The sequence below is a fragment of the Camelus ferus genome, chromosome 5 (genome assembly GCF_009834535.1).
Source record: "Camelus ferus isolate YT-003-E chromosome 5, BCGSAC_Cfer_1.0, whole genome shotgun sequence".
NCBI lineage: Eukaryota > Metazoa > Chordata > Mammalia > Artiodactyla > Camelidae > Camelus > Camelus ferus.
In genome coordinates this window covers 48,751,859-48,876,335 of record NC_045700.1, presented here as the reverse complement: position 1 = coordinate 48,876,335, position 124,477 = coordinate 48,751,859, and the positions used below count along the sequence as shown (strand labels likewise).

General features: G+C 49.8%; 11 protein-coding genes and 2 long non-coding RNA genes across 17 annotated transcripts; 4 read left to right on the top strand and 9 right to left on the bottom strand.

Moving 5' to 3' along the window:
• Positions 1–14,333: 14,333 nt before the first annotated feature.
• HOXD1 (homeobox D1) lies at positions 14,334–16,768 on the bottom strand. The gene is made up of 2 exons (XM_032479738.1): positions 15,809–16,768; positions 14,334–15,449 (listed from the first exon to the last, which is right to left on the bottom strand). Exons 1-2 carry the CDS (start codon positions 16,452–16,454, stop codon positions 15,115–15,117), a joined length of 981 nt encoding a protein of 326 aa, XP_032335629.1. The 5' UTR covers positions 16,455–16,768; the 3' UTR covers positions 14,334–15,114.
• LOC116663676 lies at positions 16,333–27,691 on the top strand. Its single transcript, XR_004319954.1, has 3 exons — positions 16,333–16,442; positions 26,809–27,037; positions 27,553–27,691. It is a non-coding gene; the product is annotated as an uncharacterized LOC116663676 (long non-coding RNA).
• HOXD3 (homeobox D3) lies at positions 25,351–35,199 on the bottom strand. 3 transcript variants are annotated; one of them, XM_032479735.1, is made up of 5 exons: positions 34,613–35,199; positions 31,776–32,828; positions 30,382–30,453; positions 28,780–29,256; positions 25,351–25,930 (listed from the first exon to the last, which is right to left on the bottom strand). In XM_032479735.1, the coding sequence occupies exons 1-2, from the start codon at positions 35,151–35,153 to the stop codon at positions 32,071–32,073; spliced, it is 1,299 nt and encodes a 432-aa protein (XP_032335626.1). In that variant the 5' UTR covers positions 35,154–35,199; the 3' UTR covers positions 25,351–25,930; positions 28,780–29,256; positions 30,382–30,453; positions 31,776–32,070. The 3 variants fall into 3 exon arrangements, with proteins under 3 accessions (XP_032335626.1, XP_032335625.1, XP_032335627.1); XM_032479734.1 differs by having other exon boundaries at positions 28,780–30,453; XM_032479736.1 differs by lacking the exons at positions 28,780–29,256; positions 30,382–30,453.
• Positions 35,200–47,461: 12,262 nt separating this feature from the next.
• HOXD4 (homeobox D4) lies at positions 47,462–66,567 on the bottom strand. 2 transcript variants are annotated; one of them, XM_032479743.1, is made up of 5 exons: positions 66,436–66,567; positions 55,889–55,914; positions 53,595–53,701; positions 51,456–53,346; positions 47,462–50,926 (listed from the first exon to the last, which is right to left on the bottom strand). In XM_032479743.1, exons 4-5 carry the CDS (start codon positions 51,991–51,993, stop codon positions 50,595–50,597), a joined length of 870 nt encoding a protein of 289 aa, XP_032335634.1. In that variant the 5' UTR covers positions 51,994–53,346; positions 53,595–53,701; positions 55,889–55,914; positions 66,436–66,567; the 3' UTR covers positions 47,462–50,594. The 2 variants fall into 2 exon arrangements, with proteins under 2 accessions (XP_032335634.1, XP_032335632.1); XM_032479741.1 differs by having other exon boundaries at positions 51,456–53,701.
• Positions 65,336–69,550, top strand: LOC116663524 (collagen alpha-2(I) chain-like). The gene is made up of 3 exons (XM_032479167.1): positions 65,336–65,354; positions 66,146–66,794; positions 68,417–69,550. Exons 1-3 carry the CDS (start codon positions 65,336–65,338, stop codon positions 68,484–68,486), a joined length of 738 nt encoding a protein of 245 aa, XP_032335058.1. The 3' UTR covers positions 68,487–69,550.
• A 1,198-nt stretch (positions 69,551–70,748) lies between these two features.
• Positions 70,749–73,757, bottom strand: HOXD8 (homeobox D8). Of its 2 annotated transcripts, none has more exons than XM_032479740.1 (2): positions 72,596–73,753; positions 70,749–72,210 (listed from the first exon to the last, which is right to left on the bottom strand). In XM_032479740.1, exons 1-2 carry the CDS (start codon positions 73,170–73,172, stop codon positions 71,918–71,920), a joined length of 870 nt encoding a protein of 289 aa, XP_032335631.1. In that variant the 5' UTR covers positions 73,173–73,753; the 3' UTR covers positions 70,749–71,917. The 2 variants fall into 2 exon arrangements, with proteins under 2 accessions (XP_032335631.1, XP_032335630.1); XM_032479739.1 differs by having other exon boundaries at positions 70,754–72,213; positions 72,596–73,757.
• A 4,791-nt stretch (positions 73,758–78,548) lies between these two features.
• HOXD9 (homeobox D9) lies at positions 78,549–81,243 on the bottom strand. The gene is made up of 2 exons (XM_032479731.1): positions 79,877–81,243; positions 78,549–79,526 (listed from the first exon to the last, which is right to left on the bottom strand). The coding sequence occupies exons 1-2, from the start codon at positions 80,673–80,675 to the stop codon at positions 79,285–79,287; spliced, it is 1,041 nt and encodes a 346-aa protein (XP_032335622.1). The 5' UTR covers positions 80,676–81,243; the 3' UTR covers positions 78,549–79,284.
• A 2,444-nt stretch (positions 81,244–83,687) lies between these two features.
• HOXD10 (homeobox D10) lies at positions 83,688–86,992 on the bottom strand. The gene is made up of 2 exons (XM_006189920.2): positions 86,011–86,992; positions 83,688–84,661 (listed from the first exon to the last, which is right to left on the bottom strand). Exons 1-2 carry the CDS (start codon positions 86,963–86,965, stop codon positions 84,384–84,386), a joined length of 1,233 nt encoding a protein of 410 aa, XP_006189982.2. The 5' UTR covers positions 86,966–86,992; the 3' UTR covers positions 83,688–84,383.
• A 447-nt stretch (positions 86,993–87,439) lies between these two features.
• On the bottom strand, positions 87,440–97,408 carry HOXD11 (homeobox D11). Its single transcript, XM_032479732.1, has 2 exons — positions 95,420–97,408; positions 87,440–94,664 (listed from the first exon to the last, which is right to left on the bottom strand). The coding sequence occupies exons 1-2, from the start codon at positions 96,192–96,194 to the stop codon at positions 94,429–94,431; spliced, it is 1,011 nt and encodes a 336-aa protein (XP_032335623.1). The 5' UTR covers positions 96,195–97,408; the 3' UTR covers positions 87,440–94,428.
• Positions 96,027–99,319, top strand: LOC116663674. The gene is made up of 3 exons (XR_004319953.1): positions 96,027–96,149; positions 98,802–98,983; positions 99,195–99,319. It is a non-coding gene; the product is annotated as an uncharacterized LOC116663674 (long non-coding RNA).
• A 3,328-nt stretch (positions 99,320–102,647) lies between these two features.
• HOXD12 (homeobox D12) lies at positions 102,648–103,605 on the bottom strand. The gene is made up of 2 exons (XM_006189921.1): positions 103,032–103,605; positions 102,648–102,886 (listed from the first exon to the last, which is right to left on the bottom strand). Exons 1-2 carry the CDS (start codon positions 103,603–103,605, stop codon positions 102,648–102,650), a joined length of 813 nt encoding a protein of 270 aa, XP_006189983.1.
• Positions 103,606–108,505: 4,900 nt separating this feature from the next.
• HOXD13 (homeobox D13) lies at positions 108,506–110,952 on the bottom strand. Its single transcript, XM_006189926.2, has 2 exons — positions 109,845–110,952; positions 108,506–109,077 (listed from the first exon to the last, which is right to left on the bottom strand). The coding sequence occupies exons 1-2, from the start codon at positions 110,617–110,619 to the stop codon at positions 108,827–108,829; spliced, it is 1,026 nt and encodes a 341-aa protein (XP_006189988.2). The 5' UTR covers positions 110,620–110,952; the 3' UTR covers positions 108,506–108,826.
• Positions 110,953–119,624: 8,672 nt separating this feature from the next.
• EVX2 (even-skipped homeobox 2) lies at positions 119,625–123,288 on the top strand. The gene is made up of 3 exons (XM_032480824.1): positions 119,625–120,048; positions 120,963–121,243; positions 122,569–123,288. The coding sequence occupies exons 1-3, from the start codon at positions 119,625–119,627 to the stop codon at positions 123,286–123,288; spliced, it is 1,425 nt and encodes a 474-aa protein (XP_032336715.1).
• The last annotated feature ends 1,189 nt before the right edge of the window (positions 123,289–124,477 follow it).

Genomic DNA, 124,477 nt, shown 5'->3' with positions numbered 1-124,477 from the left:
AGAGTGAATTAAATATAATTGTACATGTAATGGTACCAGGATCTGCTAGAAAAATTTGAGTGTATTAAGTATGTTTGAACTTGTGTGTTTTGTCTATTTTAAATTATCAGTTTGAAATTTGTGGGGGAAGTCTTCCAATAAAATATTTTATAATTCAGGAATCATAAATAAGATTGTTGGTGCAAGGCCATAGTTAGTCACCTTGAAAAATGCTCATACTGCCTTTGAGGTGAATAGGGAATGCACCAGAAAACTCATAGCTGGTGGGACTGCTCATGACCCAAGGGCCCCTTGAACAATAGATCTGTTGAGCATTTTCAGTCTACAGAGCAGGAAGGCTCTGGAAAATTGCTGGTGGTGAGTCACCCTAAAGCCCTATATCAGAATCAAATGAGGAGCCTGGTAGTTGCATCCATCTCCCAAGAGTTCTGAGCCCCCGGGTGTCCAGGGCCTTCTGAGTGTAGAAGATGCTCTGGCCCAGGGTCTCAAGGTCGGTGGTGTAAAGTGAACAAGGAGAAGGGGGAAGAGTACAGCTCAAGCGGTGGAGCACATGATTAGCATGCATGAGGCCCTGGGTTCAATCCCCAGCACCTCCTCTGAAAGTAAATAAATAAGTAAACCTAATTACCTCCTCCTTAAAAAATAAAATAATAGAATGAATGAGGAGAGAGGGGAGTAAGAGGGAAGACACGGGGAAGTACTCTCTTACTCATTGCCAGAGGTGGTTTTGATTCCTTTACATTATAGAGGTTGACAGAATTACATATTTTTTCTTTTCTGTAACTCCAGTAAATATGTTCATTGCAATTAAATAAGATTTTGCAGTCCATTACCCTGTAATGGATGTAGCCTTCGGGTATATTTGAAAACTAAAATTAAAAGAAAAATGAGAAAGTAAATGTGTTGATTAATGCATCTATGAGGATCTTTGTGCTATCTTTTAAACAGACTAATGAACATTTTAAAGCAAAATGATGACACAAAAATAAATATACTGTGTATTGGTAATGATAAACCTGTCCTTCAAAACAACCACCAGTGAATTAACATTGTCAAACCAATTCTAGAGATGGAGACAGTAAGACGTGGAGAGACCGACTTGCAGTCACACACCTTAAATTGGCAGGAGCAACAGCAGCTATCTAAACTACTAGCCAGCCAGGTGACAGTGATTACCAGGACATTTGTCAAAAGCTTCAAAGTTGCACCCACTTTGCTTCAAAGAGGAATCATTGTATCGATATTTTTCAGGCACAAGTGTGTTTCTGAGGCCTGTCACTTCCTTCACGGGCTGCACCTTCCTGATTCTGGCTGCCTTGCGGGCCCTGTGTTCTGGCAGAGAACGGTGATTAAAGCTCACTTTCCTGACTTCCTGCCTCCTCCATCAGGCCCAGTGTGAGGCCTCCCTCCAGACCCCATCTTTCCCTCCATGTTTTTCCTACTCCTGGGTTAACTCACAACTAGGATTGGAGCTGAAGATGGGCATGGAACCAGCTTCCGAGACCTTCACCTCCTGGTCTTCACACCCTGTTAGTCCCCTTCCACCCAGAGACGAGCTGCCTGTAAGGCTGATAGAACATTCCGAAGTCAAGTGTGTCAGCTCAGGGGCTAGATCAGAAGGGCTGCCTTGGCTTCTTGGATTGCTTATTTGGGAGGGAGCGGGTAGCCATGTCAGGAGGCCACTCAAGCAGCCCGACAGAGAGGCCCGCAAGAGAGGACTGAGCTGCCAGTCACGCTGGGAGTGACTCCTCAGGCCCGGTCAGGCCCTCAGACTGATGCAGCCCAGCTGACGTCTGGCCGTAACCCCGTGAGAGGTCCTGAAGCCAGAACCACTCAGCCACTCCACTGCACTCCACTCCAGAATTCCTGACCCCCAGAAACTGGGAGGTTTAGTGAGTGATTCCTGTTGTTTTAAGCCACTAAGTTTTGGGGTGATTTGTTATACCCCAGTTGATAACTAATACAGGAGGTTAATACATAACCCCTCTTGAGGGGCATTTATACTTGACCAGAATCTCTCACTTAAAAAAAAAAAAATGGTGAAATGACAGGTAGGGATGTGTGTGTGTGTGTGTGTGTGTGTGTGTGTGTAAAGGAGGCTCACTGGCAGTTAGCCCCTCCAGCATCAGGCAGCCCCTCCCATGCTCTGCCTTCTTTTCTATTGTGAGAACATAAAATGTAGTGCCTTGGGCATTAGGTTACATTTTCTCCCTCAGACCTGGAGTGCAAGATGCTTGACTATGACCTGGTATTCTCCTCCGTCCTCCCAGCTTCAAGAAACCCAGAGATGTAAAAATATCACTCTGCTGGACACTTGAAACTCATATAATATTGCAAATCAACTATACTTCAATTGAAAAAAAGAAAGAAAGAAAACAACCCAGAGAGCTCATGGCCACATAAAGGTTCCCATTTCTGTGCTCCAACCCTGGCTCTACACTGTGCCACCAGTGCAATATCTCTGGGCCTCCGTCTTTCTCAAGAGTAAAGTGAAGAATGGCTAACATAGATTTAGTGCTTACTATATACCAAAAACCATCCTTAAGATACTTTTTAATATATTGCCTTTATCTAATCCTTAAGATAATCTTATGAGTTAGATACCATTTTGTTTATTTCCCCATCAGGCAACTGGAGCATAGAAGAGGTCAAATGACATGCCCAAGGTTAAACAGTAAGGAGTGGTGCCCGGATTCGAACCCAGGCCCTCTGATTTCCAAGCCCATGTTCTGGGACTGGACTAGGCAATCACTAAGGCTCTTTCCAGCCCAAAGAGTTAGGATCTGTGCTGTGAGAAGCTCCTCCTCCACCCCTGCCTCATGCCACCTAAAACACTTCCACGTTTAGTGGGCTGTGCTGGGGCCATGCAGCCATCCTGGGTGCTCACCTGCACGGGAGATTTGGAAGAGCCCCACGCCTGCCCTGGCCACACCAGTCTCACCTCTTCTTCCATCAGCTTGCTGTTCTCCTGATGTTTCCATTTCCAGAGTGTCTCCAGGACGACGCATTAGTACCTATTGAAAAAAAAAAAATCCCTAGTTAAAATGTAAAATTTTTTTGCTCTTTTTTTTTCAATTAAAGTATAGTCAGTTTACAATGTTGTGCAATTTCTGGTGTACAGCATAGTGATTCAGTTATACATATATATATTCCTTTTCATATTCTTTTTCAATATAGGTTATTGCAAGATACTGAATATAGTCCTCTGTACTATACAGTAGGACCTTGTTGTTGATAAAATGTAAATATTTAATCTGGGAAATGCCTACCAACTTGCTGTTACTCTCCTTGACTTATTAGCAGAGAACAGAGCCCAAAGGGAATAGGAGACAGGGCAGATACATTTGAATCTGGGGAGAATTTGAGAAAGATTTGAACATGTAGCATCTCCAGGTGTTGGGAGTCCTCTTGAGCAGTAGAGGAGCACCCAGTAGTGAGCAGAGGGTACCCCTTACACACACACACACACACACACACACTCACACAGCACTTACACACCAGACACAGAGAGAAAAATTTGACTTCAATTATCCAAAAGTTTGCAATCAGAAAACCCAGAAATATGCTTTTTAATTCAAGTGTATATATAATTGATATCATTTTGAAAAATACCATTTTATCTTATGTGACTTCTAGTGGAGGTGAGAGACAGCAAAAATCATTTGTTTTGAAAACATTATGCTAGTTAAATAAGCCAGACACAAGTGGACAAATATTACATGATTCTACTTATGTGAGGTACCTAGAATAGGCAAATTCACAGAGACAGAAAGAAGAGTGGATGTTACCAGGGGCTGAGGGGAGGGGTAATGGGGCGTTAGTTTTCAGTGGGTACAAAGTTTCAGTTTGGGATGATGAAAAATTTCTGCTGATGGAAAGTGAGGATGATTGCACAACAACATGAATGTACTTCACACCACTGAGTTGTACTTTTTAAATTGGGTAAAATGGTAAATTTTAATTTATGTATATTTTATCATGATAAAAACATTTTTTTTAGTCATTTCTATTCCTAGAGCTCTAAGGTCTGTATCTGGTCTTATCTCCCTTCTTTTGCATCAGTCACTAACACCTTCTCATTTTTCCTCCAAAGTGTCTGTTTTATGTTTATCTGTCTTCTTCTTTGCCTCAAGCCTTCAACATCTCTCATCAAGGCTATTGAAATGAAGCCTGAAATGGCCCGGCTGACTTCCGCCTCATCTCATCTAATCCGTCTCACAACACTGCTTTGCATGTCATCTCAGTATTCAGTACCCTGTGTCTCATTCTTGCCTCTAGAAGAAGCTTTCAACATATTAAAACAGTCTCCTGTCTCATTCAGAGGGAAACCCAGTACATGGAGTGGTAGACACATGTTCTTAACATGCATTATCTCGCTTATTTTGATTGTGAAGTATAGCATACATGCAGAAGGGTGCATTGAACTTTTGGGCACAGTTTAAAAAACAACCATAAGAGACAACCTGTGTAACCAGTTTAAGACAGAACATTGCCAGTTAGTGCTTCAGAGCTGACTTAATCCACTACAGACTGGAAGGTAGGGGTAGACCTACAGAGAGTAATGGCAGAAGGAGCCTCAGAAAAAGAAGATACAGACACAAACTTCTCTTACTTTATCATTCTAACCCAGGCATGGGAGGCAGCACTTTCTTAAAGGATCAGAGTGGGGCACATGGGACATATACAATTCTCTGGGGGGAAAAAAAAAACTCTTCAGTAATTATGGTAGATAAAATCAGCATACCACTAAACACAGCAAAAAAACAGATATGGTGGAGAATCCAGAGGTAGGAAGGTGCACATATTACAGCTCCTGCCCTGGAGAAGAGACACATGGAGGCAGGTCACTGCAATAAGCAGCAATTGCTCTACAAGGAAGATGTGCAGAGTGCAGGGTGGAGCACAGAAGGGTTTGGAAACAGAAGGAGTTAAAATTAATCAAACTAAGAAAGCAATCAAGAAGTGACTGATAATGGGATCTTTGTCATCATTTAGTCCAAAATTCCCTTTGAGCTGAAAAACTTTTTAGGAACCAAAAGAATTACCTACCCTACTTCTCCATTGCCTGAGTCTGTGAAGCAGCTCCCAACCAGTTCCCAGTGGAAGCTGTAGGATCCCCTTCTCCACAGTACTCATGCTCAACGTTGCAGCCTTATGTATTCAGTGGGCTGCCAAATTTGTTAAAGCAACTGGATGCGTGCCCGACGGCCACTTCATTTTGTGCTGTGTAGACACAGTCCAAAGCATGTCAAGCTCCTCTAAAGCACTTAACGCTATTTTTAGACTTGTCTGATTTCCTTTACTACTGAGTTTATAAGTTCCTTGAGGGCAGTGCATCACACAGGGGTCCTAGAGACAAACAATGCACCCGTTCAAGCTTGTTTAAACAAAAAACAAATAAAAAGATTAACTCTAGTTATCTCCAGGAGGGCCGTGGAACTAGGCTTGGAGGTGGCTCCACAGGCAGCCAAGGACACCCTGAATGTAAGTCAAGCTCATGCCCAGGGCTGGCATCACCTCCATGGGCTCAAGAATCAGTTATTCCTCTCCCTACAGAAAACGTGAAGGACTCTTAGAGGAAGAAGGAGGGGATACTGGGCAACCCCAAACAACCAAACGACAGTACCATAGATGCTCCATAGAATTTTAATGATTTCAGACAAATGAAGATTACCTAACACAGTTAGAAAACATATATATATATATATATATATATATGTATTTTAAGTTTAGTCACACATACTTAGAGGTAACAAGTTGCTAACGAAATAAACCAACTTTGAAATAAAACCAGTGAAAGAATTAGCATTTCTCATCATGGATATCTAACTCTTAACTATCCTCCTAGAGGCTTAACTAGACTTCTTCTTTTGTGTGTTTATCTCACAGATCACTGTGAAATTTTGTCTTTCTGCAACAGAAATGCAAGAAAGAAATTAAAGACTGTTTTGCTGTGGCTCTGCAGAAAAATGTAAAGGTAACTGAGAATGTGCATTTTTATAAAAAGTTTGCTTGTATCTTTATAAACTAGTTTTTAACCTCAGAAGCAGCACTTACTTAGTTTTGCTTTAAAAGTATGGAAAAATGATAATTGGAAGAATAGTTTTCTATATTTCTTGGGTCTCCATTTTATTTAAGCGAAAGGTATTCTTATCTTTTTGCTAATCATGAATTCTGCTTTTATCAACACAATTCAGAGCCGTTTCCAACTGGTAGGATGAAAATTGAACATATGTGACACCCGAGTGCTGAATTCCCTGTTGAAGAAATGAATGATAGACCTTATCTATCATTTATTTGACTCATGTGTACACCCATGTATATTACAGACATTTTTATTTAATTATTCAGGAATTGGCACATGAGATGCATTATCTAATTCCTCTGGGGTCTTCCACTGGCAAAAATAAATGCAAAGACTGTGGCTACTAAATGCATTTTTCCCTTTTTCATATATTTTAAAGTAATGACTTTATTATCTCTACATTTAATGATTCATTATTTGAAAATTTTAAGCAATATAGAAATGTACTACAAAGAAAACAAAACAAAATTCTACTATGTAGAAATAGTCATTAACATTAACATCTCTCTATATACATAGATATGAGGAATCATAGATGAACACATGGAGAGGGAGTTTGGTACACAGAAATAATTTTATAAAACTGGCTACATACCATGCATATTATTTTCTAAGTAAAAATATTAAATTTAACAAAAGAGGGAAACAGATAAAACTAACAGAAAACTGTTTCTTCTTCACTAAGAGAGCAGCCTCTAAAAGAGCCTTCTGACATTACGGGGAGAAAATATTTAAAACTTTGGATTTTCTAGCCAAATGTGTTTTTGAGTTTTATTAAGCTGCCCCTAATACTGCATAATCTTAATTGAGAAAGCTTTAAGTTAACTCTGTTTGTCCTGAGTGATAATTATGTTTTATAACTAAATAATAATTATGTTTTATAACTAAAATTGAAAGAATTTGGAATTGGAAAATATGAAGCTATTTACAAATAACCTGGGGCTAGCTTGTCTTTGTCCTTGTGTTACATACTGAGTTAGGGACAGGTATAAAGCAGTACCTTTATTATCCTTGATCATTCAGAATGAAGTTCATTCAGTTCATTGGTGTAATAAAATATGTAACTTATGTTACATATTTTAAGTATGTATGTAATTATATGTAACTAAAATGTAAAATATGTGTTTATATGGGATGAGGTAAGAAACCTGTAATATTTTCTTATAAAATATATACATTTTCAAAATCAAGGGCCAAGGCAAAAATCACAAACTTTCAATAAAAGTGGACTTGGACAGTTCCTGGATAGTGTCACCATGTGGCAAATTCCAAAGCATCTTCAGAGACAAAAACACAGCTGTTTTTGAAGTTTGCAAAGGAACCATACGCTGCTAGAAAAATAGATTATTCTGGTCATGTGGGCTTTTATTTGCAGTCAAAATAGAAGAATAAATTGGGCTCCTTGGCAGGTTGACCCAAGAAAGTTTAAATTGCTTTTAAAGTCAATTGAAGATTTTAGTGACAAATAGTATGCTATCTTTGTCTGAATTTGAAATATTATAGCTTTAATTTGTCCTTTGTGGATCATTTTATTTATTTACATTGAATCTATGTTTTCTACAATTTTTTCATAACCTAATCATTTCTTTTTTGCCCCCTATAGTAAAGCCAGCACAGTTCATGAATTTGAAATGTAGCTCGGGTTTCAAATGTAAGAGGAGATATAAACATTTATATATGGTAGGGTAATAACTCATACAAGCAATTGAATACTAACATTATTTTGACAATGAGGTTATAGGCATTTAAGAAAAATAAAATACTTTCTATAAAATACTTTCTATAGGACTTTATGTAATACCTCAAAGTGGTTTTTTTGCAGCAAATTTTTTTGTTTTGTTGTTGTTGTTGTTGTTGTTGTTATTTTAGTTTAAGAGCAGACTTTCATAAGCCCACATTGAAAATAGTTGCAGGTTTATGCACAGCTGAGAAAATTCACAATTCCCTACTGCCAGAGTAGGTAGAGAGAGGAATTTCTTCTTTCTGCAGCAACAAAGTAAATAATGTTGATCCTATTTTAACTTTGATGTCAACAGAACACAGGGACCAGTCTGTTTTTAAGGATGGTTCATTCAACATGGGGAGGTGCCAAAGTGTAGGAAACTCATGCAAATCATCACTGCGTTCTAATTTATGACACCTGACCCTCAAAATAACATGCATGTGAATTCACATGTCCTTTGGATAGGGAAAAATTGAGCAGAAGTGTGATGGATTTAAGTTTTGTGCATTGCCTGGAATGACCCAGAAAACTGGAAGCAGTGTCTAATGGTCTAATGCCCCTTTCGTCCTTTGTTTCCCCCAGGCTTCTTCTGAGGTCCTGAGCTCTTACTTAATTCAGTGAGTGCTCAGCCATTGTTCTCATCAAGTACCCATTAACTACCATTTTACTTTAGTCTGCTATCACATACCTCCAAACTTTCCTAATTTTATCGATAACCGTAAACCTTTACTTACTCTCTCCAACCTGATCCTCTGCAATTCTTGTTCCTGTCCCCATATCTCTCTAATTCTAGTTGTGAACAATCTGTGCTTGGCACCTGGGAGCTTAATAAATATTTGTTATATATATAAATTTTTTTCTCTCCCTTAGCCTGCATCTTTTCATTCAAGATGCCTCCTGCAACTCTCATAATCCATCCTGTATTAATAATTAGTGAGCGTTTATTAAGCATCAGACATTGTGCTAAGCAATCTGCATGTATTATCTCTATTTATTCTCAAAAGCCAATGAAGTAAGGACATTATAGTTCCCATTTTTAAGAAAGGAAGGTGGAGCTGAGTGACAGTGAGTCATCTGTTGCAATATTTGCCCTCAAGCCTGTCTACCTCCACTGTGCATTCTTGTAACCACTACATTTAATTGTTTCCAGACCTTTCTTGAGAAACCTCACACTAGACCTTGTTTGGTTTCAACAATCCTCCTCCAATGGTTCTGTTCCCATAGGTACTCAAATAACTGTAACAAGTAACTAATGCAATATATTAGAAAGCCTCAAACAACAACCGAAGTACATTATAAATTATATTCTGTAAGGATGAAAGGGATCATTTTAGACAAGATTCACACCCTTTGTTGGTTTACAATGTGTTCAATCAAAAGAATGTGCCTTGAAGCCCAAGTAGGGAAGTCAATACTTCTCCTTCCTTCACCTGCTAGCCTCCTATTCTTATCTCATCCTGTGGTCAAGAATAGCTTGTGTTATACTGTAAATAATGAAATGTAAAGAATACTTAGCAAACAAGTGGTTATAGTATTCTTCCCCCAGTAGCAAAGGCACTTACTGAGTAGCGCTGCATGCTTCATCTACTAAAACTACAGTCCAATGTCATCAAACAGTATAGAGATGAGGGAAGAGGGAGACAATGCAGGCAGAGGGAGAAGGAGAGAGGAAGTGAGAGGAAGAGAGAGACCTCATAAAATGGCACAAGATAGTATGTACTGAACGAGTCAGACAAACAATAGATGCTACAGAAACTCAGAGGAGCTCACTTTAAACTTGAATGGTACAAAAAGATTTCACAGAGGTGATAGGATTTGAGCTGTGCTATAAAGAATGACTTACGATGGGCAAAGAGAAGGTGGGAGATGATTACGAGAGAGGAATGGCATGAGAAGTGGTTCCGAGGCAGAAAAGCATACATTTCCTTGGGGAAAAGATGACCAGATCACACCAACTGGGGTGAAGTTTTTGTGTCAGGCAATGATATGAAATTGATGTGGGTGGATATAGAAGTTGAGGGACTTGAGTCTCAGGCTAATGACATTTGAGTTTCTCCCACTGGCACCAGGAGCTACCAGGAATTTAAAACTGGAACAACATGATGAAGACAGGGCTTTAAAATGGATTGGCCAGGAAGGAAACTGGGGGCAAGGAGGCCAGGAAGGCATCCATGGCATTGCTGAATGAGGGATGATAAAGCCTGACCCCCCTGGAGAAGGAAAACAGGCAGGAGACATTTTAAAGGAAAAACAGGCAGAATGTGGTGACAGAAAACAGGGGTGAGTTGGTTACCCATATCTCTTGTCTTCAGCAGAACAGAGCATTTACTTTGGAATCTTAAAAGAAAAGAGACTCAGAATTACATCTTTATTCTGAAATGGTGAAATAGGGAATTAAGAACAAGGAGATTGAGACTCTGAATGTGAAGTGCTGACACCCATTTGAAAAGTTTCTTATCAGACCCTAATTTATCTGTTCAAGGGAAGTGGTAACTTTGAGGGTGGGAGGTATCACCATTGTTTGTTGTTAGCTTTTTTGTTCATCAGGTCAAGACCAATGAGAAACATTACCTACTTCACACATACAACACACACATACACACACACATACACACACACACACACACACACACACACACACACACACACATACACAACTCTAAAGCTAGATAAACTTTCCAAGGCCTCAGATATTACTTCAATAAGAGCCTCTTGATGCTAATCTTACAGAGCTACATCGTTGTTAAATCAACTTTTCAGTAATAATCAGCAGAGTAAAGGATACAGAAGAATACTAAGGTAATAACAGAATGTAATGATCATGAGAACAACCCTCTTTGTTTTATAGGAAAAACTGAGACCGGGGAAGTTATTTTCCCTTTTAATCGGAAAACAGAACTAGTGCTAAAATCCAGGTCTCCTCCCTTAAGAACAGCATTCTTATTTTCACAGTCCTGTACCTCAGCCTCAGGGATTCCATCCTTCCAGGTAATGCTTAGAAGTCGGTTGTGTAGCTGTGTCATCTCTAGCTCTGTATTTCTCTTCTGTTTGTATCATTGAGAAGGAGACACACCAGGAAAGGATCTCCAGGATGAGCCAGAGCTCCTCTTCCAAGGCAGAGAAATAATTCAGCCCGCCAGTAGCCCAGAAGAGCAGAGTGAGGTTGAGGTGCTTAGAGCGTAGAACAGAGCCCCAACCTGCCACGGTTCACATCATCAGCTCTTTGATGCACTTGAATAGGAATAAACAGGAAGTCTGGCTCCAAGATGTTGGAGAAAAGTAATTTTTGCTGTCATCTTACAAGCAATGGCTGAGTAGTGGGAACAGAGCAACCATGTCAGGAAGGGACAGAAATGGATTTACCATGAACCCAAAGAAACTTAAGCTTACTAACTTGGGCCCTTCAGGTCCAGGAAGATGCCCTAGCAATTTTGTATTCATGACTTTGAGGTTTTGGAGTTTTTTTCTTAAAGAGTTTCCCTCAAATTGTAGTTTAGGCTGTACAAAACCTTTAAAATTGGGATGTGCTAAACAGTCTAGAACCCTCTAGAAATGCCTCAAAAATGTCACTGACTACCTTTATTAGATATTAAAAGTCAAATGAGCACTGTTTGGCCATCCTTGATATTCATTAAATGTATCACTTAGACTATTAGAAGTAGAAGTGATAGTGTTTAACTCTTTACAGTCTAATAGACCTTCTTTTCATACCAATACTTAGGATTTCTTTCCTCTTCTCTTGAATTCGAAGTTTCTACTGAAATTATATTTCTGTGTAAAAAGTGTAACTTCAGAAGCAGTTATACTATCTTGTATACTTGTTGCATGTTCATGCCCCAGAAATACGCTATGGAATTCAAAACCATGAAGACCTTGATTTTTACTTAGATGGAGATTTATCATTATTTGTGAGATATGTCCAGTATGGTTTCACTTTAAAACCACAAATAAAGTTTTAACAATGGGCATTTTTCTCATTGGGAGGTCTGTGGTCAAATTAAACATCTCTCTGAAACTGATTAGGTCCTGAGGCTTTCAAATTCAATATTCAGCAAATACAGAGCATTTGTTTGAACATAAGAAATAATGAAGAGCTTCAGAGTTAATGCAATTCCGAACCTGCTCCCCTTTTCTGATGACACGATAATCGGCTATAAACTCCTCTGGTCCCAGGTCTCACCATATTTAAGATTGAGGCAGAATAAATCACATACAATTAATCTTTGGAGGACCTAGGCAAGTTTGCTTTAGGTTTTACAACAAGAAGTTCTTTCTTTGCTAGTAGTTAACTAGTGAAATTTTTTTATGTTATTAAATGCTTTATTTCTTCTTTCTCACTCCCAACTATTCTCAATCCAGAAAAATAGACACATGGTCATTCTGTGAAGACAAAGAAACATTGAATAGTTAATTATATAACAGACAGAACTGTCTACTGTGTATTCATTCTTGTAATGAGTCACTGGAGGGTAAATTAGCATATTTGGTTCATAATCTTATAAAATAGAATTTTTTTTTTTTTAGCAGTTTCACAGTTTGTGTAATAACCATCATACTTCATGGAAAATTTGACTCAGAATAACACAAAACTCTGAATAATGTGAAGGAGAATGTCCTACTAACATCCACATGGGCTAGGTATCTCCACTGATGAGATGTATTTAGTAATGTCTAAAATCCACTTTTCCTTTATAACCACAGTATCATCCTACTCCTAGGAATTGCATTTGCTTCCTTAGAACTGAACTGTCTTCCAAAGATAGGCCTAAAATGAAATAGGCAGAAGTCATTGAATTGTTTCTGTAGCATTTTCATTGCTGGAAGGGACCTCTAGAGGTCACCTAGTTCGTCCTGATCTCCAGCCTGGGCTCTCCCTACTACTGAATATAGCTGTATAGAGATCTGCATTAAGAAAGCTTTTAAAGATCCCTGGGGTTGGTCAAAAAATAGCTAATATTGGCCTGATTCATAGAACAGCATTATACGTATGTCAAAATAGCCACCTTCATCAGGGAAAACATCCATCAGGGCTAAGTGCTAGTAGTAGCTTCAAAAGGAAAAGCTTTATTTTCTCAGAGAAAAGGGTGGTAGATTAAGGAAATGACCAAGCATGTTGGTATTTTTTTGTTTAGGTGTACATTTGAATGCTTATCAAAAAGGAAACATTGTCTTGTCAAAGACCACTGCAGGGGAAGCCGGGAGGTAGCTGTAAGCATGCAGATTACCACTCCTTAACAAGTCTTTTCAAACAGTACAGAGCTCAGAGGGGGGCTGTTGTCTCAAACAAGATCTGATTAGCATCAAGTTAGTGAAGGGCAGAGGGTGAAACATAAGAATAATATTGAGAGACCTGCTTTCTAAGTTGTATCTTTTCCCCCTAATCAGCTGAGTTTGCTAAAGCTGATAATTTTATTTCTTCAAACCCACATAACTGGAGTGCAAAGGACAGGAATTTAAGTGTAATTTCAATCTTCTAAGAAAATAAATCACATTACTGTTTTATGGGAAAAGGAATCGTCCACAATTATTAGACGTCTGAATTTTGGGGTTTGAAGTACTACAGGAGAATCTAGAAATCCAGCTAGGAGAGCTGAGGCTCTCATCTGAATTATTTTGGGCTTTCAAGTCTTTCACTTGAATTATACAGAGAATTTTAAGGATATAGCTATAGTTATCTGTAAACTGAGAAAAATGACCTGCCCTGACAGTTGTCCCAAATAACCACTTGATTTGTGTATTAACATTGCACTTTTTCAAGTAATTCATGTAAGGTTACATAAAAGCCTGTTCAACCGTGGTGGCCTTCAGGGTTGGGAACTGGGGGCTGGGTGGAGAGACAAAGTTTGAGGGTTTTTGCCACATGTCCTCTTGCCAACTTTCAAATTTTGTGCTTGTACTTCTTCCAAAGAATTCATTTGAAAATATTTCATTTTTAAAAACAAAAAGACCCCTCTGTGCTCTCTTATAAGGCTAGATGCTCAGTCTGGGTTACAGGAAGTGGAAAGCTCCGACTACTGGCCTCTCCCAGCCTCCTTTGTAATTCTTCACTTTGCAAATGGGAATTCAGACGTTGAGACTTTTTGATGTGCAGCTGCCTTCTTCAGAGAACACTAACCAACTAACACAGACTTCAAGTTGCCCTTCCTCTTCCTTTTGAGAGCAGGAGACAAAAGAACAAGGAATCTCTCTGCTATATCTCCTTGGCTTTACAACACTCCCACAGTGGACGCCTCAATTTCATGTGCCATCTATATATGCCATAAAGGTAGAGCACTGAAGGTAAGGAAATACTTCCATATTTGGGAAGATATTGGGCATAGTAGGGGTTTTTTTTCTCCCTTAAACTGTTCAGAAAATTGTCCCCAACTTGTTTGCATACACAACCTCTAAAAAGTATTGTTTTTACAGTTGTCAACCTAACAAATTCCCATAGCAGAATTGAGAAGTTCCAAATAGAAGAAACCTAATCATCTTTAAAGAAAGATAATCAAAATGAAAGGAGCATAAGGAAAAGGAATAGCAGATTCTGTCATTTTTATTACAAAAAAAAGTTCAAATCCTTTACATGCTATGACATTAAATGTCACATGTAAGTTCACTGCAAGCAAACTTTTAAAAAATATACATACTGTATATATTTACATTCAAGTTTAAGTAACTGGAGTCAAGGTGTGGTTCAGGATCTCTACCCACCCTGCAGATTTGTTCAGCTACTAACTAAACAGTGATTGTATCTTCACTCAGGCACATGGAGAGGTAGAAACCGCTTTTTAAAGAGAAAAAAAAAAAACTGTAGTGCAAATATGAAGATCATCATTGAAGCAGCTTAGCTACATCCAGGAGGCCCTAACTCTAACAAGCTTTGGTCAACTCTAGAAGCTGAATACATATAGCCTTGTCTTTTAAATTAAAACCAGATAAAACTTTGGGTAGCTGCTCTTCTGAGCACATCAGGGGGTTGGCAGAGCTCAGTAAGGAATGCTCTACCACTCTGTACTCAAGAATTGTGAGAATTGCATATGACTAAGTTAGGCAACATAGCAGCAGGGCTGGGCTGGTGGCTCGGCACCTTTTCCCTGATAAGACACAAATAATAAACAAATGAGTGACTTTAGACTTCAAGTTATTATCTGTACACCCATGGTCTGGAACTCAGAAGCCAACTAAGACACTTCCTCTCCCAAATGAAACCTCAATTATTTCTGTCCATGCCCACCTCCATTCCAAACTGAGCTGGCAAGTCTAGGTAGAGGTGGGTAGCCTATGAATTCTGCAGGCCGCGGTTCCTCAGCCTCATGACTAAACCTCATGAAGGTTCTTGGGCCTGAGAAGGGCTTCCCGGGTTTTTGCCAGACTTCGTGGGGCTCGTTCCTGAGACGGTTAGTTGGAGGGAAACCACAGGCGTGGTGGAGGGCAGAAGCCCTTCTCGTTCCCTCTTCTTCTGTTTCATCCTGCGGTTCTGGAACCAGATTTTGACTTGGGTGTCATTCAGCTGCAGTGAGTTGGCTATCTCGATGCGTCGGGCCCGAGTTAAGTACTTATTGAAATGAAACTCCTTCTCCAGTTCTGTCAGTTGCTTGGTGCTGAAATTCGTGCGGATCGCGCTGGAGGAGCTGGCGGCACCATACTCGGCGAGTTTGCCTGCAACGTAAAGACAGGGCGTCAGCGGGGCGAGAGGACGCGATGGCAGGTCTCGGGGGATCTGATCCTTGGGGCTACATGAGAATCAGTCACCGCGCAGCCCTCCTGGGCCTCTGAACACAGTTGTGCTGGGAGAAAAGCTCCACGGAGGGCTTCTTCATGCAGTTTTCTTTACACCTGGCACTCGGAGCACGCCCAAGTGATTCGCCTACTTTAGTAATGCCCGGACCGCGTTCTCCCCATAAAACCCAAACTGCGGTCCAGAGAAACAGCTTTGGCGAGCTCCCGGCGCAATTCCGCCGGGCAAACTCCGTCCCCACACCTAGTTGGGTCCGTCGGTCCAGGGCCCAAGTACTTACTTTTCTTCGGGGCGTTCCTTTTCACTTTCATCCACTCGAACGTGCTGAAGGCGGCCGGGAGGCCGGAGGCCGGGGACGCGGACTTGGGGTAGGCGCCAGGAGCGGGGGAAGCAGTCTGGAAGGCCCCGGAGTGGCCGTCGGCCGGCTCTTTGAGACACGCCGGGAAGGGGCCGGGCTCGCTGAAGGCCGCGAAATCCACCTGACCGCTGAGGAGGAAGGAGCCGCCGCCCGAGAAGACGGCCGAGGTGGCGTAGTGGACGTGTGCCCCGCCGTCGTCGGCCGGCCGCCCGAGCGCGCACGGGAAGTCGTAAGCGGGCCCGGGCCCCAGGAGGCCGTAGTCCGCGGCCCCCGCCGCGGCAGCTGCGGCGTCCGGCTCGTAGGCCCCCTCCAGGGGGCACGGCGCGAACGCGGGCGCGGCCGGGGACGGTGCGGGAGGCTGCGCAGGGGCGCCCGGGGGCGAAGGCGCCGCTCGGGCCGCAGCTAGGGGCAGGCAGCTGACGAAGGCGCCGTCGCCGCGGCCCAGGGGGAAGGCGGGCTGCAGGGCCACGGGCCGGGCGTCGGCGCGGCAGAACTTGGGCGCGAAGCTGAGCACGTCGCCACCGCCCCCGCCATCGCCGCAAGACACGTAGTCCAGGTAGGAGCTCATGACTCCGGCCCACCCACCTGAGCGCGTTGGCCGGGCCCGGGTGCGGGGCTGGCAGGACCGCCGCGGTCTGCGCCGCTCTGCCTTTCCTCTCTACACGAGCTGCCCTCGCCGAGCCATGGCAAGCGAGCCGAGGGTAAATAGTGGCCTAATATAGCGGCGGGGCTGGCCACGTGGCGCCGGCCGGCCAATGGGCGCTGTCCCCGCACGGCTCGGGTCCCGGCTGGCGCGCGGCTCCACGCGCCTGCCCCGCCGCCAACTTTGCCAAACCGGCGGGAGGTCACTGCCCAACGACCCCAGGCCCGGAGGAGAGGCGCCCCGCCCGGGGCTGCCTGGGGAAGGGCGGGGCGAGAGCGCGGGTCGCTTACTCCCCGGACAGGTATTGAACCAGGTAGGGGCAGAGAGGCAGGACTAGCCGCTCGGGTGAGGACAAGAGGATGTAGGGGATGTTCTTCTGTATCATGGGTGGCTAGTGGGTGGTGGGCGCCGCGATGGGGAAAGGGTTAAAAGGAAGCGTGGAGCTCGGCCCTTGGGGACCGCTCCTAGCCTTCTCCGGAGAAGGTAAATTTATTTCTCTTCCCTTTTTCTTGAGCCTTATGCTTTTTCAGTTTTCGTAGCACTGGTGTTATCCCTCTTCTAAACTGGAGTAGATGTTAAATTTCCCCTCTCTTTTTCCCCTCCCTCAGACTCTTGGGACTAAATTTTATGCTGTAGGAGCTGTGTACCTGGGGCGGCACAAAATCTTCACTTTTAGACTAGATTTTCACTTTACTTCACAGCATTCTCTCCAGCTTCTTCCACTCCTTCCATTTGTGGCGGCATAAGGGCGAGTGTTGGAGTGCCAGGTTTTGATTTGGACAGAAGATAGTTTCTGCCTTGTGGGAAGTTAAGCAGATTTCCCCCTCTGTCTACACTGTCAAAATAAAGAATCTGCCCTTGAGGTGGAACCCTCTCTGTGCTCCTCCCTGGGAGGCTGGCACACGCACCGGTGCTGTGCACGCTTTCTTCGAGGCGCTTGGCTGTAGGGCGCAAAGGCTTCCCAGGGACCGGTCAGATCTCAGAGGTTTGGACGGGCTTGTACCTCTAAGCAATTAAAGCTTCTGCTCCATTAGATAAGTGCTGCGTCGTCTCTTGCGAGTGAAATCTGAGGGCTCACAATGTTAATGGGCTCACGTCTTTCCCTTGATAATATGGTTTTGTTTACTGAGTATAGAGAGACGGGAAATAAAAGTGCTATTGGCACAGGAAATGAAGAGTAGAAGGATTATTACAAAGGCAAGCTTTACATTGACAAACTTTTCAGCTTCCTTGAACATTTTTTTTTAATGTTTCCCTCTTTGGGGCTGTAGGAAAAATAACAAATTAAATGTTATTTACACACAGTAGTAATGAAAGAGGTTGGTTTCCTAAAACTGTGTGAATAAAGAGTCTACTCTTGGCTTAATCAAGTGCCCTTGAGAACTTGATCTATTACAGCCTCTGAATTATGGTGACCAAGGTTTTATTATTCTTTTACTGATCCACTTGTCATGAAAGAACGATTGAGCCCTTGCCTAAAATTCCACTCTGAGGAAGTCTGGAAAATAAGCCATCACAGACCAGGGAGCCAGTTCCTTACAGGGATATGAACTTGTGAATAAATAAACACACACCAAAAGTGTTACCACTGGTGAGGCTGAAACTGAGCCAGGAGGGTAAAGGGTAGACACCTAGGAGTGAGCACAAAGCTAAGGGTCTGGGGTTCCTGCACTGCTGAAGTTCTTGGATTTAATTGGGAAATAAAAATCTTGTGCTGAAATAGCCCTTCAAACTTGGTGTTGCTACTTCAGTTATCTCCTATAGCCCAAACACATGACAAAGGTCCTAAATAATTTTTAAAAAGAGAAAAGTAAAGGCTCTTCTCTAGCACCTTGGTTGGGAAATGACAGAGCTCTTCAGAGCTAGCTGAGGCTTCAAATATAGATGCATTTCTTCACTGTCCTCCTTCTGCATCCTTAATGCAAAAGAATCAGCAGATCAGATGCTGCTGAGTTCACAATGCCCCCTTATCCCACCAGCTGGCTAGACTTTAATGGCCAGTTTTTACCAGTATAACGTCTCAGATCTCACACTCCTGGCTCAAAACAGTAAGACCCACTCTCAAAAGGTACACATCTGATCTCAGCTTCGAGGTCCAGAGGCCCTAGGGGGTCAAGAAGGAAGAGTGGCCTTGTAAACTTCTCTGGAGAAAGACATCCAGCTGACTGCAACCCAGGATGTAGGACAGAAAACCCAGCCTGACTGGCGAATCTGACCAAGACCTATCAGATTAAGGGCCTTTTCTCTAAGGTTTCAAGAAAAACAGGCAGCCTTGGTGACTTGGCAGTGTTCATTGCAACAAGGACCAGGTTTTTGCTGCTAAGCATTTGGAGCAAATGTTGGATCCTTCCTGTTCCAGTTAAGTATTGACTTTGATGCACCCATAAGCTGTCCACACTATTTCCCTGAAGCAAAATTTTAGAGATTGAGCTTTTGCTAAGAGAAGAAAATGTCCTGAAAGAGAATGAGATTTTTAAAAACTGTGTTATTTTCAGGCTGTGGGTTAAGAGTGGGTGGGTGGGATGTTCAATATTTGTTCAGACCCAGTAACAGTTCCCCAATAATTGCATACAGAAAACTACATTCTGTTCACCCTTCTCTCTACTCCTTTGAATCTCCCAGCCTTTGGCATACTCTACACCTTGGGGCTCAGAGTTGCCATCTCCACTCCTGCCTGCTTCTTGACTTGCTCAGGTTGAAGTCAAGACACTGGTCGTCTCAGGCTGAGATTCAAAAAACATTTGCCAAGGACCTAGTTTGTAAGACCTTTTTGTTACATGAGGGTTAGGTGTGGAAAATATATTCTCAAACCAAAGGAATAAGGGAATCATTTCTGGCACAGATCTTAGCAATTCAATAAACATACTCTAGGAAAATCTGAATCTATAATTTTCTAAGGAGATATTGGAAGATATTGGGAGAAGTATATGTATAAAGATATATGATATTTTGAGTGACTTTAAAGTTTGTCTCCTGGAAATTCACAGAATATGGGAGAAATGTCTTACTGATTTTATTGCTTATTCAAGTCATGGATTTCCGAGGGTAACTTGCCCCGCTGGGTCCTAGTGCTGTGAGTTCTCAGCAGGAGGTGACGGCAGAGGGATCTGATTGCCAGGTTGTGTTTGATGTAGGAATGCTTTGAAATCGCTCCCATCCTGCTCACCACAGCAGCCACCCCTACCCAACCCCCATGACTACCTTTCTCTCCCGTTTGAACAACAAGCTTCTTTTCTGCAGACAGAAGTGATGGAGGGTGGCGGTCTGGTCTTCTGTATGTTTACAGTTGTTCCTGAGAAGCCTCTTACAACCCCTCTCCACAAGTCCCATTGTGTTATCCCTTGGAGACGCTTGAGTACATGTAAACTCTTGGCTCCACAGCCCCAAAGGATAGAAAGGCTCTTGCTCACTGGGGTAAAAAGGGGAGATCTTTTCTCTCAAGCAAGATTTGCCATTCTCTGCAGCATCCTTCTATCCCAAGACAGAGGTAGGGATAGAAGGGATCCTAAGGACAGGAATTCTAAATCTATGGATGTCTGATAACCTGCCCTGCCCTGAGAAGAGTTTAGTGTGCTGGGCCTTTCCCTGAGAGCTTTGTGAATGAGAGGCTCGTGGGACCACCCCATGCCTGGCACATGGTAGGCATTCAATCAAGTTTGTTGGACAGAAATAAAAATGGGCAGATCAGTGTGTCTTCACTATGACTAATGTTGGCTAAAGGATGTCCTTAGATTACTGGCTCCCAGCACCACTTTATGTGGGTAGGGATCAGCAGAGAAGCTTATTTAAATGTGCAGTGTGCAGATTCCTCAGGCTGCCTACCCCCCTCACCCCATGGCCCTCTCTACTCCACTGCCCAGAGATTCTAGTCCAAAAGGTCTGACTCCAGGGTCTTTCTTTTTAATAAGCCTGTTGGTAACTTCATGCTATTCTACTGTATGTACCTACCTAACCCCTAGAGCAGGGTTCTTTGGAACCACACTTTGAAAATTTTCTACTTTAAAAGCTGGGGTGGAGGACAGTGTGGGGAGAGAGGGGTGATTCTTGCCCAGCATGATGAGAGTGCATGGCTAGCTGAAGCAGGATTATGCCTGAAAAGTGTCCAGAAGCCTGTTGGGTGGTAGGGGCAGAGAGGTCAAGGTCAAGGTCAAACTTAAATCCAGTTGAGCTGAAGTTCCAGAAAATACCCGTAAGAAATAGTCAGGAGAAGTTTCCCAAGTTTTGCTGACAAAATAGTGCTTTGAGAATGCTGGCGTGGTAGGAAGTGAAGGAAAGGGATTTGTCTCTCCCAATCTCTTTAGAGAAAACTGAGTGGCTCTGAGGCAATTGGAAGAAGGAAGGAGTAGGAATGGGAGTCTCCGGAGAGAGGAGCCAACTCTCATTTCCTTCCATCTCTCCCAAACTGTCTGGAATGAGCATTTGAGCCCTAGGGATCCCCAGGGGGCCAACCATCCCTTGGCCTATTCCTGTTACTCTGGCCAACGACTGACCTTTCACAGCATAAGATGTCAATGCTAGAAGGCCCCTTAGAGATAAGCAACATCAAACCTCTCCTTTTAGCAGAGAAGCCACTTTACTTAGAAGTTAAAGGCAAAGCATCTTGCAAAAAAATGAGAGAACCAACTTGGGTCTCTTGAATTTCCACAGTCTGAAAAAAGGGCAGGGAGTCAGGCAGCCCCTCCTCTGCACTGTGGTGGCCTCCATACTGAGCAACAGCACACAGTGTCCAAGGAGGCACCTTGTTTCTGGCAGAGCACACAGCCAGCATGGCTGACTGGGAGGCCTGCAGCCATCCCTTTGCCATTTGTTTGCTAAACTTTTGCCCCAGACTTCTAAGGTCCCACCTGGAGCTGCTTCCACAAGAAAGGGCAGAGCTGAACCTGGGTTTCCACACCCTCTACCAAGCAAGGGTAAAAGATCCATTCATTTCCTGTTGAGCTTGCTCAGCATCAGGGCCCTGGGAGGACACAAGAGGTAGCCCTAGATTAATGTAGCTGGATAAGCAAGTACAAACAAGGACATGTGAACACACACAGGTACACGTATACTTGTACTCATCTCTTTTTTTTCTCCTTTATTTTTATAGCAGGTAAGAAATTTAAATTTACATGGTTTAAGATTCAAAGGGTACAAAAGGGTATGCAGTGGAAGTCTTTCTTCCTCCCAGCTCCCCAGCCACCTATTTCCTCTTCACACGGAAACCAAGTTTTTAAGTTTCTTCACTCTTCTTATATATTTCCAGAAATACTTTATACTTATACAATTAGGTACATAGATAGATATAGATATATCTCCCCACATTTTTACACAAATGATAGCATATTACAACTCTTTTGCATCATGCTTTTCCCCCTATTATATCTTGGAGATCATTTCATGTAAATGCATACAGAACTTCCTGGTTTATTTTTATAACCTCATGCTATTCTACTGTATACACCTACCACAATTTTATTTAGCTAGTTCCTTATTAATGGGCATTTAGCTTATTTTTAGTCTTTTGTTATTACAAACATGTGTTCAAGTTTTTGCCTATTAGAAAAACTCATAGACATGAAGTTACTTAGTCTAATGTACTTGCCTTGGCAATTTTGATATATATTGTTAAATTGCTCTCCTTAGATAGAAGTGAATCAATTTATACTTCTACCAGCAACATATGAAAATTCCTGTTTCTTCACACCCTTGCCAAATCAGTTGAATATTAATTTTTTTAAATTTTTGCCAATCTGGTAAGTGAAAAATAAGTTTTTCCAAAAAGTGTCATTCTTCCTTATCTGATTTGATACTATCATAATTCTATTTTACAAATGCTAATACTAACACAGAAGAAAGATAAACAACTTACTATAGTCATGCCCAATGTAAACAGCCAAGGCCAGATGTTCAACACTCTTTCCTATACAACATTGTGCCACAAGGAAGCTTAAGGAGGTTCAAAGAGAATGGGTGGCTTCGAGCTTTCCCTGAAAGACACATGGTATAAAAAAGCACAGAAGCTTTCAGACATCTGCTAAGAGGCCCCCTCTTTAGTGGACTGATACCAAGACCACATTTCTGCATGTTTCTCTGGAGAGTACCCTCCCAAAGCGGAGGGGCTCTGATTAGCAATCTGCTCTGACTTAGTCCTAAGCATTAATTTAGATTCAATATCTGGGAAACAGTAGGGTGTTGTTTTCCATTTCCCTGAGACTTACTTCTCACTGGCCACCCAGGATCTAAGTATTGATCAGCATGGTGTGTGTAAAAGGATGTTCTCCCTAGGTTTTAGCTTTATATAGGTCACTCACTTGGACCTGATGAAGATAATACCTAATGCCTATGTGCACGCGCCCGTGCACGCACACACACACACACACACACAGCTCTAATGGCAAACTTATGAGGTAGATATCTTTATTGACTGTTTCATTGATGATGAAACTGAAGGCCAGAAAGATTAAGTGAATTTCTTAGAGTCACACAATATGTCAGTTAGCAAAGCAGAAAACAAAGTACATAGACCTAACCCAAACTCATTCATTTCTTCTGCAAAGTCTCTTCCTCCTCCTCTATTCATTGGGGTGGATTACCTGACTACCCTCTTAGGACTCAAAATTGAGTCCTAGGGATTAACTTCCACAACTTTTGTTGTTGTTGTTAATCATTTTTGTAACTGAAGTATATTTAATTTACATTGTTGGGTTAGTTTCAAGTATACAGCATAGTGATTCAGTTATACATATATATATATTCTTTTTCAGATTCTTTTCCATTAGAGGTTATTGCAAGGTACTGAATATAGTTTTCTGTGCTATACAGTAGGTCCTTGTTGGTTCTGTATTTTATATATAATAGTGTGTATATGTTAATCCCAGACTCCTAATTTATCCCTCTCCTCCCCGCCTCACTGCTTTCCCCTTTGGTAACCATAAGTTTGTTTTCTATGTCTGTGAGTCTATTTCTGTTTTATAAATAAGTTCACTTGTATAATTTTTTAAGATTATACATATAAATGATGTCATAGGATATTTGTCTTTCTCTGACTTCACTTAATATGATAATCTCTAGATCTATCCATGTTGCTGCAAATGGCATTATTTCATTCTTTTTATGGGTGAGCAATATTCCATTGTATATATACACCACATATTCTTTATCCACTCATCTGTTGATGGACATTTGGGTTGTTTTCATGTTTTCGTTATTGTAAATAGTGCTGCTATGAACATTGGGGTGCATGAGTCCTTTCAAATTAGAGTTTTCTGCAGATATATGCCCAAGACTGGGATTGATAGACCATATGGTATCTGTATTTTTAGTTTTTTAAAGGAACTTTCATACTGTAGTCGCCGCACCAATTTACATTCCCACCAACAGTGTAGGAAGATTCCTTTTTCTCTACACCCTCTCCAGCATTTATAATTTGTAGACGTTTTAATGATGGCCATTCTGACTGCTGTGAGGTGATACTTCATTTTAGTATTGATTTGCATTTCTCTAAGAATTAGCGATATTGAACATCTTCTCATGTACCTGTTGGCCATCTGTATGTCTTCTTTGGAGAAATGTCTTATTAGGTCTTCTGCCCATTTTTTTGATTGGGTTGTTTGTTTATCTGCAACTTCCTTTTCACTCATCCAATTGATCACCAAGACCTGTAAATTCTTCAACACATTTAACTTCCTCCTAAATGTTTCTCTTCTTCATCTTCTTTAAATTAAATTCTCTCTAGGCTGGAATATGGCCACAGCTTCCTCCTTTGTTCTTCTTCCTTCCTATCTCTCCTTTCTTCAGTCAGACACACTGACCCCAAGAGTTAGCTTTCCAAATAAATAACCTCATGTCCCAGCTTAAAACCTTCAGTGGCTCTCCATTGTCCACACATTAAGGCCAGACTTCTCTCCATGGCCATTACACGGCCTCTCTGTCAGCCAGATGCCTCACTCCAAACTACTCTTCTTGTTCCAGGTCCAGATCTTGTTCTTCCTCCCTGCTTTTACATGTGCTGCTCTCTCCACCAGGTATGTCCCTCCTTCCTAGGCCTAAAAATCTCCTATACTTCAAGGACCTAAATTCACCTCCTCTGAAAAGCCTTTTTTGACACTACAATACCATGATTAGCTCCTTCTCTTTATTCCAGGAACATTTTGGCCACACCTCTGTGACAGCATGTGTCACACACTTTTAGGATTATTCTTCTTCTCTCCCAGGAGATCAAAGGGCATACACCATTAGTAACTCAATCCTGTATCCCAGAGCCCAGTACAGTGCACATAGTAGGTATTGGTGAAAGGACAGAGGACTCTGAACCAAGGACAGGAGGGCCAGTATTTTAATTGCTCAAGGAGTTCAGGACACTGTGCAAGGTTTAATGTTTCAGCTAATATCTATCTGAGGTAAAATGTTAGCGGAACATTTCTCCAAAGCAAGTTATTTCCACCCAAGAGGATAGTGAGAGACAAGAGGACTGAGGGGAGGAGGAGAAAGCTGGGACTTTCTGTCCTTCAGGGCTCTTTCCTGTGAGCTGAGGTAACACATTTAACTTCAGAAACTTCTTAGCTGATGTCACTCAGAAAAAAAGGTCAGAGAGAGGGTAGCCCAGAACTCTTATAATTTGCAAATAAGACAACAGGTACCACTCAAGAGGGGGTATAAAAGTGCTCCCCCAGCCTCTCACTCAAGCTTTCCTGCTGTGAACAGCCCCCACAACACACACACACACCCGCCCCTCAGCTTGCAGTCTATCCCTTTACGGTGTTTCTAAAATGAACCCAAAAGAGCTCAAGTAAAAATACTCCAATCCTTCCCTGACATCAGAAAAGAGAGAAGAGGCATATCATTGTGGTTGGTGCTTGAAGTATATTTTTATTGTTTTAAATGGCATTCAAGTTTAGTTCCAAGTTCAACAGGACTCACCCTGCTTCCTCCCATATAAACACTCTTGCAGGTAAATAAGAGAACGAAACTAGTTCAGACTCTCCCCTGAATTCTGATCCCTAGGAGTATCTTTTATAAAAGTCTTAAAACAGTGTTCGCAAGAACCTTCAGACCCGTTGGGATTTTTCTTGTCCTGCCTTCAGAGATGGATTTGTCCCTTTCCGGGGGGCTGAGGGACAGCAGCATTTAAGGGTGTCACTGGGCCGAGCGGGAGGTGCGTGGGGGCGGGGCGGGGGAGGCAGAATCACTTGGTCGGGGAGGCGGGGGCGCCCCGCGCTGTCCGCGGGCGGGGCTGGCAGGCGGCAGCGCGGCCCGGGTGCGAGGAGGTGACCGGTCGGCACTTTCCTCGCGCGTCGCGCGGCAGTGTACGGGCGGCGGGTCGCGCCCTCTGGTAGCTCAGCCTGCGTGCCTGCGTCTCCTCCGCTTGCGGTTTCTGGTCGAATCCCAGCTGGCCCAGACTTGCTCCGAAGTAGAAGGAACCGCTGTCGAGCGAAAAGTGCACACCGGTGATTGATGAACTCTTAATAGGACTAACCTCTCCCGCCCCCCCCCCCCCCAAGACACACACAGAGCCTACCTTCACCCCAGCCCCTCCCCGAGCTTCCCTGCGGGCTAGGGGGACGCGGCCGCCAGCCGGTTGGGTGATTAACTCACCGTTTGTCTTTCCGAAAGCGTTCCAGGTGGATCAGGAACACCCACCCCACCCACCCGCTGCAGCCCGCCTCTCCGCGCTGCGCCGCCTGCGCCTGCCGCGGGGAGAGCAGGCCGAGCGAGCGCGTCACATGGTGGCGCGGCCCAAGCCGGCCTTTGTGCCGCCGACCGCCCGGGGAGACGACGTCTATTGTTCACCGCGAGGGAGGGAGGTGTTCAGACTCGGGGTCCACGCCAGCCCCCTCCCCCGATTGTCCCCCGTTTCGAGGACCGATGAGGGCCTCCTTTGTGTGTTTTTAGCCTGAGGCGGGGATGGCAGCATTGCGGCCCCAAGGGGTTAGCAGACGCGTGAAGGGGGCGGGGGGTTGGTCCCGGCTCTGACACTGCATCGAACTCAGCTCTACCGACTCAGTTTCCCCGCCCGGCCTAGTGCCCTTGCGGAGGAGGTGGAGAGAGGGATGCGGTATTCGTAGGGCAGCTCTCTGAACAAGAGTCATCAAAAGGCTTTCTCCCTGTCTCCTCAGAAGTCAGGGATGCTCTTCTCCCCTCCTTCAAAAAAGCCCCAACAGGTCTTCTTGGCCTGGTTTTAGGTCCTCTTCCCCAGAAAAAACACTTCATCTGTACCAGGGTTCCTGGTACCTGATACCTGATTTAAATTAAGATCTTGGTCCCTTTCTATTGTTAAAATCCTACTTCCATGATTTTCTAGATATTATTATTCTATTAAAATGATCCAGACTACATATAGGAACCAGTCAAGATATTTTGCCACAAGAGCTAGGACAAGAAGACTTAAGTAGTATCCTGCACCATGCTGATCTTTCGGGGATCCTTCACCTGCTTCTGCTACTGCAGATGAGTGGACGCCTGTTTACCCTGGCTCTTCCTACATGTGTGGAAACCTTTCTTCTGTGCTTCAGGCTGGACCTGGTCTGAGAGTGAGTGTTTGAATTGTCTTTGTACTTTCCCAACTTGTCAAGGTGGGTGTGCGACCTGAGGAAAGGGCTTAGGCTTGGGCTTTCGGCCAGGTATATGAATTCATTTGGCACCAAATTTGGGACCCCAAAATAAGGGCATTTGTAGCTGGAGTAGAAGACAAGGGAACAATGATTTCATTCGCTGTGATAATCCTCTCCACCAATGCAGTAAGTGCATAGGATTCATCACTCAATCTTTTTTGTCTCCATCTAGACCTTCTGCAGGAGAGATCTAAGTTAGCCAGTCCTGAGAGGTGGTGAGGGTGTACTGGCCACTCAGTCTCAGCTCCCTATGCCCAAAGTGTCTAGGTATAGGTCTGCTCACCCACGCTGTTAGCTAAACCCTCTCTGGGAAGTTGCAGTTCCCTTAAGTGATCAGGCTATATATGGGCCTGTAGGGACTGGAACCTTCTTTCTTTTTTTCTTTCTTTTTTTATTTAATACAAACTTCTGTTCATCCTATTCTTTTCTTACAGTTTCTGAAAGAACCAAGTAATGCCAAGAATTGCCAGATAAAGAGGACCTTCCTAGATCTGTAACTGGGATAAACCAATTCTTGACTTCAATCAGAACCTTCAACTAATTCTCAGGATAAAGTCAAAACAGGCCTGTGACCATCCCTTGAATACTGATGGTGTAAACAAGCTTCTGGCTCCCCCAGGTCAAGCAGAGAAATACATTTTTATTAGAATGTGGGGTTTCTTTTTTGTTATTCAAACATACACCCACACACATCCTCTTCACCCTCCCTAATGAAAAACCTCAACAGATGGGGAGCCTAGACTCCCAAGCCTACTGGCTGAGAAAATCACTTCAGTCAAGCGTCAGTTGGCTGGTACAGAATGGGGGAGGGAGAAGGGTCGAGTAACTAGTATAGATAATCACTATCTTTTAATAATACTCCTTACAGATAGAAATTCAGAAAGTCCTCTTCAGCAAAGTTAGCAGCCTCTGGGGCCTGGGAAACCAATTTGGCTGATGTGTCTCTGATAGGGACTAGGCTTAGGGCTGCACCAAGGAGAAAGTACTCACTCTATATTCTCTCCCTCTCTCTCATTTGAAAGCCTGTACAAAGAAATGGTACAAATGGATGGTTAACTTAATGATTCCATCAGAGGCAGATTTTTCTCTGTCAGGTCCCTGGATGAGGCTGAGGTCTGAAAGCCAGGAGGCAGAATGTGTAATCGCCCTTTCTTACCACCTTTCCAGGGGCCGGGACTACTCTTCCTTACAGGGGCCTTTCCTCCACAACTTCCCCATCCCCCTGGTTTGCTCAATTGGGTCTCCTCACTCCACTCCTGGCTGGGTCCTAAGTTTCTCCTGGTAGCCAGGGCAAGCTCTTTCTCTGACTAAATCTTTCCCCACCCCCACCTCCTATTTTGCAGCTGGCCACTCCAGCCACCTTATCTCTACTCTGCTTTAATTCATGTTTGATTGTCTCAACCGAACAATCAGGGGCTCCCAAATGACTGCCACCGCCCCCCCCGCCCCGCATCCATGGGCCTGAGCTTGAGGCCCTGACCCCTTCAGGCCTCAGGAGGATCCCCCAGAACGTCCCTGATCCCACCTCCCCCAAACCAGTCTCTACAGGGAAAAGGCAGAGCTGGCCACGGCCGGAGCCTAAAAACCATTTCCTCCCTTTGGGCAAACGAGGAAAACCTTCCAGAGCCCAAAGCCCGAAGCGAGGCCCGGCCCCTCCCCACCTGCCGGCGTCCGCCCCGCGCTGCCTTTGTGCAGCCTCCCAGTCGCGGGGCCGCGAACACAATGGCGCCGCCGCTCTCGAGAGGCCTGCTGCTCCGGGCACCCTCGACCCAGCGCCCGGCGGCGAGGGGCCAGCAGCTTCGAGGCTTTGGTGCGCTCCCCAGGAAGAAGTCTCGGGATGGGGTTGGGGAGGGGCGCAGTTTCCTTCGGCTGCCCACTGGCCCCTTTCCGATGCTAGTCCTCCCCGGGAGAAGGAGAGGCCTGAGCCCGGGGCGCCATTGCCCAGGCCGGGCTCCCCTCCCCCACTCTTCTTCCTCAGCTTTTCCGAGACCCGGGAGGGAGGAGGCGGGCGCCTCCGCCGATAGAGCAGCTATTGTGACCTTCCTTCGCAGAGCAGGAATCCAGTCGAGTGTATACCACGGGCGGTGGCGGGGGCGGGGAGGCGACTGTGTGCAAACCTCGGGGTGCAGAGGGGTGGCCTGGGGAAATAAATAAAGGTTTGCAGCCTTGGGCAGTTGGGCGCTTCAGAGAGTGGTTGTGTTTAGACTCCGGTGCTTCCTAACACTAATTGCGGGCTCAAAAGGAGCAGAATTTACGGCGAAGGCCAAGGAGGCTTGTTTATAATTTATGAAGTTTTAAATGTCTGTGCGCGGTCCCGGGCTCTCGCTCTGGCCGGCGGCCGCGTGGGAAGTGCCCTCCCCAGGCTCGCCGCCGCCCCCACGCGCGCCGGGAGCGACGGAGTGTGCCCATCACATGACACGCCAATGGCAGGAACGTATCGGAACCATTCTTGGAAGCCTCGGTGAGAGAGGACCGCAGATTTGTCCCAAGCGAACTCCTACTCGACTATCGAGAGATGCCTCGGGCGGCTGCGGCTGCCTGGAGAGGGAGCCCCCAACCCTGCACTTCTTTGGAGCCTGAGTGTGAGGGAAAGCTAATGTCAGCCGGGCTAGACATCGTTTAAAATCTAATCCATGAAAGCCTAAGCCACAGATGACACTTGGGGCCTTGCAGACACCCGCAGACTCAGCAGATACTCCTGCGGTAACACACCGCGCTGGAAAACGCCTGGAGCCGTGATGCATTATGTATTTTTATTATTATTTATAGTAGGAAGAGGAGATGAGGGAAAACCGGGCTGAATCTAAACAGCCTGACAATTCATCTATTTAATATTTAGCCAGTTAAGAAAGGTGGTTGTAATCCCTGCAAGGCAGCAAGCTCTTTGATTTCCCTAATAGCTTAAAAAATAATTTCTCACAAAACAATTAGAAATTCTGCCTATGGATGCAAATTTCATAGAAAAACAATTTTAAGCCTTGAAGTGGGTAAAATATCCCCTCGGTTGAAGTCATTTATTCTGTTGATACACTTCTACAACATGTATACTTTAAACCTGCTCTGATAAAGTGAAATTTACCAAAAAGACAATACCCTCCCGCCCCCAATCTAACATGCCATTTTAAAAACAGCACAAAGGAACAAGGAAACTAAATATTATTTTTGATCCATCATTATTTAGCGAAACACAAACATCCAAATAAAAACGATTGTTCCACCATAAGATTAGAAGTTAAATTATTTCCACACAATAGGAATTTCACCTTGTGTCACTGGGGATGTAGTAGGAGTTGCATTATTTGTCAAACCAAATAAAGATGCGTGGGCCGACTTTACTGAAATACAAAAAAAAAAAAAAAAATGAACCTTTTCTGAAGGCGTTTTCCAAGTGTTTCTTCCTAGAGAAGCGGATGTAAGTAGTCCACCCCAGCTAAAGCCACGGGAATATTTACAAAACTGTTATAAATCCTTGAAGATGTTTTTGCCCATTTTGTACAAAGAAACAGGAGTTAAACAGGTGTTTATACTTGTTTGTTCCATTAATGAAACTTTTATTACTTTACATCGTGGGGTACGTTTGTTTTCTTTAGAAATGAACCACCGACTTCTATAAAGGAAAAAATCTGACAGCATTTTCTAGAGAAAAAGCTTAAGTGTGTGGCTTCAAACGATCATTTCTTTTTCTGCACCTTAGCTTTTTCATAGCTCAGTTCTTCTTATGAGTTTTGTTGTGTCTTTTCTTTGATTGTCAATTTTCTTTCAGTTTTTTTTTCTAACTACTTAACGCAGAAAAGTGAGCTCTGCCCTCCCCAATGTAAATGCAACCTAAAAAAGTCGATTTGTGTCTAGAAAGAGAACGGTAGAAACAGCAAAGCAGGCAGCAGTGAAAAGCCCTACCCAAATCATCCCTCGCAGAACACTTTTAGGTTTGTATCCTCAGATATTTATCCCCTAATGTCAACAGCAGGAATATAATCAACTATCCCCAGAACCAATTTATGTACTAGATTCCAAATAAATGGAAAAAAATATTTCAAAGGGTCAGCCTATTGGGGGGCCTTCCACCGGGATTGTACGCAAGATAAAGGCAAGTGTGTGTGATTAACACAGATACACTTCTGACTGAGAAATTTTTTTTATTCTAAATGTTTGTTCAAATAGTACCAGACAATTTGAAATCAATAAACTGTGTCCAGTGGAGAGGGCTGCGGCTGTTCAGAAATGAGTAACGGGTGTCTTGCCACGCCACGGGGCCACCTGACTTACCCATGAAGAACAATTTGCGGTCTTAATCCTTTACATCAACTACAAACACCAGCCACGGTTACAACTGTTCAAAACTACTCTCTCAACTAGTTCAGACCAAGGGGACTAAAGAGGTGAAATGGGGCCCCCGGTGGCCTGGGAGCACGTTCCTAAACTCGGCTGGGAAATTCTACAAATATACACATAAATACATTAAGACGAGGATAAATAATCTGGGAAACGAAACGACTCGCTTCAAATAATAAATACAGATCGTTGAGTCCGATGCAATCTTGACGGGAAGAAGCTTATAAATTAAGGGCTCCGCAACTAAATTAGACGCGGGTCAGGCCCGGGCTCTCCGGGCTCTGGTCCCTCTGCAAGGAGCGCCGCACATGGATCTCAGACTTACCTTCGGGACACCATTACCAGATTAGAGTCCCTCGGTCCGCATGATACGGCACTGTCAGGCTTACAGAGGAGAATCCTTGCGGCTGATTTATGGCGAGTCACCCAAATGAGGGCGCGCCTGGAGAGGAGGCCCAGTTGCCTGCGCCTCGGCCGCTCTTGGCCCGAGACCCGAAGGAAGCGACCGGGCCAGAGCGAGGGAGGGGGAGTCACCGAGCTGCCGCGCCGGCCCCGCCCGCCACCCCCGCCACCCAAACAAACGAGGTAATTGTGCCGCGAGTTCGGGCTGTTGGCGGCCGCTACAGATGCGTCAGTTTGGGGGCCTCGGGCAGGCGTCCCTGAGACGAGTGGTGGGCCGAGAGATCTGTGTAGGTGGGATGAGGGTCACACGGTCCATGGTGGTGGTTGCCAGGAATCTGCGCGGCGCAACTGTAGTCCACGCTGGCCGAAGATGGGTGCGAGAGGTGGCCCAGGTTGAAGACCGGCCCAGACGCGGGCGCCATGGAGTCGACGAAGTTGCCGCCCACGTACACCGGGCTTCCCTGCAGGTTGGCGCTGGCGAAGCCGCCGCCGTTGCTCGCCATGGGGTGAGGCTCGAACTCGGGCGCCGCGTAGCGCTTCTGCTGTGGCAGGCAGCTGCTGAGCGGCGCCGTGTAGGCGGCCAGGCCGTACATGTTGGGCTGAGATTTGGCGAAGGCGGGAGGCGAGGGCGCGTCGTAGGCCAGCCCGGGCACGGGTGGCAGCTGGCCGGAGTAGGCCACGTGGCCAGCGGCGCCGCCGAGAGGCGGACTGCGCTCTGGGGACTGACCCGCCGGCGAGTGCAGGATGCCCTTGGCCTTCTGGTCCTTCTTGTACTTCATGCGCCGGTTCTGGAACCAGATCTTGATCTGGCGCTCGGTGAGGTTCAGCAGGTTGGCCATCTCCACGCGGCGTGGCCGGCACAAGTAGCGGTTGAAGTGGAATTCCTTCTCCAACTCCACCAGCTGGGCACTTGTGTACGCCGTGCGCACTCGCTTGGACGCTGGGCCCGGCGGGCTCTTGTCCTCGCAGCTCTCTCCTGGGCAGGGAGGGAGAGAGAGGGGACGCTGAGCCTAAGAGGTGGGGACACCCAGGGCCCAGAGAGGGGTGCTTCCCTGGCTCCCTCCTCTTCCTTCACCCCTCCCTCCCTTAATCCTAACTGGAGTGGAGGAGGGGCGTTGAGAGGTGAGATTCCCAGGGGGAACTCAACGGCTCCAGGCCTACCTATCAGTCGCACCTGAAACCCTCATCTGCCTTCTGAAGTTCAATTCACTCTGCCCGGCCCCTCCCCTTCAACCACGTCCATCATCCCATCCGGGGCTGTGGAGGAGTTTAGTGAGAGACTAGTAGCAGCTGGTAAGGCCTCCCCTTGTCAAAGAAGACTTCTTTGAATGCTCCTCCCAGCCTCTGCTGCTGGGGTTGGGGCTCAGGAGGCAGCCCCAGTCTGCCTTGCTCAGAGGCTGGCTCTTGAGCAAAGCACCCTAGGAAGCATGGAATGAGGGTAGAGATCTTGGCACCTCACTCCAGCCCAGCTGCACCTATGGACTCTGTACCCAAATGCAGGAAAGTTACAAACCATAAAAACACTGCCCCAGAGTTTTAGGGGATCCAAGGCCAGCCTGGGCATATTTTGAGTATTGCAGTGCTGGGAGCAGCAGTCTCAACACTGATTTCCACAGCCCCTGCCACCCACCTCTCACAGCTTGTCCACTCCCTCCCTAGGAAGACAAATGGATTTCTCCTGGGAGGGAGGGCCTGGGCCTGCAGCTGGGAAGGAGGGGCAGGAGGAGAAGGAGCTTACAGGCTTGAAGACACTTTCGTCTTGGTGCAGCAGCCCCAGAGGCCTGATAACAAGCTAGCTACAGCCTGGGCCTCAAGTTAGCTCTGGACCTGGGAGCCAGTTTATCTACCTGGAAATAAAAGTACATCAGAGAACACAAGGCCAGAAAAGTTCAGGAACCAAGCCAACTGAGCAGAGGGAGACAGCAGGCCTCAGAGCTCCTGGCCCTGCCTGTCTTCCTCTACACACCCTGAATGAACCTACAGAAGATCCTCTCAACTCCAGGGTCTCCCTTTCCAGGGAGAAAACCCCAAGGCTGCTCATGTTTGAGTACATCCTCTTCCCCTAGGATATACCCCTTCACATTAGGGACTTGCTGAGATGGGGAGAATTGGGCTGGGGTGGGCCAAGTAGAACTCCATGGTTATGCCCTGCAGGCCCTGGTTGGAGTCAAGTGTGCCATTTTGTAGTTTTGTGATCTTGGGCAAGTGACTTATTTCTAACAGTTTCCTTATCTGTAAAGTGGGGTGTTATCATACACCTCCCTCAAAGAGTTCTTTGGAAAATTAAATTAGTTAATGCTTGTAAAGCACTTAACATGGTTCTTAACATAGCACTCCACAGACTTTAGTTCTTGTTAATTTAAGGGAGTGTGGGATTCATGTGATATGGGCTACCTAACCACCTGAACCTGGGAATCATAATACCTATCTTCAAGGTCTAAAGAACTGTTGGCTGGAAGAGAGAGCTGAGTTCTGACCAGCAGCCCAGGAAAGCAGATATTAGGTCAGTATAAGGAAGAGCTGTCTATTAATAACTATGAGACTTGTCCAGTAATGGTGCCAGCCGCCTGGAATGGAAGTCAGCACTCTGTCACTGTAAGGATATGACCCCAATCAGAGACACTAAATAGAATATTTCTGCATGAGTTAGAGTTTAGACATATGGCCTCCAAAGTTGTACGTCCAGCCCTGAGTCTCTTGTTACCTAGGTGAGCTAGCTTCTTGGGGTCAGTCTGGGAGTGAGTCCCCTCAGAGAGCTACCTGCAGTGGCACAGTTGTTCTTCTGCTTGGAGTTCTGTCGAGACTCTTTCATCCAGGGAAAGATCTGCTTGCTGATAGTGGCTGAAGAGCTAGAAGCATTGGGCCCACCCTTGGCCTTCTTGGTGGGTACTCCACCTCCAGGATTGGTGGGTGAGGATGGGGGCAGGGTCGGAGGTGGAGGAGGGGGTTGTGGTGGCTGCTGCTCTGAGTTCAGCCCAGGAGGCTGGCTACCACCACTCCCACCCTGGCTGTTCCCAGTGCCAGGCCTCATGCAGCTGCCATTGAGTTCAGCCCCCTTGTGGGCTGGGGCTCGCAGAGGTGCAGAGCTCTGGATGGAGCAGGCAGAGCCTGGGTAATCAGTGTCCAGGGAGTTGGCAGCAGCAGGGGGTGGATAAGGCTGATGGGGGGCACCATAGCCATAAGTGTCAGCAGCTTTGCTGTAGCCATAGCCTCCAAAGAGTCCTGGGTTTTCATAGTAAGCAGCCTTCTGCATCGTGTACTCAGGAAGCTCCGGGGCCTGCTGACCCTGCTCAAATAACATTGACCACCACTGTCTCCTTCACCACCACTTCCACTGTCTGCCAAATCCTGAGAGAGATGGGGCAGCCCCAGGCTTCAGGTGACCTGCAAAGAAGAAAAGTGAGAGGCCTCAGAGGGACTGTCATTGGCAAGTCAATACAGAAGGACTAACCCAGTCTCTCTGCTTCCCACCCACTTCATAGTGGGAGGATTTGGGGATTTTATTTGAACCCTTGGAAAAGTCAGAAGGAATTTCTCATAAACATAAGAAAAGACTTCTCTTTAGCTCAACTCCATTCAAAGGAAGGGGCTTTTCTTTTTCTTTCTTTCTTTTTTTTTTTTTTTTAACAGATACAACTTTCTTTCTCCAAGGTTATCACTTTAGCCTTTGAAACTACATAGAAAAGCACTTAGAGCCTCATACATTTTAATGGCTGATTCTCCCCCTAGACTTGAGCTCCTTGCAGGCAGGGACTGTATCCTATTTACCTATATATTCCTAACATCCAGCCCACATGTAGTAAGTGCAATAAATGCTTGTTGAGTGAATGAATGAATGGATCAATCAGTTCATTATTGAATCATCCCAGGGTTTTGATGGGGGAAAAAAGCCCTCTAACACACTCAGAACAGCCAGAGCTCTCAAAAAAAAAAAAAAAAAGTATCTCCCCTACCTGGTTTCAAAAATCACAGCATCTTTCATGGAGACCAAGATAGTCCACTTTCCGGTGACAGTGTGAGAATCAGCTGGTTAGCTCTGTGCGTCAGCACTGTGAAATCTACTAGGAGATAAAAGCCAAAAAGAAGACTTAAAGACTCCCGGACTTATTTTGATTCTAGAAAAGTTTCTTCTCTTTCATCTACATTTTTCTAGATGCTTACATTGTCCTCCACTACTTTTAAATGGATACTACTGGAAATAAGTGAAGAGATTTAGAATTTGAAGTACATGGAGCATGGGTGAATGGAGAATGCTTTATATTATAACTTTATCATTTTTATCTTGCATCCATTGTATAAATAGATATTACTATTGACTTGTGCTCTGGATCATCCATTCCACTCCACCTCCTACCCAACCTACAACCAATGAGAGAACCTCTCATGGCATGATGGATGGACCCAGATTAGAAGAAGAAGAAAAAAAAACTAAAAAAATTCTGTGCCTTTTGTGTCCTCCTACTCTTGATGGGGGGTTTCCCTTCTCACTCACCCCCCTCCTTCTCCTGAAAGGCCCCTAATGAGTTAAAGTATAACTGATACCATTCAACCACTTTTGTCTGCTTGATAATGAAAACTCATAGGTCAGCTCCCTGGTCTGAATTCTTAATCTCATCTTTCAGGCAACTTTCCTTCCCCCAAACTCCCAGGCTTCCGTTGTGATCATCATGATGGACCACATTATCTACACAACTTATGTGACCTAATGGATTTGACCACTAGTACTAAAACCACTCTCCATAAACTCATTTCCTCTCCACTTTCACCAAACAGTCTATCTCAATTTTTAAATTTCTTCTTATTAGCCTTTATTTGGTAGTATTGTTGCCCATTTTGTTTTAAAAATATAAGTGACTATACCATTTATCTTGATAAGAGACAGGCCCTTCTCAATGGGGTAACAGACTACCGTGATGTAACATTCTAGGAACTGATTCTATTATTGTTCTTAAATGTGTGCACTTAGGATATCTACCAAACAAAGTTAGTCTTAATCTTTCTTTCATTCATTTTCTGCATCATTCTTGAACTTTTAAAGTTACTGAATCTTAAATGGACAGCTACATCTTTATTCAGTGACTAATATTTGTATGTGTTTGCCCCCAAGCCAAAGGACTAGGTACTCTGGGTTTGGTTAGGATTCTGGTCTTTTCTGGAATCCTGCTTCCAGTCTTAAACTTTGGGCGCTCTGGATACCAATATGGTCACATTTGATACAGACCACCAGAATTTGCTGCTGCTTCTGTCATTCCATTTACAACTGTGGAAGCAAAACATCCCCCCTCTTGCCTCCCAGGGTGACCAAGTTTAATCTTGATAGGTAGACCAGTCACATTAAAATAGCTTCTTTAGCAACTGACCAGGTCTCTGAAACAGATGTTTTTATGTATGTATTTGTTCTTATGGCATATTCCTAGAAAAATAAAACTCTGTCTATGGCTCTCAAAAGTGCAAATACTGAGCAGCTCCAAGAGTAACCACAGTCTGCTCTCTGGCTTCTGTTTTCATTGTCTTAAGGAATTTCAAGGACCACTCAGTGATGATCCACCACCCAATGTCCATTTTCCCACAAGCAAGGGCAGTAGCCCTCTCCTTACCGGGAAGGGATTTGCAGCCTCTACCCCCACCCCAAAATATAGCGCTCTAAAGAAGCCACCTTTCCTAAAACACAACCTGAGAATATTGTTACAAAACTGGTTTAAAAAAAAAAAAAAGCTTATTTCTTTCCAGAAATCCCGACTCCTTGTGAACTCTGCTTGAACCTAAAAAGCAGGAACAGGTCATAAATCACTTGGACAATGGTCAACTGTTCAGTGGCTCATCTTTTCGATCACCCCCCCCCCCTTTTTTTAAGGCTTTCTTTTCTCGCCCTTTGGTACTTCTCTTTTGGGCTACGGGACCCAAATGCCTAGGGGCGAAGACTAGCCGGTGTAGGGGGAGGGGCGGCCTTCGAAGTCCTCAGCTGCCCTTTCCTCTCACTCCTCCTCCCCTCTACCCCCTACTCTCGCCTCCCCCGCTCCCCGACAGAGGCAGCCTCCCCAGAACCCCGCCGGCGCCATCCCCGGCCCCTCCTGGGGAAGGGACGCCAAACGGGGTCCGGCTGGTTCTTTCTTGCGGTCCCAGGAAGTTGCCCAGCTCAGCTCAACTGCAGGCCAGGTATGCAGGGACAAACGGTCCCAGCCGGAAGGAAGGCAGGCGGCCTTGGAGTGACCACCGCCCGCTCCCCCAGCCGCCCTGCCACGCCGCACCCGCCGCGCCTCCGAATCAGCCGAACCCTGATACTTGCTCACTGCACTTAATTCTGCCCGGGATCAATACCTAATATGATACCAAATAAATAAAAGGCGCTCACAGCGGCCGGGGGACGGGGTTATTAAGCAGCTGGAGCTCTCACGGTGCATATCAATGCACCTGTCATTGTGGTTTGTAACAAAATTTATGACTGCGAGCACGGCGGCAGTAAACGCTTCAGTAAGGAATGAAAAGAAAAACACTTCCCAAGGCCCGGCACTTTTCAGAAGTGGAAAACAGGCTCCGCGTAGGAGGAAGCGCAGCAAAAGAATTCCCTGCTCCGCACTTTTCCCAGCCCTGCGCCTGGCGAGCAAGGGGATTATATAAAGTAGCCTGTGCCTGCCTCTGGGAGCAGCTCTGCTCGGCGGCCTGACGCAGGACGGGGCCGGACGCGGGACGGGACGCGAGCAGCCTGGCCGGGGGCCGAAGACCTGCCGCCCACCGCGGCCTCGGGAAGCCAGGAGGCTCGCCGGACGAGCGGAGGCCGGGCCCCAGCTTCGCCAGTCGTGGCGGCGGAAAGGCCGAAGGTCTTGGGGAGGGAGGGGGCGGTAGTGGCCGGACTGTGACTAGCACCGCGATCGTCGTAAATCACGGACGGGTGTAGTCCGTGCAATCTGAAAGAGAAGGGAAAGGCGTTGGAGTGCAGATTGCTTCTGTTCCTCTCAGTTTTTTTCTAAGGTTCGAGCTGGTGTCAGTTTCTCTGTTTTGCCTGAACCAGGGCCTTGGAAGCCCACAGATCTCTTTCTGGCGGACACCGCTCTTGCTGGGCATCCCCGTTAATTCACTGGAACATAGCAAAGATTCTTTCCTCTCTGTTGGCTTTACTACTTCGGGATTTTAAAACTACTCCTTTTCAGGTTTGCTCAGAAAGGGATATATTTACCACAGAGCTGGGGCAGCTTTCTGCCCACGCCCTCCCGATCTCTCAACCTGAGCTCTTCTACACTATGGGAAGCCCTGGGTGTGCCTTCTAAATCACTCTTATTCAGCCCAGATAACTCGATATGTAATACACCCTGCATTTAAGGCACTGGGCTCACCCCATTAAAGCACCATAAATTTGAAGGCCGATGAACGGTTATCATGTAACCAGCAGCAATTCACACTGAGGTGATCCACTTCAAAGCCGCCCTTTGTTTTATATCTTGATGTATGAATCGTGAGATGGCTACCTTGAGTTTCAGGACAAATGGAAATGTAGTGGAAATTATTTTTAAAAACACCACCACTCACCACAATGTGTGTGTTTTCTCAAAATTTTGCCTCTAACTCTAGGCTTTTCGAGTTCCTTTTGATATTCTGCTGAGACGATTTGGAACAAAATGGAAAACTCTCAGTGGCAACCGGTTCTTTCTTACAAACACATGCAGAGAGACTTTACTCCCTTTAAGGGTGTCATAATCAATGTCACTATTGTATATGGTGTATTGTATATGGCAGGCAGTCCAAGTGACATCTCACTGGCAGAGAGGAGACTCGGCTGGCTCCTGGGGAGTGGATGGCTTTTAACACCAAAATTCTTGGCTCTGTTGGGGGAAGGGGGGAACCAGAACTGGACAGAAGGTCCAGACCCTCCACAGGGGGTGTAAGCCAAGTGGGTCAGAGGCACTGGAAAACCAGTCCCTCTCCTCCTACTCCAACCAAATCCTAAATGGTCCAGGTGCCCCAATCCCCCAGGCCAAGCCCACCCTCTTAGGGCTAAAAGGGAGGGACTGTGCAGAATGGGATGGAAGGGAAGCTACAGACTAGGGCATCAGAAAATGAGGGTAGCTATGTAGATGGGCCTGGGCAGGTCCTAGTCAAGGCTCCTGCACGCAGCCCCAGTGAAGAGGGAGCTGGGCACTATTTCTTGGTTTGTACATTATATCTCCGATGGTTTCCCAGAATTTATTTTATCCCAGTAAGTACCCATCACATTCCTGGTCTTGGCTGGCCTCGACTGGGCCAGGATCAGGCTGCAATCCACCTAAGAAACAAACTTCCCTTCCACCCCACCCCAAAACAGACCAAGTTGCCCACCACTGCCTGTGTTCAGCGGGTGCCCACTCCCGGTCAGGTGAAAGGAGAGACACAATCCCCCCCTTGCATCTGCCCTGTGCAATTTGTCGACTCAGTAGTTTGCAAACACTAAACCTCGCCCAAGAAAGCCCCACACAAAGCGTTCAGGGCCCTTGTAAAGACCAGAGCAGGCAGCCATAAGCCTTTGAAGTGACCTTTGGCTCACTCGGCAATAACTCACCCCTTAATGAACACCCAACGGAAGCGCTTCGGAGAGATCCCGGCCTGGTAGGGCTTCTAACATCGCTCCTAAGCTTCAGCTTTCCAGCCAACCCCAGACCCAGGGGTCCCCCTCCGCTGGGCCAGCCCCAGAGACTGAGCAGAGGAGGCACGAAATACCTTGGCCTTCGGACCGGGCTGGCGAGCCCCAAAGCCGCTTTATATGATGTATTCACGTGGGCGGACGTCAACTTTCGCCACTTGGTTATTTTTTTATTTGGAAAAAATTCTTTCAAATTAGGAGCTTCCCCTCAGAAGAAGGGCTAAGTTGGGAGGCCACCCAGGGCTGAGATTCCCCCCTGCCTGTAGCTAGATTTTATTTTCCCATCTGTGGAGGAACAGGGTAAGTTTGTTCTTGGGCGTTCCGGGGTGTACGGTGTGCTCTGCACTGTGGATGCAGGAGGCTTGGGAAGGGGAAAAGAAAGAAGGACCCCCCCCCAGTGGCCAAAGTTGGGCTGCCCAGAACCCCCACTGTCTTCTCCTGTGCCCCAGCCCATACACCACCCACAACCCACCACCCAACAGGGGCCCAACCAACTTTAGCCTCCTGCTTGCCCAGAATCACAGGCTTTACCAGGCTGGCTCTGGGCCACCAGCTCAAGTACCCTTTCCACAGCCAGAAACTGGGGGAGCAGGAGGGAACCCTGTCTGAGAGCTGTCAAGGAAGACCTGGTTCCTGGCAGACCTGGCCCTATACCCCATTCCCCACCAATACCCTGGGGAAAAGTCTTTTGGATGGGGAACCTTGGTGTGGATTATTGAAATTTTCGGGGAAGTTATAAGTGAGTGCTCCATGGGGCCAAATGAAATGCTGCTCGCAGTAATTGGATTCAGCTGACTGAGTTGGCAGGCTTGCAGCTCCAAGGCAGCGAGGGAAGAAAAATGTCCAGCGACTCTTAAGTTCTGATGGAGCCAAGCGCAGGCAATTGACAAAACAACTTTACTGCTCTCCTTTGATAGCAAAGCCCCTGGAAGTCGGTCCCTCTCCTGCTGGGGCCTGTCCTGACCTAGGCTATGGGAGTGCTCCATGCTTTCTGGGTCCCTTCCCCACAGAGGCCCAGTCTGGCCCGGCCCGATGATGGCGTTCCCAGGAGCACTGAACCGCTCACTCGGATTCATGGAGCTGCTCTCTCAGATTTTGGCCCTGGGGAAAGACCCAGGATGAATTGCTCTGTCCTCCCACATCCAGGAGCCACAGGACACAGTAAACAAAAGGATGGATGGGATGTGGGAACCAAACTATGATTTAGCTTTCATTTCGAGTTCTTTGGGGAGAAGGACCCAGAAGCCCTAAACCTTTTCTTTGCCACTATCACAGTCAAAACCCAGATTAGTGAGGAGGCATGTGGAGGAGTCTCCCAAACTCTGTTGGGTAGTTTGGGGGTTCTCTTGAATCTGGGGGAGAAGCTTGAGAAGCAAACATTTTAACTTCACAAGAAAAATATATTAAGCCAACAGCAAGAGATAAAGGCATGTATATGTGGAGTTAGCTCCCAGAACAATGCAGGGAGCTGGCTGGCCACAGAGTTTATTTTAAATACGTATAAATCAACCTGCCTGCACCCAGCCAGGCAGCCCAAGACATGGAATTAATATGACGCTCTATCTTACTTTGGCAGTGACAGTGTAAAACAAAAGTTTTTTTTTAATTCATTTCATTTTTCAGCCCATTCTCATAACCATGCTTTTACCCCCAAAATAGTTCCTCCAGCACCCAGCCCCCTCACCGACCCTCTACTCAAACTGCCACCCCCACCCTACAATGCTACCAGCCACCCTCCAAGCCTGGCAAGGTAGTGTGTCCTCCTAACCTTTGGGTAGGTGGGGAGCATCCCCACAAAGCACACCTCCTCAGATTAATCACCGTCCTGAGTGTATATGTAGAAGTGTATCTAGGTCTACGCCGGCTGCCTCACCAATTGGCAATAATCAAGATCACAGATTACACAAAATAAATCATATTTAGTATCCCGCTCAGGGCAGCAAGCAGCCCTGTGCCCAAAGATTTCCATTTTGTCATGCAATTGCTTACCTGGATCCCAATTTATCATAAACCTGGTGTCCTCGGCCTCAGAGTGGGCGCCAGTTGGGGGCAGAGCTAGCCTTCCCCCTTTGTCTGCAGACAACACTGTCCCAACCCTGGTCTTGCGCACTCGAAGATGCGGCCATATACCCGAGCACACAGAATTCCCGGTAGAACGGAACCAGGCTGAGGTTCAACTACCAATAAACGCAGGAGGAACGAGTTCGTAGTCCCCGAGCTGGCTTTGCCTGCGCTGCACGCCCGTCGGTCCACCCGCCCGCCTGTCCGCTCCCGGGCCCAGAGCGGCGGCCACCCGCGCCCCCACCCACTCCTGGGCTCCTGCCCAGCCCTCCCAAGCCCCCCAGAGCTCGGTGTTTGTTTTGCTTTCGGAATGTGGCCCTTTCTGGATTTGAAGAGAGCCCCGGAAACCCCCTCATAGTCGGGAAATACAGACGCTGCCTTCAAAAGCGAGCACATTTGTTCACGTGACCCCGAGGGAAGATTGTACTGATTGAGGCTGAAACTTTCACGCCATCCAGCCCCGGAGCGCAGCCAGGCCTGGGGACTGGGAGGAGGGGCAGGAGGCGTGGGATTTCGGCCCCTTCCCAGGGTAGACAGGGGTGGGTATGGGGCCGTAGGAAACCCCCTATCCCGCAGCTCTGGAGCAACCTCGACCCAGCCTGATCGCTGGCCAGTGGTATGGGGGCTCTAAGAGTCTCTCCCTCCCCACGACCTTTGACCCTGGCCCAGCCTTCCACCAGGCTGGTCCCAGGATTGGAAATTTTAGAGACTGCCTCTCTTACAGGCGTCTCCGGAGGCGGCTGTGGAGCATCAGAAGCCCGGGGTTTTCTTAGCTCCCCGGCGGCGCCCAGAACCCCGCATCCGCAAGCACCCAAGCAAGGCGCATCCTCGGTGGACGCACCGCTCTTCCCTTCCCCGTGCGAGGCAATAACGTTGTGGCACAGCGCGCGCTTCGGCTCTAAGGTGAGAGCCTCCAGCTCACAGGCAAGGCTGGTCACCCCGGGGACCACCCTCTTTCACCACCATCACCACCACCGCTTGGGGCCTTGGCTCCTTCCGCGGACGCAACCGATGACCCGCCACTTCTAGAGCCATAAATTCAGGCGCATAGGCGAAGGTCTGAGCCTGGGAGGGTTCTCCCCTCACTGCGTCTGCCTCATTCCACCCGGTTCCTGCGCCGCCTGGAGCCGCCGAGGCCCGGAGCCGCAGTTTGCCGTGACCTGTGCGCCTCCAGATCTAGGCAGGGCCCAATGGATCCCGCAGGCCCCTCGACAGCCAGGCCGCGGCTTCCGGCTTCCCGCGGCACCTCCAAGAAGGCGAGGGGGGTCTGCGGAATCAGTCCTGGCTGGCCTTATCTGGGCGAAGAGGGCGCTTCTGTTTTAGAAATAGTAAATCAGGACAGGTTTCCAGCACTCTCTGGTCAGGTGGAATTAACGTAACAATTCTGCATGTGGAAGAAGAGTTAAAAGCTCCCAGCCAGAGCGAGCAGCCGGCATCCAGCTCCTGGCTTGCGGTGAGCCCCAAAGGCACTTCCCCAGCTCTGCCCGCACCCCAAATCCCGCACTCTGTCGGGGTGTCCACCCCATCCCCGAAGTTTCGCTCTCATAGCCAGCTCTGCTTCTCAGCGGCATCGGGCACGGAGCAGATGCCCTGGTGCTACTTGCAAGGTCTCGGACAGGTGAAGGCGAATGTGCCAGGCAGCCGCAGAAGAGCCAGGGAGAAGAGGGTAAGGTCCTCCGCATCCCCACTCAAGAGGCACGGGAAAGTCCCAGAGAGCAGGTCGCAGGCTCGAGCCCCTAGACCTGTCAGCGAGCCTTTCCTTTTGTTCACCTGGCCGGGCCTGGCTGGATGACCACGCTGGGTGCCTCTTGGAGCCGGACCGTGGGTGCCCTCAGTCCACCCTCACCCGGAGGACCCCGCCCCCTAGCCTCCCGCCAGGGGCCGAGCAGCCGGCCCGCAGCAAGTGTTAATCTCCAGCCAAAGAGGGGGGCCGCTTTGCGGGAATTTGTCTCCAGGAAAGGATCTAAGCCTTCTTCAATCGGAGCATATGTTCATAGAGCAATAAACCGGAAAGATTTACAGTCCTCGCCCGGCCCCCAACAGCCTCGCACCCTTTCAGGAATTACTTACGATGATTTATCACACCAACCCGGGCAATTGTCACACTGATAAAATAGCCCAGGCCGGTGCCCGCCAAGCCCGGGCCTTGGGAGGCTGTTGGCTGCCGGGCTGCCAGCGGGGCTGGGGATGCTTTTTGTGGGTTCCTCTCTGGGCCCACCAGGGGCTGTCGAGGTGGGTTGGAGTGGGTGGGGTTGGGGTGGGAAGGGAGCCAATTCTCATTGAGAAAAAACGCAAGCAGCTCAGAGAAAGCGCCCAGAATCTGTGCCAGAGTCACTTGCAAAGCATATAAACATTTGTCATCTTTGAATAATTGAATTAATGTGTTGTTGTTTGAATGTATAATTCATAACGGAGGAAACTTTGTCTCTGTCCTGACGGGGAAATATACACACACCAAAAAGAAATCAAAACACACACAATCCCAAAACAACCACCACACGCAGCCAGCCCCCACTTTGCCGATGTCATCCTCAAAGCCAACTAGAGGGAAGAAGGCGAATAAAGAGACTCTCCTTCCTGGCATCAGGGTCGGTCTGGAGTTGAGAGCTGGAGGAGGAGAATGCCGGCTGCTACCCCCAGCTCAGACCTCCGGCTAGCTGGGGTGGGGTGAGGTGGAGGGGAGCGGAGTGTTTCCTGATACCTTGCATCCCCGCATCTCCTTGGAGTGCTGGAGAAGAAAGGCTGAAACCAGAGCCTGCCGAAGACATAGCCCTTGCATCTTACCCTGGCCTTTCCCCCATATCCCTTCCCTGAGGCTTCCCCTCACCCTAGGGTCACCCACTTGGGCGGCAGGGACTTCTCCCTCCCTTTATTTTAGACCACCTCCCAAAATTAAAAATACAAAATTCGAGAGGACAGGGGAAAATTCCTTGCTAGGGTGACAGAAGCAGAGCTTGGGTGGAGAGGGAGGGGTGTGGGAGAAGCAACTCGGAAATCATTATCAGTTGGTTAAAACCTGCCTGGGGTAAAATTTCAACTCGATTTTATAGCCTTCTATTATGACGCAAAGAAAAATTTACGACCCTCGCTTGAAAAGAGGGCCGGGGCTTTTTCTCACCGGTTTAAGAATAGGCGGCAGATGCCGTGACAGCGACCATTGTTCCCGGTAGACACAGGCGACCGGGCAACCTCGGCCCGCGTGCGCCAGGCGCGTCCCCCAGCCGGGCGGGCTTTTACTACTCCTGCCGTCTCGAGCTGCCCGCGCGCACCCTCGCCCCTTGCCCCCTGCACACCCTCACACACACCCTCTCTCTCGCGCGCTCTCTCTCTCTCTCTCTCTCTCACACACACACACACACACACACACACACACACACACGCACTCGGCTGCTCTCAGTAATTTTTCATAAGTGCAAAGCTTTGCTGAACCAAAGGTCACCATCCAAGCCACTAACAACTTCTCGGCGGCGCGCGGTTCCAAATCAGGAAGCAACTATTCCAAATCAGGGAACTATTTGTCAGCGGCCCTGACAGCTAAGTTCATTAAGTATTTAAATCAGAAGAAATAAAAGTCGCCAAAATATTTACCTGCCGGCCGCGCTCCCGCGCCCGCCTCTGGGGGCCGAGGGTGGAGGGCTGGGGGCGCAGCGCGGCCCCCCTCGGCGGGTGATATTCTTGGGATCCCTGCACTTTCCAAGTCGGAGAGAGCCCTTTGCGTGGCAGATTAATGACGACTCCGTGTTTCTTAAGGGACGTGCTGAATTAATTATTTCGCCAATCACGTGGTCGGGACTTGTAGAAATCTATTCTTATCATCTTCCTCGCACTTTGAAAATTCTCCGGGTTATGAAAGGCCCTCCCCCGGCTGCCGGCGAGCCCCGGCCGCCCAGCCCGGCGCGGGGGGCAGGGAGGGCTCCCCAACATGGCGGGCGGGCGGGCAGGCGCGCGGGAAGCGCCGTCTGCTGAGGGTCCCGATTTATTGTACTGTACTCCGGCGGGCTTGGCTATGGACTCGCTTCCTCCTCATCCCTGCCCGCGATTCAATACACACAACCGTATTGATGTATTGGTGGGCACAGGAGGAGCCATTAACCAGAAGACCGGCAGAGGACAATCATAAAATGTGTCTGAATATTTAAACTTCTGTCTGCGCACTTATAAATACACATGTCCACGCGTCTGAGGCGAGCCCTTCCATATATTAAGGACACATGTCTGATTTTATGCATTCTGCTCATTTCCTGTTGCGAACACTCCCCCCCTCCCCAATCTATTTTGGGACTCCTGTCTTGGCCCCCTCTTCAGGGCGAGACCAAGACGTGAAAAAGCGCTCGTGAAAAAAAAAATAGCGCAAGCCACTTTTTATGGTGGGGACTGTTTATTGTCGTCTGGAGGGCGGAGGGAGCGCTAGGGGGAGGCGGGGCAGGTGCTGGATACCCCCGTGGGGCTGAATTGCACAGGAGAAGCAGAAGGAGCCCAACACTGGAGGCCAGGGAGGTCAGACCCGAGCAGCCACCGGCCAGCCCAAGCTTGGCCCAGAACCCAGCACCAGACACTCTCTGGGTTGGGAGGCAGGGAGGTTTCTCACCCACCACATCACAAAGAGAGACTGAGGGGGTCTGGGGCTGACCAGGGCCATGCAGACAGCCAACCTGGAGCCTCCTTTTAGCAGGAGAAGTTACTTATTTTCCTTTCAAAAAATAATGCCCACTGCTCTGCAGCCTGAATCCAGCCTCAGGCTTCTCAATACTCACAAAGTATGATGGCCAAATTGGGAGTGTGTAGGTATGGAGGAGGGCGAAATGGTTGAATTGCTAAGCCTTACACAGCTTAACCTTTACACACCAGGCATATCACAGAAAATAATAAAATAGTTCATATTAGATGTTAGCTTTTAGAAGACTTAATGAAGAATGCTTCTGTGGAGGCACCAAACAGGAGGGAGATTTCACTACACCTTTTATTATTTCAAATATAGATCAATGAATTACATCAAAACTACAGGCAACAATTAGTATAAATAATACTTTAATCAGTGGCAGCAGAACATTGGTCAATTCTATTTTAAAAAAAAGCATCCTGTGTGAACAGACACCATGGGGCTGACTGACAAAGTCATCTCCCAACAAAAGGCTGCAATGGACAAAGTGAGATGGGAATCTGAGGAGCAATGTCCTCAGCAAACACTTTTCTCCCCCCAGTCACGACCCCAACACAGCATTTTAAAAAAACTCAAAACAAACACTTCTGGCTCATATTTAGGGGAACAAACTGGAAACAAATAAAAGCAAATGGGCACTGAGCCTTTCTACATCTAGCTTTCTCCAGAGCACGTTCCCAGATGGAAACTCACTTCCTTTCCTGCCCTAGGTAGTTGGGGGTGGGTGTGCTTCTTCCCTGCCCAATTCCTGTGGGCCCAAATGGATGCTGGGGTCTGACTGGGACCTCAGGGTGGAGGGCTGTCCTCTGGGCCATCCAGGCTCCATTAACATTTCAAAAGACAATCCCGGGAAGCTGAGAAGGAGAACTGAGACTTATAAACAAAGAAGTTGTTTCTCCGATTAAGTTACTTTCCAAAGTGGTGGGGCTCTGTTTGACAAGGAGCTTGGGTTTTCTTCATCAAAATATGCCTCTTGGCTTTCCTCAGGGGCAGGGGTGAAGGCAGTTAAGTACTTTTGGCATTTGGTCTGAAGCTGGGGTGAGTAACCTGAACTTCTGGGAAGGGAGGAAATCTATATAATAATCTTTATAATATATATGTAGTTGGATGATGTGAAAATATATACTCTCCCCACCCCAAGCAGAAGGTTCAATATATTCACAGCTTTGGGTTTTAGGGGAAAATCTGAGCAACTTTCCAACTTGCCTAAGGATATCGGCTCTTTTCAAATGCTGCATCCAAAGACTGCTCTCCATGTTAGAGGGGGGAAAAAAAGAAGAGAAGGGTAGTTAGAGTCCAAAAGGTTAAGGGTTTAGAGGTCAGTCCTCCCGGCTGTAATACAGCTAATCGAATAGAAAATTTGTCCTCTGGATGAACCTGATTCTGTAATTTAGCCGAACTTCAGTAAAATACCTTTTCAGCTTCTCAACGTGAGGGCGTCAGAAAAAAGACGTCTTGACTATGTATGAACTCTGTGCTTTTTGTAATAGAAACAATGATGTGAATAATGCAAGAATATCCATCTTTAATATCCCGACGTGGCGATATTCAAGTATTGCCATGTGCAAGTCTGAGAGCCAGGCTCACCCCAAGGAGGAACAAAGAGCTGTCCCCAGGGTCTAATACAAAAGACCAAGGCTTGGAAGATACTTTAGAGAAGTGGAATTTCAGCCTAGGGACTCCAGTGAATACCTGCTCTCAGCTCTCAGGAGACACCGAACCAAAGAACACCCCTGCAAAGAAAGTCTTTTTCCCTCCTATACTTAAAATGTATTTTAAAAATTACCTCTGAAACCTTCTAAAGTGTTCTGGGGCACTGAAAAATAGCCCCAATTCTGAGTCTCCCTTTCAAGCTCACTCTTTCTCCCTCCCCGCTTTTGTCACTTTTCGGTAGCTGCAACCAGGGGTTTCTTTTTGGAGCCCAAGGCTTTGGGGTTTAAACTTCTGAAGCCTTGCTTCATTTGAGTTTATGAACTCTGGCCATTACCTTTGACTCTTTCCCCTTATCCTTAAGGGTCAACATTTTAGAAAAGTGAACTTTGAACTCTTCCCAGGCAAGTCATTAGAAAAATGACTAAAGAAATCTCTCCTGTTGTTTGAGAGAGATTGGTTTTAAACTACTATTCTGAAGGCAAGAGAAAGGGCCTTTTACAAATTTTCTTTCTAATTACTGTGTTGAGAAAAACTTCCTTAGATTTATTTAAAAAATTAAAACTTAGGGGGAAAACCCTAAGACCAACTTTTCTGGACTTCTAGACTCAGTTTTTCTCTCATTTTTTAAAGCAAGACATCCTTACCTTCCCACTTGCTCCCCACTGTACATGTCCTCTCCCATACAGGCCATCCACCAATTCCTACAAAATAGTGTTATATGGGGGATTTGGGGGCATTTGGAATCCAGTTGGAACAGAAAATTCAGTCATTATCTAATGACCCAGAACACAGAGGTTTTGTTTTCTTTCCCCAGAAGGAAAATGTTGGACCATTTGTTTCTTTCTTTCTTTCCCTTTCCTTTAATCACCCAGAACTGGTTGTAAGCACAGTACTGAAAAAAGCACATGTGGAAATATTTTCAAGAACTCAACTTTGAGTGGATCCTTTGCTTCCCTCTAGAAGGGTTAAGGGCCCCCTACACACATTTCCGGGGAGTGGGAGGGGGTGGAGTTCAAAATGCCAGTTACAGTCAGAAGTAAGTCCACACATCTCATTCTGCTCCCTGAAACTCAGCCCCCTTCACCATGTTACTTTTTTGGCAATAAGATGTCAGTTATTTCTGTACCCCATTCCCCAACAAATAAATATTTAAGCAGATATAATCTAAACATAAAATAACCCGTTTCCACTTGCTTCTTAGACTCATTTCTTTGGGCATGGGGCCACTGGGAGCTAAAAAAAATTTTTTTTCACAACAGAAATTATACAGACAACCCAGAAAGTCCAGAAATCCTGGCCCAGCTCTCCTGCTTCCACTGAAAGCATCTAGCACAGGGGTGGCCAAACTTCTGCCTCAACTCCCCCACATTATCAAACCCCAAAGATCCCTGGAGGGGTGGGGTGGGGGAGGACGTTCAAATTCACACTGGGATAAAGCATTCAACCTTTGTTTGCAAATTCAAAATCCAACAGTGGAGATTTTCATGAGTTTAATGACTGGCCAAGGTTTTCTGTTCTCAGTAGTTCCTGCCATTCAGTAATATACTTAGAATCCTGCCCCCTTCCCACCCCTATCCCTGCTCCAGGGAGAGGGCTGCCCTCGGGCAGGATGCTAACCTAGTCCGAGGGCGGCCTGCAGGTCCCAGGTCCACCCCACAGTACCTTAGTGCCCAGGGAGGTGACAGCAGGCCCGGCCTGCCCCCGCAGCTTCGGCTCAGCCGGGAGCGCAGGGAGGAATGGGCCCAGGGTCCCCACTTCTATAAGGTCGTCAGGTCCGTGTGGTGGTCCTTGGCCAGCGGCTGCAAATGCTGGCCTGGGGCAGCTGAGGAGGAGCAGGAGGAGGAAGACGATGACGAGGACCTGCCTTTGGTGTTGGGCAGCTTATGGTCTTTTTTCCACTTCATCCTCCGGTTCTGGAACCAGATCTTGATCTGGCGCTCGGACAGACACAGGGTGTGGGCAATTTCAATCCGACGGCGCCGCGTTAGATACCTGTTAAAATGAAATTCCTTTTCCAGTTCTAGGACTTGCTGCCGGGTGTAGGCCGTCCGGGACCGCTTGGGCTCCCCGCCGGTGTAGTTGGGGTTCACTGCGAGACAAAACAGACCGCACGGTCAGGTCAGCGCCCGGCCACCAGTTAGGCCCCTGGCCACTGCCGTTCACTTCCTGGCGCGCCCTGAGGCCCGGGCCCTCCCCGCGCGCTCCCCGGCCTGCTCTCTTTCTCCCTCCCGCCCTCTCTCCCTGGCGCACACGTTCACTCGCATCCACCCCCTCGCAACCACCGCTCCTCTCAGAGCGCAGGCGGGATCCCCAAACGTGCTCCCCTCTCCCCGGCCCGCCGCCAGCTGCAGAATAACCAGGCATTTCGGAAATCCCCTTTCCTCCACCGTGTTCCCTCCGCTCAGAGCATGGAGTCCTCCCCAAGCCCACCCCCATCTCCACCCCCTTTTGCGCCCACAGCCAAGCAGCCACCACATGGTCCCAGCCTGCTCCCTCAGCTATAAAAATTTATGGAGAGAGTAATTGCGGCGCCCATTGAAGCCCCACTCGCACCCCCTCGCGGGGCCCAGGCCGCCGGGCTGGGGTGGAGACTGAGAGGTCCTGGGCCCGTGCCTTACCCGAATTCACGTGCACCTTCTTCATCCACGGGTAGACCACGGCCGGCTGCTTGAGGGCCGTCCCGGGGGGCGGCTGCTTGGGGCCGCCTGGCTGACTGCAGGCCCGGGAGCCGGGCAGGGGCGCGGGCGGGGGCGCCGGGGGCGCAGGGCACGGCTCTCCCGGGGCACCGTAGTGGCCGCCAGGGCCGCTGGGTTCTTGCCCGTGACCCCGCGTGGGCAGCGCCGAGCCGGGCCCGGGGCCGCCGCCTCCGAAGGTCTGTTCACCGAAGTCGGGCCGTGGGTAGAGCCCCGGGGGCTGGAAGTCGGCCCCCTGAGCGCCGCCGCCGTAGTAGTCGGCTCCCTGCTCCCCTAGGTAGCCGCCCTGCAAATATTCCTCACACGGAGGGAACTTGGGGTCCACATACTTGGAGTTCACCATATACGAACTCATGGCCATTAATTTCACAAGGTAGAAAATACTAATTTTTCTCGTGTTGTCTTTTTTCTCCTTCCATAGGGCCCTCCTACTTGCTGTCAACTGAATAAAGTTGGCGGCCATGTGACCAGGCCAGCCAATAGCGAGGGAGTGAGTTTATCACCGGGTTGGTGAGCATCTCATAATTTTCACAAATTTAACTAAATAACATACGTGTAATCAAGTGACTCTCCATGGCACATTTGAGGGCCCACACCAGATGTTAATGTGGTTCTAATCCCAGCACCCTCATTCCCCACAGGCAATCCCAGCTTTTGTCTGCCACTGACTTTGCTAACCCCCAGTGCCCTCTCCACTCACCCCGCCTGAAAACATCCCCCTAGTATGGTACAGATCAAGGGGGGATGAATCTCCATATCTGTCAGGGTGCGTGGCACCAAAAGGTGGGTGGGTGAGGTGGCTTCTGAGTTGGGTAGAGAACAGCAGGCTAGGCAGGGCTCCTGCCTGCCTAGCCCGCCCAGCCCGCCCAGCCCGCCCAGCCCGCGGGAACGGGGACTCTGCTATACAAAGGCCGAATTCTGGCTTTGTCTCCATCAGGGTCACCCAAAAGTTACCACAATCTGGCTGGCCTGAATCAAATTAGGCAATGAGTAACCACCAAGCTTTCTGCAAGTGCCCAGGCCGGGGTGTTTCTAGCCAAAGCCGGGGCCTTGCGGGTATGACAAGAAGCCCGTGATGCTCCTGCCAGGCAGCTGAAGGATGGGCTAGGAAGGTGGCGGGGGCACCCCCACATGACCCAAATGGACCCAACATTCCTCCTTCCCAGCTCCCCCATCTTCCCACATGTCAGGAACAGACCAGTGAGCCCCCTCCATTGGGCACCCTCCAACCCTATGTCCCTGGAAGGCAGAGCTGGGGCTGGGGCTATCTGGACTCCCACCTCACTCCCCAGTCCCCCCAAACCTAACCCTTTGGCCCTTCATTCATGCAACCAATTAGGGGTTTTCACAGAGGCTTCTGTTTACAGATGAGGGGCTTCTCCAGTAAAAGTCTGCTCTATATCACTGGGCTCAGTCGATCCTCCTGGAGTCCAACGTAATAAAACAGAAAGAGGCGACTGACCCACTGCTGCCTCTGGCCACCACTTCTGACTCTGGCTATTTCGGAGAAAAGTGAAGTTTTTGCATCGACCATATATTCCCCTAGAATCGAATCTGTGACTATGTGGATACCACACAAATTCGGTTCTACAGGGTATATATAGACAACGTTACTACCTCCAGGTTCCACCCAGAGCAAGTACCCAGACCGTTGCCAGCCCCAGCCTCTTCCTCGGAGCCGCCACCGGCCCGACGCAGCCACCCTCACTTTCAGAGATGGTTCAGGTAGCCTGCAGCGCTTGGTGGCAATTTGCAGCAACGAGTTCCCCATCTTTGTACCAGGGTTAGCAAGCAGCCAAGGAGTCAGGACAGTCTTCTTAAGCAAAAAAGAAAAGAACAGAAGAAAAATAATCCATCCCAGAAATGGCGGCTTTATTACCCCCTCTACAGATCCACATAACCCCCACTCCCTTATCAAGTGGTATTTTCCAGAAAGAAGCAAATGCCCTCAGTGGCAGAAGAAAAAGAGGCAAGAGGGACTATCCTCTGCCCATTCTTTTTCCAGTGCTAGGGCAATCCAGGTTGGGTGATAAAGCTAGTTCTCCAAGAAGTCGCACATTTTACCTTCCTGGGCTCTGAGCCCAGCTGGCCTCTCAGTCCGGCTGCTGCTGCAGACCCCAAGGCAGAAGCTGCTTGCAGGCACCGAGCTGCCCTGGGCTGAGGCTGGAGCACTAATGGTGAAGGGCAGGGCGAGGGGTCATTCGAAATCATTTACAAACATATCACAAAGTTTCATTATTTTCGCTTTGCCGACAACAGCACACGACTACAAAAGTTCACGAATTGTGCCCGCCCCAGTGCCTCAGTGCAGTCTGAGGCTCACCGTTCTTTGGGGGCGCTAAGAGCACTGAGGGCTCCGATGGATTTCAGGGGCAGAGGGATGCCCAGGCTCTAGTGGCGCTTTTGGATCCCTGACCTAGGCTTGCGGTGTTTAAAAATTTTTTTGTTTGTTTTGACTTTACCCTCATGATTCAAAAAATAGCTTTAAGCCTCAAGCTGGGCCTGGTAGGGTGGAGCAGGGTGACTTCCCTCCACCCCCGCAGCCTGAAAAAATTGGCCGGCTTCTTCTACCCTTTACTTTGCACACTCTCTGCACACACCCTCCCTTTGGTTCTAGTGTTTTAGGTATTTTGTAGGGATTTTCTGGGTGCCAATTCTAACAAGAGGCAGCCCCACACCCAATTCCCTTGTCCCAGGGGAGTTCCCCCCAACTTCTAATGACAAACGCTTCCACACACCCGCCTTTCTGGGGACTTGGGCCTAGGCTTTATCCAGACAAATTGGGAGAGCCTGCTGGGCCAGGTGGGGATCCCAGTGAGGGTACACATTTTCATATTTGTTAGACGCTGTGACCTGCATTTCACCTTATTGCTTGACTTGTTCAGACAGGTCAAAGCCAACGAGTTATTGATGAACAAAAGCGTTAAATATTCACCTCTCCACTCAACTGCCCATACAAATGCTTTTGATCTCTCAGGCTTTTTGTGCTGTGTTCAGCTACAGGGTGCTGAATGTGGGTTTGCAAGAGAGGAGCATCCACAGAGCTAAGCACCCAGAGCCAGGGCAGCCGCAGGAAGGGTGCAAGACCAGGGGGTCTTGGGGACACCAGATTTTCCAGCCTGGAGCACAGAGCCCCTTTCACTTAAGCCAGCCTGATTCCTAGAGGGGAACTAGTACTGGGCAGAATCTCCACTTCTTGGGGTGGGTGCAGCCCCCAGTGAGTCCATAAGGCTGCCCAGCCTGAAGGGGAGAAACCTGGTCCAGAGCCAAGCCCATCTTCTGCAACCCTAGAGAGAGGACATCCTACCAGAGAGGGAGGGTGCCTGGTTCCTAACACCTTCGCACATTCCATCTCCCATTGAAATAAAATCTCCGTTTTACAGCCAGGGAGGCGCCACTGTTTTTTCCTTGATTTTTTCCCCACCACCATCATCTTAATGAGATAGTCTTCCTGGAGATTTCACAGGCCTCCTCAGAAATGTTCCGGTCTTTTGCAGAACATGCAACGCAGAAAGACCCAAACTTCCCAACCTAGGAACCCAAGAATCTCTGTGCCCACCGCACCCCCAACACTCCCCCTCCCCCATGTTTGCCCTCAACGCCAGCCGCTCCAGTGCAGAAATTCTTGAACTGCAGTTACAGAGACTCAGAGGTGAAAGAGAAAGGCCATATCCCTACCTCCTTGCTCATCCCATGTCCCCAGCCCGGAGCCCAAACCGCTGGGGCTAGGGCTGGGGCCGGGGGAGGGGCGAGGAGGGACTTCCACGTGAAGCTCAGAATTCGCAGCCCTTCCCGGAAGCCGGCCAACTCAACACGCCCGCAGCCATAGTGGGTTAAGTTTTTTCTTTCTTCTTTTTATGAAAAACAAGAGAAGGTTGGGCCAGGCTGGACCGGGTTGAGCTGGGTTGGGCTGCGGAGGGGGATCGCACTGCCGTGGTGTTCAGCAGGTTGGTTCGAGCAGAGCGCGATGCTCGCCGCGACTGGTTAATAGGGCGGGCTGCTAATTAGTTGCAAGCTCTTCTCAGCCGCGTTCCCCGCGGTGGAGCTGCACCTGTGCGAGCTAGGGCGGCCTGGGAAGGCCGGGAGTGTCCAGGGAGGCCCACGGAGACAAGGGCGAGAGCCCGCAGCGCGTTCCCTTAGTTAGGTGACTGTAAAACTAGGCCCCAGAAAATCTTTCCAGGAGTCCAACTTAGAGCCTCCACCTCCAAATCGAGCTCCCCTCGCATAGCCGGGGAGGAAGGGCCGCTCTTCCACCCGCCCATTCCTCTGGCGCGGCCCTTCGCGCCCCCCCACCCCCCCAGCTACCCAGTTATCAATACCGCCCCTTCGCTATTCGGAAGAAACGGGAAGGTACTTACAGCCGCGGTGTCTCAGGGTCCTGAACCTGTTGCAATGAAAACGGGGGTCACTTAAATTCCACAGGACAATAAAGCAGAGATAGATGATAACACAGAAAAATGACAAGGCCCAGACACCCCACCAATACCCAGACCTCCCTGCTTCGGGTGCCCGCCCCCGCCCGGGAACTGCGCCAAGTTCTCCGCGGAGCGGGAGACTGCAGTGCTCAAGGGCAGACCCACGGGGTAGGAGAGTATGGTCCCCATCACCTCCCCAACTCCATGCAGCCCTTGGGCAAAACCTTACTGGTTGCTTGACCCGAGTCAGGCTGTATATAACAGGGTTTCCCCAGTGGGAAAACGGGAAGCGAGGAGAAAACGGGCCTTTGTGTTTTTCCTTCTGCACAGTCGGCGGGGTGGGCGCAGGTTCACTGGGGAGGGGGCAGCTCCTGCATCTGTCCCCTGCCCCAGCTCCCCCGTCTGTCTCGCGCTGGGAGCAATTCAGCCCCCTTTTCCAGTTTCAGATTGGTTTCAAATTCCCCAGCGCCATTTAGCGCCCCCCAGAAATGTCTTCTCCTTCCCATAGAAGGACCAGGCATGGCTGGGACTTGCCTTCCCACTTGTGCTCTAATTCAAAACAAAGAGCAATTTCCAAGGGAAATGAGGACCCAAATGAGAACCAAGGAAGAGGAAAATCGATGGGCTTAAAGGTAAATGACAATGCTTTAGATTGTTATCCAGCTCTATGGATATGACATCATTTAGTCAGCATTTTTGCTGGAAAACACATAAAGCAATCTTACAAAGCAGCGGTCCTCACAGGGGCTGGTGTCCAGCCTTAAGTTGTTAGTCTCCTCTAGTTTTATTCTGGGATGGCAGTCTTCCCTCTGAGAAATCTCAAAGGCAGAGCCATCTCCACCCTTATCCTTTCTCTCCCCCCAGACTACCAGTTTTATTCCACTTCTGAAGCAGATGCTCCTTTATGGGCAGGAGAGAGTCAGTAATTCCCTCTAGTGAGGTGGGAGCCCTCAGTTGCTTCCTTTCTATGGCCAGAAGGGAGGGGAGAAAACCGGAATTCCCATTCTATTTGTTAATTTAGGTTTAGGCTAAAATTAAAATTAATTTCCATGGGACTTCTCCCACATCAGATGGAAAAGATGGGGCAGAGAAATCCCCCACCCCTGGAGAAAGTCCTGGAAAAAGTAATAAGTGACTTACTGATTTTCTCGCCTAATGGGCAGGGGAGCTGGGAGCAGAACTGTCTCCTTCTGAGCCCGGCGCTAGCTGGAGCCTCTCACTTTCCTATTGCTGATCCAGGAACCAAGCATCTGCACTTGTATGCTCTTAACCTAATTTATGGTGGGAATTATATTTTGGCTTGTCAACTCTCAAGCCATAAAACAAAGTTTATTGGAATCACGTGCTCGTAAATAGCCACTCAGGTCCCATCTCTGCAGAACCATAAATAACCCTCGGCTTTAAACTTTTATTCACTAAATAAAGGTTCACTGCAATGGTTCCCTCACATTTAAATAGTTCCAAATATCTAGGATGCAAGGGGGGTCATATTCATATCAATACCCTGGGCTTTTCAAATAGCATCTTTTCAGGGATGTCTGTTTAAATTTGGAGATAGTGTTATTTGGAAAAGGCTGGTTGGTGGGCATGTCTTATGATTCTTTGGCTGCATTCGCTGTGAGTACCATCAACTCCTTTATTTCAATCATTTTCTAGCTCTAGATGTGGTATATAAAAAGGAAAGTCAAAGGCCACTTCTTTCTTGCTTATAGCAGAAGTTATTTGAGATTTTGTTCTAGCTTTAATAAGAAAGGGGTGGTTAGGGAGAGGTTGGGTGGGTTTGGGGGTGGGGTGGGGGTGGCAGTTGGAGTTAACACTTGGCTCTGTATTGTTGTGAATGGGCTCAGTGAAAGTTGAAGGTAGCCACATGCCTAGAGGTTTCTATAATTTGCTTAGATCTGGAAGGGAAGCCTTTGCAAGTGGCCAAACTGCTTAAAACAGCAAGACTTCAGGTTTGGTAAAGTGAGAAAGTGGAGAATAGCCCCATCGGAATCTTTGGCAACTGAAACTCTAAAGGTTATAAAACAATAAAACAGCCATGGTGTGAAGGGGACAGGGTGTGAGGAAGCAAATGAGACTCTCAAGGAACTCAAGCCCAGGAAGTCAGATGTCCCCACTCCCACAGTGCCCCCAACCACGGGGCTCGGGCTTGGGGGTCCAAACCTGGGTGGGATCCTATCCTCCTCCCCCCTTGCCCCTCCAACCTCACACTACCACTCCGCCGCCCCAAGGGAGAGCCTAAGAAAGAAGGAGGCAGCATGCTCTCCTGCTGAGAAAGCCAAGAAGAGGAGCTTGCTCCTGCACGCTGCTGCACCGAGAATGTGACACTCTATGCTTGGAGGAGGTGGGTGTGGGAAAGATGCCCCCAGCTCCCACCAAAGAGAGTAAATAAAAAGAGAACTGACCCCCAGCATCCTTCCACAGCCTGCCAGAACTGCCACCAAACACTGTGAAACCTGTGTGATTTTGACCATTCCGATTAAAAGAATGGCTGTTCTGTGTAGATTTGTAGAGCACGCACATATATATGATTTCTAAATCAAATTCAGTTGCAAAAGTTCTCATCAGCAAGTCCCATCAAGCCCATGAAAGGGATTCCCCTCTACAAAGATCTCTTTGCATCCTAATTTCCACCCATTCTCCATACATTTCTAAACCCATTTCCTGATTCACTTTCACCGGGTAGAAAGCAGAGGGCTATTAGCCCCGACTGTATGGTGTCTATTTCTCCTCCTTTCCCACCCCCACTAGCAACTTAGGAGGATCTTTTTCCTCTACAGTTGGTAGCATCTGTTTTTAAAATATTTTGGGTAAAGATCAACCCCTTTAAAAAATGTTTTCTGATTCTATTAGCACTAGGTGAGCAGTTTCAAAATAGCCCCTGTTAATTCACTGTGAAAAAATTTTTGGAAGTTTGAGGGGATAAGAAAAGCTTTATTTTTCCTTAAGTTAATAAAACAGAATTAAAGGATGAATGACATTCTAGGCAATTGTGATGAGCTTTTTATGGGGGAAGGGTAAGGAGAAGACCAGGCTGAGGAGGTGGTGTTTGAAACAATGTCTAGCACCTGATCGCAGCCCAATAGATATTTTTTTGAACAAATGGTGATGAAGGATGGTGACTGGGACTTTTGTTTGCAGCCTTCACTTGGCTTACGTAAGAAGAATAAAATTACAAAGCCTACTGTGTATACTTAGATGATAACAGGAAACTAACTAGCTACACTTAGAGAAAAGGAGGAAAGAAAAGAAGCATTGAGGAAGACAGCTTCAGTTACTTTCTAATATTAGGACAGACAGGCAACATGCTTATGGAGAGAGTGTCCATCTTCCTCCAATCTTCCCTCAACCCCTGCCCCCAGTGTTGGGCTTCTGTGGATGAATGAGAAAGCGGAGATGGGGGAGAGCAAATTCTGTCTAGTAGGAGGCTGAGCAGCAGACTGGTGTGGGCCCATTTGTTGGGGTTTTCCCAAGGTTTTTCAGCAGTGCTGGTGGTGATGGAAGAAGAGGTGGGGGAGAAGAGGTGGAAGCCTTCTTCAAAACCTGTAAGGAATTGGTTTCTGGGTAAAGTGAGACTCTGGGCACCGTTCTTCCCTATTTGGCTGGAAAGATTCAGTTCTGGGAATTCCTCCAGGAGAGCTCCCATGATGTAGTGTCCCCAGTAGGATTCTTCCAACCCAAATGCCAGAGTAGCTCCCAGGAAGGAGGAGAGAGTGAAGGGGCCCTGAGAGGCAACAGCTGCACTCCAAACATAATGAGGTGCTCTGCTCACCCTAAGGGCCCTTGCTATGTGGCCTAGGAAAGAATATTCTGATCTTGACTTTTAAGAGGACTTTTGCCCAGAGGCAGTGTTGAACTCTCCCCTTAAACTAAGAGTCTGAACCACCAGGGGAGGTGGAGATGGGACTTTGGATGAGCCCCCTAGACAGGGGGCAAATAAAGGAAGGAGACTGCCAAGCCTGGCACTTATGTACACAGGCAGCGGGTAGAGCCAGAGAAGGGTAGAACAGGGAGTCCCAAGCAGGAGGGAAATATAATCCCATATTCCTGGCACTGTACTCTATCCCCAAAAGAAGAATACTTCTCCTGCTATCCCCACCCCTACCCCCTACAGTGGGGTCTGCTCATTGGAGCTCTGCTTTGGTGTCCTCTGGGAAGGAAAGGTGACCCCAGAGGGAACAACTCCAGTAGTGGGAGATGGAATCCAAAAGAACAGGCCCTGGGGCAGGCTCTCTGATGGTGGGGCCAGACGCTGGGAAAAGCTTCAGTGGTCTCCAAGAAAAGCAGGGTCTGGGGTGGCCATCTAAGTCCTTTGAGAACCAAGAATAGAGGTTAGAAGGCACAGGAGACAGGGGTGACTGGGGGGCTGCAGTATTGCCTGAGTTCATGGTTCAAACTCTGCCTGACATGAGTGATAGCAGAAGAGACTATGTATGTTTTGACAGAAAATTTGACTTAGGTGAACACCTAGTTAAGCCAAGAGGAGCAGCTGGGCTGAGGACTGCAGAGGCCCTCCCAGGAAAAGTCTACAGGCAGAAGTCATGGAAGCCAGGGATGACGGAGTGGAACCTGGTTGCAGAGGGTGTGTGCACATGTGTGGGTTGTAGCCTGAAATATATTTATATAATTCTTTTTAAAAGATAAGCACCTCAAAAAATGGAAGAGCTGATGGAAACTGGGGTGGGGGGAATAAGCCTCTTAACAACACACCTTGACATCACTGTGGCCCAAGCTGGGCGCTGTGGCTCAGTCATGGCCCTGGAGCCCAGAACTTGGAACACAAGCAGATTAAGGGGGAGTGGGCCTCCTTTGCTGTTGCCCACTGGCCTTTTCCTTTTCCATCCTGTCCCAGCTTTCGAGAGACTGAAAAGAGGGTACTCACCCTGGGGCTGTAAAAGAGGGTACTTGGAAGCCTAGTGAGTGTGAGTGATAGGTGAAGGTGACTCCAGGACGTGGACAGTGGGGCCTGCTCTCTGGTAAAGCCTGAGCCTTTGGTAGGAGTCACAGATGTGCCATTGCAGGTGTGAGGCCTCCCGTATCTGACATCTACCCACTGAAGAGCTAGGGGGACTTCCCTCCTGGTATGGTTCTGAAGTCCACCTGAAGACAGGTACCAGACACTGAGACTCAAAGAAGGAGGGCCTGTGAGGCCCATTGCAGCAATAGGAAAAGATCCCAGATCCATGTTCTCCTGCGTCTGCCACTCCCTGTGTGACCAAGCCTAGGCCTGTGTTCTCTGTACAATTCAAGGATTAGGTGAGTGAACCAAGTCTCTTTCAGCTCTAAAAGTCTAGGCCTGATTACTGAGCAGAACAGGAATACTGATAATAAGGAACACCTATTGAATTCTTGTTATTCAATACATGATCAAAACAGGTATTGAATGTTTGGCTTGTGCCCAAACACTTTTAAGTGCTTTATCAGTGAATTAATGTATGTAAAGCAGTTAGAATAGTGCTTGACACATATTAGTGTTATGTAAGTAAAAATCCTCATAACAATCCTTGAAGGTACTCTTATTATCCCTACTTTCCAAATGAGGAAACAAGCTCAGAGAGTCTGCCTTTCTTTCCTAAGGTCACACAGCAGGTAAGTGGTAAAGATTTGAACCAAGGCAGTCTGAACCCAGAACCTACTTACCTCTGAAAAAAAATCTCCAAGTAAGCAAGGGATCAATGTCCCCTTCCCTATATGGGCAATTACTCAGCCTACCGGGTTGTGACATTAGAAAACCTAATTAAGCAGGTAGCCCCTGGAAGTATGGGGGATGCTGAGTGATAGATAGAATTTGGCCCCTGGAGACCACAGAAGAAGCAGGAGAGATCCTTAACCACTTATCAAACATAACCACACATCCTAATTGCCATGGTGGAAAATGTTCACAAACTGCAGGTTCTGGACGTTGAAGTCAGGCAATGAGACTCAGGAACCCACATTGCGAACAAGAGATTTGAATGCAGGCCTTCATTAAGAATCATTGCTCATTAAGAATCCTAACGCAGGAAAAAGAGGGAGACAAAAGACTGTTGCCAGGGATCAATGGAGAATCAGCAGAGTTGGATCAGAGCCAGTTGTTGAAGTTGGGTGTCACCATTGGTGCAAGAAAAGTCCCTTGGAGCCCACCAAAGGCCTGAAATGGGCACAATGGTGAAAGAAGAGTGTGTGGATGGTATGGAAAAAGGGAGAGATGGGTATTTGCACGGTCAGTGGGATTTGCCCTGGCTCTCAGAGCCCAAAGGGAGGCCCGAGGGAGACCCGGTGCCAGGCCTGTTCTAGGTGAGCCAGGGAGAGGCCTGTCAGCCTGCTGCTGGAGGCGCTGAACGTTTGGCTTTTCAAGGTTGCCCCGCCCGTTCTAGGTACCAGGGACAGCTGGAAGGGAAAGTAGCATGAACGGCAGCCGAACATGAGGGGGCTGGTTAGGACCTTGCGGACTGGGCGCGGCTTGCCCCACCACCGGATCTTAGCTCTTTTCCTGCTCTTAGGGGTCCAGCGCGCGGAAATCGCGCCCCCTCCGGGAAGGCGGAGGAAGTGAGGTGGCCTGCCACCCCGGAACCTGCCTTCAGGCTCCCAGGCCTCAGGGCTGCCTCTGCTGCCTGTCTTAGGAAGCCGCCCCTGGGGAGTGGGCGCAGCATCGTTAACTCTCCTCGGAGGCGGAAAACACTTTGAGAGCAGAGGTGGAGGGCGGGGAGAGGGAGGGAAGGGCGAGGTCACGTGTCCTCCCATCCCTCCGCCCGCTCGCGCCCGGGGCATCTCCTGCGCCTCCGCGCACGAGACACTTGTCCTACAGCGCCTCCTCCTGGACAAGGAGCCAGCAAGCCGGGCAGGGGGACTGCGTCAGCCCTGGAAACCCGAGGCCGGGGCTTCTCCGCGCCGGTGGAGGTCTTCTAGCACCAGAGGCTGTGAGTTGCTCCTGCAGTGTCCCCTGGGGCGGCCAGAAGGAGTCGAAAGGGCTCTGAGACTACCACTCACACTCCTCACTCCCAGCATTGACAACAGGCTCGCGGCCCAGAAGCGTGCATCCCCCATTAGGCGAGCCCAGGCGGAAAAACCCTCCAGTTTGTCCGTTTATTTATTTATTACTTGTTTGACCGCTCTCCGCTGAGCCACTGGCTCCCACAGAGCCCTCCAACGTGCTGCGCTGGCGTAACAAGATACGAGAATGGTCCAGCTGAAGGATTGGCCTGAAGTTTGGCGGTCTGAACAGCCGCCAGGAGGAAAGGACTTTTCCCAAAGCAGAAGCACCAGGCTGAAAAAAAAAATCTATACACTTCCCCAAGGATCACATATATATATATAATTTTCTTTTAAGATGTTAAAAAGATATGTATGTGTATTTTAACGCCTCGAAAGATTTGGTTTCTTTTCGGCCACTAGCTTGTATTTGCAGAGTGTTTCTAAAGTACAGCTTTAAATTGGGGTGGGGTGGTGAGTCAAGATGATTGAAAATAACGTAGTCAAGGGCAAGATGTTTAGCTATATTTAGATTGAAGGCTGGAATAAAGGAAAGATGAGCGAATCCTAAGGGAGGGAGGAGTGGAGAGATCGGGTTATATCTTCCACCTCCGAGTCCACTCGCCCCCTCCCCCCACTCGTGCTTTGCTGGTTGGATCCCCAGGCTGGGCTATTTCATTGCACATGCGCCGGACACCGAGCAATCGTGCAAGGAAGGCGCTTCAGAGTCCTGAGCTGTGCGGGAGGCGTGCGCAGTGCTGGGCGGTGTGCGGCACCGAGCACTGCTTCAGCGCCTACCTGCAGAGGAGCTTGGAAGCCCCATCTTAGGAAGGAAACATACTTTTTTTTTTTTTTTTCAGGAAAACCTTCGTTAAAAGCCTCAACTGTCCTTTTCTGGTTTGCAAGCCCTGTTCTACCGAACCAACAAAATCGCCATGTTGCCAGTGAACCCTCTGCAGGTTGTCGTTTAGATCAGCAATTTCATTTCTAGTGCACGGCTTCTCCTAAGTCGTTAATCGAGGCGGGGTGGGGGTGGGGGGGAACCGCCCTACGTTCAGAGGGCACACCTTCTCCCTCATTCTGCACAACTATGAAGTCTAAGGGACCAGTTCCTAGAAAGAGGGTATCTATTCACATCAATTCCGGAAAAGTGGCCCTAAATTGGACTTACATCGGAATTCCGAGTTTTTGGTGGCTTCTCCCCAGCTTCCGGTGCCCCCGCGTGCCCTACCCGGCGGCCGCACTGCGGCAAGGCAGTAAATACCTCTAACAGCTGCCTGCCAGCCCAGAGTGAAATACTGTCTTTGTTCCGATTTCCCCTGCTTCTCGAGCTCAGAAAACAGAATTCTGGCGAAATATATTTATTTGGAGAAGCATTTGACAGGAAAATACATTTGGTTTTAAGCCCTGGTTCTTGGCCACATTTATAACAACGAGCTTCACCTCCTGGAAAGCGCAAGCCCAGCTCACTGCCTGACCGTTGATACTAAGGCCCGGACGTGCCATCGACTCCCTTTATCTATAAACAGATAGAGGTTCTGCCCAAGGACGCTGAGAGTTAGGCTTCCCGGCTTGTGCGCTCTTGGGGGCCAAGTGTTATTTCGTTTAATTTTTTATTGGGTTAACAGGGACAGAGGGGGCATTTCCGGAAGTGGCAAAAGCGTTAACTAGTCTCCTCGTGGGCTAAGTGGTCTGAGTTCAAATGTGATTTGCAGATTATTTATTCCTTTAGATGCAATTGATCATTTAGTTCCAGTAAGATCTTAATGCTACCAAAGGACTTACAAAGAGCCCTTTAGTCCTCCATATCTGCTGGTGACATCACCCTCTGCAGCATAATCGGACCTGCAGCCTGACCAGGTTCCTAGTTACTTGAGGGCGCGCTCAGTCACGGAACCCAGGGAAAAGGGGTCGAAGATCTAAGTACTAGGGTTTGGCCATCTTGGCCACAACTCATCCCCACCCCCACTCCGTTTGCAGCCCACCTAGGGGCTTCTTAGGCTCTGGAGCTTCCAGGGGAGGGCCTGGGAGCTCCTGACCAGGGGCCTGCTTTTCAGTAGGTGATGCTCTTTTACCAATATAAAACAAAAATCTTAGCAGCCATTGTACCATAGTAGAGAAATAGTTACAAAATACAGACACTCCAAATTTAAAAATCACTCAGAGGTTCTTCTTTGTGAGTAATCATAGTGATCCACGACAATTCTGCAGATGTCAACTGGCCATACACAAATCGTGGCCCTCCATTTTGAACAGAGCATGATTGCATCGTTAATTACTAAAAATACTTTCCTACAAAGATGTCATTTATTTTGTTCAAAAATGCTTTTACAACCAAGATAGTTACACTGAAATATTTGGGAGAACATTAATTTAGGGTTTGCTGCTGGGTGCTTGAAAAAACGATACTATGCCATGCGCAGGTCAACACCATGCGCAATGCGGCAGATTGTCCAAGGTTTTAATATTTCACAATATGCCCACAAGGGAATAGGCAATAGGATTTGAGAACTGCATCCTCAAGTGCTGTTCAAAATCAGTGAAAGAAAAAAGCAGTTTTTTTTTTCTGCAAAGAATTTTTTGACTTATAGATAATATTACAGTTCAGTAATTTTGAAGTAGAGTTGGAAAGGTTGCTATATAATACTTATTTGTAGGCACACACACACACACACACACAAAACCCACAACACCACGACAGTGCATTTAGAGAGCAAAATATCTACTCTTTTCCTACGCTGGCAAATAAGAAACACACACTATGTTTGAATTTAGACATGCTTCGCATTTCTGAAATGTCTATTGATTTTTCTCAAAGACCTGCATCAGATTTTCTAATACTATTACCTCCTAAAACATGCATCCATTTTGTGGCATAAAATAATCCAAATTCACCTGCCAGATTATTAGATGTAGGAGGAACCTTTCTTGAGTTGTTACAAAAATTATCTAAGAACTAGAGAAACAGATAATATTTAAAATTCCATCTCATGCACAAGGCCCAATAAAACATAAACCCTAGAAATTAGCATCACTCATCAAAGCCTAGATTAACTAACCAAGCACATCCTGGATACACAGAATCCACCCCATCCCCCCCCCCAAAAAAAACACCTGTTAGCCTCTCAGGTACCGCTGACCACAGACAAACCGCAAAGACTGCTCTATACTACAGAGTGCTTTTAATGACTCCCAGCAAAGCTGAGACGTCCAAGAACCATCTACACACCTCCCGGGGTGGGGAATGAGGGGCTCTGGATCTAAGGAGTGGGTCCCGTCTGCCGCTATCCACCTCTCGGAATCGAAGAGGAAATAGGGCTTCCTTTCGACTTTTGAGCTCAGCCGGACCCCACCCGGGGCCCCAGGGGACAAGCCGGCTCAGAGATGGAGTGATTTGGAAGGAGGGGGCGCAGACAGCCACTCCCAGGTCCTGGGGAAGGGTAAAGGGTCGGGCGGGGCTCATCGAGCTGCCCAAATGGGTGGGCGCCTCGAGCTCCTCGGTGGCGGCCTTTGGGGCGCGCGGAGGGGACGACTCTTACCCGGAGGCTGCCGAGCTGGAGGTGGCTGTTGGCCGGAGCGGCTGCTGTAATCCGCTAGGCGCTGCCGGGCCACGCGCCCTTTGGGCGGCAGGAACCCGCTCATGTTGGAGAAGGAGCCGCGTCGGAACCGCGAGGCTGGGTCACTCGGAGCAGGCCGGCTGCTCCGGCGGGCGGTGTCGGCGCTGGCGGGCTCTCCCGCCCGCCGGGCTCCCCGCCGGGCTCCCCACCGGCTCCGGAGGAGGCAGCGGCCGGGGCGAAGCGGCTGTGGGGCGAAGTTGGGCACCGAGCGGGAGCCGAGGCCGCCGCGGACCCCGCAATTCCGCAGCCGGCGACTGGAGCCCACCTCTGCAGAGACAAAGGTTAGAAAAAGAGGGGGTGAGGCTCTAGGAAGGCAGAATGCGGGGGGAAATTCGCCTGGGAAATCAGGAAAAAGGCCGTGAAGGCGAGCGGAGCCTGCACATGACCAGCCGCAGCCAATGACGACCGCAAATAGGTCATAAAAAGGTCTATTACCAAGTTGTAAATTTTCTTCAAACAAAAAGGAATTTACTGCAATTCCTTGCGGATTTTGCACATACAGCTCGCAAGCGCCATGTTTTTTCCTCTCGCTCTCTCCTCCTCTCTCTCTTTCTCTCCGTTCCTTCTTCCTCCTCCTCCTCCTCTTCCTTCCTCCCTCCTCTCCTATTTTTTCCTCTATGCCCCTCTCTGCTCTGCCTTTCTTGCCTTGATGGTTCCTCTATGTCTCTCGCTGCTTCACCTTTTCTAGGAATTCTTTTCCTTTTTATTTTAATTTTTTTATTTTGGTGGTTTGGCTTGAAACCTCTGCTCATTGAGTGCTGTGTTACAGGGAGAATGAGTGTGGTATACTGCCCGGGTGTTGGCTTGGAGAAGTGATCCTGGCGGTCACCCCTCCACTTTCCCCTCACTTGGCTTCTCCTCTCCTCCCCTCACAAAAAGGCAGCTCTGAAAGAGCAACCAAGCACTTTCAGTTTTTGCCCCCCTCATCTTTCTGCAAGCCCCAGTGAACCTGTGCAGAAAACCTGGGTTCTGCAGGCCAAGAAAGTGTGCTCTGCCCCCATCAACCCTCTTCAACATAAATTGGGGTCCCTCCCACTTACTGGGGTTTCTGCCGCAGAAGAGTTGCCAGTCAGCTCAAAAGCTGGAAATGGTTTTAGGTTCTTGTCAACTTCTCCAAAATAGCAGTTTGAGCTCTCAATGCCTGCCCTTTATCTAAGGCAGGAACATCTTCCTGGACAGTCCTGGGTTAGAGAAGAAACAATCTTTTTGGATACCCCCTGAAACCCTTTGCTTAAGTTTCCCCTAACTGCTATTCTCATTTTATGGAATTAATTCTAGCCCCCGTTGCCTTGCCCCCTAAATGTTTGTCCATTGAAAAGCCTGCTCAGTGCAGTAAGAGAAGAGGGGCTGCATTTGTTCAAGAAAAGAGCAAGTCCCCAGTTTTAGCCTTGGGGGAAAAAAGTCCTTTTTCTTCAAAGGCAGAGTCACATTCCCTTTGCATTCTGATGGAAGCTGCTCCAGTGAACCCCAGCTGAAAGTAAATGTCCTTGGCTGGCTCCCCTCGTCATTAATGCACGGGCATGGCCATCCGGGCTTCAGAACTTGCCTGTAAGAGGTAATCCCTCCCCCCATCCTTTCAAGGACACTGTCTTTGGACTTCTAGTAATACGTTTATAAATATTTGTATTGGATGTCTGTGTGTAAGTTCTCTATTTTTAACATCCTCACACCCAGTAAGTACCTAAGTGGACATAGACTTAAGCGGGAAGTGTACAGCACCCTCTGGAGCAGGCTATTTGTGTCCCTTGAAAAAGTTCCGATGACCTTGGATGCTTTTGATTAAAGTACTTCAGTTGCCATGTGTCAGCAAAAGTCATTCTTTCTAGAAAAAGTCAGTAGGCTCCTTTGCTGGTAGTAACCATAGCAGCAGCCAGAATCCATTAAAATGTTCTCTTTTCCCCAGTTCACCACCAGATGCCCGAGGATTCAGCAAACATCGAGGAAGGAGAGGACACAGTTTGGATGTGAAATAGCAACACCTTCTGCACTGAAGAATAATGAAACAATATTTTTCATTATACAAGAAAATGGAGCATGTTGTTGGATCCTGCTAAGCTAGAACACTTTACACTGGTCTATACATGTGGAAGTGAACAGAGATTGTTCACTTCTAAAATATTCTGAGAAATTACCTGACTTGTCAGTTTTCCTCTACCCAAATAAAGGTGGAGCTTTATGACCCTCCTTTTCAGCTGGGGGAAGGAGGGCTGGGAAAAGGCTCTGCACTTTTGAAAAGGCAGCCATATTTGCACTTTGTCCCCCTGTGCAGAGGTAAGCCATGTGCTGGGCTTTGTGGAACCTCACAAAATGGCAGTCCCTGAACTGACTTCTCTCTAGGAACCATTGAGACCCACACCCTTTTGTGTGTTTCTGGTCCATACAAACAGAGAATCTAAATCACTTCGAAGGCTTGGTTCTTTTATTTAATGTTAACATTGGAGGGTCCTATTTTTCTGTAAACAGTTTACCGACCTCTCTAAGCAGACTCTTTAAGCAGTCCAGGGCATAGGTGTCTCACCCAGGTTTGCAAAGAGTTCTTTGAAGGTTTATGCAAATTTATGCAGCAAAAATGTTGGCTGGCTTATTGCTGCAACCCTCAGGTGTTTACAGATTTGAGTCAATTAGAAGGGCATCTTCTGTACTGTCACTGTGAGTTGTCTACATGAAACACTATGATGGGGGTTTCTAGCCACTGTAAGAAGATGGTGAGTGTGTGTGATTTGTAATTCCACAAGCTCTTTATTTGAAGGCAAGTCTATGCTTTTCCCAGCTGCAAAAGGAAACAAGCCTACATTTATTTATTACCAACACTTTCTACACATAAGTAACCTATGTATATGTACAAATTCACCAAATATATACCCCAAAACCCCAAATTTGTAAATGTACGAATACTCTCAAATGTACCAGTTATTGCAACAGTCTTTTTCTGGACATGAGCTATGAATTTACCATGGCTTAGGGGGCCAATGGGGCCAGAAGGTACACCATTTCCAGAGTAGCATAAAATGGAGAAAATAAAAAATTTTTACCTTTCCTTCCTTCCTTGATTTCCACGTCCACCCATGCACCAGGTCCCCCATCTTATAGAGTCTTGCCCAAATCAGTGGCTCTAAATTTAATATTTGGGGAACATTCCTGTGTAGGAGACAGGGAATTTAGCTAATAGAGGAGTCCCTTAAATGGAGGGCAGCTGGAGGTTAGCCAGCACCAGTCTCTAGCCAGATAACCCCCACCCCCTCCCCAGTCAGGCTGTCCTCTCTAGTCAGGCTGTCCCCTAACCATGCTTTCAGGCACTTGGCATACTTGCTCTGAACCAGTCAACAGCAAGTCTCAGGCAGCACACAGAGCAAAATGCTTCCAAATCGAGCGTGCACGTTTGCAGCTGTCTTCGATCGTGCAAATGTTTCTTAAGCCCCAGGCCACTCTTGACTTAAAATTGTCTTTCCTGGCTCAGGTCAGCGAATGCTACAGCTACAGCCTCTTCCTTGGATAGAAAGCCAAGTGGTGCTTTCTCCTCTGGCTGAACCAGTGCCAACATTTCCCTGGTCCTTGATGCAGCAGGCAAATAGCCCACCAATGCCTGAAGGGATGATCCAGGCCTAAAACTAGGATTCCATTTTCTTACCTGTGCAATAAAAGCCACTCTGGAAATTAAAAAGTACTTCTTTAAAAATATACAGGCATCTAGAAAAAAAAAAGAATTCTTCAGTGTCTACCTGATAAAGGTGTCTTCCCTTTTTCGGGGAGAAGAATTAGTTTACTTGAATTTCTCCTCTTCTCTCCCGCCCCTCTTCCCCCTCCTCTTCCCTCGTAAAATGGCAGCTGCAGGAGCAGCCTCAAATGGAAAATGGATATCTTGTTAATAACAGATCCCAAACCCCAGCATCAGGGCTGGCTAAGTGGAATAAGCTGTGGTGTAACCAGGACTCTGGGTTGTTCCCCACTGGGCCTACAACTCCAGTCCTTTGCGAAATTCAAAGATTTCCCAGTATCTTATCAAGATTATTTAGAGCAAGATGAAACAAGGATAGCCCTTCCAGCCCCCTCTGGAATGAAAGAAAGCCCCCCTTGTATTTATTGATTTATTTTTGCAGGAAGGGTGTATGTAACCCCACCCACCCCTTTTTTTTTAATCAGATAGAAGCTTTACCAGGATGTTGCTTTCATGTAGCCCATGCGATTGTTTCTGACTCAGGAAAAGGGTTACTGGCGGCGCTCAAAGGCACTAGCTCTAGAAAAAGATTCATTTCTTTTATTAAGGAGCTAGCTATGTTTTGGAGCTGTTGTTTACACTCGGATTTTTCTGCGTTTGCTCTCAGGGCCTGTTTCAAATAGGTGAGGCCAACCTGGCGAACAGCAGAGGACGTACCAACCGACATCTGAGATGTGCACAGCAAGTTGGCTCACAATGGGCGTGCAAATAGAGCAAAGAGAATACAAATAAATATGGCACCTCTTTAAAAAAGCAGAATCACAACGGCGGCCACAGCATAGAGACCTAGCAATTTCAGGCTATACCAAGCGCGGTTCAAAACGAAAGCAAGTTCAGAAACGAGAGGCATTCCACAAGGCAACTAGCCAGGGTAAAAAGTATATGAGTGAAAATGTTGGAATTTGTTTTTCAAGTATTCATTCACTCTAGATGATTAAATTGCCATAATTTGTATAAACTATAGAAAAATTATTAAATGTCATCTTCGACATTGTCCTGAAACTTCTGTCACTGGCCCAACATCTTCCCCAAGTTTAAAAAAGCTGCAGAGCCAAGACTACACATTACACTCTTCAGCTAACATGTGCTTTTCGAATATTTGGCCCAGACTTTTCCCCAGAGATATTACATGTACAAAATGCTCAAACTTTTAGGAGTAAACAAAAGGCACCCGAACCATTCATCATAAAAGCAGAAAGGAAAACCATAAATAATAAATTTTAATCAAATAATATAAAGTAAATATTCTGCGGGCATAATTTTTAAAAAATTAATAGACTTCTTTTAATTTACTCACCATAAAGAAGATTTAAAATGTTCAAGTGCACTTGTTTGATTAATAAAGCATTTTATATTCAATTATTTAGTGCTAATCATTAGGAAGTTTATGTTGTTGAGGCAAATCACCAGTTCAGACATTAAAAACTACCATTATAAAAATATAACTACAAGGTCAGTATCAAATTACTCTTATATAGGACAGCTCAAGGGCTGTTCCCATGCGACACTAGAAACTTTATTTTTTTAACACCCAAATCCCTCTCAAAGCGCAGAAACCTCAAGAGCAGTGACACGAAGGTAGCTTGAAATACAGGTAAAGTCCTTTCCAACAAAGAAAATAGGCGGTGTCCACCAGCATATGCTGATCATTAGTTTTAACAGTCTGCGGTAAAATTTTAAAGGTAGAAGTTAATTTGTCGGGCCTTCAGCTTGGTCTTCCTCCAGCTCTTGGACTTCCTTTTTGGTTTCCCCATCCTTCGCCTCCTGTCGGGAGACCGGGAATTTGTCCTTGTTGTTCTCTTTTTTCCATTTCATTCTCCTATTCTGGAACCAAATTTTTACCTGTCTCTCGGTGAGGGCTAAGGCATGGGAAACTTCGATTCTTCTCTTCCTGGTTAGATACGGGTTAAAAAGGAATTCCTTTTCCAGCTCTAGGGTTTGGAAGCGACTGTAGGTTTGTCTTCCTCTCCGTCTACCAGGAGCTGCTGATTAAAACAGAAAAAAAAAAAAAAGAGGAAAATAAACGTTTAAAAATGTAATGGTGCATCTGCAGGTTGCTGGATGTTTCTGGAACGGGTCTGAGTGAAATATACACAACTCTGCTTAAGTCTGATATATATATACATAGGATGTGCAGGGAAGAGGGGCTGAGAGAACGTCTTCGCAATTATTCTGTCCCTGTCACCTTTACATGGTTTCTACTTTAATGGGGGAAAAAAAGAGTCTGCATTACTTTATGAATAAGAGCCACTGTAAGCTACACAAGGAAAAGGAGAGGGAGAGGAAAAGGCATTTTAAAGCTAGAACGTGAGATGAAAACAGATTTCTCCCCCTCGCCCCGCTTAAAAAAAAAAATTGCATCCCAACCTTGTGGTCTCATCCAGGGAAACATTTGAGAAGGAGACGAGCTCTGATTTAAGTGGTCTGGGTCCTCGCCAATATTACCACTGGACGATTTACAGTCAGGATATTGTACCAGCTCGGCCTCTTGCTGGGTCGTAAAAATCGGCTGTCTCTGTAAGTTATCGTATCCGTAAAACTTCGCGGGCTCCCCGTGACAGGCAATCCCGCCGCAGGGGGGAGGCGGCGGCGGAGGAGGGGGGGCGGCCTGGTAGGCTGCGGCCGGGCTGCCCCCTCCAGGGTGGAAGTAGTCCTGGCCAGGGCCCGGGCCGCCCCCACCACCGCAACCCGGCCCTACGGGCGGCGGCGACGGGTGCGGGTGCGCGTGCGCCTGCGGGGGCGCGTGCGGGAAGCCGGCGGCGCTGTTGCCATAGAGCTGCAAGGCGGCGGCGGCGGCGGCGGCGGCGTGGCGGCCGCCGACCTCGGGCGCAAAGTGACAGTCGTAGTAAGTGGAATTGATGGCCTCGCCCGCCGCAGCCGCCGCCGCCGCCGCGGCCGCCGCCTTGTACTTGGAGTACAGCGGGTTCACGAAGTACGAGCTCATCGGGGCGGCGGCGGCGGCGGCCGGGGGCCGAGGTAGGGCGGCCTCGGGCGGGCGGGCGGCGCGGAGCAGGCAGGGAGCGCGCCACAGCGCGACCGCACTGCCGCGGGGGCCTCTGGGGCGGCTGCTCGAGCCGCTAGGGGCGGCCGGGCTACGTTGCTGCTACCGCCCGCCCGCCCGCGCGTCGCCTCTGAGGCCCGGCAGACGCGGGCGCTCGGCTACTGGGCGCTCATGCCCCGTCCTCGCGCTCGCTACCTCGACCTCGCGCCGCCTCCCTCACAGGTCGCGGGGCCTCACCCAGCCCCCGCGTTCCACCACCCACCCGGCCTCTCCCGGTGCGCGCCGGCTCGGCCGCAATAAAATCACCGACGCCCCTGGTGACCTGCCCCGCTGCCTCCACTGTTTCCTCTCAGGCACCAGGCGGCCCTGAGCGCACCGGGACAAGAAAAAAAGTGCGCCCGGCCCACGGGGACACTCTTTAGCTTCGGTTTACAAACCCCTGCTCTGGAGGGAAAAGGAAAAAAACACCCTCTGCCCGCCGCCACCTCTCACCTCGCCCCCCCGTAGCCCCCTCCCACCGCTCTCGCCGCCGCTGCCGAGGCTGCCGCCCCGGTGCGCCCCGGCGAGGCATTTTCGCACCACGCCACTGCGCGTAGAGGGAGCGAGATGGGCGCGAGATAACCGCGCGGAGGGATCTGCGCGGAGGCGACTTCACTGCTCCCGACGGGACGCCTCACGCTGGCTGGGAGATGCCTCCGCCGGCCTTAAAGGGGGCCCATAAAGCCGCACTGCCAAGGGCTCGCCGTGCTCCCGGGGCCAAGAGAATGCGGGCCGCGGCCGGCGGGGCGGGGGCGCGGCAGAAACTTACACTTGGGGGGAGTCAGGGAGGCCACTCCCAGGAGGCTGTGAAGCAAATGACTGGGTCCCTGGAGCAGCCCTTTAGAGGTTGGCCGTGGCTTTTGCGCTTCTGGACACGCGGGTGCAGCCCAGTGGACGTGGGCGCAGCCCAGGGGACGTGGGCAAGCAGTGTAGACGGTCCAAACAGAATATTTGACTTAGGTCTTATCCAAGTGGTTTGATTAAAGGCCACAAGGGTGACCCCAATACTTTGCATTATCAAAGCGAATCTAAGCCCTTCTTTTCCAGCTGAGCGGGCCTTGTGGAAATGAGATGTACATTTACCCTTGACGCATTGCACGCCTGCCTGAGGCTCCCAGGTTAATTGATATTTAATGGAAATCATGCCCATGAATATAGTTTCCATCATTTCACCCTTGATAGACGTCAGCACCAGGCGCAGGGGGGAGGCTGAAGAATGTAGGGGGAGGCATTAGCATTGCAGAGGGAGTACACAGAAAAGCGGACAAAAATGTTCCAAGGCGGGAAGGAGGACTCACGCTGGGGTGGGTGGTATTTCCTACGGCAGGACGCTCGGCTCCCGAGTCTCAGCTCCAGCGCGGAGCGGACCAGGGCAGGCGGTGGCCCCGGGCAGAGAATGGGGGGGCCGATGCTGGCGAGTCCCCCCATCGAGCCTCCGGGCCGAAGTTCGGATAGCGCCGGTTCCAAGCAGCTGCAGGCGGCGCCTTTCTTCTAAGGATTCTAGTTCATCCAACTAACCTGTGAAGTTACTGCCAAGAGCGGGCGCCAGGGTCAGCTTAAAAAATTACTAATTTTTCCAAAAGAAAAGAAAGAGAAAGTTCACCGAGCTTATAGAGCGATGAGGGAAAGAAACGTCCCGAGTCATGTGGGCATGAGTGTGAAAGGGCAAAATATTCCTGATTTTAGAAGTTCGCTCTGAAGCTGCTTGGCGTTACACCACCATTCGCCTTCTCTTTCCATCCCCCCCCCCCCCGTCTGTTTTAATGTCCAGTAACTGTAATAGATCTCTGTTGATTCGTTTTCTCTTGCCTATTCTGACTTTTTCTTCAGCTCTTTGACCCTTTTCCTTGGGATAATCCGTTGTGAGGCAGCCAGGCCCACCGGCCTTAGGGACCGACCTCGGAAACACTCCCAACAAGAACGCTCCTGCTAAAGCTAAAACACGCCTCTCCCGCTTTTCACGCCAAATGCAAATGCCTAAAACCCCCAGACAGCCCCCCAAAGGCGCAGCAGGCGAGTGAGTTCATCTACCTCTCGCTCCTTGTGGGTTGGCCCAGCCTGTGAGTGAGATCTGAGGTCAGTCTGGGTAGACTGAATATCATATTTTGCCAATAAAGAAAAATAAGGTCGAGATGGAAAGGCAAAATAATGTTTAAGACTCATTTGGTTCTACAGGGAATAGCTGGAAATGGTTAAGGTAAAAGGATTGCTCATGAATCTCCAGATGAAAAGGGCATGCTTTATTTAATTTTTAAGTTAGTAGGGAGTGCAAGGAGGCTTTCGTTGGGTGGGTGGTGAAGGATAAAGATTTTTTGTTGTTGTTTTCTGCCAGTTACTGTCAGGTAAAATTTCCTTTAAATCCAAAGACAAATGAACTGATTTCTGACAGTTAACAATTTGTACTACAATCTTGCAAATACGCAATTAAAAGAGTATTATTTTCAATAAAGCCTTGTAACTAACTTTGTAATTGTGCCTTTATTTCACTGTTTGGCGTATGCCTGTTTAAACTCTCGATCATGAGATTTGGAATGGAATGGGGAAAAAGAACGAACCCAGATCTCAATAATACAAGGCATCTTCTAGAACTGTGTGATTCTTGAGGGGGCGAAAAAGAAAGACAAACACTACAAAATTCAGTTCTACACATTCAGGCCTAATTAAGAAAACATTACAATGCAACATTTCCTCTTGGGACAAAACAATTTTTTTTTCTTCAAGCAGTCTGTTTATAATTTGAATGGGAAAAGAGTGCGATTAACTTCGTAAACAAAGATGTATGCTTTTTACACGTTTCTGTTTTGACAGAATGCATTAACTTACCATAACGTTTTATAGTTTCATCTGTGCCATAGTCCAAATTTTCTGAAATCCTGACTAAGCCAAATTTTTACACATAACAAACAAGCTTCTGGAGAATTTAATAGTGCACACTGCTGCTTTTTGGTTAAATTTATCCTAATTTGGAATTTAAAATAAGATTGTAAATATCTTTAATCAAAACCTTCTTCCGCTGAAACGCCAGCTTTACGATCACAAAATGGAGCAACGGCGCTCTCTAGTGGCCAAATGCCACCTGTAGTCGACCGAGCTTAACTTCTTTTTCGACTAAAACCAATTCCAATCTTGTTCTTTACTTTGACTGGGTTTGGATCGCTGACACTAATAATGGTTCATCCCTTTGATTGTCGACAAGTCAAGTGCAGCCAACAGGGGCTCCTGAATGCCAAAGATATTTGTGCTCCCAAGAGCTTCCAGTAGTGTTTTTTTCAAAAGCTTTTAGCCCTTCTTTTGCCAGACACAGTAGGTCCCCATTCTGTAATCGCCTACAATTATAGCATGGGTTAGATTTAACAAAATCACAACTTTCTAAATATTAACTGCAACAGGCCTTTTTTTTTTTCCCAAAGGGGATAGGCACTTCGAAAACTGAGAAATTATAGAAGTTAATTTTTTTCTTTTAATGTAGTTACACTTTGCATTAAATAGTGAATATTTGCTATTTTAACCTTGTAATTTTAATGCTTCAGGCCCAATTCACTGGGCAAAGTGGGGGTGGATAGAAGGCAAATTAAAAGCTTTTTGTTGTATTTCTGAATGGCTGTTTGGAAAGACCCCATTGGGCTGTGTTCATTGGATCCTCTATGCACAATAAATGAGACATTAAATTTATATTAAAAGTCAGAGTGAAATGAATTGACTAAGCATTTCACCTGAAAAAAAATTTAAAGCCAAGACTTTAATCAGTTTGTTTCCTGAGAGGTTAATCTTTTTTCCCATTTTCAAAAAAGCTTTCCCCCAATTCAGCTATAACAAGTATTTTTCCATAAGAAAATTGATTTAATTTCCAATATTTTTGCTACGAAGCTTGGAGTGTAGTGCCAGATATTTTTGTGAATAGTCATTCAAATAACTTCATCTTTTTCTGCCGACCATGTGGCTGGGAAACCTAGGCCTAAATAAATGACCCAAGATCACTAACTTTCCAACCCCCTAAAGAGCAGGCTGCTTTTTTTCTTTTTTAAAGAAGAGCTAGACGGCGGCCATAGTCAAATATTATTGAGAGCCAACCACCGTTGGCTACTTTTAATACCCAGCGCATTTTAAAAATTAGAAATAGATCATCTTCCTCCTACTCCATCTCCCATTTTTATTTCCTAGGTGCTCACACCTCATCCGGGGCTCCCAGGCCCCTGCCTTCTTAGTCCAACGCAGTCTTGTTTATATTTTATTGTCCAGATTTTAAGACCCAGTTTTGTCTGCATTTTTCCTTTCCTCCCACAAACACAAACATCAAAATGAGATGGTTTCAAAGCGAAGCGCCGAGCCTGTCGTAAACTCATTACCTCCAGACGTCTCGCCAGTTCGATGGCTTTATGACACCTTGGCTCTTCCTGTTTTCAAAGAGCCCTAGGTATCGGGTTGGCCGCAGGGGCGGGGGTACGCAGCACCTTCTGCCGGATCTGGGCCTTGGGTTTCCTTCCCAGCCCCCCTCTGCTTTTCCTTCAAGTCCCCTCTTTCATCCCGGCCCCCCAAAATTCTGCCATCGCCCCGGCCTTCCGCCCAGCCCAGGCCGTCAGGCGCCACAGCCTCTCTGGCCTGAGAAGGCTGTGCTGGGCCCGAACCCTCACTTACAATGACCTTCATTTTAGCCTCTGAATGCGGCCCTCAGAGGGCCAAGCTGGGGGCTAAACACACAGAAACTGGGTGGGGGGAGGGGCCGTGGGTGGGGATAGCTGTGGAGGAGAGCCTTGACCATTTTGATCTGCTAAGGTCACTTCGGGGCTCCTGTGCGGAGGGGTGGAAGCTCATAGCCTAACCGGCTCAGCCTTCCCAGAGTCAACCAGCCCCTTGGAATTGAAGGAGTTGCCCCAGAATGCAGAGTTGGCCTTTCCCTGGTTTGGAGGAGGGGGGTGATGGCAGGACTTCATGAACAGAAGTGGGGTGTGGTATGCCCAAGTGCCAGTAGGGGTGGGGGGGCCTGGCTTCTGGAGACCGTGGGCTCTACTGGCACTGCTGCGAGGCTGACACTGGGCCCAGGGCACAGTTTGCCGAGACACTGGAAGCAGGCTAGGTACAGAGGGGGGCCACCAAAGTACCCCCAGGGGCTGTTCTCTAGGCTTGGTCTGCCCACACAAAGGAAGACTCCCAGGCACATCAGAGAGACCTCTCAGGTGGAAGGGCGAAGGATTTTAGCAGTGTCTCCCTCCCAGGGAAGAGGGAGAAGTCCCACGAGGGTGATATTTTGCAGAGAGAGAGAGAGTAAGCAAGCACACAGTGTTCAGGGCCAGCGTCTGGACTCCGTTTGATCAGGTCAGCATTTATTGGTAGGAAGCGGTAACATTTACAACTGGTCCTCAGGCAGGAACCCGGAGGGCCTACACCCGCAGTAGCCCACGCGAGCCAACACCTCCCCTGAGAATGCGGCTCCGCCAGTGCACTGAGAAGAAACCCCCGACCCACTGGCGGCCCTGGGCTCTTCTCTCGGTCTCATTCCACGTCTTAGTGGAGGGCCCGTGGGCTCCCTGAGGAAAGGGGGCTTTCATAACCGGTGGACAACACGACCGGGTCTTGGCCTGGGCGGGCCTCCTCGCTGTCGTCGCTCTGCCTTCGCTCTCAGAAGTGGGGTGCGCTTGGCCCCTGCTTGAGCAGCGCTGGGGGCTAAACTACAGCACTTTTCAGAAACATAGGGGACATTTACACAGGAGAGGGCTCCTCAAGCCGGCGTGCACTCACAAAATATGGCATTTCCTAAGGAACCAATAGGACAGGAAACATGGGGAGCGGGATAGGGCAAAACCCCAAAGCCACTTGGTTTCTCCAACACATAAGCGAGCAAATACAGAGTCCCCAAAAATACCTCACAGAGACCAACCACACAGTCACTTCTACCTAAAAAAAGGGGCAGGGGGAGAAATGTCCGAATCGCTGCAGAATTTCTGGAAATCAAGCACCCACAAAGAAAAAACCCCACTGCCTTTGCAAAGCAGAGCGGTTCCGTCGGCGCCGCGCCGGGTCAGTCTCCTTTAGGGCATTTCTCCTTGCTCATCTTTTTCATTTTCATTCTACGATTCTGGAACCAGATTTTGACCTGTCTCTCTGTGAGGTTCAGAATCCTTGCCACTTCATAGCGCCGGTCCCGGGTGAGGTACATGTTGAAGAGGAATTCTTTCTCCAGCTCAAGCGTCTGGTATTTGGTGTAGGGACAGCGCTTTTTCCGGGTGGAGCGAGCGTGGATCCAGTTTGCTGCGGGGTTGTCTATGAAGAGGGGGGGGGTTTGGAGAAGGGGAGCGAGGGGCGGAGGGGAGACAGGAAGAGAAGACAGGGTGGTGGGGGGAGAGGTCGTTAAATTAATTTCACCAAGGATGGCCGCTTTTCACAACTTGGGGAATTATCATAAAAAGCCTTAATGCCCGCTCTCTGTTTACCGTACAAACCGCGCGCCCAGAGTAGGTGGTTATGGGAAGCTTTTTTATGGATGCGTGTTGCTCGCCTAGGCTAGGGTAGGCGTCTAGACGTTTTTATAGGTTAGTAAAACTATCAGTTTTGCACATTCGAGCCTTACAGGTTTCAGCAATAAATCAGGGGGCAATTTCTTTTGCACTTACTTGGGTCAAGTTGCTGCTGCGGCGGCGGCTGCGGATGCTGCTTCTCCTCCTCCTTCAGCGGGCAGCCCGGGCTCGGGTGGTCGCTGCAAGCCGAGGGCTCCGACGAGCCGCCTGCCCCGGCCCCGGCCCCGATCCCTGCACCGGGCCCGGTTGCCCCAGCCGCCGCTGCTGCCTTGTCCCGTAGGAACGAGTTGCACGAGAACTCGGGGCCGCCACTCCCCTGGGACTCCCGGGCCGCGGAGCACTCAGTCCGTTTGGAGGAGGAAGACGAGGAAGTGGAAGAGGAGGTGGAGGTGGAGGCGGCCGCGGCGGCGGGGGTCGGGGCCGCTCCGGTTTCAGGCTTAATTCCGTAGTGGCGCCCGTTGGATGGGCCGCTGGGGCCAGGGCTGGGACCGGGGCCCGGGCCACCGCCACCTCCACCACCGCTACCGCCGCCACCCGCGCCGCCCGGGAAGCTGGGCAGCGGCTCCATCCAGGAGCGCATATAGCGGCCGGGCTCGGAGGAGGCGGCAGCCAGGGGCGGCGGGGGCACGTACGGGTGGTAGAGGCCGCTCATCGCCGCCGCCGCCGGGGGCTGGGCAGGCACCGCGGACCACGAGGCGGAGAACACGGCCGATTTGGGGGCAAAACTACACGAGGCAAACTCGGCGGCGGCGGCGGCCGGGCTGTCGGCCACACCTGCGGGCCTGCCCTGCGCGCCCGGCCCCGGCGGTCCGAAGCGCGCGGCGAACACCTCGTCACCCTCATGGCCTATGAGCGAGTCCACGTAGTAGTTGCTGAGGGTGCCACTGGAGGACATTTTGAGGCGCCGTGCGCTCCCACCCAAGGTTACACTGCCCGCCTCGGCGCCGCTCCCCGCCGGCGCCGGAGCCGCCGACTAGTTCGCAGGCTGCAGCCTCCACCATTGGTCGCACGGCCCACGTGATCATATTTACCAATACCGGGAGTAAATCAGTCCGCTAAACTGGGGGCTGCTGTGATTTAAAAAAAAAAAAAATCATCATCAACATAAACGCCGCAATTAGAGGCCGCGGGTCCCGGCCTGTGCGTCAGGCTCGGCCCGGCCTGGCTCGGCCAGCCCGGCTGCAGCTGGGACCACACGCCAGACCGCGGCCGGAGGAGGCGCTGGGGACTATTTGTTCGCCTCTTGCCGCCTTCGGTCTTGCAGTCCGGACCTGGCTCTACCTCCCCAGCGCCTGGGCTCCGAGCTACTCGCCGCGTGTCCTGGGCGCACCGAGCGCTTGGCTAGAGCCCAGAGCAGCCGAAGGCAGCGCAGAGCCGGTGCGGCCCGAGGCAGGCTGGCTTTCCGAGGCGGCCCCCTGGCGCCCGAGGGGAGTTCTTCTCCCTGTGCCTCTCTCCCGGCCCGAACCCACCCCTCCCTACGCATACCCACACACACGCTCTCTCACAGCTTGTCGTGTTGTTTAAAACAGGTGGAAGACCTCTGTAATGATATTATGCCTTTCAATAAAAATTTTATGAGGTGTATTTGATTATAGATTAATGTGTCCCTAATAAAACGGACGGATGGAGCAGCTCGGAGGGCCCCCTCCCCCTACCACACTCACACACGCCCAGGCAGCCACACACACCCTCGACGTGAGGCTGAGCGCACGCCGAGGCCCGAAGGGTAAGCTGGGGAGGCTTGGCCGGCGGGCTGGGCGCTGCAGCGGCCACCGCCTGGGCTGTCTGCCCTCGGAAGGGTCCGTAGGCTGGCAGTCGATACAAGGTGGCCAGGTTGCCTTGTCTTCTCCAGGACTTCTGGAAAGGCCCTGGAAGAGAACACGCCACAGAGCAGAACCCAAATGCTAGCGCAGGCCCGTTCCCGCCCGCTGGCTCGACGGTGCCTAAAGATGCCAGCGGGAAGAGCATCTCCCTGGGCAAGGCCTCTCCCCGTGGTTCCCACTTAGAGACCTCCAAGTGGATTCCAGAGATGTCTTAAAAATGGCCTGGTCCTTGGTCCCCTCTCTTACGATTTATTTTTCTTTTCTTTCTTTCTTTCTTCTTTCTTTCTTTCTTTTCTTTCTTTCTTTCTTCCTTCCTTTCTTCCTTTTGTTCTTTCTTTTCTTTCTTTCTTTCGTTCTTTCTTTCTCTAGCCTCCAGAGGTAAGGCTGGGCAGCCTTGAATCTGAGGGAAATGCCCATTGTCACTCCCAAATCCATGGTACAAAGCCTCGGAAGCCAGGCTGGGAGCCAAGACAAAAGCAGCGGGGGCGCCGGCTCCGGAGGATATATTCCTCGCTCTACAAGTTGCCCAGTGCACCCTTGGAGGGCTCCCAGACCACCTCTAGCCCCGGAAAGGAAAGGGGGAAATGGCTGCTTATGGCCTGATTGATTGCCTTTGCCAATGGCTTTCTGATTTTATTCCAGAGGAGCTGCCTTTGCCTGCAGCACGGGTTTTTCCTCGGAGACATGGCCCCCTGTCAACAACTAATGTGCTCCCCACATCGCAGGGGGTAAACTGAGAAGATAAAATTGTTCTCCTTCTCCTGCCCAACCAATGAAGGTCTGGGCAAATCTATTCCAGTGTTCCCAAAGTGGCATTGATGCAGAGCCGTGTCTCTCCCACCCCAGGCAATGGCTCCCCTAAGGGGTTCTGTTTTGAAACTGGGGAATGGTCTTGATTTTGGGGAGGAAGTTTAAAACTGAATAAGTATTGAGTTTTCCAAAGACTCTATGGATGAGGGTTCTAAGGTTTACATCCCCTAAAGAAATTGTTTTTAGGGAGAAAAATATGAAAAGGACACTTTTTGTGAAGCTGCTTGAATCTAGTGGAGACCCTCTGAAACTACGTATGACCTTAAGTAACGAATTCTATTAGCTCATTCCCCCAAGTCTTCTCCTCTTTTCTCCCTGGCAAGACTAGATAAATCTGTGCTTTCTCGGGCTAAGGAGCCTGCTATACACACACACACAGTGGTGAAAACTGGCTGGAGTTTTCCGAGCCTTGGTAGCAGCTAGAACATTGGACTTCATGGGAAGTCATGTTCATCTGCAAATTCTCTTTCAGTCACCCTCTGAACATTTTCTTTCCCAGATACAATGGCTCCAACCAGCATTTTGTAATTAAATAGGGTTAACTGGGAATATCTTTTCTTCCTTTAAAAAAAATTTCATGTGGGCCACTAAAAGGTAATGATTGAGCATAAAATCCTTCCACAAGGAAACCATGGTAAAGAGGAATGGGAAAACTCACCCATCCTAAGCTTCACTGTGGCCTGGACGTCTTGCACTTGGAATGGAGGTTGGGGGTGAGGGAAAGGAGTGTGGAACTGGCTCTGAAGCAATGCTAAGCTACAGCTTGTCCTTTGCTCCTGCATTGGAGGCCCCGGCGGCTTCCAGATGGGCAAGACTGGTTTTAACCCAGCTCCTGAAGACCGCGCGACAGTCAGAAATCTCAAGACCCCACTGAAAGCATTAAAAAAAATACCACAACCAAAACCAAGGAGAGGAATCATATAACTGGGGAGCTGTGAGGAAAAAGCAGTTTGGCTTACTTACCAGGCTCAGGCTAGAGGGAAGCTTACACCCATTGACAAATCAATTCTGTTACTATCATGGGGGGAGGGGGAGAGAGGACTCTATTTCCCAACTACAAAAACAGCAGAGGCAGGCTGGATTATCTCTCCTCCCAGGACTGCCAAATTTCAGCACCAAAGGCCCCTCCAGCTTTTCTCTCCCATCTCTCTTCCCCTGCGCTCTACCACCCCCACAACTGCCCTAAATAAGCAGTTTAACAGGAAGATAATCTCACCAAGGGCTTTCATTTCCACCATAACATAGTTCCATTTCAGAAAGCAGAGAGAGCGCACTCATTTCCAGAGTTTATTGCATTAAACATGCGACCAGAACATGCACAGAAAGGACAGGTTGCTGTTGTACTTCTACCAAACCACAGATGCACAAGGGGAAGGCTACAAGGCATAAGTCGTCAATATTCCATCTCACTAAGGACAATTGCTAAATTCATCTGCAAAAAGATACATTGTAATGTGCTTTTTTCATCCCCCTCCCCCCAAAGCTTGTGGGTTTTCTTACTCTTTTTTAAATATATATGTAATTTAAGTACTTTTAAGTACTGGATGGACTCAAAACGCCATGAGCTCATGGACTAACCACACACAGACCTTTTGTGTTAGGAAAAATATGAAGAAGTCACATCGCTGGATGGACAAATGGATTGATGGATGCTCTACAGTTCCAATAAGTTAAGATCCAAATGAAAATGCACAGTAATAGTTACCCTGCATTACGATGAAAAAAATAATAAATTACACGTGCTAGTTTTTTTAATATATATAGATATACTCATAGGGATTACAGATCACTTGCAGCACGAACAGAATGACCCCAAAGTCACATTCTAGCAGGAAAAAAAAAAAACGAAACAAAACAAATCAAAAAACAAAGAGCAATGAAGGTTTTGTTTCCGCCTTTCCAGTCCTCCAGCACTGGGCCCTGGAACACGGTGCCCCCTCTCCGATCCTGGCCTCTGACTGGCCTCGGACCTAAGAGAAGGTGAGGTTGGCGGTCAGTTCTCGGATCCGGTTCTCTCGGCTCATCTTCTTGAGTTTCATTCGGCGGTTTTGAAACCAAATCTTGACCTGCCTGTCGGTGAGGTTAACGCTCTTACTGATCTCTAGGCGGCGCTCGCGGGTGAGGTACATATTGAACAAGAACTCTTTTTCTAATTCCAGCGTTTGGTGCTTAGTGTAAGGGCACCTCTTCTTTCTGCCACTCTTTGCTGTGAGCCAATTGCTGGTTGGAGTATCAGACTTGATTTCCTCTAACAAAATTAAAGGGAGAAGAAAAAAAATCAAGAATTTTTTTCTCTCAGTCTGTTCAAATGTACCCTTGGCATTGACCCCGCTGGCAGCCAGGCTGCTTGGGGGAAATGCTGGAATTAAACATTATTCACATGAGGTGGGCCTTGGAAGGGATTTGTAAATGATGTCAGATTAGTTTAAATGCCAAAATGACAAGATGGGCGGATACTCTCACCCTCTGTGTCAGGGTTCTCTCCCCCTCTCTCTCTCTCTCTCTCTCAACTTTCTGACCTGCACAAAACCTTAGTACACCAGTAAACTTTCAGGATCTCACCGGCAACATTCTAAGTGATCATCTCATAACCGGGCTGGAGTGGAAGCAGCAAACCACAGCCTGACAAGCTTACCACCCCAGTGTAGCCTCAGATCCCCAAGTCTGCCACTTCTTCCCCACCTCTCCTAGGCAGGCGGGGAGCCCCACAGCCAGGTTTATACGTACCCATTTTCTTTCAAAAGATAACCGAGGAATCGCGTACACCTTCTCTGCTCTGCCCGGGCATTGATATATGCCCCCAAATTTCCTGAATTCTCATGCCTTCTTGTCCCCACGCAAAAGCATTCTCCCAGAAATGTAGCTCCTTGCTGTGGCCCAACTCTGGGCACTGAGGGAGAGGACTGGGGGCAGAAAAGCCAGAGTCCCTGGCTCTTTGCCCTGCCCAGCCCTATGGCTGGCCCTGCCGGGTGGGCCATTTGCGTTCCATTCTCCCCCTCCTTCCCCCTTTGCCCCCTTTGCAAATGGACTGCAAAGCTTGCGACACTTTCCCCAGACAAAGCCAAGGTTACCTAGCCCCGCAGAGGCAGGGAGCCCTGTTTCCCAGCCCAAGCACCAACCGGCCCAGCCATCTCATTCCCCTTGCCACCCCCAAGCTCGCAGGATGCGGGGTGCATACACTTGAACACACACACAGTGTCTTGGACCATCTTAAAATCACTAGGTGAAAGGCAGCGTTGGGACTGCAAATATGAGCAGGAGAAAGGAGGTTCTGGGGCCGTGTTTACCAGCCGCAGGTCTCATTTGTGCTCTTTTGTTGCATTTCAGGTCTAGCTCAGGAAAAAATAAACCCGGCAAGCCCTTCCTCTGCCCAGGCGCCATCAGCATGCGGCCAGGACTAGCCAGGAGGGCCAGAGCAGCGAGGGAGAAGCAGAGACCATGTCGGGACTAAGACTGCCCCTCTAAAAGCCAGGAGGAGCGGCACCTGCCATTCGGGTCCCAGACTGCCGGGCTCGGCACTGGGCACGCGGGTGCTCCCTCTCTGCCAGGTTCCCGGGCTGCGCTCCCCGCCGGGGTGGCAACTCTGCTCATACCGACCTTTGCTTTCCTTCTCCTGTACTTCGGGACTGGACACGGAGACCTCAGCCAGGCAGCTCCTCTCTTCCGGAAGGCCACCCTTAGCCTCGGGGCTCTCCACCTGGGAGACTTTGGTGGGCTCCTGGCCACTCGCGGGCTCGTTCATCTTCTTTTCCATCTGCAGCTGGGCGGCCGAGAGCTGCGGCTTGGCCGCGCCGCGAGGGTTGAGCTGGAGCATGACTGTGGAGCTGCCTTCGGGGCTGTTATTGTACTCTTGGGTTTTCCCGGTGGCGTAGGTCTGACTCAGTCTAAAATATCCAGGGACAGGAACCTCGGGGTTCTCAACGGGACAGGACTCAGGGACCAGCCTCTGGTACGAAGGGACCTCGGCAGAAATGAGTTTGTTGCGCTTATCAGAATACATGCAGCAATTGGATTCTTCCTTAATGTTGGTGGTGAAGGAGCAAGTGGGGACTTGCTGTGTAACAGGTTGCTCTATTCGACAAGATCTGTTCGGGTCTGTCCAAGTGTCTACTTGAGGTATATAAGGATGCACATTCATACCCATATTTTGGTGGTTCACTTCTCTTTTGGCCAGAGACGGGAGCAGTCCACAGGTTTGCATTCCATAGGTCCCCATGTCTGCGCTAGGTGGTGGCATGTACATGCTGGCGCTGCTCGAATAAAAACTGTCACTCCTGCAGGCACTGATCAAGGAATCTACTAAAAAAGTATTAGCAGCAGGAGAGCTGTTGGGAAAGGACATTTTGGGGAGGAATTTGAAGAAGAGAGATTGTGTCCTTTGTAGGCTGACATCTCTAGGAAAACATTCCCGGTGTAATTGTGGATGCCTCTGCCGACCACATGACAACCAAGCCAATGAGATTTGAAAATGGCCTTGAGCCGCAGCCTCCTCGCAGGTCACGTGCTCCAGAGCCCGGCCGGCCGGCCGCGTAAGCACGGACAACAGCGACATCTACTATGCGACCGCGATAGTGCGCGCTAGAGACAACCGGCCCAGCACTCTCCGCCGCCCGCCAGCCTCCCAGGGCTCGTTCGGCCCGCCCGCCCCCACTCGCGTCCCCCACTCGGGCCTCTGGGCCCCGCAGGCGGAAGGAAAGTCTCGGCCCGAGGGGTCTCCGGGAGGACACACGCGGGGAGGGATGCCAGAGCGCAGTGGCGCCAGCACACAGAAGCATTCCCCCCCCCCCCCGCACACACCCAGGCAGAAGGCGCCCGAGAGGGCCGGGGCCCGGGCAGGGGGTGGGGGCCCAGCCTGGTTCATTTTGTCCCGGGCAGCCTGGGAAGGTGAGTCGGATTCACCAGGCTCTGAGACAGCCTACCCCAGGGGTCCACAGGAAAGAGCCCTGGCGCGGAGTCGCGGCCAAGGTATCCTGGGGAGCAGAGGCGAGAAGGGCCGCGAGGGCCGAAAGGCCACGCAGCTGGCCTGCCCCGCGGAGCTCCGAGGACTGGCCTGGCCCCGGCGCTGTCGTCTGCCTCGGTCCGCCCGCCCCAGCTCCCAGCGCCTCCCCGTCCCGGTGGGCTACCGGAGCCTTCGACTCTCCGAGGAACCACACCCCGACCTCTGCGGGCCGGGCCGCTGGGAGCTTTCAGCCCGGAGACAATCCCTCGCCAGCAGTTCGCCATCCACGAAAGCGTCCCTCGGGTTCCCAGCGGAAGAACTAAACCGAGGTTTCCCTCCCCACACACCCTGATAATAGAGGGCAAAGAGGAAGGAAGGAAGAGAACAAGAAAAGAATTTTTTCCAGGAAAGGGGGAAACTCGCCCTCAGACTCCAGAAGTTTTAGAAAACTGGGCCAAGCAGGAGCCGAGAGAGATGCAAAGGTGTCATTTGGTTCTTCTGCAAAGAAAAATATGTTTTCCTTTTATGGATTTTGTAAAAGCATTGGTTTCTGACAAGTGCAAGGTACAAAAGGTTGTGGAATTTATTAATACATATTAAGAAGAATCAGGGCGATCAATAAAATTCTCATCTACATTCTTGGGCTACTTGGTAATTTTCTTGCTTCTGAAGGTTTTTAAAGAGTTATACCCGCTGTTGCCACACACGGGAAGATATTTTATTAACAAATCAATCGAGACTTTGTAAAGGATAAGATTAATAGTTAAGATTTAGCATAATGGCGTTCGCTTTATGAATTATTGAAAATTATACTATTGATTTTTCCCCTTCGCTACTAACCAAGAAGGTCAATTTTTGTTTTAATACAAATTGTCAAATATTAAAAGCTATACTTTTGTCAGAAGTTGAGTTTTATAGTTTTGGACAATTTCTAAAATTATTTGACATGGTTCTACTTGGGTAAGGGAAGGGAGAAAAAAAAAAGAGGTGGAGGAACCTTAGTCCTCTGTTTTCTTTGGTGATGGAAAGTTCTATAAAGAAGATTTGGTCTGGGGTTGTGGTCGAGCTCATTAAAAGAACCACCACCATCACCACCATGGAAACTCAGAGTTTTATGAGAAACTTCTCCAACAACTTCCCGCCTCGTTCTCTGGTTGCAGGCGGGTGAGCAGTCTTTCGGAAGCCGCGGCCTCGGGGCAGCAGCGGGGAGCTTTAACCTTGATTTCCAAAGGCTTGCCCTGGGCGAGGGGCCCTGGCCAGGGCGCTGGAGCCGACCTCTGGCTTTCGAATCCCCTTCCCTGCATCCAAGAGAGGTAAAGGGCCCCGGAAACTCTGCTCATAAACCAGTTCTCTGTCTGGAAAGGTATCCGTGTTTTCTTCTCCCCACACTCATCCTGTCATGGGTTGGCCTTGGATTTCAGGCCCGGAGACTGAACTTGTGGGCAAATTGGGTTTCTGCCTCAGCAGAACATTTCTTTGGAGCCCGATGCTACTAAAGTGCCTCAGCCTACTGGGGGACCTAGTAGCTTGCTGGCCCCTTCACAAAAACCTTTCCCAACAAACCTTTTGTCCCCCTCCCCAAAAGGAAGTTCCCCTGGTCTGGTAGAAACAGGCATTGGACATTATTTTCGGCCTTGGGACCACTTCGCCTGTTCCCTCGCAGTGCCCTCGCCCAAACAATAACCCCTTTTAAAAAACTCCGCGGTGGCAATGAGACAGACCTTTTAAACCTTTATGCAGCTGTTCAAATACAACATCATTGTCAGGTTAAAAGCCTGGCGCCTCTAACTGCTCGGGCTGCAGGATGCTGGCCGACGACGCAGACGTTTAAACATTACCTTCGGCAGGGGTGGCTGTTTTTAAGCTTGGGGGCGGGGGAGTGAGGAAGGCAAAACACCCCACCTTTTGACTCTAGCCTGCTAAGCTCCCTTTCAAAGCTAACAGCCACTGACTAGCACCCCGAAAATTGCTTTCTCTTAAGGTGGAGATCGTGATCCCAGCCTCAGCTAAGCGTGCCCAGGCTGGACAAAGTGCCCGCTGCACGCGTTCACGGCAGGCGCCCTGACGCCAGCCTGGCGCTACAGCACTGTCCTCCCTTTGCATGACGGCCAAGGGAGCTGCCGGGAACTCCGTTGTCCAATTCTCCCAATCGCACAAGAGAGGCAAGAGTATTCAATCTAATCGGGAATTTTATGCCCATCAAATGCCCTTTCATAATCTTTATTTATACATGAAGAAAACATCCAAGCTAAAAAACAGCGATTCCTCACTGAACGGGTAGGTCTGCCGTGAGCCAGGACAGGCAGGATCTGCCTTCTGAATTTGGGGGGCCTTTCTGTTTCAGCTCCTGGCGCCTTCAAACTCAAAGTCACTCCCACAGCGGATTTGGTTTTAAATAGTTCTCTACTCACAGGGGGGAAAATGTGTATCAGATATAATTCTGAGTATATTATCACAAAATTTTCTTTCATTCTTTTTCAAATGTCTGTCTTCAGACCAGTTCCCTGAAACCAGAGACTGCCCATATTTCAAAGAGATTTTATTATAAAAATCAAGCAAAATAGAAATAATACAAGAGAAGGGTCTGGGCCTCGGAGGATGGAAAGTTTGCCTAAGACACTAAGGCTAAAATAAAGCAAATGGAATGAAAAGGCAGTGGCTTTCAAGGCCAGCCTTTATTTGCTTACAAGTATTTAATGTAGCTGATAGCTGCTGTTTTCGATCATCTTTAGATTGGTTAGAGCAGTTACCATTAATAATAAATCAATATTGCATCATAAAGGAGATGAATATCCATATTTGTACCAGGACATCCTTCTCTCTGGCTCAGTTCTTTCCAGAAAAAAATTAAAAGGGTCGCTTTAGTAAGAAATTAGCATTTGTAATCAAGAAGTGGCTTGCATCTGTGCTCTTCTGTCACCGAGAAGAAGAGCAGTAGCCCTCGGCCAGAGTGGACCTGGGGACTCCTAGGTTCACCCTAAATTTGGGCCCCAAGTGGCCTCTCAGGGCTGTGCCACTCTTTGGGGGCAGAGAGGTTGGGCACAAATTTTAAAAGCTGCTTCCTCAGGGCACTCCTCTGGGTTGCACCCTTGCACCTCCTGGCCAATGGGAAAAAAATCAAGGGGGCAGTTGGAGAGACTGGGGAAGACACCACCAACGCGAGGAGGGGTCTAGGGAGATGTGCAAAAGGGCCAGTGCCCAGGAACCTTTTTCCTTCATAGACACAAAGAACTCCTACTTCTCCTATTTTCCCTCCACTTCAGGATCTGAGACCTCAGGGACTCAAGATATGTGGCTATGCTCTATGAGCCCCACACACCCTGAAAAATCAAAATAAGTCAGGTCTGCAGCCCCCAGAAATCCTAGTCCAATCCCCTGGCCTTTTTCAACTTGGGTGCTGCCAGGGGAAAAGAAACTGCAGACCCGTTGAGCACTCATGGTCTGGGTGAGGCTGCCAACCAAGGCCACATGAACCCCCGCTGGTGCCACCTAAAGAGCAACACAACATTTGAGGAGGGGGTTCTCACCCCACCTTGGACTGAGGCTCAGATTAGGCCTGGGGAAATGTTGCCTCATCATAGCTAAACTGGACCCATGGTCAGACAGGCAGGAGCCAGGGTGCCCGCGGGGAACATCCATGCCTCTGGCTGGCGCCTCCCGTGGTGTGGGGAATCTCACAGCCCCCAGCCTCTGCTGAAGCGGATGCCACCTCCCAGGGGTGGACCCAGAGCCTTTGGTCCAGGGCCTGGAGGGAGGGGGCAGAGAGAGCGGAGCCAACAAGGTCCTTACTAATTCAGGAGATTGCATGTGCTTCACAATGAACTTCGGGAAAGAAGGGACTGCCACCCTTCATTTTGGAACTTCCCTTTTGGACTGCGGATGGTGACACAGACCGTCCTCAATATCAGGGGCTTCTCGGGGTGGGGGTGGGGTCGAGGAGGGCACTCGGCGAGAAAATTGCTTTCAAAAGCTGGTGCCAAAATCAAACTCCGCGCTCAAGGCCAGCAGACGGCTTGGAAGGGTGGCCAGGGTTCTGTCAAACACAAAGCTCGTTTGCTTCAAATGCATTCCCTATTCCACGACGCCTTTAAAGTAAAAATGTTTCCCGGGACTGCCTGCCGCTTCCCGCAGCCACATTAGCCCAGCCGGGACCAGTCGCCCCAAGTCAGTCCTGCCTGCGCTTCTTGGTCGCTACCGGTAGCCCAGGACATCAGGCACGACCGGGGCAGGGGGAGGGGTGACTCCCTCGCGTGGAATGACCCGCTCAGTCCCGATGCGTCTCATTTTTCTGAGACAACACTCAGCTAAGTTGCCGGCGCCCTGATCTCTTAAACAAAAGCCTTTTAATCACCCCAGGCGGTCGGAGAGCGCGCAAAGCGGACGTTGTTTTGTACAGGGGTGGTCCGAACCTTCCTATCGCTCTTCACACTCAAACCAACAAGAAAATTGATTTCCCTAATTTAATTAACTCGCAGTAGCAGGACCTATTTTGAAATGCACATATTTGTCTTTTAAAAACCTCTCCTCGACACCACCAGGTTATACCAAGGTACTCTTTGCAACAGCTTTAAGAAGACAACGATTAAGTGATCGCTTGTTTTAGTAACCTGGGTAGCTCCCTTTTCACTGTCTTTATACAACTTCCCAACCTCATGGCTGCTTAGAACAAACACACAGCGAACAAACACCTTAGCGGTTCCTAACGGGCTAAGATTGCATATTAGAATCTAGTATTGGAAAGATATGGTACCGCGGCCTCTCCGACAAATGCGTTTTCTGGAACATGAGCACGCCCCCGTGTGGCTCTCCAAGGCCATGCAAACGTGAAATGGTATCTCTAGGTTCCGCTTGCCTAAGGTGGTGGACATACAAGCTTGCTACATTTAGACGCAGTTAAAAAGAGCGAGAGAGATGGAGAGAGAAAGAAAGAAACCAGTTTTAAGTTCCTGGAATGATCATACTGCTAGAGCACTGACATTGTAACGGATGCTCAGAATTCCAAACAAAGGAATCCCCTTCTGAACGAAATTATTCCATTGTAGACTTCGTTTCTATTGCATTTTTCACCAAAGGTAGAGGGACGCTTTTGGAAACAATATAAATATATTTTCTTTTGTTCCATGTCATAGCAAGTGCAGTAATTTATTTGACAGGGTGACAGGTTTTTTTTTTTTTCAAATATAACGAAGGTGTAAAGCTGAATAGAACTTCCTTTTTTAAATGCCTGCATTTAAAACTGCAGTTCTACATTAGAGCTATCTATGACCCCCCCCAAAACACACCCAGCATTTCTTATCTGTCTTCAAAGCATGCTGGTAGACATTTTATTCTAACTAGTATTTTTAAAAGAAGTCAATTGCTATTGAATTACACAAATGTTTGAAGGGAAATTAAGGTTATTGATCCTGAAATTAGGAATTTGCTAAGATTTATGGTGAGCCCCCGATATGATTCTGTGTGGTCATAAATGTGTGTGGGGGTCTGGATGTGTGTGAGCATGTGTGTGTGTAAGTGGGTGGCAGCTGAATATCACAGAAGAACCTTAAGGTGCCTAATTATTCAGAAAGGTTAAAGGTGATGACCTTGACATTTTGGAAGTTCAAAGGCATACACTTATGTTTTTCCTTCCCCACAAAGCTCTGGTAATGAAAAAAATTTTGCATTTGGAAATGCATGCCTCCTTGCAAGATGCATGGGGTTCTGTACATCTTGTGGATTTATTTTTTTGACTTAGGGCTTATAAGAGGTTAAGAGTCATAAGATTCACTTAACTCTTTTCAGAGAAAGAGAAGCTTTTTCTCACTCTTCCAGTTTATTGCACATTGCGGAAATCTCTTTTGGGCCCACCAGAAGGTGTATAATATAACCCAATTAAGCTGTTTAGAACTTTGGCTTTTATGGTGTTGTCTAGACAGTTCAAGGTTTTGTAAACAGCCTGGCCTGGCCCTGCAACATAAAGTGCAGTGCAGCCCCCACCACATTCTTTAACTTGAAGCGATAAATGTGGTGAGAAGTGGGTCTGTAGCCCTGGGCCCTATTTCCAGGGAGGGGGGTTACCTTCTCTGCTCCAGGACCCTGTGACACCAGCAAGGACCCCAGGCTCTGTCTACCCACTGATAACTTTGTTTAGCAAACTTTTTTTTTCAGTGAAGGGTTTTAGTTTTGGTTTCTTCTTTTAAGGGACCCTGGATCCTTGACACCTTGTTAAGAGTGAATTTGGATTTCCTAACCAGTTTTTTTTAATGTTGTCTTTTCAGAAATTTCAAGCTTACTACACTGGGGGTGGGGTGGGGAAGGAGATTTGCTTCTTAGGTTCCTGCTGCCCCTGCTTCATCGCCTGAAGAAGGCAGCACCAGCATGGCTGGGTCACATCTTCAGTTGAGAGATTTATTCTTAAAGTGGTTTTTTTTTTAACCAGTGTAGTCTAGAAGGGATAGGAGGAAACAACTCTTATTTTAATGGGATTACAAAGCATCTCACTTGATTTTCAGTTGCATCAGAGAGAAGGTTCTGGCCACTAAAATATCCTAATCAGACACTAAACTTCTTCAAAGAGGAAAATTCATAGTGTATTGAAGCTGTAACCTCCATTTTACTAGAAACCATTTATTCACACAAAAAAACAGTGACTCATGCCTTGATAAGACAGACCAAAGGTACATTTCCCAGAGTTTAAATAATCTGCATTCACCAAGAGGCAAGGACGGGGTCCCTTAGACTCAGAACAAAAACAAGCGCCTTCCAGCCCTTCGGCCTAACTCTACCAATCCCACAGCGTCCCCACGGGAACTCAGAGAGAGGGAGGGAGAACAACAGCGCATTGGCGATAAAATTGTAAAGGGACGTTTGCATTTACCATTTTCCCCTTATTAGGATCCGTTCGGCCAAGTCCCCGACCTCGTCCGCAGGCTGCAGTGGTCGCTGGGAGGTCCCGAGTTGACCGTGGGAAGGAATCGTGGAGTTCCACAGAGAAGAGGCGGCATTAAACCCAAGGATATTGGGCCTGCCCAGGGCAGGTTGGTGGGGAGGAGAGTGGGTGAGTGGGGTTCGGGAGAGAGGGGTGCTTCCTGGAGCTCTCAAAATAAGGGGTTTCCAGTGAAATACTGCAGACGGTCTCTGTTCAGTTTCTTTTCTTTCATCCTGCGATTCTGGAACCAGATTTTGACTTGCCGGTCGGTGAGGTTGAGCATCCGAGAGAGTTGGAGTCTTTTCTCTTTGTTTATGTACACGTTAAAGAAAAACTCGCGTTCCAGTTCGCGGATCTGGTACTTGGTGTAGGGACAGCGCTTTTTCCGGGACCGCTGGGGGGCCACTGCAAGGCAAAGAGACCAAGGGGTGAGAGAGGCCGCTGCCTGCCTACCTCCGCCTGTCTTCCCAGGCCCGCGTGAGGGCCAGGCCTCGGGCCCCATTGGGGACGTCCCCTGCTGCCGCTGAAAGGCCCTGCCTGCATCGTGGGGGATGATATATGGGCGGGCACAGGAGAGAGTGCGGGCGTGGACGAGTGTGTGTTCACGCCCGGACACACTCACACACACACACACACACACACACATCCTGGCACCGAGGTAGGGAAGCAGAGGGTGAAGATGGCTCTCAGCTGGACTCGAAAGGGAGAGAAACACCAGCGCGCAGGGCATCTGCTCGACTCCAGCCAGCAGCGTGCGTCAGCCAGCGGCTTGGATAAAGTCCAGTTCAAGAATCAAACTCTCCCCAACCACCCCCCTACCCCTTTAAAAGAAGGCTCGAGTGTCCACACTCACAGACTTGCTTGAACTCTCTCCACCCTCCATGGTGTCTACGACCACCACCTCAACACACACACACAAAACTAGGGAAAAGCTCTGCAGCGATTAATGTCCTTCTCGAAGTCTACCTTAAGCCCACCTAAATTGGTTTCCTATCGTAAACACGCTTTACAACGGCCCGGGAAATCTTATAGGATGTATAAACCCCTTCGAACGCTTATAAAGTAGCACATAAAACGGCGCAAGCAGAGGGAGGCCCCCGCCGCCCCCCCGTGCCCGCGGCCCGGGAGCCCAGCCGCCCACCCCGCACCCAAGTGCCTACCTGCGCCGCCGCTCTTCTCAGCCCCCGCCTCCCCCGGGGGCCCCTCGCCTTCGCCGCCTTCTGCCGCCCCTTTGGGCTCTGAGCTGGGGGTCGCCTTGGTGCAGGGACTGCTCCCGCCGCCATTGGCCCCCGTCTTGGGGTCGCCCTTGTCGGTAGCGCCCTCGGGCTGCAGTGGCGCCGGCGGCGGAGGGGGCTGCGGCCCGGTGAACGGGGGCCCGGGCGCAGCCTCGTAGAACTGGTCAAAGCCCTGCGGCAGGATGCCATTGCGGCCAACGGCGCTGTAGAAGTTGGAGGCTGCGCCCGCCGGGCCGTGCGGCGGCCCGGGCGCGGCACACACCGGCTCGGGCGCCTTGAAGAGCACGTCCGGCCGCCGGCCCGCGGGCGGGAGCAGTTCGCGCTGCATGGCCGCCTCCTCGGCCGCAGCCGCCGCCGCTGCTGCCGCCGCCGCTGCCGCGTAGTAGGGAGCGTAGCCCCCGGCGCCGCTGCTGCCGCCCCCGCCAGGGCCGCCCCCACTGCCGCCGCCCCCCGCGCCGCCGCCGCCGCCGCCGCGGTATGGCCACTTGGCGCGCTCCAGGCCGTAGTCGCGGAAGGCCACTTCGCGCACGGGCTGGACGTGCGGCGCCAGGTTGGAAGAGTAGGGGAAAGTCATCTGGCAGGACGACGGTTGTGACAGGAACGACGGCTTGCTTGCGAAGTCCGACGGGGCCACATAGTAGGCGCAGCCGGGAAGGTACATGCTGGCTGCGCTCGGGCCGCACTCGTCAAAGTCGTTCATGGCTCCTCGGCGTGGGCGCCGGCGAGCCCCGGGCCGCTCCCCGCGCCGCCAACCTGAGCCATCGATTGCACAAGAGGCTTGGGCCAGGATCAACTAAGCAAAAAACCCCACCGGGCGCTGACGTGCAATTCATCTTGATTGATTCTGGTGGTAATTATGTCACGTGACGCCATGGAGAGAAATGTCCTTATATCTATATCAGTGCTCGCCAACACGCCCCAGGACGGCTCCTGGCGCCGAGACGCGCGCGCGCTGGGGGCGGATCGGCCTCCCTCTCCAGCCAGCTCTCCCCGGGCGCCCCCTGACCAGGCTGTGGCGCAGGCCGGTCACCTGTGCGCCGCCGGCGGCTGCCACTGCTGGGTGCATCTGCCACCACCAGGCTAGGCCGCCCGCCCGCGCCCGCCCGCGCCGCTTTAAGTACGCGGACCGAGGCCGGCAGAGAGGAGGAGGGAGGGGGAGGAAGGGGGAGGAAGGGGGAAGGGAAAGAAGAGGAGAGCGGAGGGGGGAACCCAAGCTCGGGGCACGGGGAACTAGGTGTGAGGGTGTGAGGTTCCCACCCCCTACACTCTTTCCTGCAGCCGCTCCCTCCCCCGCGACGCCGCCACCCTCTGCAGCTTGCCCGCCGGGAGCTTGTTGCTTCTAGTTCAAGGGGCGTAATTGCGCCACTCTCGGGGCACAAGGAGCCCTGATTTACATATTTCTCTGCCGGCGCATTCGCCGCGGAGTAACTTGGTTCTCTTCACTGACCCCCTGAGCGCAAGTACCAGCCTCAAAAAACCCATGCCAGAACCCTATCAGGAGCTCACCCGGGCCAGGGCCTCAGTGCCCACTAGGCCCTGTTGCCCTCTCTTCCTTCCTGTATCTCTTTCACCTTTCTTGTCTCCTTTCAGTCTTCTCACTTTCTCTCCTGTCCTCTCTTCTCTCACTCCCGTTTTCTTTTCTTCCTGCCTCTTACTTTACTCTCTGTCTCTCACTCTGTCCCCTAATCCTCTGTTTTCCTTTACCCCAGTTGTATCACCCTCTGTATCTCTCTCCCTGTTGTCTCTCTGCCTTTTATCTCCCAGTGCTAAACCAAGCAGTTCAGCTATCAAGAGATACTCTGTGGCCCTCTAGAAGCTGGGTGGGTCTGTTGAACAAAAGGATCTGGAGTCCTACTCTCGGGATGCCTGGCTTCCCACTTTCCCACAAGCGTAGACAAATCACCGGTGCCTCTGCCTTCCTCACCCTCTCTGCTTTCTGGCCCGGACTGGGACCAGCTCGCCTCGCATCCAGCCCCTTCTCTGCGTCGGAGCCCTGCCAAGGCCTACGCATCCATGCCGCGTCTACTCTAGGCTCCCACAGCACCCTTGGGCCCCCACAGTCTCTTGGAGGGGGCTCCCTGAGGTCCTTTGGCTGTGGGGGATGGGGGCGTAATCTCAGCAGCTCTTGCCTCCTTGCTCAAGCCCTTCTTCTCCACTGGGCTCTGTGTGCCCCCATCCACTGGTCCCAAGGCCTCACTCTCCTCCAGCCGCAGCGTCTCTCTTTTCTAGCCCCGGGGTCCAGGCAAGGCCTGGGCTCCCGCCTCCGGGAAAGCCAGCGTTTTCCAAAGGTAAAATCAGTCTCTCAGAAAGAAGTTCCCCAAACCTAAATTCCAGAACCGAGGGCAGGAAGTTGCCTCTCTCCCCAGGATTCCTCTGTCAGGCAATCCCAGCACGGGTCCTGGGCCTCAACCCTACGCCTAGGACAGGCAGCGCAGGTTGTGAAGCTGGTTCCCTCCCTGGCCCTGGCCGCCGCAGTGCTGGTGCAGTGAGCTCTGCCCACCATGCAGACAGACGGAGAAAAGGCGGGTGATCAGAGCTCATATCTATTTTCTGGCCGATGTTCCCCCCTTCCTCTTTTTCTCCTCCCTCCCATTCTCCCTCCCACTCTCTTTCCTCCGCCCCCCTCCCACCTCTGCTTGCCTCCGAACACTGCGCGAACAGTTCAGTGGCGACCGGAGGGCAAGAAGCACCCCCCACCAATGCCCATGCTTGAGTGCACTATCCACACAGCTGGCACCCTCGCCCAGATTCCAGCTCGCCCCCTTCTCCTCTGCCCAGATCGCCGGCACACTTATCTGCTTCCCCATCTCCATCCCCGGCCCAAGCCTCTCCCTTTCGGGCTTGTAGTCGACGCCCCTGGATCTCTCTCCTAAAATGGCTCCCCGGACACTGCACTCTAGTCCTGCGGCCGCTCAGGACCCAGGGCAGGGGCGGCGGGGCCCCCGGCCGAGTCTTTATATGTCTGCAAGTGCTCAGGATTCAGGCACCTTCTCTCTGCACTGGTGGGGCCCAGGCCGCTCGCTGCCCCCAAAGTGGAGCCTACTGACCGCCGAAGTGGGGAAATGGGGGAGGACGAACCATTCAAGTTCAACGACATGGCGACGGCGCTCGGGCTGGAGCAGGGCTTTGGCGGGGGAGGGTGCGCCATCTGCAGCGGCGCGCCGGTGCATAGGAGAAAGGGGCGGCTGGCCCCTCTCCGCGCGTTAGCGAGGACCCCCACCCCCACACTCAAGGGTTTCATTCGGGTCCCAGCCCTCTTCGCCTTTTGGCCTCAGCTTTTTCCTTCATCTTCACCCCGAAACCCAAGGAAAACCGCAGCCTCCCGACCCGCGCGTTCCGCTCGAGAACATACCGTGAAGACCCCGGCGCTGTGGCCTTGTCCTTGCCTGCGCGGCCCCACTCGAAGTGCAGGGAGCGCACTGAACCCTCCGGACACAGCCAGCAGCTCCGCGAGTGGTGGCTTTCCGCGCAACGCCCGGACGCGATGCGGTAATTTTGAGCCACCCAAGATAAGACACTAACTTGACCTTAACTTTGTCAGGGCGCCCCTGGTATCTGGAGAACGTGAACAGACACTGTCTGGCAGCTCTCGTAAAAGCTGACTGGGGAAGAGATTCTGAGTCATTTCATTTATTGCCACTACAGTTCTGCAAGAAAGCTTTTCCTCCCTGCCTAACTTTAATTATTTATGCTCTTTTAGGAAACGAAAGAAGAGGATAAACGCGGAGAAAACACCCAGAGCCAGTCCCTTTCCTGCAGAGCCTTCGGAATGGGCTCCTTAAGTCAAGCGCGTGAAGAACAAAAATGTGGGGATATTACCTTTGTCCAAGGACGATCGGACAGGCGCCGTACCCACTCCCCACCAAGGGGGGTGGATGCAGCTGGGAGAGGCGGGTTGAAGGGGCACACCCTCCTCCCCCCCAGACATGAATATTTACAGCGTTTCTGAATTTCTCCTCCACCCACCCGCCTCCCGGAAGCCTCCCCAGTCCGCTTCCCTTGGGGAGAGCCCCCAGGCCTTAAAAGAGTCCCCTGATCGGCCCTCTGAGCTCGCAGCCGATTGAATACCAGACCAAGCCGTTTTTTTCTTCTTTAAAAACCTTTTTCTTGGTCAAGAGGCCTGCCTGTACTGCAGCATTTGGGAGGACGCATTTGTCTTTGTGCTAGGGAATGTTAAGCACTCAGATTTCAGCATTTCTCTCAGGCATTTGTTTATTATGAATTTCATTGTGATTCTGAATCCCTGCCTGGACTTCGGCTGAAAAGGGAGAGAGGACACCACCACCTTTGTATTTGTATTTGTATAGACCAGTAAAAGAAATGAATTTGAAAAACACCGACGCCCCAATCGACAGACAAAATCTTACACTTAGAATAATTCCAATCTGTTTGGGGAGTGGTCTCCATGAATATCTCCTCCCACCCTACATCCCAGGCTAAAGAGAAAGAACACAATGATTTAATGGTATATATTGCAAAGAAATGGCCTCCCTGTGTTGTTTTAGGGCCTGGGTCTAAGTCCGTTTTCCTTGTCCTTTACCCAGCCCTTGGGACCTGAGGTCTGAGTGTGGCCTCTGCCTTTGTTCAGTTATTTTGAAGGAGGAAAACCTTCCAGGACTCAGAGAGATTCAGCTCTGCTACCACTGCCTCCCTGAGCCCCAGTAGGTGGGGAAACATTCCTAATGATATGGCCTCAGCAGCTTCTTGCTTCCTTTACCCACCTCCCCTTTTTTAAAGGAGCTGTTTAACATATATTTCATCAAATTTGCTTCAGGGGAGGGAGTTAGAACCACTGAATAATCGAAATTGGAGATTTAACGGTTTTGCTAATTCTCCCACTTGCTGAAAGCTAGCAATTCTCTAGTTTCCATCTCCGAGCTAGCCGGAGAGCTGGGGTCTGCACGAGCTCGGTGAACACCGAGCAGGCCCTAGTCTTCCCGGCCCAACCTAGAGGCTCTGATGGCCTGGGTGGGGGGGCAGGGTGTGGAGACCACATTTCCCAAGGGAGCCGGCTGGACTCCAGGCAGAGGTGCCAGTGTGGAGGATTTCCACAGCGCATAACCTATTCAAGACAAACCTGACCAAAAAACATGACAGGGAGATATGTTTTGTATTGAAATCCAAGGACCCTCGTATCTAGGTAGCCCCTTGATAACAGCGAGCTTCAAAGTTTGAGAATTTAGGCAAAATTCGGAACCCCCAACCAAGAACAAGCAGAGAGTTCACTTTGTGTGTAAGACACGCTGAAGTCTGCTCACTGTCCAACCCCCCTTGGATGTTTTATACACGTTTTGTTCGTAGGTTTTTCTACACCATTTTCTGACTTGGAACCATTTTCTCATTTAATGAATAGTCAAGTCAACACCCGCAGTGAAACCACAACCAGGAAAGAAAAACGAATTTGGTGGCCTGAAAAACATTAGAAGGGAATCAAATGTTTTGAAAAACCGACATCAGTCCCATGACAGCTTGACTGGGACCTGGATATTTATTTCCACTCAAAACATTTTTATATGTGTGATATACACAAACTATTGTTTCTGATAAAATCAAAACAGAACAAAATATGCATGAAAACTATTAGCAGAGAAAATTCAATTTGTCTAAACATCAACTGAGGTCAGTTGGGCTGAGGCTCAGGGCTCTCCATGAGGTGCGCACTCCAGATCTGGGCCTGGTCCTCCACTGAAAATAAATCATCATATTTTGGGAAGGAATCTTCAACTCTTTGGCTGTCGTGCATCTCGTCAGGTGTTGGGGGGCGCTACTTCTTTGAAGGAAAGGGAAAAGAGGCAAAGATGGTAGAAGGATCTTAGGGAGCCCTCAGGTTAACTGAAGTTAAGTCAGAACACCCCAACACACCGAGGACATCTCTATCTGACATTCAGCAATCCCAGCCTCCACAAAGGAAGCCTGGTAGGGCCCAGGCCTCTCAGGCTCCACTGGGATAGGTCAGACATAGCCCCAGAAAGAGCACAGTGGTTGGGCAGTGGAGAGGGTAATGAGAGGGGAACTTCTGCTTCTCTCTACTTGGCCAAGGACAGAGAAGGAGGCTGAGGCTCTGAGGGCCTTCTTCCTAGGCCCCCGAGTGCTGACTGCTGCGGGAGACTTCACCTCTCCCTGTGGCAGCCCATTACTGCAATTTAAGAAAGAAGAAGAAAAAAAAAAAAGACAATTCTTGACACCTTTGCCTACCTCAACAGGAAAGCCATATTTATAGTTGGAATGTAGGACCCCCTACCCTTTCCTGGCTCACTCCCTTGTCCTCCCCTTAGATATTTTTCCCTCCTCCTAGTGCAACCCAGCCTCAAAGCCTACTAGCAGCTCTCCTCACCAGAGCTCAGCTCTGGGGGTCCAGTTACCGAGGGCAGGGCTCTGGCCTGGGCATGTGTGAGGAAGTGGGAGAAGTAGGGGCATTTTACCAGTCTAATCTGGAGATTGCAGTTTGCTATTGAGCCCGAGCTTCCCTTGTCCCAAACATGGGAAGGAAGTATCCAATCCATCACACCCAGAGGTGTCTCTGGAGTTTGTCTGGCCACCATGCCCCTTACTCTCCTTTCCTCCCAAAGTCTGAAGGTCTAGGGCAGCTTTTGTCCTCCCAAACTAGCCAAGGCAGACCAGAGTGGGGACTGCACCCTTTCCTTCCTCCAGAGTTGAGATTCTGGCTTTGGCTGCAAAGAGACAGAATTGTACTCTAGTCCTTTTCAGTCTGCCCGAGTGGCCTTCTTAAATTCAATTCCACTCCGAGCTCTAGTTAGGCATCTACTCGATGCAGAAATGTCTGGGGAGATGGGAAAAGGGAGACTAGTCAGGTGGAAGCAGAAATCCAAGTACAAGGGCACTAGAGTGAGCCCCGGGTATCATGCCCCAGCCAAGAGTTAGGACAGGTGACCCCAAGCCCTCCGCTCTGGAATACTCAAGGCCAAGGTTGTGCCGCAACTTCTGCAGGCTTCTGTCAGAAAGGGGAAGGCATGGACGCTCAACTGGCCAGGTCTCCAAATCTCCTGCTGGCGTTTGAGACTGCAGACTGAGCGGGAGGGTACCTGAAACCAGCGGAGGAGGAGTGGAAGGAAAGGCCCCATCCCAGCTCTTCCTCCATGCCAGGCCTCGGTGAAAAAAGGCAGGCCCCGCCCGGCCGCGGCCACATCCGGGGCTAGTACAGCGCCAGCGCCTGCTCGCGCAGCACCACGCGCTTCTTCTTCATACGCCGGTTCTGGAACCAGATTTTGACTTGCTGGTCGCTGAGGTTGAGCCTGTTGGACAATTCCTTGCGCTTCTGCCGGTTGATGAATTCGTTGAGGAGGAATTCGTTCTCCAACTCCGCAATCTGCTGCTTAGTGTAGGGTTTACGCTTCTTGCGTGCCCTCCCCGGGGTTGCCCCCCACGGCAGGCCTGCAACACAGCCCCAACCCAAGTCAGCCCGGCTCCCTCCCTGTTGCCTGTCCTCCCCCGGCAGCCCCCTCCCCCAACACACTCTCCTTTGCCCCCACCTCCCACCCCAGCCCAAACTGGCTCCGGGAGCGTGGTCACGGTTTACCGTCGGGCAGCGAAGGTCGCAGGCAAGAGGCGACGCCCGCCGCCTGCACTGTCATGTTCAAGGTGAGCGGGCCCTTGGCGTCGTCCTTGAAGCCAGCAGAGCAGGGTGTCCCCTCCAGCAGAGCCGAAGAGCCCGGCACGGCACGGCCCACACCCGCGTAGTCGTACTTGGCCGCTTTGAGAGCAGCGGCCGCGGGGGCCAGGCTAGACTCGGAGATGAAGGGCGGCCGCGCACGGCCACGCTCTTCTGGCCCGGCGGCAGCGTCGGGAGTATAAAACTTGGCCTGTTCTTCGGATCCGTCCTTGGCGCCCAGGGGCTGGAGGCCGAGAGGCCCAGAGCCAGCCAGGTAGGGCTGGGAAAAGCTGCCGAAGGCTGTGGCACTGGCGGGCTGCGCTGGGGCACAGGAGGCGGGCGTGGTGGCCCAGGGCAGCGCGCCGCGCGGGTAGGAGATGGGGGGAAGTGCGGCCAACTGGCCACCATTCGTCCGTAGGTTGGAAAAGTAGAAGGAGTCGGGCGACTGCAGATTCAGAAGCGAGCCCACATAGCCCGCTCTGTAGAGAGTGCGCTCACACATCTCCAACAAAGGGCTTGGGCTGCGCTCGCAGCAGTGTTTAGTTACAACCGGGAATAAGAGGACAGGCTCAGACGATTGGACGAAACTTTGCCTGCAGGTTCTTCAAAGCCGGTCATTTCAGCACCGCCTACATCCCCCGACCCGTTTTCCCCCCCTTCAGGGTATTATGATAACACCCTTCGCAATATTTGATGGCGAAGGGCGAGGCTGCCAGGCAGAGCCAAGGCATGTTGAGCGAAGGTGAAGCCTCTGAATTTCGGGGATGGTTTCAAGAGCTGAGGGCATCCGGCATTGGGTGCCCTTGCCTCAGTGTCCCTTGGGATCCTTCTTGGTCTTGATTGGCTTTGTGCTCCTGTTTTCCACTGGCTTTCTTCTACCAGCTTTAAGTTGCAGCTGAGGCCTTTTCCAGGTCAGCGCACTTCTTGGCTTGTCCAGAGAGAACCTTGCTCTGGTGGGGCCACGAGCTCTGTGTGTAGGCCTGAGCAAAGCTACTCCTCACCCCCTCATCCCACTTGACAGGATTCTACATGGGTGATCTGGCAGTGAAGACCCAGTGCTGCCTGAGCCCTGGGTCCCATGCTGCAGACATAGTTTGCTGATAAAGGAGAAATGCATCACAAACTCTGCCCAAGCTTGGCACCAGGAAGGGGGCTTCACACCACTCCTGGTGTGCTTCTCCATGGCCAAGCACTCTGATTCTAGAAAAGTCACCATCCAGGTCCATGGAGTTCGGAAACCAGTGCTACTTGATTGGCCAATTGTGGCGAAAGGCTACATTCCTTTCATTGCCGGGAGTCGCCTTGGCGACTGCAGTCTGCAAACCAGAACTCCAAGGTGTTCATCCACTCCATAACACGCAGGACAAGCTTCCCTGACCTGGTGTGGAAGGACAGAAGAGCCAGAACCACTGGCTGGAAACAGCCGGGCACACCGAGGCAGCGGGATAGCAGCGTTCCTATGCTCAGCGCCTCCAGGGGCGCGCAGGCTGCTGGCGGGTTCGGAGGTCTGGCGAACAGAGAGGCCGACGGGCTGCGCTCCCTCGCTGGGAGCAGTATGGCAGCCGCCGCCGCAGGCCCTCCAGTCTAGTGTGGCCAGAAGGCTAAGGGTCCTCCTTTCCTGCCTCCGGCCCCAAGACCCCCAGCGACCCCGTGACTGGCGCCCGCCCCAGGCTGAAGCCCGCCTCGCGGTCCCCGCGCCAAGCTGGAATTGGTTAGACCGCCGGCTCCGGCACAGAGACCACACAGGCGCCGCCGGAGGGCAAGGCTGACCACCGCGCTGCGACTTTATTGTGTGAGTTATGGCGACCAATTGGGCGGCTCTGGGGAACGCAATCGGCCTCTTCCTCCTGCTGTAGGGCGGGGGTAGGGGGTGGGGGTAGGGGGTGGGAATGGGCAAGTCTGGGCTCCTCAGGGCTCTGTCAGTTTCCTTAGGAACTCAGAATCAGAGGCGTATTCCATTCCCTGTCCTTTCATGGAGGTGTAGGCACAAGCTGAAACTTCAGTTCCTAGGGATTTAGGGAACCTAGTCTCATTTTGGGAAACGCCCTGTTTTCAAGGAGCTACAGCCTCTCTAGGTCTGAAGCCCCAGTTCCAAGGGGTCCCTGCAGTCTCCCATCCTCCCATCTAGTACTGTAGAGCGATTCTCCAGTATTTCCAAGTCCATGGTTGTCTTCTACAGACGCTTAGGCAGCTGCATAGCTGCGGCTTGTCCTATGGAACTAGAAATAAAAGGAATTAAGATAGAAATGGAAAAGATTAGAACTAGACTCTTATTTCTCCTTGGCATAGATGATGCCCAGGTGTCCCACCTCATCTCCTGGGTTTTTTATTTCCGAGGTCCAGAAAACAAAATGGTACTTTGGAGCTGGGAACTGGGGACTGGGAGGGAGGCGAGTTGGGGATGGGGCAGGAGTCTAGGCTGCTGAGCTGGAGAATGGGAAAGGAAGATTTGGTCGCGGAGATAAACGGCAAGCTCTGCCAGTGCCGCCAACTGCCCAGGAGATGGCGAGCGAGCTCCACGCCTGGCGAGGCGCAGCTGCACGGTCAAGATCAACAGTGAAGGGCGGCGCAGCTGGCCTGGGGTCGCCAGCCCGTGCGATCACAACCCGCTACCAGGCATGGCCGAGCGTCTCAGAAAGCCAGAGATCGTGGCTGCAAGGTTGGCCGTGACAGAGTAGCCAGAGGGACCCGGCGGGCTGCCAGACACGGGGAAGCGTCGCGGACGCCCCTTTGTCTGGCAGTGCGTCCCGGCTCCAAAGCCTCCTTCGCCTCTTGAATCACGCGTAAGCGCGCGGGCCTTGATTCTCCACCAGTGGCGCTCGAAACCTGCCAGGTTTCGGAGCCGCTGTTCCTGCGGCCTTTCAGTCTCCACCCGAAGCAAAGGCCTCTCCCCGAAGCTCCCTTCGCCTCGCTGGCCTCCCTACCAACCCTTCGGCCACCGACCGGCTCCGCTCCTCCCTCCTCAATTTGGAGTATAAAAGGAATTCATATAAGTAAGAAAGTCTTCATCTGTTATCGATTTAGCCGTCAATTCAAATTCCAATGGAGAGGGTTTCAGCCCAGTTTTAATCTTCAGTAAACCTCTCTGTTTCACTTAGGTGGGGGAAAACTGACCCGCAAACTACTGATGAATGGAAAACCTCTAGGCAATCCTCCCCATCCACGACGGGAAACCTCAGAAACCTCAGAAACGAACCTGGAAAATGGGGTGCAGCCCTGGAGTCTGGAATTTACAGAAGAAGAAGAAGAAGAAGAAGAAGAAGAAGAAGAAGAAGAAGAAGAAGAAGAAGAAGAAGAAGAAGAAGAAGAAGAAGAAGAAGAAGAAGAAGAAGAAGAAGAAGAAGAAGAAGAAGAAGAAGAAGAAGAAGAAGAAGAAGAAGGGGAAGGGGAAGGGGAAGGGGAAGGGGAAGGGGAAGGGGAAGGGGAAGGGGAAGGGGAAGGAAAACGACGTTGGAGAAGAAGGAAAAACAGGCCCGTTTCAGATGAAAACACATTTTGTGAGGAAAACAGAGAAAATGTTAATTCTTCCCGAAGTGGAAGGTCAGGACCGCGTAGCCCCCTTTTCAGAGGCTACTTCTTCTCCAGAGATGGAATTACAGTCACTTTTCTTTCTCTCTGTCTCTCTGTCTCTTTCAATTAAAATGAAGTTGCTTGCTCGCAGTCGGTTGTAAGATATGAAAGAAATCAAGCCGAGGCAGAGAAAACGAAAGTAGCTCCGAACCTTGGGTCTCTGCACTTTCTCTGGCAGATCCATAAGGGAATCCTCCTGCCAGAAGAGTTTACATATTGTGTGAGGTTGTACACATCTGAATTTGACTCACATACCCAAAAGTTAGCAACCATTGAATTCATTGCGCCCTAGCACTAATGACGGGGCATTCATTTAGTTCCTCAGCGGCCATTTCCGAGTGGCAAAAAGCCCTCAGAAGGAAAGTTCATAGTGCCTAAAAATTGCGTCTAGAGGTTTAGGGTGTATAATTATGGTTTCAGTCTTCAACTGCTGTGTGCAGGCTGCCAGGAGAAGGCGATAAGGGATAAGCCTGAAATGTTTCTTTTTCAATTGCCAAATATGGATATGACTAATTTCAAGACCTTCCTAGAATAGATATTTATAATGGCCTTTCTAGGAAGAAAACCTCCAAGTGAGTACGTTTTCCAATACCTGGGCACATACATACATATTGGTTTAAAAAAATAAAACTATTGAATAAACTGATAATTTTTTGAAAAAGAAGTAGAATTTTATTGGAATATTTTTGAGTTGATCTGGTAAAAAATATAATTTTAGACACCACAAATTATATCCTCATTTAAAGATATCACTATGTTAAAGCCACGGGAAAAAGAGGGGTGGGGAGGGTAATGGAAGTGGGAGCCTGGAGGTTTCGGAGACCAGGGCTGGTGTTGAGTTTCCTTCATCTGTGGGGAACACCATAGTGTTCAGCATAATAAGATTTTATAATAAATAAGAACAGTTTCTAGAGGCAACACAAGCTTGGGAAAAGAAAACAAATGTATAAAGACTCAGAAGAAACAAGAGAGTTCTGTTTATTTGCATCTCCCTAGGAGTAAAAAATGATTTTTAAATGCCTGAAGCACTGTCCATGTATCTCAGCTCACAGACATTGCATCTACAAAAATAGTCTCTCGGTTGTATAAATATGCAGCACTTTAGAAGCAGTTATTTATCACCGCTTTCAGAAACATTTTTTTTTTCTTCCTGGACATCAGAGCTCCACATATTTTGCATTTGTTAAATGTTTTAAAGCTCCATGAGAGCCCAACACATTTGTTCAGAGTCAAGTTCTTCATTGGGTCCTGGATAAAAGTTCCCACCCGCGGCGACAGTGATTCAGCCTCTTTCAGGGAACTGAAGAGATGGCCCTCAATTTTAATGCCACAGACCCAAGGCCAAAGAGAAGGGGATGCATTAATATCATCCATGGGTCACTCTGCCAAGTGCAGCCATTTAAATATCTCCAACTAGAGCTGGAGAAGTGAAGGCATCCATATTACAGCACACATTATATCCAAATTAAAGATTATAAAAGCATAAACACGTACAACAGCAAGTGAAAGACCCAAAGTCAGAAAGATTGTCTTCACTCCAATATTGATACAAACCCTATTTAATAAGGTAGCTGCTTTTAAAGCTGTCACAGTACCTCCAGCCTCCTGTTTTTAGACTTTACCAGTGACCCTAAGAACACTGCTTGCCCAGAGATGTTTCCATTTGCCTCAGGGAGACTTGCTAAGAGCTAATGATTCAATTACCCAATCACAGGATATGAGTGACTGCAAATCATTCTGCCCTAATGGATTATGAACATAATCAGTTCTGGAAACAGGCACCAAAAGTGATTAAAAAAAATAAAACCCTAAAACCAGAATGGCACTTCTGAAATTCATTTGTGGGGATTATTCAAAAATACTTCAAGTCCTTTATACTGGCCTGGAGGGAGAAACAGAACATTAAAAAGTCATTAAAAAATAAACCTAGACAAGAGCAAAATCAATAATAAACAAGTAAGAAACAGAACTACACAGTCAGGTTGGGCGGCAAAAGGTTTTAGAGCCAGATAAGGGGAGGAGAAAAAAACAATTCACAAAATGTGCCATCACTGGCAGGGTAGTGGGGGAATTAAATACATATTCAAGTCTTTTCAAAGGTCTTTTGGAGACAACTGAAAGCATTTAAAATCTCTGTGGCCAAGCTGGCTACATCAGGAGACAGTGTCTTTGAGCTTGGAAACGATTTTCTTGTCTTTCACTCTTCGATTCTGAAACCAAATGGTCACTTGTCTCTCGGATAGGTTCGTGGCAGCCGAGATCCGCCGCCGCTTGTCCTTGTTAATGAACTTGTTAATGGCATACTCGTTCTCCAGTTCTTTGAGCTGCAGTTTGGTGTAGGGTACCCTCTTCTTCCTCCCCCGACGGTAGACACACATGTCTGGCTGATTTAGGGCCACATCCCCTGGTATAAAAAACAGCACGGGAAAATTAGACCAGGATATTTGGAGCACCCAGCTGAAGACTGTGTGTATACTTGGAGGGGGTACAGGGAATGAAGAAAGTCAGGCTGTTTACACTTCATTATTATTTACACAGACATATTATTTACACATTATTAAAGAAAGATTATTTACACTTCAAAGTGAAGGCCAATTTGATGGATCATCATAGTTTCTCAAACCGGCATCTTAACAGGCCTGTGATTTTATGGTGTGGTTGTTGGGGATGCTCATAAGGCCAGTTTCTGCAAATGCTGGTTGCAAACATACACAGACTCTAAAAAATATCCAGGCTGTTTGTTCAAGCTTTGATTTCTTGTGTACCTGTGTTTGGAGCTTGCTTGGGAGCTCTTGGAAGTCTTAGTGGTCACTCTGGGGCATTCATGTCCTTGAAAAGTGAGGCCCAACTCCCTGACACCTCTTTGGGGAGGAGGGGCCAAAGCTGAGCAAAGGGCAGCAAAGACCCTCAACTTTAGGAGAAAAACAGGCCTATGCGCACACACAGGAGGAAAAGAATTGTGAGAGAAGCAGTTTAAATTAAAGGATGAAGTTACAGATTTCACACAAACTGGACAACTGTTCCACTGGGTTAATCTAGATAGGGAAGGAGGAGAGGAACCTACTCCCAAGTAAGGGCACAGACTCCCAGTACTTTCTTTTCCTTCTCTCTCTCCCTCCCTCCTTGCATCCTTCCCTCCTGCCCTCCCCCTTTTTTGTGTGACATGCCTACCTGGAAAAGATGATTTCCAAAAGTGGGAGCCCTGTGGCTGGTCCTTGGCACAGTACACCTGGCTGTTCCATCCGTTGGCCAGCGTCCAGGACTGGTAGCCCTCCATGGAGATGTACGCCTCGTGCCGTGGCTCCCCGGAGCCGAAGGTAGACACCATGTCGATGTAGCCGGGCACATGCTGATAGGGGCTCGTGTAGCCTTGGTAGAAGGACACCTCCTTGGCTCGCGCGGGCACCTCGTTGGCCGGTACACTGCTGCTTGCCAGGCCGGACACGTCCATGTACTTCTCCACCGGGAAGCCTCCCAGGGAGGCGTGTGGCGACGACTTGAGAGCATTCTGCTGTAAGCCCACGCCGTGCGACATGCGGCAGCTATAGTAGCCGTTGCCGAAGTGGTAGCCGTAGCCCAGGGCTGGGGCGCCCGGGGGCGCGGCGGCGGCCGCGCCGGGCGCCGGGCACTCTTTGGCGGAGGGAGCCTCCGGGCGCGCTGCGACCACAGCCGAAGATGACGACGACGAGGCGGAGCCCGCGCGCTCAGAGGTCCCCGGGTACGCGAAGCCCGAGGCCGCAGCCGCCGCTGCTGCCGCCGCCGCCGCCGCAGCCGCCGCACGCCCGGAGTGTGTCCCGGCGAAGACTGGCGCCGAGAGGAAGCCGCGACACTGGCCTGGCGCCGCTGCCGCCACGGAGGAGGAGGAGGAGGAAGAGGCCGGGGCCGCCCCGGCGGCCCCGCTGTCCGCCCGCAGCCCGTCCATGTCCCAGCTCCCGGCGCGGCTCATGGCCCAGCCTGGCCCGGCCCCGGCCCCGGCCCCGGCCCCGTGCAGGAGACCATGGCGCGGCGCACCTCCTCCCTCCTCTCCTTTCTCTCTGGTTCTCTCGCTCCCGCCCTCTTCCTCTTGCCCTCTCTCCCTCCGCTAGCCTCCCGCCTCCCTCCCGCCCGCCCGCCCGCCCTCCAACAGGTTAGCTCATCGCGGGACGTTTATAAAAACGAAGTTCAGGTTGGGAGGGGGCCTGGGCCGGTTGGGGGGCCGCCTCCCTCCCCAAGGGCTCCCGCTCGGGGCCGTGCCATTGGCTGCGCAGGGCCACGTGGGGGTGGGGGCGCGGGAGAGCCTGGCTCCGGGCCCCGGCCCGGTGGACCCACCCACCCCGGCCCCTACCCCTCATCTCTTGCGCAGCCCACCTCCCCTTCCCGCCCTCCCCTGGACCCAGGCGTTTGCGCCGCAGCCACCCCCACGAGCTGATTGCGCGACCGCCCATCCTAGGCCCTGTCTGCGACTGAGGCGGGCGCCGAGGCCTGCGCCTTGTCTCGGCCACGGCTGTTTTTGCCACCTCTCCTCGGCTCCTTGAGCTGCACAACTAAATGAAGGCGAAGGACAGAATGGTCAGAATGATGTGAAAACAGGCTGATTTTTGATCCTGTTGCTTAATCCCTCCGATTAGCTAACCCAGATCCCAAAGTCGAGGGGGCTAATTTTCCCTACCTTGAGCGTTGCTACGGCGCAAAGGGATTTAACGCATGTTTTCCCTGGCGATCCTCCGAATTAAGACTATTTGGAGCAGACCCTCCCTATACACACACACACTGTTTGCCCGGGGGAAAAAAAAAAGGGTGCTTCGTGGGGCCCGGGTCAGAGACTTACATGCAGATTCAACAGACGAAAAGACCTGGCCTCGGCGCGGCGAACCTGAGGATCTGCTCCAGTGAGAAAAGTCCGGATGCCTGGTCCACAGTATTCGCCTCTACATTCAGGCCAGCCGGGAGTCGCCTCCCTAGCTGGGCTCCTCAGTCCTGGCGCAGCCTTTCCCGGTCCGCAGAAAGACCCTGTGGAGTGTGCCGGAGAAAACCACTCTGCCGCCCTCCAGGAAACTTCTGCGCCTCGCCTGCAGCCGAATTGCCTCTTGCGTTTTGCAGCCACCACCCACCCCCGCCCGTTACTCACACCAATTAATTGAAAACTTCACTTTCCCAGGGACCTTTGTTTCGCTTTCTTTTCCAAGCTGCCAACTACAGAGAACTGAGAGGGGCAAATTAAGAGTGCTTTTTTCTCTTTTTCCCCAAGCAAATTTGGGGCTCGTGACAGGAGTAGCTGAGAGCAACTGGGTCTGAATTCGAGGGGTAGAGTGGGCTCTGAGCAGCCCCACCAAGGTGTCAGGGATCACAGCCTTGAGCCCTCTTCATCTCTTCCTTCCACTCCTCAGCCACAGAGCCCCAATCCATGATCCTCCATCTTAGCCATTAACAGGGATCTGATGTGAGTCCTGCGGCAAATTTAAGGCTCCACCTTAGGAGCAACATTAGATCTGATAAGCTGAAGGTACTGGGGTGGGTGGGGGAACCCTCAGAGTGAGCCCATTTTGTTCTGTAGCATCAGACCAGCCCATCTCTAAGAAAATTGGTCCCCTGAGCCTGCGATTGGTGAGGCCAGATTGTCACCTAGCCCCGCTGTTCCTGGACCCAAGACTGGACCTGGATGGTGCAAGTAAAAGAGCCACAGAGGCTCTCTTGGGCCTGGCCTGGCATTGCAGGGTGGGCTGCTGGTGTTGGGAGTGTTGACACGCAAAACGCAGTAACCATAAAAGGTTCAAATAAAGGGGAAAGTTATGAGAGGGGCACTGGAAAGGAAAAGCAGGAGAATTTGACCTTTTTGAAGCCCTAGACATGTTCATGATCAAATTCAAGACAGGAGGGGCCTAAGCCTCTGCAGAAAATCATAGGGAATAGAAATTTGCTGGTGAGAACAATTTTGGCTAGTTGAGAAAAGAACGCAGAAGTTAACAAGAGAAGCTGGATTTGTATTTTTCAAATGACAGCCAGGGCCAGATGACAGCGGTGCTGACTTTTTGGAAGATTCTGGCTGTGTCCTCTTTACTAAACAATCTCACTACCAAACTGATCATGAGATGCCCCCCCCAGTGCTCTTATTTTTTCTTTGTCTCCCTTTCTTTTTCTCAGAGAGGAAAAACATGGAGATACTTAATTTTTTTTTGTCACCTTGAAAAACAAATTCGTTGAAATATCTCTAAGACATAACTGGAACCAATGAACTTTCAGTCTCTTAAAACTAAATATCCCTGTGATTTTGTGCCCGGGACTTTCAGTTCTATTTTCTGATAAATACATTATAGTGACTGATTGTATGCTTAAAATTGAAGAAAGTGAAATTAAGATAGGAAGGAAGAACTTGTCAGGTTTTGCTGATTTCAAACAGCCTTTCACTTTTAGCTTATTTTCCATTCAGCAAATTAAGTTGTGCAGGATTGGGAGAAAAGTCTGAATCAATGCTCTGGTTGAAAGACACTTCTCAATGGTGGCCCTGCCTCCAGTTGCCCTGTGGGACTCTGGCAGGATTTGGACTTTCTCTGCCCATCCTAGCCAGTGTTCAGACACCCAGAAGGTTTTGGACAATAAGGAGAATTACTTCTTGCTATTCCACAGCTGAACCTTCTTCCAGTGCAGCCTTCTAGGTCCTGGCCCTGGCAGAGGGGATTCTCCTTAGAAAAGAGGCTCTGACTGGACCCTATGAGGGCCCCCTATACCCAGCACCCTAGGGCAGCTGCTGCTATTGGATCATAGGGCTGTGGTTGAATACCAGGCAAAGTTTGGGTTGCTCTGTTTATGAACTAAGACAACACATAGTTTACAAGCTGGAAGTGATAGGTAATGGAGGAATTTTGAGGATAAATTTGCAGAAACATTTCATTTAGCTTGTGTACCCTGTATCCAAGCTGATTTCAGGTTTAAACTTAGAGGGAATAATTTTCTTTAACTGGCCAGGAGCACAGACTGAAACCCTGTATATGTGTGTGGGTGTATTACGGTGGGTCTTTAACAACAGAAGTAGTCTTTGTCAAATGAAAATCCTTGCAACCAAAAACATCTCCAAACACTGATATGTTATTCAGTGAAATCAGTTTTGCCCTCTTACCTGATTTTGGTGAAACTCAAGATGGCCCTTCATTGCCCAAAGTCCTACTCCATCAGAGAGTCAGGTCAACTTTGCCCTCCTCTCCCATCACTTGTTTCTCTCCCTCCTTTCTCTCCCTAAGCACTCTTTTTGGGAATTGATGATGTTCTGGAAGTCATGTCCTCTCTTTTCCTCCTTGTAGATGATCTTTCAAATCACGTCCCTGTCCTTGGTTGGGGAGTGGGTAGATGTAGGCCGAGATTAAGATTTATTGAAGAACGTAAGTTCCTCTGCTTGCCAAGACAGCAATGAGCTCAATTAACCACCTAATCGGTGGCCATTAGGTTCAGGACAACAATAGCCGGGTCCTAACAGAATGGGGTCCTAGGAACTTCTTTGAAAGTGTTATCCTTGATGGCCACACCAGAAAGTGCAGGACACCATCCTAATTCATTTGTAAGAAAACAAAAATTTAGTGTAGAAATAAAGTCATAATTCCAAAGTAAAGTCTTAAATCCAGCGGAACTGGCTGGACAGTGCTCTTAACCAAATTTGTACCCTGACAACTTTGTAGCTAATTTTTCCTCTGCAGGCAATACCCAGTTTCACTCAGGCTGAAAATATCAGAGGGATTAAACAACAACAAATCTGAGTAACAAACCTGAGATAAAGAAAGGGGTCTCTACCAAAAGCCAGACAGTGGAATCCCGAGTTTTAGGCACTTTCTGCCTCTGAGATGTATTCCATTTGAATTTAACAACACAATTAGGTTTTATTAAATGTAAATTGTTTGCAACAACAACAAAAACCTCTCCAAACTGAAAGCGTTTATTTGGTGAAACCAGGTTTACCTCCCACAGGGCATCGGGCTCTTGTTCGGGGTGGAGAGAACTCCTCCAGTCCTGGCGGGAATTAAACACAGCGAGAGTCTTCCCTCTCAGAGAAGCACTAATCTCTCTGCGAAGGGGGCGCCGGAGGGTGGATGGAGCTGGAGGACCCCATAACTTGTTGCTTTTCTCACAAAACAAAAGATGGGACCGCAAACCATCTTCTGCTGTTTTGTCCCACAACTCAAGGTGCTGGGTTATCCTTGGAATACTTCTCTACCAATTCCATTGTTAACTGAAGTTCAGTAAGTGCTCGCTCTGTCGGCTTTTGAGATGAAAGTAAATAAAGCCTCTATCTCTCACTCTCTCTGTCTCCCTCCATCCCCATGCCTATTCCGCAGAGCCCCGCTGTCTCTATGGGAAATCCACTTGTGGTCAAGGGCAGAACGAAAGGATGAAGGTTAGGGAAATGCCTAACCACGAAGGGGCGGGTCGGGCGGGGGCAGGGGGAAGGGGCGAAGGGAAGGAGGCGGAGGAGCCAGTGGTCAGGCTTAGCTTCCCGGCTGGGCGACGCGCAGTTCCCCAGGCCCGGCGCTAGATGTCCCTGCAAGTTTTCCTGTCGCATCTGAGGGCGCAAGAACTTCAGGCAGGCAGCGAGTCGGGGTAGCCCCAGAGTCCAGGGAGAAAGTACTTTCCGACCCCCCATCCATGGCCGTCCCGGCGGGACGCGAGATTGTAGGGGAAAGGAGGAGGAGGAGAAATAGAAGCGGCCAGAGAGACCCGAGAGAGACAGAGCGCGAGGCCGGCCTGCCGAGGGTTGGCAGCAAAAAGTTGCCGATACGGAGTCCGCCTTGGAGTCGCCAGACCTGCGTCTTCCCTTATAAAGCGAAACCTCCAAGCCGTAGGGACGGCACTTGGCCTAAAAAATATGGACTCGGGCTTCGCAGCCCAGGCTCTAGCGGTCCTGCTGTCCCACCGCACCCGAGGACCCCATTCCTCGAGCGAGTTTGCGTCCGGATGCGGGCCTGAAGGTGTCAGGCCCCGCTGGCCCGGAGCCTTCCTGGCCGAAGGCCGCAGCCAGGCCCCGGCGTTTGCGGGCTCCGTTGCCACTCCGGCTTTCCTGGCCCCCCTCCCTTCGGGAAGCCTAGACAGATTTTTATTACCTTCAGTCGAAGGCCAAAAGTGTTTACCACTTCACCTCGGAGGACCCGCCGCTGCTCGAGAAATAAATATTTAGTCTGGAGGCCTATCAACAACAACAACAACAACAACAACAACAACGACAACAACAACGACAACAACAATTTAAGCCTCTTTCATGTAATTCCTCCTTTGGAGCAAAAAGTGCTTTTCAGTCCATTTGGAGAAAGCCCTTCCCAAATCCTCACTCCCGATGCATCTTAAAAATTCCTGCCAAACCACAAGGACATCGGTTGGATTCTTGTGTGTGTCTCTCTCTCCCTCTCTCTCTCTCTTTTAAAGTGAGTCTTGTACTTTTGTAGTGAGTAGGAGGTCTTGGTGGCCTAGAGGCTGCATCTGAAAACCAAGGACTTTTGACAGGCCCGTTCCCAGTCTCAGCCTCTAATTCTGGGAGAGGTGTAAAGTTTGGGCATTTCATTAAGAAACACCAACAGAACTGTGTTAATCTTATTATCCTCTATACACACAGTGTTTTTGAGGTAGGCTTGTATTTAAAGAAGATATGCAAAATGAGAGAATCAACCAAAAATGCCCAGTTTTTTTTAAAGTATAATCAATCACCTTACAATGTTGAGTCAATTTCTCCAAAGCCTTTAAATATAACCCAGATATTATCAGAGATAACTTTAAATCACAAGCAAATCTTTCAAATTCTGTGTAAAAGATTTCTCATCTCAGAAAAAAAAATAATTGAATCGATCTCTAGAGTTGCTCTGAGATTTAAAGGAATTAATATATGTAAAATGCACTTGTAATTTCAGAGTAAAAGCTCTATATAAGTCGACCAGTATTACTACTATCAGTAGATGTGTGATCTAAATAAAAGGACATTAAATATTGTAACAGAATATTCACTGTCTCCCAAGAAACACTGTCTGCTAAACGTGAAAAATTATAGGTGTCCTTTTAGTGTTAGTAGTTTCCCTGACATGGTCTCAAAAGTACTTGTCATAATAACCGTGCTAAAACACGCAATATTAGTGTTATTTAAAAGGTGCAAAATAGTTTGCAAAACCACTAATGAATGAAAGTGTCGTGGAGAAATGGTGTTTTCCCTCTCCAACGGACTGAGGTCTGGTTTGGCACAGGCCTTGGGACTAGAGGCGAGGGGTCCAGGGGAAGGGAGGAAGTTGGAGACCCACCCGCTGGGTGAAGGAGGAAGGAGTTGCCGTCAGCACCCAAATCCCCAACGGCGATTTCTGCGATTGAAAGCAGCTCACAGCCGCTGAAACCACGAGGAAAACAGACGGGGGCGCCAAAAGACAGCAATAAAGGCATCCGCAACTTCCGCTTAAGTCGCGCCTCCACCAGATCCCACCCCCCACCCCGCCAGCTCTTTGGCCCCCCCACGGATCCGAGCCTGAACCAAAGTGTCCCATTTAGTCCCCAAAGCGAAGTGGGACTATGGGGTAACCTTCCCAAGTTCCTGGGACAGCAACTCCCCTCCGCTGGGCATAGCCTGCCAGGGATGGTGGAACTGGGCACCCGGACTGTGGGGCTGTGAAGGAGAGATGGAGCATCTGCAAAGCTGATCTCTGACCACGTTAGTGGCCGGAAAGCCGGAGCGAGAAGGGCTCATAGTGCTCGGAAAGACGGAGCAAGAAGGGCTCATAATGCTCGGAGTCCGATGGCCTCTGGGGAGGTGGAGACCGGTCAAGTCGTCCTCCCAGATCCCGACGCCTGCTGCGGGTCCCACCTCTCACCTCCTCCGCCCCCGGGTGCCTATCCAGCTTTCAATTTCTCACACCTTGGGGGAGAGTTCCGTTTATTACCTTAAAGAGGTGGAATTGATTTTCTAAGCAAAGCTCCCGTTGCTGGCGCCAAGGGGAACAGGAGACAAACTTTTGGCTTTGACTCTGTGTATAAATGTATATAAATACACTTCACACCTCACCTCCCCTTACATTCCTGTCGCGCCCCCAACGGGTCCAAGGTTAAAAGGAAAGCGCCAGCAGAGAGATGGGCAAATAGATCTCGGGTTTGCCCTTAACACACCCCCGATGTGCTGGGTGTGGCGGCAGGGAGGAAAGGGAGGGGGCCTGGGTCGGGGTCTGGCTTGGCGCTGAGGCGGGGATACAGGGCCGAGCCCAGCGCCCAGATTGCCAGGGTCTCTCGGCCGCTTCAGAAGCTCTGATGCCGACCTCCGTGTCCCATCTCTATCCTCTCTTGTCCCTCCTGTGGCCGTGGATCTCTCCGCTTGGGCTGCTGGCGGGCGGAACCTCACAGTGCATTGGGGGTCCGGGCACGGTGGGGCGCAAGCGAGGGAGGAGACGCGCAACGGCCTTGAGTGAAGATTGATCTTCGTTAAAATGGTTGCCACCGGCGTCATTATGACCATCAAAGTTATCGCCAAGAGGCTCAGCCGCCAAGCTCAGGCCGGGAGGAGCAGCAGCAAGGCTGGTCCGAGGTTTTTCGCGCCCAGACTCAGTGCGGGGAATACCCAGGGCCACAGGTAAGGGACGGGGGTGGGGGAGGGGAGGAAGGAGCGAAGAGCAGAGGGGAAGACAGGGTAGGGGGATGGTAGAGAAGGAAACTAAGTCTCTTCTTTCCCCTCTTTGACCTCGATATCCGGCAACTTTGCCACAAATAATTCTATTTGAGAAGGGAGGGGGAAAGCTGGCGACATAAAAAAGCGGATTCAGGGCGGCCCATATGGCGCTGTAAATTGCGACTGTGTTTAAAGTTAGCTGTCGAATTCTGCTATGAAATCGTCCAGTCGAGTTCATTTCCCCCAGGGAAAATGTGCAGGCGAGAAGCCTATCCATCAGCAGGATTATAAAAGTAAAAAAAAAAAAAAAAAAAAAACCCCACACACACACACACAAACCGGGACTTCAAGTTCAGAACTCACTCTGCAAACGGTGTTAAAAAATCAGAGAGGACCTAATGATTTCCGTTTGGAGGCGCGGGCCCAACGCACCTCCCCAGCCACGTAGCACTAAAGTGCTCTAAAAACTCTACGGGATTCTCTTTCTCCCCCTCCCTCTTTCCCTTCTAGGGTGGGAGGAGAGCAGCCAGGCTGAGGTGAAGAAGTAGGGAGACAATTTGTTGTACTGTTTGTTAAAATACATACTTGGTTCTGAAATTCGAAAGATAAGTAATCCAGACAGGAGCGCAAGGTCTTCTCCTTACGCAACTCTCTACATCCTCCCCCTTGGCCCCCCCCCTTACCCTCCTCCCGCTTGTAAATGTTTAAAAAAAAAAAACCTTCCCGACTATCTACTCTGGAAAATCAAAGCATTATCTATTATTTAACACGTATCTGTGTCCGAGGAAAAATGAGGAAGGCGCTGCATGATTAGGACCTAAGGGGCAACCCAGCAAACTGAGAGCGTAATGATGCCCCTAAATGAAGGGGGAAATGTGCCGCGGCGCGCTCTATTAATCAGACTGTCAATTTCACCCCCGAGGCCAAACCCCCGGGCGAGCAGAACCGGCTCTGAGCGGGCAAAGGACTGGAGCCTTCCTCCTTACTTCTTGTCTCTTCTCGCCTCCTACCTGGATCTATTTGTCTGCTCCGAAGCTGCCTTCATTACCCACTGACAGGAGTGTGTATTTATTTGCTTATAAACCTGTTACAATAAATGATTATTCGAACGGCGTCATTCGTACCTTAATGACGAGCGAGCGCTACTTTTTGATGAATGACATCTCGGGCTCGGAAGAATGTATGGGTCATTTTGACCAGTCATTCCCTCGCTCTGGCATCCCACAATTTTTCCGCCTCCCTCCAAAAGAGATAATAATATTTAGAGCCGCTCGCTGGGGCTGAATGAGAATTAGCCCTAGGCGCAGCCCATCATTAGGACGGGACAGCCGGGCAACTGTGACATTTTTTAGAAAGCTGAGATAATGGAAAGAATAAGAAAAGAGATGATTCTGATGGAGAGAGGGCTACACAGCCCCACGGCCGGCAAGAGGTTCTCCAATTTGTCCGACTCGGCTGGCAATGCTGTGCTCGAGGCCTTGGAAAATTCGCAGCACCCGGCTCGCCTCAGCCCGCGCTTGCCGTCCGCCCCCTTGCACGGCGCTCTGGGAGACCTCCCTGCCAAGGGCAAATTCGAAATAGACACTTTGTTCAACCTGCAGCACCCGGGCAGCGAAAGCACCGTCTCCTCCGAAATCGCCTCCGCCGCCGAGGGCCGCAAAAAGCCGGGCCATTATTCAGAGGCGGCCGCAGAGGCGGACATGAGCAGCGACGTGGAGGTGGGCTGCTCGGCGTTGCGCTCCCCCGGCGGTCTCGGCGCCGCGCCGCTCAAGGAAAACAATGGCAAAGGTAATCGAGCCGCCTGCGCCGCGCTCTCCAGTCCCATCCTCCCTGTTCCTCCGCGGGCCCTGCCGGCCCTTCTTGGTGCCCTTGCCCCTCTCCGACCCACAGCAGCAAGCTACACAGGGCTAGTTCGGGCGGGGGCGGGACGCATGCAAGGGATCTTGCCTTCTGGCTGTACTCCTTGAACCTCACAGAGAGGCTCAGGCCTGGGGCTCCAGGCCCGTCCGCCTGTCTACCCTTGCTCCTGAGTAGGAGAAAATGTTTCTGTGCGCGGTTCTAAAAGCCGGTGTGAGCCAACCGGCCCCTAGCTATCTACTAAGTCGCGCTAGGGGAATGGTGCCCTGGGCAGCTGCTCTCAACTCCGCTGCCTCCGAACCTCAAGGCTGAGTAAAGAGGGCATCCTAAGTCGGAGGGAGCCTTGCTGGGCGCCTCTGGGATACCTTCTTGTGTCAGCGCGAGAAAGAGATGAAAAGTAGAGTCCACCCCCGAATGGTTCTGGTTTGAGCCACTACTATCTTTCGAATCTTAAAATGTTTTAAAAACAAACCCCAAAGACTGTCAAAGAAAGGTTACAGGCCGTACAGAAAGCTGCCATGCAGTTTCCAGATCGTGGCAAATCTAAAGCTTCTCAAACTGCACCTAGATGTAGGCATTTTCCCTTGGCCAATTTTCCTCCTGAGTTGAAATTTTCCAATTACTTAAAAAAAAAAATCCCTAATTGAGTTCCTATTATTTGGTTATGAAGGGCTCCCCAAACTTTATTGATTCCATTAACGGCAGCAATTTGTAAGCATGACAGACCCCATCAATTCAGGCAGCGCCTCGCCTTCCTCTCGCAGCTTCCGCCATCCGCGTGCAGCCCCAGTGCCGAGATCTCGGTCCTACAGTGACTCATGCGCTGTTGGCTGTCTATTCGCCAGGGTACACTGAGAGTGGCTCAGCCGCGGGCACCACGACGTCTGCATCGGGCTCCGGCCTCGGCAGCCTGCATGGAGGCGGTGGCGGCGGCGGCGGTAGCGGCGGGGGCGCGGCTCTGGGCGGCTCCAGCTCTGGCGCCGATCAGGTGCGGCGCTACCGCACGGCATTCACCCGCGAACAGATCGCGCGTCTGGAGAAGGAGTTCTACCGGGAGAACTATGTGTCGCGGCCACGCCGGTGCGAGCTGGCCGCTGCGCTCAACCTGCCTGAAACCACCATCAAGGTATCGATTCCAGCACGCGTCTGTTCTAGCCTCCCCCGGGGTGTCTGGGTTGATTTTTGTTTCTCTTTTCTGGGTGTCTAGATTTAGCTGAGGGCTTGAAAACCCGCGGGGAGAGTCACCAAAGGAATTGGCATATTTATTTCTCAGCTGCCAAATCCGAAGGGTTAGCCTGCCTGGCTGACCTGGGAAGGCCCCGGAATGGCGAAGCCGATGCCGCAAACTCTCGCCTCTGCTCAGGGCCTGCCCAGGTGCCTCTAGCCCATGTTCATAGCCCCAGTTTACCTTCGGCGGCAAAGCCGGCTGGTCTTTGTTCCTCTGACACGAACCAGAGGTGTAACTTTTCATTGCTCTTGATCTTGGACATTTATTCTCCATATAAATCGTTACAAGGAGGAGAAAGTGATACTGTATTTTAAAAATCGATTAGGTTGAGAAAGTTTTCTAAACATTTTTCTCCTGGGCAAGGGGAGGGGGGGAAGCAACGTGGGGGTGGGACACAACGAAATTATTCTTATTTATATGTCTTTAGGTGATTTGTTTTATTATACGTCCAGGAGAGATAGCCAGGAGGTTGGGCGACTTCGTGAACACTTCATGGAGGATCTGGCCCTCTAGAAAAAGAAAAGAGGAAATTCCACGGGATAGGGGAGGAGTGTGGAAGTCTCCCTTCGGTTTGGTCGGGCTTTCTTTAAAGTTGTGACGAATGTTGTCTTCATTAGACACTGTGTTGGGAGGGGGTAGAAAAGTCCCCTTCCCGGTTTAGGAGGATATTGTTCCCACCACTCATTTGAGGCAAACGATTCCTACAAAATCATCCCTTCATATCAGAATCGGACCCGTGCCCCTCGGGACAATTCCTTGTAGCTCAGAGGACTCAAGACTTCGTGCGGTGACTTCGTGCAGCTTTTTACAAAAGCTGCAGCGGCAGCCTCTCTTCAAAAGAGGCCTAGAATCCCCGTGCAAATCCAGGGATTGAGACATGGGTTCTCAGCGAGCCCAGGGAAGAGGGGGCGGTAACGGGAAGGGGAGGAAAGGTTGGGTCAGGAAGAGAAAAACGCAGCCAAAAGTAAAGGAGCAGAAGCCCGAGGAACCGCAGCAGTCGGACACAGGGAAGACCCTTTCGCTGAGGAGGGTGGGCCCACGGCACTCCACACAGCTGCCCACACTGTCCCACCTGGGAGAAAAGAGGGGACTTGGGTCTGGGTCCAGTCGGAGGGGCGTTGGCCAGGTCTTTCGGGGGTCCGGGAAGGGCAGAGTGGCCCGGGGCGGGGACTGGGGCCTCGGGGCACTCTCTAACTCGGGCCTCGGCGCGGCTCTTCCCGCAGGTGTGGTTCCAGAACCGGCGCATGAAGGATAAGCGGCAACGCCTGGCCATGTCGTGGCCGCACCCGGCCGACCCCAGCTTCTACACCTACATGATGACGCACGCGGCCGCCACCGGAAGCCTGCCCTACCCCTTCCACTCGCACGTGCCGCTGCACTACTATCCGCATGTGGGTGTCACGGCCGCGGCCGCGGCGGCTGCGGCCTCCGGCGCAGCGGCCGCGGCTTCATCGCCTTTTGCCACTTCCATCCGCCCGCTGGACACCTTCCGCGCTCTCTCGCACCCCTACTCGCGGCCAGAGCTGCTGTGCAGCTTCCGCCACCCGGGCCTCTACCAGACGCCGGCGGCCGCCGCGGGGCTCAACAGTGCGGCCTCGGCCGCAGCGGCTGCAGCAGCTGCGGCGGCCGCGGCTTCTTCGGCCGCGGCGGCCGGGGCGCCCCCCAGCGGCGGCTCCGCGCCCTGCTCGTGCCTCAGTTGCCACAGCAGTCAATCCGCCGCGGCGGCCGCAGCAGCCGCCGCCGCGGCCTTGGGCTCCCGGGGTGGCGGTGGGGGCGGCGGGGGTGGCGGCGGCGGCGCTGGGGCCGCCGGGGGCTCAGACTTCGGCTGCAGCGCCGCGGCGCCACGCTCCGAGAGCGGCTTCCTGCCCTACTCAGCCGCCGTGCTTAGCAAGACGGCCGTGAGCCCGCCGGGCCAGAGGGACGAGGCGCCGCTCACGAGATAACTACGTCGCCGCCGCCAGGGGGCCGTGCCCGCCGCTTGGAGTGTGCCCAGGAGCCCCCCGAGCGCCCCCCGCGCCCCCTGTGCGCCCACATGCCCTCTGCGCGCTGCCCGCTGCGTAAACTACCGCCAGGGGGCGCCCCGGCGCGGGAGGCCGGAGGGAACCTGCCCCAAATTGGGGGGAAAGAGCCGGCGTGAAAGCCGGGCGGCCGTCCCCTCGAATTATTTCTATTTTTGTATTTGCTAGCCAGCCGCCTCCCCTCCTCTAAATATGTTTCCCGCTCCGCAGACCCTGCTTCCTGCCTCTGTCCTGAGCTCTTGGCTTCCCGAAGGCAATCCCCTCGCCCCTAGACCAGTCCTCTGGGGTCTCGAGCCTTGGCTGTAAGCTCTCAGGCCGCGCGTTACTCGGCTGAACCACGTGGCCAGAAGCAACCGAGAACCACAGCAAAGAACGAAGGGAATGGTGTGGGTTTGTGCTTTGTGCGGGAGGGAAAGCCACCCCCGATGTTCCTGCTGCTGCACTGTTTCTTCCATGCTTTCTTTCCTTTAAAATAGGGTGAGAGGAGGTAGCAAGTTTTCTCTCAGCCTGATCTTGTTAGGGGCCCTGTCCGAGGAGAACGAAAGAATAAAGGTCTGAGAAGGCCGGGAGGGCGGATGCAGAGCGCGGGCGGCTGCGGGTGCGTTTGTGAGATTGTCTACTGCGTGCGGGAGCAAGGATGGTGGGGCTGTGGCCGCCTTGCCTGGGAAGAACAAAGCCACAAAGCCGAGGCGGAAGGGGGAGGTGGTCTCTCCTCCTCTGTTTCTGCCCACCACTGTTCTCTCTTCTGATCTTCGGTTTGGGATGGAGGCGTCTTGCACATTTTATGCAAAAAGTAATGGCTAAGGAGACTGCCACAACCAGGCCAGGAAAGGAGAGGGAAACGAAAGGATGGGGAAGGCAAGACTGACAGATCACTGTAGTATCTGAAGAAGCGTTTTCAGCTCAGTTTTCCAACTACTGGGTTCCACTCCATCTGGGAAATACTTGAATCTCTAGATATGTATTATCCTGAAGCATTTCCTTAGACACTTTTCTAAGTTTGAACTCTATTCCCCTTCACTCCCTTCCCTCTTCGTTTTCCTTTTCCTCCGGTAAAATGGTTCTTGGCTTTTTTTCTCACGCATGTCTATTGCGCCTTCGCCTCTGCAAGGCC

What these genes read in the sequence shown, in the direction of transcription:
- HOXD3 (XM_032479734.1), bottom strand. Translation starts at nt 35,153, where the DNA reads ATGTTATTTGAGCAGGGTCAGCAGGCCCCGGAGCTTCCTGAGTACACG. An exon ending in GAACAACTGTGCCACTGCAG is followed by an intron (nt 32,829 to 34,612) that starts GTAGCTCTCTGA and finishes CTCCCTGCCCAG; the next exon opens with GAGAGAGCTGCGAGGACAAG.
- HOXD1 (XM_032479738.1), bottom strand. Translation starts at nt 16,454, where the DNA reads ATGAGCTCCTACCTGGACTACGTGTCTTGCGGCGATGGCGGGGGCGGT. An exon ending in AAGGAACGCCCCGAAGAAAA is followed by an intron (nt 15,450 to 15,808) that starts GTAAGTACTTGG and finishes TTTACGTTGCAG; the next exon opens with GCAAACTCGCCGAGTATGGT.
- EVX2 (XM_032480824.1), top strand. Translation starts at nt 119,625, where the DNA reads ATGGAAAGAATAAGAAAAGAGATGATTCTGATGGAGAGAGGGCTACAC. An exon ending in CAAGGAAAACAATGGCAAAG is followed by an intron (nt 120,049 to 120,962) that starts GTAATCGAGCCG and finishes TCTATTCGCCAG; the next exon opens with GGTACACTGAGAGTGGCTCA. An exon ending in TGCCTGAAACCACCATCAAG is followed by an intron (nt 121,244 to 122,568) that starts GTATCGATTCCA and finishes CTCTTCCCGCAG; the next exon opens with GTGTGGTTCCAGAACCGGCG.
- HOXD8 (XM_032479739.1), bottom strand. Translation starts at nt 73,172, where the DNA reads ATGAGCTCGTACTTCGTGAACCCGCTGTACTCCAAGTACAAGGCGGCG. An exon ending in TCCCTGGATGAGACCACAAG is followed by an intron (nt 72,214 to 72,595) that starts GTTGGGATGCAA and finishes TGTTTTAATCAG; the next exon opens with CAGCTCCTGGTAGACGGAGA.
- HOXD12 (XM_006189921.1), bottom strand. Translation starts at nt 103,605, where the DNA reads ATGTGTGAGCGCACTCTCTACAGAGCGGGCTATGTGGGCTCGCTTCTG. An exon ending in GCGACCTTCGCTGCCCGACG is followed by an intron (nt 102,887 to 103,031) that starts GTAAACCGTGAC and finishes GCTGTGTTGCAG; the next exon opens with GCCTGCCGTGGGGGGCAACC.
- LOC116663524 (XM_032479167.1), top strand. An exon ending in CCACCTCTGCAGAGACAAAG is followed by an intron (nt 66,795 to 68,416) that starts GTTAGAAAAAGA and finishes TCTTTTCCCCAG; the next exon opens with TTCACCACCAGATGCCCGAG.
- HOXD9 (XM_032479731.1), bottom strand. Translation starts at nt 80,675, where the DNA reads ATGTCCTCCAGTGGCACCCTCAGCAACTACTACGTGGACTCGCTCATA. An exon ending in GCAGCAGCAACTTGACCCAA is followed by an intron (nt 79,527 to 79,876) that starts GTAAGTGCAAAA and finishes CCCTCTTCATAG; the next exon opens with ACAACCCCGCAGCAAACTGG.
- HOXD4 (XM_032479741.1), bottom strand. Translation starts at nt 51,993, where the DNA reads ATGGCCGCCAACTTTATTCAGTTGACAGCAAGTAGGAGGGCCCTATGG. An exon ending in GAAGGTGCACGTGAATTCGG is followed by an intron (nt 50,927 to 51,455) that starts GTAAGGCACGGG and finishes TTTGTCTCGCAG; the next exon opens with TGAACCCCAACTACACCGGC.
- HOXD13 (XM_006189926.2), bottom strand. Translation starts at nt 110,619, where the DNA reads ATGAGCCGCGCCGGGAGCTGGGACATGGACGGGCTGCGGGCGGACAGC. An exon ending in TTGGAAATCATCTTTTCCAG is followed by an intron (nt 109,078 to 109,844) that starts GTAGGCATGTCA and finishes TTTTTATACCAG; the next exon opens with GGGATGTGGCCCTAAATCAG.
- HOXD10 (XM_006189920.2), bottom strand. Translation starts at nt 86,965, where the DNA reads ATGTCGCTGTTGTCCGTGCTTACGCGGCCGGCCGGCCGGGCTCTGGAG. An exon ending in ACAGGAGAAGGAAAGCAAAG is followed by an intron (nt 84,662 to 86,010) that starts GTCGGTATGAGC and finishes TAATTTTGTTAG; the next exon opens with AGGAAATCAAGTCTGATACT.
- HOXD11 (XM_032479732.1), bottom strand. Translation starts at nt 96,194, where the DNA reads ATGAACGACTTTGACGAGTGCGGCCCGAGCGCAGCCAGCATGTACCTT. An exon ending in TGAGAAGAGCGGCGGCGCAG is followed by an intron (nt 94,665 to 95,419) that starts GTAGGCACTTGG and finishes TTTGCCTTGCAG; the next exon opens with TGGCCCCCCAGCGGTCCCGG.